Source organism: Cibotium barometz, chromosome 47 (assembly GCF_041138505.1).
Source record: "Cibotium barometz isolate CiBa-2024 chromosome 47, ASM4113850v1, whole genome shotgun sequence".
NCBI classification, from domain to species: Eukaryota; Viridiplantae; Streptophyta; class Polypodiopsida; order Cyatheales; family Cibotiaceae; genus Cibotium; species Cibotium barometz.
Window position 1 is genome coordinate 43,831,972 of NC_141092.1, and position 144,179 is coordinate 43,976,150.

Here is a 144,179-nt window from a genome sequence, read left to right on the forward strand (position 1 = left end):
TGACTCCGTTAGCCTCATGCTAAATCCATTGAAACAACCACAATACTTTCCTAAATACCCAAGTGTGTGTCATACACTATCAACATGTGGTCATTAGGGGGTATTTGAGCATAAAAAGGGCCCTGTAAGGATCCCTAATTTTAAGGAATTAAGGCTAATTTTATTGAGACTTAAGGAGACAAAGCTCGTAATGACACCTACTTTTGGGCCTAAAAGTAGGGGATCTCTCTAATTTTTGAACTAGGATTCTCTTTTTAGCTATTAAAACCCCCTACTAAGATCACTGATATCTACGCTTTCATTCTTATTTACTCCACTTTAATAGTCATATTTGAAATTCTCCCACATTCCATTTCTTTCAATCATTACTATTATTCATCATGTTTCTTACCAACCTCTACAATAAGATTCTCTCTCTCTCTCTCTCTCTCTCTCTCTCTCTCTCTCTCTCTCTCTCTCTCTCTCTCTCTCTCTCTCTCTCTCTCTCTCTCTCTCTCTCTTTTTCCCAAGCTCTCTACTCCTATTGCGAATACAATAGAACAACCCTGAGGCTATCTCCCTCTCCCTCTCTTTATCTCTCTCCCTCTTCATAATAGAATAGCCCTATTGTGAATACAATAGGATAGCCCTGAGTCACTTCAGATTAGTCTATTCCATTTTTCTAATGGTAAAAATTTTAGATTCAACAAGAGTGCGGAAGGTGGACTTGCATATTCGCATATTCAATGAATATGCACCAATCAAGAAATAACATCTCAATGCACACGAGAAGCATGCAAGAAGACAACAGGGTTGGATTTTAGATTCAACAAGAGTGCGGAAGGTGGACTTGCATATTCGCATATTCAATGAATATGCACCAATCAAGAAATAACATCTCAATGCACACGAGAAGCATGCAAGAAGACAACAGGGTTGGACTAATGTGGATCTTTGGATTGATGGATATTTATATCCTAATAATCCTTCTTCGCATTGTCCTCCACCCTTCACTTATCTCCCTTCATTTATTCAGTTTGTTGGAGAGGGTGAGAATGGGCTGCTTGGGTATTGTAGAAGGTTAAACATGAGCGATGCATGGAGAGTCCATTTATTCACTCACAAACACAAAGCTTAAAAAGCACTTTGAGTAGTGCGCAACATGCACTACAAGATGCACAAAATAATATTGTAGAGCTTTAGAAAAGAGAAAGAGAAAGAGGCTCATGTTGTGAAGCTACAAGACACAATCTCTCGGCATGAAGAGCACCCCCGTGGGTGGGAGAAAGAGAACAAAAGAGGACAATCAATAACATTCAAAACTCATAGTTGGTGGTGGTGCTCGCAAGCGAAGAATCCATGCAGCAAGGTTTTTTTTTGTTCTTTGGCTATTTAAGGTATTTCTGGTTGTTGTGGTTGTTATAAGAAATAGATTAAGGTGTTTTTATTAATCTTTATTGGTTTGTGATAGGAACTTTTTGAAAGAAGCATGTGGTGATAATGGTCCTCAAGATTCTGGAGTAATATTACGTAGTTGTGTGAGAAGGCGTGACATTCTTTCCATCATTCGAGACCCACACCACAAGAAGATACGTCAGCTACTCCGCAAATCAGATAATGGATGACATTACCAATCTTCTAAGCATTGAGGAGGTTCAGAATGCATGCGATGAGGTGGGCATTAGCACAAAAGGATATCAAGCCCTCCATATATACTCCGCAAACAAGGCATCACAAGGAATATTTTTCCTATCTCCAGAAAGATAAGATTAGCAACAAAGAGGACATGCAATGATGATGTGCAACGCAAAATTGGAGAGTACTAATGTATCAATGATACATTAACCATTGGAGCTTGGGGAAAAAAGCGAAGCACAAATGGTAAGATTATGTATCCCTATAATGAGTTAAACAATATATTTGCTGATCTACAACGTCTTTAGAGAGCTATCATTTATTCTATGGACTGCCTAAACAATGTAAGTAATTTTTTACATTCTTTGCGAGCTAATAAAAAAATCTTTTAAGTACTAAAACTTATCTACTTTTGTTTGTCATGTAAGGTGACAAGATAAGTTTTGTGCTGAAAGTGCATGAGTGTCAGATTGTGAAAGGCAAGAGGTTAGAACGAATGAGTATCACACTTATATGAATGAGGCAATGGCATATGTGAAGAGTGAGATCAACATGACTAAGGAGACTAAGTTACCTTTGGAAGGTTCTAATGAAAATCCAGACAATCAAATGAGCAATAGGGAGAGGGATTGCAAGTTAAGTTTTCCCTCTTTTAGTGTCCAATCTGAGAGAGAGATATGGTGGCTTGGGGTGTTTGAAGTACCTAAGGAGACACATGAAGTGCTAGCTTGGATGTTTGATAGGATACCATGGATTACCAATGTCATTAAAGCATAGATTCAAGGGAAAAAATTAGAAGTGGAGGGTAAGGGTTCTTAAACAATAGACTGGCATTTAGGAGGTGACTTGAAGACAATAAAGTGCCTTCTTGGGTGTCCACAAGGTGCTAACACCCCAAATCCTTGTCCATGGTGCATGAGAATGGTGAGAGAAAAGAAACAGAAGAAGGTAGGAAGGAAGAGTAAGCTAGAGAATCAAGATGATGAGAATGACACAATGGATGATAATGCTGGCAATCGGTGTCTTGTCTACTAACATGCTAGCTGAGCCAAACAAGCATTTGAGGGACCCCGAATGGAATCCTGTAACTCCATTCAAACTCAAGAATGTCCACTTTTATACTTTGCATGCATTCATGCATGTGTTTGATCATCTGCTCAAGTGCCACGTTGATTATGCATTTACTATGCAAGGCAAGGAAAGACAACATGAAGCTCTTCAAAAAGTAGAGGAACTACTGAACTCAATTGGGTGCCATGGCGGCAATGTGCAAATTACTGTTAACAAGAAGACCTCTGGCATATATCGTGAAGTGGCCCAACAGGTGTCAATGAGTGGATATAAGGCAAGACATTTTCTAGAGAGGCCAAAAAAAGTAAAGAACTCAAAGTCCAGGGACTTGTGGAAGTATTTGTGTAAATGCACAATGTTTGACTGCACCAATCCAAGCCTTGTAGTTCTACATGAGAAGGTTTGGTCAGACTTCAATAAGATGGTTAAATTAATGAGAAAAAGTAAGACAATTGTAGAGGAGCACCAAAAATTTCAAGAAGAGCTTCAAAAGTTTACAAAAGTCATGGTCGATACATGGGGTGATACCAATATTACACATTACATGGTAAACAAGTTTCTTTCTACTCATCAATTTGAAATGATTATAAGGTATAAAGTATAGCTTCTGAATTGGTCCTATTTTCTTTTGTAGAACATTTTGTATGCACATAGTATATACTTCATGAATGAATATGGTTCTCTTAACATGTGAAACACCCAAGGAATGGAAAAATCTCACTACCGAGCTAGAGGAGTATATTTCAAAAACACCCAACATGGAGCAAGAAAGACTTGTACAAATTACCTTAAAGAAATGTTTAATTGGTTCTACAAATATGCTTTTGGGTGAAAACTATCAATGAAAAAGGCTTGTATGAGTGATTTAGCAAAGGCAACACGAAATCAAGCTAAAATGAGAAGATCACTGAAGTGGAAAGCTGGCACATAGGACTAACATGTCATGCGGCATGGAAATCATCAAGAAGACCAGAAGGAAGAATTTGGATTTAGTGTAACAAAATTTCGTATGCAAAATTTATAACATTTTGAAGTGTTGTATACATTTTTGCTTAATACAAACTTGTAATTAAAATTTATTCATATCATTTCATTACATAAAAGATATAACAAAATATTTACAATGACAAGAACACTAACCTTACAAAGGGTGAGGGTGATCAGATTTCAGGCACATGAGTGGCACATTAACCCCCCATCGGCCAAGGTGGCCAAGGAGAGACTTTGGTGGTTATGGATTTGGGAGAGTTGACCCCTCATGCCTCTAGTAGGACTCAAGGGAGTGGACTCGGTGTGATCTTGTTGATCGAGAGAACACTATAGATACCCCATTCTTTGCATACATCGCACGACTAGGCCATAGGATTCAGATGCTTGAGGTTGAGGGCACCCCGACAATAGCAGTACACTGGCAATCACATAGGAGCTTAGCGATTAGCACATGGTTGGCCACTAGCAGACGACCCGCAACTTGTCTAAGGTGCGGCCACCCTCAGGAGTCTTAGAAGTGGCATTGTCTTTGGGATTTCCCAAAGGCTCAGCAGGTTGGCAACGACAAGACCTCGACCCGTATCATTTCATGGGGCACTGTCGCTCGGGCCACTTAGGCTGAGGTTGCCATGTCTTATGAGCAAGAAGGTCATTTATCCACTTGTTGTGTAAACATGCAATGATGAGTAGAGAATAGGTAGAGTAGGTATGGAATGTGTAACAAGCCTAACTATTCTCAACTCAAGCTACATTCATTACCTCACCCTTCTTACACATTCATATCCATTAGGAACATTTGGACTCAAAAAAGGGTCCTCTAAGAAAATCCATGTCATCACTTTTCTACAAAAAAGGGGTCCCTAGTGAACCTTATGTATCTTGCATCAAAACCCCCACATGTGACATACCATTGAAAAGTAGATTCTAAACTTACTACCTCCGACAAATTTGGAGTTGATATGCTTAAGTTATGTAGTGTGGATTCATTGATTGACTTTTAATTTTTACTCATTATAGGCCCCTATTCGTTAGAATCTACCTTTTAGTGAGGAAGGCATAACTTTAGCATATCAATTCCAAAGTTATTGGAGTCAATAGGTTTAGAATCTTTTTTTCAAAGGGCTTTCCAACAGCATGTCACATATGGGGGTGTTGACGTAAGACACATAAGGTTCACTAGGGCCCCCTTTTTCCTAGAAAACTGCTAACATAACTCTTCTTAGAGGGTCATTTTTTCTAGAAAAGTGATGGCATGACTCTTCTTAGAGGGTCCTTTTTAGTTCAAATTATCCTAATGATTAAGGCTTTCTCTCACTTTAGGAATTCATGAAGGGGTTATGTGTTAGCGAGGGCAGCATGACTTACAACAATAGTATTTTTATGGTTATTATTCATAAGGAGGGAGAATGATACAATAAGCAACCTCGAGCAAGATAAGATGTTTAATACCATACCATCATGTCAAGTTAAAAAAATGTTGGTCAATTTGGTAGTATAACATGTTAAAGAAAACTTGCAGCACTCTTTTTTTTTGTTTATTATCAAGTAACATCAATCACATAAGTTGAGACTCTCTTAGTCCTTGCTATCTTTGCACTCCCTCTCTTAAACTATTCACATTATAATGTCTTCCTTATTCATGATGTCAAGTATTTGATATGTTACAACTAATGGAAAATGTGGGGAGGGTGTTAGATCACATAAATGTTAAAAGTGCCTACTGGTGGGGAGAACATGGGGAGGGTGTGATCACCTAAATGTGGTCTTTCTTCTCCTCTAAAAGCTGGTGGAAAAGGTGGAGAGGGTGATGTACCACCCACATTAGATCTGGCTTCTCCTCCAATAGTTTATAACCACTCCTTCCATCTACATTTGGGCCCTCAACCTTTGTGCAAAAAAGTTGCAATATCAAGGAACCTTTAAGATAAGTGCTTATTCTTTGGTTTGTGTTGCATAGGATATTTTCAATGTTATGTGTTAGATTGTCTTGTAGATACTTTCAAACACATACAAGAGCATGGTGAGGCTTCAGGAGTTGATTTCAAATCTAGAATTAAGACATATATAAGAGAGTGGTGAGGCTCAAGGAGTTGATTGCAAATCAAAATTAAGACACATACAAGGGAGTGGTGAGGCTCAAGGAGTTGATTGCAAATTAGAATTAAGACACATACAAGGGAGTGGTGAGGCTTAAGTAGTTGGCTGAAACAAATCTAGAATTAAGTAATGAAGCATAGAGGAAGAGTTGGGGGCTGCCAAGAAAGGACATGGTTGTTTCTTGTAAGAGAAGAGAAATCAATTATTGTTATGCAAATCTCATAGTAGGGTTCTAAATCAAACTTACACAAGGAAAATATTATATTCTCCATCACACATGGAAGGAGATGTAACCGAATCTTGAAGGTAGATTTCATTATTTTTTATTCCCTTATTTTAAAAAACTTCCTCTCTATGCATGAATTATTTGTGCATCCAATTGGCAAGATGTAGTCTTAATATGAACAAACTAATCCAACTTACAACATGCACCCCCAATATGCAAGATGAAGTCTCTTGTGGACCTTGTGCTTTTTTTATATTCCTCTTATTTACTCTCACTCTTACTTGAATTGTGTGCTTCTTCCATATTCCTATTTTCTACTTTCTCGTAGTTTTGTCACCAATCCTAGTTGCAAACATGATTCTATATATTCCTTTTTTACTCTCACTTGATTTGTCACCAATCCTAGTTGCAAACATAATTCCTTATATTTCTTTTTTACTCTCACTTGATTTGTCGCCTATCCTAGTCATCATAACATGATTCATATACTCCTTTTTTACTCTCACTCTTACTTGATTTGTCACTAATCCTAGCTGCAAACATGATTCCATATATTCCTTTTGGCCAATCTTACTATCTTTGATTTATCTTTATACTAAATATTGAACTTTATCTTTCCCACATCAAGCATCGCTTTCCCATCTGCCATCTACAAATGTTACAAAAAATTATAACTCATGAAGATAAATTATATCTTCCAAGGCTGATACTTAGCCGAATAGGTTTTGAAAGAGACAATATGTATTCACACTTGGGTGCATTAGCATTGACTATATGCTTGTTTCGTTGTACACACTCAAATGGGGAGGGCACTAGGATGTGGTGGATTTCTTAACACTTTTACACGAATGCCATTCTTTTTGTGCATAATTTGTGTGCAATATTTTCTAGTCCTAAGATCATAATTTGTGTGCAATATTTGCTAGTCCTAAGATCATTTTTACACAGCAGGTGAAGTGCAATATTTGCTAGTCCTAAGATCATCTTCATAGTGAAGTGCCATAGTTCTACACAATGTTGTAGTATTTGTTTAGCTTGATGATCTTTTTGAGCTAGGACTTCTTGTCATACATTTGCTACTGAAATTCTTGCCTTGAGTTGTGTCCCATGATGGCAGTTGTTATTGGTTGCCACACTAGAACCTTGACATCTTTTTGTAATGATGTGAGGTCTATTGTGGTCATCTTTTTGAGCTAGGCCTTATTCTCATGCATTGGCTATTGAACTTCTAGGTGCACTCCATACATTTGAGCCTTGAATTGTCCCATGATGGGAGTGTGCATATGATGCCTCACTAGAACCTTGATATCTTTTTGCAATGATGTAATAAGGTCTATTGTGGTCATTTAGGCTTCTAGAATATATACTGTAAACATGAGTATGTGCCAAAATGTGAGGTCGATTATGGTCTTTTAAGCTTTGGGAAAATGTATTGGAGCTTCATTTTGGTGGCCTTTGCAATAGTTAAATACACATGGGAAGCTTGGCCTATCGTGGCTCCTAGATTTATCATAATTGCTTATACAATGGATAGTTTGCTTCTATCTTCAAAAATCTTACTACATCGTATTCCCTTACTTTTGGCATTCTTTATTAACGGCGTTGTTCAAAGAAAGATTTTCTAGAAGCTAGTGGAGTCTACAACCTTAAGGGTTTTTTTGTAGTCTTCAAGCAGATTCAGCTAGAAACTCCTCATAGCATGTCTACATGTGTGCCTAAAGATTATGAGACTACTCCTTTGGGGTCTTTTTTTCCTTCTTCTCTTCTTTAGTCTAGAAGTATCCTACTGCCCCTTTACCTAGCACTTTCTCCTACTTAGTCGCATGTAACTCTTGCTCCTCCTTGGCTCATATCATCATCCTTAGAATTTTCCTTTGCTTGATTTTCTTTGTTAACCCCTATACTTAACCCTCTCTCTTATCCCTCACCTCACATTTAGCTTCTTGTATTCATCCACGGGCATTTTTTCCCATGAGGTTTTTCCTTTTGAACATTCCACCTTGCACTCATTTGGGTGCACACATTGCACATAATTTGTATTACTTTGTGCACATATTTTGGATGGTTTGAGGGGTGATGGGTATGCCCTGTAACGTACCCATTGTAAATATAGCACATTTAGCACAATATGGCATATCCTTTAAAAGTATAGTTCAGCTAGATCATTATAGTTGCATTTACTTGTTATTTTTTAATCCTTGAGAAGCTGTTATTTTGAGGCAATTGTAAATTAAGCACTTTTTACTCAGGAAATGAGAAAATTGAATTCAAATTTGAAATATTAAGCACGATAATACCTCAGGTAAGGCTTTTTTCGAGATTAAAATGGGTAACTGAAGTGGCCCAGATCAACCCGCAAAGTTTTTAAATCTAGCAGCTTCAAACCAAAATTAGCAACATTTCGAGCATCCAAATGACGTATAGAGAGTGCCCACGGGATCTCAAATAATTTCTCGAAAAAACTCCCGAGAGCCCAACAGATACCCCGAGCATGGGCGTGGTGGGCCTTGCCCACCACGACACCCGTCCATGTGACATACGATGCCTATGAACACCTTTCTCGAATACCCGAGAGCTCATTTCTCACCAAATTATGCATGCACGTATCCACAGGCAGTGCCCACCAATACCCCGGATCCACGGACGTCACCCGCTAACCGACCGCCCGGACAATGGCCGCAACCACCTTGAGGCACGCCTCCCTTGCCACCTCCACTCTCCCCCCCCCTCTAGACCTTAAATAAAACCCTGAAGAATTTCTCAAATGAGTAGATCAACGGCTGAGCCTTGATGAGGAGCCTGGGATTCCAGCAATGAGGACACCTAGTGTAAAGAAGGATTTGGAATCCATGAATGCAAAGTTACAAAAGATGTGGAAGAGTCAAAAAACTTGTAGAGAGGTTGACTTACGATGATTATGTGGCACATCACTATGCTTATATGGTAAAAGTTATGCAAGTTATAGAGCCCACATGTTTTGATGAAGCTATTGGAAATGTGTATTGGGAAAAAGCTATGGATGAGGAGATGGATACATTGTATGTAAATGAGACTTGGGATTTGGTGTGCCATTGCTCCTGAAGGCAAGAAAATTATTGGATATAAGTGGGTGTATAAGGTGAAACATAACAGTGATGGTAGCATAAGCAGGTACAAGCCTAGATTGGTAGCCAAAAGATATGCGCAAACACATGGGATTGATTATGAGGAGACTTTAGCCCTAGTGCAAAGAGTCCATAGCCCAATGCCACACTAACATTCATACACGTGTCACGATAGAGAAGTAGTGACCCTGGTTTGGTGTCACTCTTGATCCAGTCCGCAAATGTACAGGGAGCTGGAGGAGGTGGCTGCTGCTGCAGTACTCATGGCTCCATCAACCTCAACCAGCTTGGCAGCTACCGCACAGCTAGCCGGCTCCCAGGTGCTCGTTAATGTGCTCTCAGAGCTCCCTCTTGCTGTCCATATTCATGTAGTTTGGCCGGTACGAACCATAGAGTGGTGGTGCTTAGTTAAATCTGATGCTTGGTCCGCTTTCTTATGGTCAGTAAGCACAACAGCAACGACTCGCGCGGTTGCATCACCAGGCCAATGTCTGAGCTCGTCGGCCTCGGGGAGCACGTACTATATGCTTTCCGCGGTGAACAGTTTACCTGGGGGGTGCTGCGTATATGCTTTCTGCGGTACTGAACAGTTTATCTCGGGCTGCACCTATATATATGCTTGAGTGAACCGTTTACCTGCTCCAGCTATTACTAGAATTCCAAACTCATTGGAAACCAGAGCATTCTTTAATCACCGCGGTTTAACGTATGTATGTATGTCACAACAATGACATATGTATGTATGGCTCAATGACAATTTGTATGCACACTCAAAAAAACATGCATAAATGTCGAGTAGTAGCGAATGCCAAATGTTAGAAATCGAATGCTCCCTATCCATGATGATCATCTTCAACTCTCTATTTAAATTGTCACCGATTAACACCACATCAAGTGATAAATTGGACAAATTAACCGAATGTTATGTATATTTATGCTTTGTTGATCTAATTCTTCAAAAATGATAGAGAAGCAAGTGATTAAAAGTTTGTACAATGAATATATATAAATATATCAATGTGTGTGTGTGTATGCACACATGTGTATATATACATATATGCATGTGTATGCACACATGTGTATATATACATATATGCATATATATATATATATATATACACACACACACACACACACACACACACACACACACACACACACACACATGTGTCCCTTCAATTACTTGCTTCCCCATTCAACACATATCATTCTTGAAGAATCAGATGAACAAAGCGCAAATATACATACCATTTGATGTTTCTAACTTATCACTTGATGTGATTTTAATCAGGAACAAAAGAAGTAGAGAGTTGAAGGTAATCAGCATGGTAGCAAGCATTTAATTTCTAACATTCACACCCGTTGCTCCTTGATACTTAAGCATGTTTTTAAATTTTGCGTGTAAATCATCATTGTAACATACATACATACAACCATACATAGAACATGTGATTAAAGAATGCAGTAGTTTTCAATGCATATAATTAAGGGTCTTATAGTCCACCTTGAAGCGTATCATGGGAGTACACAACTTGTCCTTTTTTGGATAAGTCCACCTTGACGTGTATCATGGGAGTACACATGCTGCCCTCTATTTATCAGCTTGTCCTTTTTTGGATAAGTTTTTGTGTCCAAACACGTTCTCGTCTACCTATCTGTACATAGGAGTTCAATGAATAATCTAAGAAGGGATGTAAACGTACTTCAAATTCTCATATGTACACACACACACACACACACACACACACACACACACATATACATACATATACACACATATATATGTATACATAACTTTGGAATATACACACTTGCACAGGCCCAAGTGCCAATGTATACACACTTGCACAGGCCCAAGTGCCAATGAAGAAGATACCACTATTCAAATTATTTGTCCACCACTTTGAAAGGCAATATACAAGCTAGGGGATGAGTCCCACAACAAGTAAGTTTGAAAGATAATGCTCAAAATGTACATGCAAGTGTGTTAGATGAGGGTAGTTGACACATAAAGAGGTCCGAGACAAGATGGCCAAGCATAAAGGTTACACTGGGATCAAACAATGTGGACAAAGGTTAGACGAGGATCAAACAATGTGGACAAAGGGTAGACGAGGATTAAACAACGTGGATAAAGCATGTGGAGTCATAAATGCACAATTATGTGTGAATGTTGACATTATCATTGTATCTTCTTATTCATGATCGATTGTTTGCACGATTACTATCTTAATTAATAGATTTGTACCATGGTTTTATGATTTATTCAAACATGATTAGGAAGTTTTTTAGTGGTTGTTGGATGATTGGATTTGAACACATTTGGTATATTTTTTGGAAGGATAAAATAAGGAGATGACCACGTTAAGGTTATAGTGGGGGAATTGTCAAGAGGAAAGAAGGGCTCAAGAAGAAGGTTTTACTTGCTACTCAAAGAGTAGATGGCTTATCAACGGTGACAATGGCAACATAGGCAGTGGTAGAGGGCACTATGTACACATGCGATAAAGTAGTAGTGAACACTAGTGAAATAGGGTGGTAGAGAGAATGAGGGTTGCATGCCTACACAAGGCACATAGAGGTGAGCTATATGAGGGAGATAGCTGGCAAACAATCTACAATGCGGTGAGTTATATGAGGGAGATAGATGGCGAACAATCTACGATGAGCAAGGCCTCACAACCTTAATGGAGTGGAAATAAGCAGATCTCTATCTGTAGTGACAAAAGCATTTGGCCTTTTAAGTAACGGGGCACATCTGTGCCCCAGCTTTGAAAAAGCAAAAAAAAAAAGCAAGGCCTCACAACATCATCTGCTAGCTAACATGCATGTAGAGACAAATTTGAAGCCTTGAAAAAAGCCCTTCTTGACTACCCTTCACATGGTGAGTAACTTAACCCTTCACATAGGGAGCAACTTATCCCTTCACATAGTGAGCAACTTATCCCTTCACATAGTGAGTAATTTTATCCTTTAATAGAAAAGATTAATTCAAAAAAGTTCAACAAAAGCAATTGAAGATTTGTCAAATAAAAGAATGGATTTAGCCTTCAAATTTGATGCCTTAAGTAGGAGGCTTGAATACCCACTCAAGTGAACAAGAGCATGCACAAAGGCGAATATCATGCAGGAATTGGTGTTAAAATATAGAAGAATAAACACAAGCCTAAACTATTAAGGTAGCCATATCCTTGTCTCCTCACGATGCAAACTATTGGACACAGAGCTGAGAACACAGAGGTGGAGAGACATATAAAGAAGTAGATGTATTAATGCTACACAACAAACCCCACACCTCTGGTAAATTACCTTCAGAGGCATCCATAGAACAATTTCATAATGAATATAAGGGAAAACAAGTAAAACATGATCAAATAGTCATGCATTACTCATGCATCCACAGTCTTGGTAAACCATCCCAAGTTTGAGGATGCTTCCACAATCCTCAAGTCACAACTTCGATCACTCTAGCCACAAAGTCCAAGTGAGGTCTCCACATTCCACAAACAATATCGAGTTAATATTTTTCGAAGCAAAATTGGATTATTTTAGTCATTTTAATAAAATTTTAGAGTAAAATTTAGAAAAATTAGCTAGTTTTAGTAAGAAATTTGGAAAATTTATAATTTTATTATTTTGGCTATTTATCCCTATTTTTAGGATATATGGCTCATTTTTAAAAAATTATTTTTTTGCGGTGACCTTTACAAGAAATTAATGAATTGACGAGAAGGCAAAAAATGTGCTGCCGAGCCTTGTTGGGATCTAGAATTCATGAGGAGCTAGTGGGAGTGCATAGATACATCATTTATAAGCTATTTTCAACATTTAGGACCAGATTTAGGTTGCCCATACATAAGAGGTGTGAAAAGATATGAGTAAATTTGAAGAGGCTTAGGACTAGATTTGGGTTGCCCGGACATAAGAGATGTGAAAAGGTATCTATCATCATTAGCCTTTATCTATTCATTCTCTATCATGAATTCTCTCATATTAGGTAATTAAGGGGCGATTAGTGATGAGTAGAGGGAGAGGATTTTCTCATTGGCTACAAATGGAGCAAGGAAGGATGAAGTTCAAACCCTGGGAGACTTGGAAACACATTTGCTATCAACCTTTGCTATCAACCGTGCAACCAAAGTTGAAGAATTCTTGAGGTAATTCTTCATAATTATGCAAGATATGACCATAATTAGTAAATATTAAGAAATCTAATTCATGATTAATTAAATGATGAATAACAAAGCTATATTTTATTAAAAATAATTGCATGCATGCTTTGTATCTCAACTTAAACATGATTAGAGGCTTAATTAAGTAACTTTATTAATTCTGAATGTATGTCAATTAACAAAGAACATGTATGTTTTAATGATGATCTTGAAATGCTATACAAAATAGAAAAATAACATAGTTAAAATTGTATTCTGAATTTCTCATAATTATTGGAATCAATTTTCTAATTAAAAATGAATTATCAAAATATAATATTTTTTTATAATTATTTCAAGAAAAACACTTAGTTGATTAAATTGGTGATGAGGAATGGATCAAATGTGCGCTTAAGTGTGTTTTTTTGTCTAAAAAAGATTGAGAATCAATGATGGTATTTATAGAAGCTAAATATAAGAAAATTAAATATAAATAATTAATAAATAATGTTTCATAATCATGAAAAATTAAGAATATTTTTTAAACTAGAAGTTATAGTATTATGATTAAGATATTTAGAAAATGATTTTTAAATAAATATTGTTCATTTTCCTTTTTTTAGTGTGTTTTTAGAAAATTAATAAATCAGTATGGAAGGAGAATTTGGGGATCCTTTGAAAAGAAACTAATGTTTATTTCTTGTGAAGAATCTCTGTTTAAAAGAAATTTCAAAAATAATGAGTTAAAGGTGGTGTACTTCCATTGTAAAATGACCTTAATGAAGGAATTGGTGGAGGATAATTAGTTGGAATAGAGAAAGAATTTGGAGTGCTTTGTGAAGTGAAATTGCTTATTTTTATATTTTCTTTTAGCCTTAGAAAGGTTGGGTTGAATGGTTTTTATTTGGAGGTAGTTGCGTTGTAAAATGGTCTTTAACTAAGGAATATTTAAAAGCTAATAATTTAATATCTAGTAAAAATATATGCATGACTCAAAAAGAAAGGTGTTTTTTTTAACATAAGTGTTAAGCTACATTAGTCACGAATTTCAATAGTACCATATGTGCTAAAAACTTTTAATGATATCTAGGAGGCTGATGAGAGGAAAAATTATCATGGGCTATTAGAGGAAGTTCCGTTCAAATCTATAGGGGAGGTACCTCTCATAGTTCCTAAGGTCCTATACATTCACTTTATGTGCAAAATGCAAGTGTGGAGTTGAATTAATGGGAAGTAGCATAGGGTAACATTTTAACAGTTGGTTCTGAGTTGAAAGGAAATGATTTAGAATAGATGAAGGATATTTTGAAACAAAATGTGGAGGTTTTTTTGCATGTTCTTATAGGGATTTGAAAGGGATAAAGCATGAACTATGTCAACATTATATTGACTTAGAACACAATGCTAGACTCATTTAGCGACAAACAAATCCAATATATGTAGTACTTGTTAAAGACAAAATTACAAAATTGCTTGATGTGGGGTTCATTTACCATGTGGTGCATAGTGAAGAGGTGTTGCATATAGTTAAGTGCCTAAGCAAAATAGTAAGAAAATCTACATTTGTGTGGATTGCCGCCGTAAGCTGAATAATCACACAAGGAAGGATCATTTTCCTCTACCATTCATCCACCACTGATTAGGTCTTAAATACTATTGTGGGAACATGAGCTATATACTTTTATGGATTATTTCAATGGCGGTAACTAGGTCCACATCCATCTTGAAGATTAACCAAAGACTACTTTCACTACAAAGTAGGGAACATTTGCTTACAAAGTTATGCCTTTTGGATTATGTAATGCTCTTGCAACTTTCCAACGTGCAATGATAGCCGCTTATCAAGACGTCTTAAGGTAGTGGTGGATGGAGACATTTCTTGATGATTTTAGGGCTGTAACTAGGTCCACATCCATCTTGAAGATTAACCAAAAACTACTTTCACTACAAAGTAGGGAACATTTGCTTACAAAGTTATGCCTTTTAGATTATGTAATGCTCTTGCAACTTTCCAACGTGCAATGATAGCCGCTTATCAAGACGTCTTAAGGTAGTGGTGGATGGAGACATTTCTTGATGATTTTAGGGTTTGTGGTATAGCTACAAATATTTCAAAGAGATTATGCTAGGTGTTGATAAAAGTATTAAGATGGTTATATCTCTAAATCCAAAAAAGTGTCTTTGGTGTGACGAAAGGTACTCTTTTAGGCCATGTAGTATCAAAGGATGGAATAGCCATGGATAAAAAAAGATTAAAAATATTAGAGACCTCCCTCGACCTACAAACTTTAAGGAGTTGTGAGGTTTTCTAGGCCATGTGAATTGTTATCGATTTATTCAGATGTTTGCAATTATAGTCAGTCCTTTAACTATGTTATTAAGGAAGAATGCACCATTTATTAGGACTAAGAAATGTCAAGAGACTTTTGAGCTTCTTAAGCAAAAGTTAGTGGAAGGACTAATTCGATCTCCTTCTAATTGGAGTATAGAGTTTCATATCCATGTTGATGCTTCAATGACTGCTATTATATCAATCTGATGATAAATAAAGTGGATCATCCTTTATACTATGCTAGTGATGAGTTCATGATGTTGAAAGAAATTATATCACCATTGATAAGGAATGTTTATCAATGGTATTTTCCATTGATAAGTTCTGACATTACTTGGTAAAAAAAATTATCTTTGATGTGGATCATGGAGCATTAAAATATCAATTAAACAATCCAAAAAATTCTAGATGAGCAATTCAACAGATGCTCTTATTTAAAAATTTGATTTCCAAGTGGTGACTAAAGTGGAAAAATTGCATGTGTTGGCAAAACATTTGTTTAGGTTATTAACCTCAGATCAAGACAAGTAGGAGTAGATGATGATTTATGGGACTCTACATTGTTTGTAGTGGAGACAAAAGTGTTGTGGTATGCGAATATTGCTAATTTCTTGAGTACAACTCAGTACCCTATGGAAGCTGATAACAAAGAAAAGAGAAATATCTTGTTATAATATCTTTCGTATAGTTTATTTGGTGGTTATCTATATAAGCAACGACGGCTCTTCAGAGAAGATGAAGTTCCCATTGTATGGAAAATGGAAGGATAAGGTGTGTGTGATTAAGAAAAAAAATTATAGTTTTGATGCTGTGAATGTTGTGGGAAGTAGTTTAGGAAAGGATTCATCGGTTACTCTTGATAAGTTTGATGTTAACACCACAAAAAAAACACCAACGTGAAGAAGCAGGTTGTGTGTTATTTTCTTCTTTTTTCAAAAATTCAAAAAAACCAAAAACATAAGGGACCATTGATCGAGCGAGGAACTTGCATTTCATCCGCTAGTATTGGCAAAATCTAATTTTCATCAATTGGATAAGTATTATGCACCCAAGACTACCAATTGCCAATGCAGAAAACCATTTTCTTGCAATTTCACGCCGCGAGTCGCTCACGAAATCAGCACCGGGATTTTAGCCAGAAATCACGGGCGCCGGGATTTTAGCCAGAAATCACGGGATTACATTCCAAAAATAGAGACCCTTATCTTGACACCTCTGACACGATTCAGTCTACCAAAAATTGGATCGCGTGAAAGTGCAGTAGACTTTCACGGCATGAAACACTTTCGAAGTAGTTCACGGCGACGAGAAACACTTTTTAAGTAGTTCACGGCGTGGAAACGCTTTTTGTTTCATGACGTGAACTCAATCCTGCTGTTTCACGAGAAGACCAAAACCAACGAATTGACAAAAGTAAGGCTGTAAGGGCTGGATAAAGAAGGAATTTAATCTTAAGGAGAAAGATTGGATCATGTGAAAGTGCAGTAGACTTTCACGACGTGAAACACTTTCGAAGTAGTTCACGGCGGCGTGAAACACTTTTTGTTTCACGATGTGAACCATTTGTTCTATAGTTTCACGACATGAACCATCTTTTCACGACATGAACTATGTCTTGCTATTTCACGACGTGAAATTGTCCCTGCTAATTCACGCCTCCTAAACAGAGCAATAAAACCAAGAATTAAATCAGTTTGGATTGGATACTATCTTATCAAATCATACATACATGCACTTAAGATCTGGAAAACTCATTGGAGACGATTTTACGCCTGACGATAGCGCATCAAATCATCCAGGAACTTCCTATTAAAGAAGTGTGGAATCGGGACAATCTACAAGTACACGCTTAAGTGTCTTGAGAAATGTGACCACTGTAAGAAGGGCTGAGATACACTAGGTTTGGGGAAGGTGACAAACCACACTCTCCAAGTAACCAAGTCCAGTGGGATCATTGATATAGCCCGGGGACTTTTTGGTCTCCAAACTAGTCATGATGAGGAAGCACAATCTGTGGCAAACTAGTCATGATGAAGAAGCACAATCTACCGGCGCGGCGAGCATGGGTCCATCAACTAGTGCTGGACTCGGGCCATTCTAGACATTGAATTCTAGGCTGTCAAATACTGGCACCCCTCGAATTAGACGAGATATGGAACGTGCAGTTAGGACGGGTCAAATATTCTTTCCCACCACCGAGGAAATGGAATTGGATTTCCAATGAAGTGAGGTGGAAAGACAACTCCGAGAATTAAGCTTAAGAAAACAAGAGCTTGATACTCGTAGGAAAAGAGCTGAGAGAAAGGAGACAGATAATGTTAAACCATCTCCAATCACGAGGAAAGGAATCTGAAATTGCTACATGTAGAGGCGATGGGGATATTCTAAACCTCGAACCCATCAATGAGGAATCCAGAATGGAGGAAGGGGTTACAACTAGAGAAGAAGAGGGTAACATAGCCAACTTGGCTATAGAAGTTGAGGACCAGCTCTATACCAAGAAGGACATAGAGCTAATGATCAATCACCCTACATTCTTACAAGATATGGAGCTCTTAATTACGCAAAGATGCACAGAGGCTACTATTGGGGAATCCCACCAAGATACCACAATCGGACAATTCCACGAACATGAGATACCAAGAAGGGCCAATATGGGTAGGGGACGAGGTCTAGGAAGGGGGGGCAATTCCCCAGAGTAGAAACAATCTAGCCATGGACCTTAATGGAGCCACAAGGACAGACTTGTTAAATATTGCTTCTGAGATGGGTAGGGGTATGGTCAGGGAGTTAGGTTCTACTCTAGAACTTCGACCTTCCCAAATGAAACCCCAAAACTTGTCCAAAAATTCTCTAGGGATGGAGATCCTATCGAGCATGTAGAGATTTTTGAATCTACATGTGAAACCTGTGGACCAGTCACAGTGGTGACCATGATACATGCTTTTTCGCTGACCTTAGAAGGAAAAGCTCATCAATGGTTCAGCACCCTTAAGCCTGAGGGGACAAGGTTAACTTCACCAGGTTAAAAAATATTTTTGTGCCCAGCTTTGCACGTAGTGGTGATAGGTGGAGCCCTGTGTGGCGGCCCAACTACATAACATCAAACATAAGGAAGATGAGTCTATGAGAGACTATGTTTCTCGCCTAAAACACTTGAATTCAAGATGCAAAATTCGAGAAAGATTGACAGATGATCAATTGTTACCTTGTTTCAGGAGAGGGGGTTAGAGACCATAAAATGCATGATTACTTGGTACTAGCCTGGTCAGCTACCCTTGATGCATGCTGCAAATTGGCAATCGAATACAAAGATAACATGTTAGAATTGCCACAACCTGAGGATGTTAGAACATCGGCAGCAACCACGACTTTGCATGTCTCGAGTCATCAAGAAACTGGACCTCGAAGCAAGCAAGTCGGACATATGACTGTGGATGAGCTCAGCAATGCCATATTGGAGAAATTAAAAGGTAAAGGTAAAGGTAAGGGAAGGAATAGAGATGTCGGGCCATGGGCATAGTCAGCTTTAGTTAGTGGTGTGCTCCATGTGCAGACTAAACCATACCACCACTGAATGTCCGCAATTAAGGGCAAGACCATTACTGTATTGTGCACATTGTATAAAATCGAGCAATCATGACATATCATCGTGTAGATTTCCAAGGTTTCAAAATATAGCACAACTACAAACAAATAGAGCCCCATTGGCTTTGTCGGCACCACCTGTGCAAACTACTGCCACCACTGCTGTACAACCCAACCCTTCTTACTTACCTAGGGGGATGTTCCGGGTAAAGACGCTTTGCCCTTGCCCCACCACCAATTCTACCACCACAACCACCACACAGGCCAAGATCAATGAAGTAGTGATTGAAGAGCCATCAGAAGATATTGAACTGGCACCACGGGAACTAGAATTTAGTGGGGAATACTATGAGGATATGGGTGATGTCATGCCATGTTGAGAGATGTAATCGTGGTGTTGTGTGTATGTGGGAAAGCACCCTAGAGGTGCAAGATATTGTGGCAAGATAAGAATGCCACATGTAATATTATATGGTGTGTGTGTTAACCAAAAGAGTGGAAAAGGAGTTGCCACATGGATGATAACATGTAAAGTGGGATAAGGCTAGAAAGCCTATATCATTGTATGGTTCATTGTGAGTGCAATAGAGCTATTGTTGAATGTGCAATCTCTCTCTCTCACTTATGGAGTTTCTAGTGTGGTTTAATCCACCTTAATTATGTTGCTTAATCTATGTCCTTCACCACCATGATCAATCCCATTTTTGGATTGTTAACATGGTACAAGAGCTTGGGTGGGCTCTTGGTCATGGTGATTATTATGTATATTAGCTTGTTTGTGTGTTTGTTTGATTAAGCATGTTATTATGGTTTATTTTTAAAAAAAATTCTGCACTCTATTATTGTTCTCCATTTGCATTTGAGAGAGGAGTTCAAAGCTGCCTATGAAGCTGAAAATCAAGATTTCAGCATTATGAAGACTATGGAGTCTTCATCAAACATCAAAGAAGCTGCCCAAGAGAGTTGCAAATGGAGTTTTGCAACAAAGAGAAGATTTGCATCAAGGGAAGATGCAAATGGAGTTGGAGATGGAGATTTCTATCATCAAGAAGCTGCCAACAAAGTTTTGTGAAGGTAAAAGGGTGATTTTGCCTCAAGTTTTTTGTTATTGAGCATGGAAGAAGGGTTGCTGATTTGTGGGATGAGAAGATCCCATGGTTCTTTGCATTTAGGCAAAGAGTGTAAGGTGCGAGCTTGTCAACTTGGTGGCACGCTATAATGGGCTGATTTGCATCTCATGTTGGAGCTTGTCAAGAAAATGGCATGGCTCGTAGTTTGCTCAATGAAGGAGAGCAAAGAAGGGGATGGAAACCTTGGCAGTTTCCACATGTTTTGCACCCTGGTTTCATGGTTATGAAACCTCAAATGAAGAAATCACTCGTAAAGTTTCAGCATGCAAAAAGAGAGGGCATGCAAGGTTATGGAGTTCATTTTGGAGCTCATGGAAGTCATATTGATGGCTATTAGAAGCTTGAGAAAGCTAAGCAAAACAAGGAAAGAAACCTCAGATTAAGGCAAGAGCAGCATATACTACTGCTATTGATGACCTTGAGAAGCCCAATTTTTGCATCCGCATAACAATCAGTTTTTTTTATGGAGCGAAGGCTTTGCAGGTCAGCTGGTTTTGTAACAACACCTAATCCATGGCTTGGACGGGTCACAAAGAAGTAAACAATAATAAGCAGTCTCCGTTGGAGCTTTGCAGAGCATGCAATTGAAGGGTGACATGGCACAATAGGGCCACTGGAAACAAGTGTAACAAGGCTTGTAAATAGCATGTGAGGCAGGTCATCCGTGCACAAGACAACAAGGTAGCAAGTGCAACAATCACAACAATAAGGTAGAAGTGAACAAGTGCACAACAAAAGCATGGAAGCTCAAGCAAAGCTGTAAGGAGGTAGCAGCCATTTCAAATTGGCAAGTTTAGAGCAATGGTGGTTACATTGCTCGAAGGTGACATACAACAGTTGCTATGGTAAGAAGGTTGGAAAGAAGGTATTAGAGTAGTTATGGCGGTGAGAACCTGGAACATCAGAGAGAAGAGAGGCAAGGTGGACAGTAGCAGCTAGACTGAAGGCGACCACAGTTGAGCTCCAGCCATGGTTGGCGGTGGTCATAGCAGAAACGTGAAGAAGAAGATGACCATGTACGTGGGTTCTCCAGTTGCAAAAAGGTTTGCATGCAGAGTATTGCCTGGCTGCCAACATTGAAGAATCCATACATTGAAGATTTGGCGTTTCTTGGCGCACAGTTCGTAGAGCACGCAGTAAAATCAGCGCATAAAGAAAAAAAACAAAGCCCATTTTTAATAAGCTTTGACCCTTATTGAAGTTAAGGGTAGCTTCACACACCTCAATTTCATGGGCTTGTACACATTTGTTCACACACATGGGCCCCCTGCTCGGCTTCGGCCAAAATGTATTGTATTTTTTGTTTCACCCATGATTATGAGGGTAACCATACCCAAGCTTGCGTGCTTAAAACAAAAAAAAAATGTGTAATCACCCATGGTAACCATACCCGAGCTCACCTAGAAGCTCAAAATGGTTATTGTGATGTGTGCATAAGCGATGCACGTGTGAGGTGCATGCCCATGGGTTGGTTCCCACCCGAACTTCTATGTTCAAATCGGACTCAGTGGTTCCGCTGTGTGAGCGAGTCGGCTCAAAATGGACTTGGTACCTAAGATGGTAGACACACGCACACATGTTTGTTTGATGGACACTCCAATGTATCATTGAGGGGGGGAGTGTTGAGAGGTAGCGATTGCGGTTGTGCAATGCTACATTGATATGGGTGATGGGTGAGTTGTGGAACACCTTGATTAAGAGGGGGTGTTGAGAGATGTAATCGTGCTGTTATGTGTATGTGGGAAAGCACCCTAGAGGTGCAAGATATTGTGGCAAGATAAGAATGCCACATGTAATATTGTATGGTGTGTGAGTGTTGACCAAAAGAGTGGAAAAGGACTTGCCACATGGATGATGACATGTAAAGTGGGATAAGGCTAGAAAGCCTATATCATTGTATGGTTCATTTGTGAGTGCAATAGAGCTATTATTGAGTGTGCAATAGAGCTATTGTTGAGTGTGCAATTTCTCTCTCTCACTTATGGAGTTCTTAGTGTGGTTTAATCCACCTTAATTATGTTGCTTAATCTATGTCCTTCACCATGATCAATCCCATTTTTGGATTGTTAACACGCCAGAGTATTATGTCCTACTACAGAATAACAAGCCAGTACCTGTGTTTCAAACCACGATACAGTGAAAGAGCAAGGAAATCAACTCAAATGTGAGAAGAGGACCTTTACAATGCTATGGTTGTGGTGGGCCACATCGAGTAGCCGAATGCCTAAACAAGAATATGACCCATACACACACCAGTCAAAACAAGTGGTGACCACACCCAATGACATGCCAATGCTTACTTGCACTAAGTGTGGAATTGATCATGTGATCAAAGATTGTCCCTACCAAGCAAGTGGTTCAGCTTCTACTGCTAGTTAGGCCACCATTCGTACCATTAGTGTACAATCTGGGAAGATCACACCGCTCAATGTCCTAAAACGAGCTCAAGCTCAATTAGGTGACAAAGGAAGGAACCGGCGAATGCTACTATTTCCAAATCTGGTCGTCGCAGGAGAAGAGTGAAGAAATTAGGAAAGGGGAACACATGGGTTACAATCCAAGATGGATCGGAAGAAGATACAATTGATACCGGATCCTCACAATCAAAGGAAGAGGGGGGTCAAGGGATCAATCTGGAAGGGTTGGACCTAGGAAAACAAGGAGAACAACTAGCAACCCCAAAGGGGGTTGGTGAATATCCTAATGCTAAAATGAAGAAATAAGGAAGTTAGAATATGCCAAGGCCCTAGTTGAAAAGTACCAACAAATTCATGAAACTAAGCCTAGGGCGGCCATCCGAGTAAGGGATACCATCTATCCACTGGATGTACCACCCCACAATAGGGCCTTGAACCTACCCACCCTGATTCCAGAAGAAACTGAAGTAGACTCCCAAACAAACACAATGACTAGAATGTTTGAGGAAAATGAGTTGGGAGGGTCCATTCATTCTTTCCCCGTGGAAGAATACGAGACACCTCAATGGGAAAAACACTCTATATCTAAGGAACCCAGGGATATAGGAAGCCTAGCAGATGTGTTATCCACGCCTGTCCAGATGCCCTTGGGTTAGTTGTTACGCAATTCACCCACCCTATGGACAGATGTAAAAGAATGGGTCGAAGGAGGTCTAAGGGCAGCATAGAATATGGATGAGGCTCTGCCACCCTTGGTAGAAAGACCCTTGAGGCATACAAAGGAAATGCGGGTGGTTAAGATACCAGTTAACCAACTCGGATACTACTATGAGAGTGAAAACACGAACGTTACCATTCCGATTCATCATAATGGTGGATACCAAGCGTTAGCCATCCTAGATGGTGGGGCAGGTGTCAGCATCATTACCAAACATTGCTGGGAAAATTGGGGGAACCCGAATCTAAAAAGAGCAGTCTAATCATTAAGATGGCTTATGAAACATCTTCGAGACCCATTGGGCTCTTGGAAAATGTGAAGTTCAGACTCTTTACGTTTCGATGTCGTCATACATTTGTGGTTATGGACTTCCTACGCCAACCTACTGATACATATGATATAATATTGGGACGACCTTTCATGAGGGAATCCAAATTGGTGCATGATTAGGCTTTGGATCATGTATGCAGGGACTCACAAACATTAAAGATTAATCTAAGAGCATGGAAGGCACACCCCATGGAAGGGAAATTGTTCAGTAACGACTCGGTCACAATGGAGCGAACCACATCCCTACAGATATGCTAGCCCCACAGAGGGGGAAACCAAGGATGAGGAGGATACAGAGATGTATTCATCACTACCTCCCCTGGATTTTTGTGAGAATTGGATGCATGTGTTGGCCACAATTGATGTGATGCAACCTAAGGAAACCCAATATTTGGAATGTGGAAACATCCCTATGAATTCTATCTACATGGTTGATTGGCAAACCATGGATGGGGAATCAATGGAGGAGACATCAAGTACCAAAGGTACCGTGGCGTGAATTTGAACCAATAGTCAGCGCATCAAGCAATGGTGGTGGAAACAAAAACGGTACCTAGCCCGATGAAATGCATTGTTGCAAAGCAAACCAACGGATGCCCAATGGTTGAGATATCTTGAGGCCACAAGGGTACATGATCGTTTGGAAGGGAGGAATCTAGAGAAAATCACCCTTTAGGAAACCGATACACCCAAACTTACAAAAATGGGACACCGAAAACGTAACAAAGCCTTGGTAGAGGCAGAACGTGAGGCCAAGAAAATCATGGAAAAAATAAAAAAAGACAATGAGGACAGAACGGATGTACTCTTAGTGCCTAATCATTTCAAGAACTATACAATTGATGATCGAAGAGTGGTCCGGTTAACAGCCACTAGGGTAAAAGAGGAAGGGATGTCGACATCATACGATGGCCCGACAGAAGTCAAGGAGGTTGATATTGCGGAATCAGGGGAAGAAGCAAGGCTGGTATATGCCAGTAGAGCTTATTGCTCTTCTCAAGGAATATAAGGATTGTTTCGCCTGGAACTATAAGGAAATGAAAGGGGTACCGCCCGAGGTGGTACAACATACAATTCCAATTATGGAAGGATCACGGCCTACCAGCAGGAACCATACCAAATGAATCCAAAGTATGCAACAATTATAAAGGAGAAATTTGATAAGCTCATTGCTCTGTTAACTTTATCTATGAGATCAAACATACAGATTGGTTATCACCCATTGTTATAGTTCCTAAAAAGAATGGAAGATTGAGAGTATGTGTCGATCTTAAGAAAGTAAATGCAGCCACTTTAAGGGACCATTACCCCCCCCATTACCGTATACCGAACATATCCTGGAAAGAGTGGCTGGAAGGGAAGCGTACATCTTCTTGGATGGGTTTTCAGGGTACAATCAGGTGTCCATAGCACCAGAAGACCAACATAAGACTGCCTTCAATACCATGTGGGGAACATTCGCTTACAAGGTCATGTCGTTCGGTCTTACAAATGCCCCGACAACCTTTCAAAGATTGATGTGCACAACTTTTAAGGACTACTTATTGCAAAAGGGATTGGAAGTGTTTATTGATGATCTATGTGCACATTCTCGATGGGAAGATCATTTGAACTGTTTGAGGAACGTGTTTGAACGTTGTCGATTATATCGGATATCACTAAACCCTTTAAAGTGCTAGTTATGGGTCAAGTATGGTGTGATACTATGACACATAGTCTCAAAAAATGGCATATCACTGATGATAGCAAGGTCAAGTTGATCTTGAAACTACCACCGCCCACCAACTACAAAGGTGTGCAAAGGTTTATGGGTCATGTGGGTTATTATCGACACTTCATCATATTTTATGCGGAGATAGCCAGACCCTTGTATAAATTGCTCATTATCTTTGAGTGGACCAAGGAGTGTCAAGAGGCTTATGATCGTCTGAAAGCAAGCCTTGGCAAGCGCACCCATTTTGCGACCCCCCAATTGGGATCTTATATTCCACGTACACATCGATGTGTCAAATTTTGCAATTAGCTGTGTGCTAGCCCAACCTGGTGAATTCAAGTTGGACTATCCAGTTTGCTTTGCTAGTCGTCAATTGAATGATGTAGAGGTGAACTACACCACTACACCCAACCTGGTGAATTCAAGTTGGACTATCCAGTTTGCTTTGCTAGTCGTCAATTGAATGATGTAGAGGTGAACTACACCACTACCGAAAGAGAAGGATTGGCCATGGTCTACGCAGTCAAGAAATACCGACATTATCTCTTGGCTAATAAATTCATATTTTTTGTGGACCATCAAGCTTTGCTATATCTAGTGAATAAATCTTGCACCACACAACAGGAAGAATCACATGTTGGCTACTATTGTTGTTGGAAGTTGACTTTATTGTCACGGTAAGGAAGGGAAAACAGCATGTGTTGGCCGACCACTTGTCCAGAGTTCCAAATGGAGAACCAGCACAATCGGTGTCGACGAGATGACCTCCCTAATGCTTGTCTATTCAAATTGGATATTGTACTGGAGTGGAGCGAAAGGATTTCAGAGTATTTGGCTTATGGCTTCCCTCAACAAAACGTACCCTATGCAAAGGCTTATCAAGCTTGCAGCACCATATCAATTGATTGCCGGAGACTTGTATAGACTAGGCAAAGACAATGTGCTCAGACGATGCGTAAGGGATGATGAATTCGTGACCATACTGGAAGAGTCTCATTCTGGGATAGCACACGGGCATTTTGCCAAAGAAGTTACAGCTCCAAGCTGGACTCTTGTGGCCCACGTTATTCGGGGACGCTAATGAGTTCGTCAAAAGATGCGAGGAATGCCAACATTTCCTGATCTCGCAAAAAAGAGACAAGATGCCACTAACCCCCATCATTGTCAGCAGGCAACCATTTGAGAAATGCGGAATAGATTTTGTGGGGCCTATGAGTCTGGCGGCTCATCCATCACAAGCCCGCTACATAATCATAGCCACCACTGATTATTTCACAATTGGGAGCATAAGCTTACAGTAGCTCTTTGGGCCTACCGCACATCCTATAAGGTGGCAATAGGATATACTCCTTTCTGTCTAGCTTATGGTGTTGAAGCAGTTATGCCCATGGAATACTTAGTCCCCAGCTTAAGAATTGCTATACAAGAACGTCTAATTGAAAATGCATTAGCTAAAAGGCTAATTAGCTTGGAAAAACTAGATGAAACTCGGTTGATAGCATCACATGGACTCATGGCAGAAAACATTGGTTTGATAGAAACCTCAAGCAAAAAGAGTTAAAAACAGGGGACCTTGTCCTCATATATGGTGTGGGAAGCGCCAAGAAAAAGAAACTAAAATACCGCAGTATGGGACCATTCCATGTATCAAAAATCACACCTCAAGGGTCTATCCGAATAGAGACAATTGACGGCATCCAAATGGATGGCTATGTCAATGGGAGTAAACTAAAAAAATACTTTGGACCATTAACCCAGGAGATGCTCTTCCAAGAACACCTCTCAAAAAACCAGAAGCAATTAGCAAAGAAAAGATCCAGCAAAGCGCAAGACAAGGCTAAAGCTAGGCAAGCAAAAGCTAAAATGCAAAAGGACCTAATTCATGTCAATATGGCGTCCATAACCATGGTGGACGAAGAGGATCTAAACATTGAACCAGCAAGACTCAAGTTGGGACTCACAACAAATAAGGGCATTGCAACAAGTGTTGCATTGATAGATACGGGATCGAGCCACAACCTAAACTCATATGATACTTGGATAGCCTTAGGGAGACCAAACCTAGAACACACGAATGCAACAGTTCGTAGTGTGCACGTTACAACCACAAAGGCCGTTGGGTATTTAAATGTTAACATTTCCATCAGTAATAATCCATTGGTTGGAAAGGTGTTTGTAATGCCTGCAGGTACAATGGAAGAGGAAATGATCCTGGATCTATGCCAGCAAGTGCAATATCCAATGGAAAGGCAGAACAACATCGCTAACCATCGGTACAAAAGTAATATCCATACCATTATGGACCTCAACAAATCAGGGCAAACAAATCGCTGCAGAAGCGGTACTTTAGAAACTAGAATCTACACCCACCATGTTCAAATTGCCTACACAAAGCCCAACATACAAGAGTACATACAAATGGGTACCCAAGATTCACCCAAAGGGTCAATCTGAGAGGAAGGAGCCAATGAATGATGAACGTTCTCATGAGAGAACCCAGTTCAAAAGTCAATGAGAGAATCCAGTTCAAAAGTCAACCATTGACACCACCTACAAAGTGGCAGAAGGTCAAGAACTTGCAGAAGCCTCATGATGACTGCTGTCAATAGTGGATCCAAAAAAGGACCTACTGCGAGCATGAGGCTACACCTGCACTTGTGTGGAGAAGGAAGCAAATTTAGCAACCTGAGTTGAGAATGACTCAGGAAACAGTAAATACAGAATGGAACAATATGTGTGAAGGAAAAAACAAGGGTGTCCCCAGTATAAGCAATACACAACCAGACACTGCAATAAAAATATTTAATTGGGTGTGGAAGGAACACTAAAAATCTCCCAATTAGAATTAAAAAAATTTCATCAAAAAAATGCCTAGAAGTACCAAAGAAAACCCTTGGTTTCCATGGTAAAATTAAAAGAAAAATAAAAGCAATGCATCATCATGTGCATGAGGGTGTGTTGAAGCACAAAAATTCGGTTTTATAAACTTCACATGAAACAACAGAAAAATACTTCACGTCGTGAAGTACCCAAACCATTGTACAAAAAATAAATGAGAATACTGACTTGAATGCAAGGTTGGAGCAAGCAAAGGAGAGATACAAAAGGAGATATCTCACACACAAAGCCTAACAACTAGGCATGCCAAGAAAATGCAGGAGTATAAGGAGAGCGCAAAGCATACTGAGGATATGCTTCGACAACAAATAGAGCTCCTGACATCCAACCTCAAAGAAGAACAAGAAAGAGTACAAGGACTGCCACAGGAAGAACGAGAGAAGGTTAACAAAGCACATGCAAAAAAACTAAAGGCTCTCAATGAAATAATCATCAACCAAACAGCGGCGCAAAGAAACCAAGAAACAATATCACAACTAGAAAACCAATTACAGGATGCACAAAGATTGGCAACACAATAGGTATTTCAAATTACTGAAGCCAATCAAAGAGAAGCTACTACCATAAGAGCACAAGAAGTGGAAACAAGAAGATTCGAAGCACCCGGATGCTGAAGGAATGGTCTGAGAAATAGCCATTTCTACAGAGCTCAGCAACACTGATATCCGCATGCAAGAACTGGCCCACCAACTAGCCACACAAGAAAGGAGTCAAAGGCCGGAGCCCACAAATGACTTACGTACCCTCCTTGAGCGCGCCTCGGAATTGGGACAATTGCCAGTAACTCCTCGGGCCCCTTTGCAAACTCTTACCTTGTTTTTGTCTTTACTAACACTCTCGTTACTTCAATATGACATTAACTTAGTTGAAGATATAGGTTTAGGAGAATTAACCCTTATTAAACAAAATACTGAGCAAGATGCTGACCCAACCATCATTATGGACATTTTGAGGGGAGATTTGATATTAACTAACCCACAAGATATCTTCTTTTATCCTGTGCATCTAATAGTCCTCAACCTTCGTAGTTGGTGTTGTGTCTTACAAAATTCAGAAATTCTGGACAACAGGGTCGACAAACTCGACCTATTTGTTCCAGATGACATACCAGCAACACCAGCCAACTACGAGGTTGTGGCTAATACTTATCAATGGTGGGTAATCAGCCACCCACGGGTGGTTAGAAGTATATAATACCCACCAGCATTTAAATCTTTGTGGGTCTACCTTATATCACCTAGTGGGCATCCTTAAGCTATATACTAATATCCATAAGCATTTAGAAGCTATGCTTACCAACATAAGCAATAATTTGGATGCAACTCACATAAATTACCCAGATGTGGATAACGAAGAATCCCTAAAATTCAAACCTTTTTCCAAGCTCATAAACCTAGCTACCCACCCCCTAGTTCGGGTGAGGATGAGGGTCCATCTTCTTTTTTCAAAAACACCTACCCTTACTACTTCTTCACAAGCTAGATGCATCTACTCTTCCTTCTCCCCACCAGAATTAGAATTTCTCACTAACACTCTCGCCCCCAAGGAAATATTGGCACATATTCCATCTCCACCACCAAGGCAACCTCAGGAGGTACGAAATCTGCCTCCAATTGATAATGTTACACCTTACAGTGACAATAATGTTTTGGATTCCATGACAGCTGCAGAATATGAAGAGTTCATACAACAAGGCAATCCACTATTAAAGCCAGAGCTTATGTTCAATGCATTGATGCAGATTACCCTGTTCGATCCAACAAGAAAGATTCTCCCAGCGACATATTCTGCAGTCACGCCCACACGGCAACATTATGTGCTATACCCTCTCCGAGCCACTCGTCCAGAATTACAGGAATTACTGCCTTTGGCTAGAGAGGGAACATTATGGGCCAATGTAGCAAAATACACGAAGCTGGCAAACCCCCATCTCTCAGACTTGTTCGAAATTCGCCTGGTCACTTTCATGATCAGTTATTCTTACAAAAGATGGAGGAGGAAACATCCAGTACACACCAGAGGTGGATACACCACCATCCACACAAATGAAGAGGCACCACAACTACAGGATTTTGGAGTGCAACCTTCATGGAGAAAGGAATTTTTAACAGTCACTGAATACAGTAGCATTTACATGAGTGTGCCGCCAACATTACGAGTGGATCCACTCCACATGCCTATCAAGAGGAGGTGGACACTGCTAGAGTTTCAAGCAGCAAAAGAGAGGGATTCTCATATTTGCTAAAATTTTCCAATATTTAACCCAGCAACATTTGCCAGTATTCAGGCACAAAGACAACAACTACTCAATTGGATCAGAACTTGGCAAAAAATACCAGATCCTGCAATTGTAGCCAGTGTCAGGTTCATGAAGTTATTAGTAGTTCTGATAGACCAACCTAGAGAACCTTATGATAGACCAACCTAGAGAACCTTATGATGGCTACCAGGCTTAGCATCTACAGTTCGATATGAACCAAGGGCCATCAGACAGAGGTATAATGCTATATTACCATCGTCTAAGATGTCTTCCAGGTTATATGCACATAACATTTGAAGACATGATTGACACCGGGTTCTGGAAGTCCCATTCGGCATTCCGATGCACACTCAGGAAACTTCAGGCCTCGTCGCAATTTCTATCGCCATAAATTCAGTGACCAGGTCTTCAGACCTCGGTAACAGGTTCTGAGGACAGAACCTACTTCAGGAAAGAGAGAATGTTAATCCCATTTGGATTAACACCATGAACCTCAATTGAGGACATTAACAAGTGTTATGTAAAGGCACTATGAAAGTTGTACATTATAATACATTGGCCACCCAAGGCCTAGTTAGTAAGTTTTGGGTGCCCAAGTGAGAATAAGGGCCAATTGTATATAAGGTATTTTCTCATAATGAAAGGAGACAAGTGCTATTGAGAGCTCTTCCTTGTATTTGTGAGAGAGTGAGGAGTGAGAGCATTCTAGCATTGTGCCTCTTCCATGCTTGTGTGTTATGCTTGCATGAGAGGGTGAGAGAGAGTGTGATTGGCCTATGTGAACATCAAGGCATATTCCTTTTAGACCGTCAAGGCATAATCAACTTTTAGACCATCAAGGCATATTCCTTTTAGACCATCAAGGCATAATCAACTTTTGCAAAATGGCCTATTTTTCCTTTCTGCAACACCATTATGTTACGGAGTGTACCTACATACAAATTTCCTTTTGATTCCTTGCTTTCTCAAGATATCATTTGAATTCATTAGAGAAATATCCTCCCCCACCATCCGATCTTAGACATTTGATCTACATACCTTTTTCCTTCTTCACCAAGGCTTTAAATCTTTGAAAGTGAGCAAATACCTCACTTTTCTCCTTCATGAATCATCAATGAACGTAAGATAGTACCTAACAACCTACAATTTTTACAATCTTGGATGGTTTTCATACATCAAAATATATAACGTCCAAGGGCCTTGCACTGACATGCTTTTCATGTGGGAAATCATGTTTGGCCTTCTTGCTAAGATGGCATGCTTCACATACTTTCTGCATACCATTAACCTTAAATTTTGACAAACCTTTAACAATATTTTGGGCCTACATAGACTTCAGCCACCACTGTATACTCACATAACCAATGCGCTTGTGCCATATGTTAATATCTATTGATGATACATGTCTCATGTGCAAATATAGTTACCTTCACCTCAGCCATGTTAACATCTAAAGTAAACATCCTACCATATTTATTACCTTTTGCAAAACCAAGCATCACACTGATTTTTGAAGTCTTCCACAAAGCACCCTTAAGGATTAAACCTCACTTGTAGACCCTGCTCAACCATTTATCCAACAAAAACTAAATTTTTTATAATATTAGGATTATGAAGTACATCTACTAGGTATTTTGTTTTTTCATCCTACATAAATAATGTCACCTTATCAATATTCACAATGAAGTGTACAATATCATCACATGATGTTTCCATATATTTTGGTTTTTTTCTTGTCTACATATCTCTAAACCACTCACCACCATGACTAGTCATGGTGGTTAGAGGTGCCAGAATCCACATACCATGACTTTTTTCCTTTCTACATATCTCAAAACTACTCACCATGATTGGTCATGTGGTTAGAGGTGCTAGAATCCACATACCAAATATCTCCCAATCCTAATATATCTCTTATCATTTAAATGTGTATGTGCTGCACAGTTCAATGGCAAACAACTCCTGTCATTAAACTATGCATGTACTAAATCACAAACAACCCCTATCATTGAACTATGCATGTGCCGCATTACAAACAACTCCTGTCATTGAACTATGCATGCGCTGCATCACAAACAACTCATGTCATTGAACTATGCATGTACTACATCACAAATAACTGCCCACTTATGTCACTCTATTTACTTGATAATGCATAGTTGCCTTGCTACAACTTTTCACTTTTGATATGATTCTCCTTTTTATAGCATTCCTGCACTCCATGCTATTTTCATTTTGATTTCTTTACCAACCACCTCGGCCCCTCTAGCTCTCCCTGACTCTAGAGTGGCCTCTTCTACTTGTATAAGACCTTTTTTCTTGTTGTTGTCGTTGCTTCTAGTTTTGATTTCCAAATCAACCACCATACCTTGTGCTCTAGATGATGACATGCCTCTACCTCTACTTGTATCTAAGTAGACCGCCTACTCGTGTGAATTTTCGAAGGAAAAATCTTCCTTGGTATTCATCTCCTCACAGATGAGGAGAGCAATAAGTTCTTGAAAATCGGGATAGTTCTCTCAAACTCCAATGAAGGTATGAAGCTGACTACATTCCTTGCGAAGAGTATTCAAGGTCACTCTGATACCATGTCATCATCATCTATTGGTGATTCAAGAGAAGTAAAGACATCTGTAAGTCCTTACGTTTCTTATTCACTTGGTTATTTTCTTAGTTGATATAATGTGTTTAGGATTTAGCCATAGCTTGTTGTAGTACACAAGTATGGTCTCTATTGAAATCATCAACTAGGACAAAGTGTGAGAGTCGAGAAGAAGGTGTTGGTAATTTCTTACCATACATGACTTCAAAAGAAGATTTTCCTCTAGCAGAGTGCGGTATATTATTGTAAGAAAATTGTAGCAAATGAAGATGTTGGTCCCAATTAGCTGGTGTAGACATTGTGTAGGACCTTAATAAATCTAGAATGATACTATTAGTTGCTTCGATTTGGCCATTGCTTTAAGGATAGAAAGTATATATTAAATCAATTTTAGATTCTAGATTTGAAAATAAAGTAATCCAAAAATAATTACAAAATTTAGAGTCATATAATAACTTTAAGTAGACCATGATGTGTGAAGAAAAGTAAAACTTTAAAAATAATATTGTTATTATTATTTTATTTAAGAGAAGGAGAGAGAGAGAGAGGAAGAGAGAGAGAGAGAGAGAGAGAGAGAGAGAGAGAGAGAGCATTGAAATTTCTATCAACAAGAGAGCCGGGAAGAGGACCTAGCTAGGTAGAAGAGCTGGCAATGCAACCGAAGCTGATAAAAACCCAAGAATCCACCGAACTCTACATCTCCCGTCAAGGTGCTAAATATTCTCGAGAGGTCAACGCAAAGTTGTGCGCCAAGGTCGGCGTTGTCTAGCAACCCGAAATTTCCCATTGAAGCTATAGCCATGTTTGGCAAACCACTTGTAGCTCATAGTTCATTAATGTACATGTAAGCCATACTCCCATGCACAACATGTGCAATATACACAAGGGATTTACATCTAGTAGACACATCAATAAGCACTAATATTTCAAGCACACCTACATTCAGCTTCATCATCGTTAGTAGTCCAAGTACATTTCTGGATGGAGGGAATCATTGTAGGCACTTGGGCCATGGTACGACCCATCACTAGAACCCTCCTCAAATCAAAAGGAACCTTCTGTGGTCTCTTCTTCGGCCCCACCACCAATTGATCCACATTGCCTCTATCCCAATACTCTCTGACGCCAAGTCCCTCCAGTTATTGAAGCCGCCCAGCTTCATTGCAGCTATGGGCAAAGTCCCTTGACATGCATCAACAATCTAACGATCTTGACTCCCCAAGAAAAGAGATGTCAAAAGAAAGCAGTAAAGAGAGTCGAATAAGGCAGTAAGTCAGATAAATCTTCGAGTTTGGAAGAATACTACTCACAAAGCACACCTTCCATACATTGCACAGGCCCATCACCTGCATATTTCATTATGGATTCACACCTCGCGATACACCAGCACACATGGACCTACAACTAACCTCATTAATGCCAACCCTCCAAAGACATCTTTGGATTGGGAAACCCTAGCAAGTACAAACTTTTCCCATGGTACGACCCATTGCCTAGAGAACCCTGGACCTTATAGGTTCCTCCAAAGAGTTTCATGCACACAATCTCCGCTTCAACTCCAGTTGAACACCAACAAAGCCTGGCCCTAGTCGACATATCCACTACGAAAAACCCTAATTTCTAAGCATCAAGCTTTCAGATTGAGACATACAATCATGTCATGCCAAGAAGCTACGAACTGTCATCTACCCATGCAAATCATTGGACGGTGGTCCTGGTGCTCATTCTGTCAATCACAAGGTGTTGATCGCTTCTACCAAAATTACTTAATGTTGAAGGCACAACCATTTCCACAAGAGAAGACGATCGTCGTATATGAAGAACTTTTACATCGCATATACCACCACCAGGGCTACCCAAAGCTTATCACCAATATGCCCTGCATCCGGTTACGGATCGGAGGTCGTGGACCCCATGCCACTTAATCTTGCATGCCAATGGTGCCATTCCCGCCCCCCATTGAAGGTGATGGGATGCCTTCAGAATGGCACTTAGTGCCATTCTTCCTTGAATGAAAGGGGAGAATGGCGGTGGTGCCATTCTCCCCTTCAATCAAGGGGATGAGAGGCCTTAAGAATGGTAGCCACCGTCTTTCTTCCTTGAATGTAAGGGGAATGGCAGTGGTGTAATTCTACCCCTCAAGATGATGGGATGGGAGGCCTTAAGAGTGGAATTGGTGCCATTTGCCCGTTTTAGGTGATGGAAGGCCCTGAGAATGGCAGTGGTACCATTCTCCCCTTCAATCAATTTAATGGGAGGCTTTGATATTAAGGGGGGACTGGATGACCAAACCATATTTAAAGTATGGTAGGCCTAGTAAAAACTACTCATTTGTATATAAATCAAGTTTGACACTAAGCAATACGCACTCATTCCCTTACAGTAAAATACTTGTGAGCTCCTCTTCTCCCTTCTTGCTTGCACGTATGCTATTGAATATTGCTTGCTTGATGAATGCTAGATAGATTTGTTTATCGGTTTCCCTCTTGCATTAGTTACTTCTTCTTCCCCCGATTTTTGTGAGAGAACCAAGGCAAAGTCCATCTCTTGTAGCCTCCATCTAAGCATAGACAGCTCTTTACTTCACCCCATCACGCCATTGGCAAATGGGATTCTGGATGGCAACGGAGTGAAGACGCAACGGAAAAGTTAATGCACCCACAACAAGAAACTGCAATTGTGGCTCTAAGCAAAGCCCAACAACACATGATTTAGCAAGACTAAGGTAAGCTCTTGATTGAGCACGTCTCTTTTTTTTCTCCCTAGCATACGATCGGCTAATGTGCATGACCGCTGCTTGTTTTGGGTTTGCTCTTGCTGCCTTTCATAAACATAACAAAATATTAAAGAACAAGGAGAGCTGCTCTTGGTGTAGGACTTGAATGTGCATGAGGTATCAATGTTAGGCCATTTTTGGCCTCAATAGACAAAAATTTCCACCACCACCATCATAAAGCAAGAGAGCACAAGGTGGTAAATAGCAACAATACAGGCAGTGAAAGGAAGCTGAGTGATGTGTAAAGAAACATCACGGCTTTTGGTGTAATGCGTAACACGTCAAAGTCCTTGGTTTGCTGGTGCTGGTGTGCGTGTGTATCCGTTCTCTCTTCTTCTTTTTTTGGTGGGTGGGGGTTGTTTGTTTCCAACTGTGCAGAATTTGACTGAAACCTGCTGACGTGCCCTTCCATTCTGAAGAGCTTAGAAGCAGAGAGCCAAAAGGAACCAATCAGAAGCTAGGCGTCCTTTTCAGGTTTAGGATCTGCAGAGAAAGTCCAATTAAATCTGTTGCTGGTGTACTTCCCCAGGACCTATCCATCAAACAAGGCCGCAGGCTCCAAGTACATCCCTAGGAACTTTTTGATACTCGTGAATCTGAAAGCCAAGCATTTGTTCAAGGCCACTACAAAAGCCTCATCAATGCAAACAGAAGTTCTTCTTTCACGCCTTCCATTCTCCTTATAGCCACTCCTTGGATTAAACCGAATAACGTTCACATCCTCAAAACTCAAGACAGACGCTAATCACATGACAATGCAAATGCCCGCCTTGTGCAAGAGTAATGTCTAGCATCAAACCACCGCTTATAAATACTAACCAGCATCAGGCCTGTAAAATTTTTTGTGATTATATTCTCATGGAAATTTAGTGGAAATTCACCAAGGTATCAATATACAGGCCGCCTCTGATATACTTCAATGATTATATGAATCATGTGATGTGATCAGACTCCAAGCTGTGTCTTCAACTGCTGAGTGCTCAACTGGCTTTCTGTAGGCATGTAAGTTGGTCAATAGTTCTTTCAAGCCTTGTCAAATCCTTCCATCCACTCCTTGGATTAAATCGAGTAATGTTCGTATCCTCAAAACTAAAGACAGACGCTAATCACACGACAATGCAAATGCCCACCTTCTGTCTAGCATCAAACAACCACTTGTAAATGCTAACCAAAGCATAAGGCCTGTAATTTTTTTGTGATTATATTCTCAAATAGTGAAAATTCAACCAGTTATCAATATACAAGCTTCCTCTGGATATACTTCTATGATTATATGGATGATGTGATGTGATCAGACTACAAGCTTATGTGTAAAGAATTTTCCAGACTGTTTGGACATTTGCAAACTTTACTAGCAGCTTTGTAGCATAACAGATTCTATGGATACTGTCATAAGAACAGTGTTTGTCAAAGCGTGTTGCAGGAAGTACAGAGAAGAAGGGTTATTTCCCTGTTCGTTTCTGTGAATTCGATTTCTTTACATTCTTTCTGGTGCTTCCACTCTGGATTCAAGAAAAAAACATCAGCAATTACTAGAATGAGCATTGTTATCAAAGATCAATAAGCAAAAGCGAGACTTCTCATGATGGGATTCAAGCTCACACCCCCTTCTAGGCAGCGTTGTGCAATAACCACTCTAACAACGGCCTACCGACAATTTCACTCCAAACTTCACCAGCTATGTGACACTTCTTACCTTTCCAGTAGTTTTTATTGTTCTACCTTTCCCAACTTTCTTGATTGACCCCTTCACAGCTTTCTGCAGCAGTTAGAAGATCACGAGTAAACGACCCCAGCATCACAACAGTGCATGAGAAATAGCAGCAACATGTGCCTTGATGCAAATTAGAACAATGACATAAGATGATGTATTTCCAGGAAGATGCATTGCTACTCCCAAAAGATCAGACCACATGATCTTTGCTCACTCACGTCATTCACCACTTTTGGTTCTCACTTACTACCATTATTACTTATCCATGACCTAGATCCTTGCTGCCAGACGTTAAAGCCCATGATGTTACTCAATACTTTCACAAGGCAACCTTTCCCTGCACTCTAAAATTCACCACAAAACATTCAGAAGTTTTCAGCTCTGCAAAATGACCAGTATGACGATGAGTACAAGACATTGCATAGACATTGCCACAATAGGCATCCTTAGGCATATCAAACGGAACCCAAAAACAAACTCTCAAGTGAACAATTCCAGATCTCTCCAATCCCTTGAAAGGTACTCAAGAATTCCAATTTCCTAAGACGAGCCATGATGGCTGGGAATGACCAGGAGATATCAACACAGGATCTATAAATCCTACCATGATAAGTCTCAGCTTCACCCCTTTCACATGCACAAAGAGGATCTTCACGTGTGCAAGACAACCAGGGAGAGATTTTGTTTTGCTTAAATCTGAATTTAACAGCCAGCTGCAATTTTCCATCATTATGCATCCCTGAAATAGGGGCTGTACATGCACAGGAGAGTGCTAAACAGAAAAGGCGCTATTTTCCATCGTTATGCACTCCTGAAATAGGGGCTTTACCTGCACAGTAGAGTGCTAAACACAAAGGCACAATAGAGTAAATACCCATGCTGCAAAGTGCCAGTGTGGAGAGTCAGAACGGAAAACGAAAGGGCAGGAAGACGGCTCTCTACAGCCCACAGATAGCTGAGTGCCTACCAACTGCCCCTCCTGAGCCCCACATAAGCCCAAGTCATACTCATGCCACTGCCACGTGTTTTCACAAGCTGTCTTGAACTTTCCAGCCTGTCATACATTGCCAGGCCAGAAATTTGTAATATTCACACTAGGGTAAACATTTGCAGCCCCCTGCTGGAACCTCTCAGTACCATCTTTCTATACTATAATCACCTAAATTGACCAATTAAGGCAGGTTCTAGGATCTTTTCCTCAGACAAGGGGCCTTGCAACACTGCAAGTAAAGCACTCCAGAACTTGGACACACGTCAGCCAGTGGTCGTTCTTTTGATAACCATCAAAGGAAACACATTATGTACATGCAACACATAGAAAGAATCAAGTACAAGAGAGCTGGGAGTTAGTCTAACCAGAATGAAGTAGAGAATCTGCCTTAAACAATACCTACAGCTACTAATGTGTTCACTTGATATTATTTTCCGCAAGTTTTAGCAGCCACATACCAGGGGCTTGTTTGTTCTTGATTTCTGCTTCGCTTGTTTTTTCTCATCCTTATGTTCATCTCCAGGCTTTGCAGTATTAACGATCCCAGCAGCTGCTGGCACGTAATCTCTGTCGTCATCAGAATCAAACCCAAATCCCTCAAGGGTGCCTGATCCCACAAAGAAAAGGTCAGACTTCTGTAGGAGGAGATTAATGCAGTCTTTTTGCTTGATCTACGTCAAACAAAGATGAGAACGTTCCACACAATCACAGTCAAATATTTTTTAAATAACCATAGATTGGACATGCGATTTTTATTTGCCATATTTCAGCTATGTTCATGCTTGCAGAGACCAGACAGCTTGAGGCTCCACTATATTTGGTATTTGACGGGCCGTGTATAGAGGTTATTGAGCACTCCTTATGCAGTTGGAGTCCCCCAAGTGCAGAACGAATTTGAAAGTGCACACTTTCTCACCTTCTTTAGGATTCAATTACGGTATGAGAACCAACTTTGTCTTCAAACACCTATTTGTTCCAAACCAGAAGTTCTCATTGTGAAGTTGCATGTTCAGATGATACATGTTTACAGATAGAGGTAAACCTTACTTCACACACTTACTACAGGATCTTTAAAAGTGCTATGAGCATTTGTATCAGCTGAGATAAGCATACATTGCTAGAACCTTTTACATGACAGTATGCTACTGTCCTTCCAAGTGATATACTCTATAAAAATTGCACAACAGAAACCAGAAAAAGCACTTTATCACAAAGGAAATCTCTTGTTCAGGAGAACTTGCTCTCAACTCTGGAAACTTCAATACTAGGATTGCAGAGAGACAAACTGAGCTGTATTCAAAGAAAATTTCCCCAAAGAAGGTGCCACTTGATTTTCATGGCATGTGTATAGAAGATACATGATGTAGTTGCTTGAGATGGAGACCTCATATTTATTGGAACGGCTGATTGGTATGGATTTGCCAACCCTTATCATCAGCCGTAGAAAGTAAGTCGGAAGTCAATCAAATTATGTGTTGCATGATTGGAGCCGACAACATACTACGTCCTTCCATATAACCAGCATTCCTTACCACCCCTCACACATTGCCATTACTGTTTCCACAGAGAGTGTTTCCACAGAGACCTTGATCCCCAAATACTTTAATAATGGCAACCCCTTCCATCTTTTGTGCACTAAATAAATCATACAACAACTAAATTTTCAAACCACATTGCACAATGCATCCAACAATCATTTACTTGCACTATCGAATTCACCAAGAAACCTTGAAGAGAGAGATCCTGCAAAACAGGTGGCAAATAGAAACCCCTAAGAGATATACACGACCATCCCTCTCTGATAGCTAAGTCCCATGTATCTTCCCCAAGGGCATATCAGACTGCCCTGCCCAATGGCAGCCAAACTTCCATAATAAACAGGAACAGTAAGATGCCAAAATGGGAGTTTCCTACACAAATCTAGCTTGACTCAAGAGCCTACATATGGGAAAAATCCAAGTTTGCACCTGTTTATGTGACAAGCATACCATAGTAAGCAGTAAATTCATCAATTTTGTGATGTGTAAAATAGCCACGGATTAGTTCGTCTTAGGATGACAGGTTTTTTTGAAGTGCAAGTGCACTTTGAAAACCCCCCCTCCCCCCCCCCCCCCCCCCCCCCCCCGCGGCAATATTACATACAACATACCACACCAAGTGGACAGCAGGGTTTGAACCTGAAATCATACTAGGCTACCAAACACCCAATCCAACTGAGCTAGCGCTTACTAGCTAAGATGTATGATAGCCTTTGTCTGAACGTGTCCTCACGAGCTGTTTAATAATTTTCCAACTTAGGATTGACTATTTCTAGTGTTATTGGCTCCAAAATCAGTCATCCTACCAGAAGGCGAGTAGCAAGTAAGCCCTAAGAGTAACTTTAACTGTCATGAAGGATGCACATGCTATTTACCCTTTCCAAGTTCACAACTATTTTTAGCACAGTCGACGAGACGTCTTGCGAAATTGTTTTATATGATGAAAGATCCCTTCCTTCCTCTGTAAAAGCAGCAAAATTGTGCAATTCTGAGATGCAAGATTTACCTTCTACCATTGTTTCAGTCTCAAAAATGTTTGCACTTGGCTGCAGCTGGACAAAATCATTCATGACAGCCTCCACCTGGGAAAGAGTATGGGTTCAGAGAGCATGATAATCACATAAGTTGACCAAAGCAAATATAACAGCATCAGAAAAACAAATTGATTGCAACAGAATCATGCGGAATCAAACAGTTAAAACCCTGAAGCTGCCTCAATGCCTTCTTCTTGTCTCTTGTCTTTTGCACCTTACAAATTTAAATGTTAAGGTTTCCAAGGTGCAAGTTAAGCATGAATTGTTGTTACAGGACCACAGGCCAGAGCTAAGGAGGACGAAAGAGCTCCATGGTGTGGGTGTGCATAGAGAGAGAGAGAGAGAGAGAGAGAGAGAGATCATTCATGCCCTCCGTGGTCACTGGGGGAGCTTCAGGGTGGCTCAAACCGCATGCCGAAGTGTGGGGAGGCCTTCCTAAGGATTTGGTGTCACGGTCCCTTTCTTATTGACTGTGGTGGCGAGCCCACTTGGCACTAACACCACCTGTGTGGTTGTTTCCCCTCCCCCCACTGTATGAGATAGCCTTCTCCTCCTAGAGCGGCCAGCCAGAGGAGAAGAGCATCCTCCCCTTTTATGCTTCTTGACTCTCGCTTCCCATTTGGGGACGAGTTTGTACTTAGCCATTTTGGCTGTTTTTTTGGTAAGTAATAGAAGGATCTTTTTCCTGGGGGATATGTTATAAAAGGGTCCACTATCCCAATCTATCCCTATTTAGATCCGAGGGGTTGATCTTTAAGTAGACTGATGTAAGTTAAAGTCATGTGAGCTCTATTTGCAGGCTTGACTGTGATCTATTGTATTACGTCAATAATGGCCGTTGTGATCTTTCGCATCACGTGGTGCCAGTGAGCCCAAATCATCGTGCCTATTGAAGGTCTATCTTGATACATCTCCAACTTTTCTCTAAAGGGGGGTTTGTTGGGATTCAGAGTCCTATGTGTGTGTGTCCATCTCCTATGTCCACCAATGTGTAAGCGAGTAGGTGTGAACACCCCTTATATGTGTAAGAGTGTGTGTGTGTGTGAACACACTTATGTGAGTACGTGAGTTAGTACATGTGAACCACCATATACAATCAACACTAGCATTACATTGTACGTGCAAATAGAGTCTCTTGAGCTTTGTTCTCTTATCTCTCTACCCTTCTCTCATTATTACACACAACATCATGTTTCACTTTGAACCTCCATAGCTTAGGCTTTGTATCTGCTAACCCTAAAGATACCCACATTATCAGTGCCTATGTGTTTGATTTCTTTGTTATCAATATCTTTTAACCATCAATCACACCCTAGACAGCATTTCCAACTAGGTCTAGGAACTGATAAGTAAAACAAAGCCTTTGCATTCTATTTTGCAACCATGCCTTTTATGAATTCGCCCTTCTCTTATTTGCATATGTAACTAACATATTTCTTATTTGGAACAATACCTTAACTCTCTTTTTTATCCTTCATTAACATGCTTACCCTTTGCAGAGATCCAACAACATGAGATGCACTTATGCATCATAACAGCAGGAAATACACTCCTCATGTCATTTTTCCCAAGAGAGGCCAGCGGCCTATCTGCAAGGGGCTCAAGATGTCTGGAGTCTACATCCAGGAGAGCAAGTTGGGTCCACAAAACAAATAGCCACCCAGGTACACACAACAAACAAAGCAGCCAACACAGACTCTGATCATAGACCTGTTCAAAGAAGCCGGCTTCAATGCTTTACAGTCTGTATAGCATAAATGTGCAGACTTGGCGAAGTGCCAGAATAAGCAACAACCAACATAGACTATTATAAGGACATCACCAAGGAATCTTCTCTGCCATATAGAGGATATATAATGATAGCGCGTTTGTTACAAAACACTTTTTTGCATCAAGTGCTATAATTATGTTAAAACACTTCTCCAATTCGGATCATAGAACACCTTCGCTTTTGTTTCTAATTTTACTGTGTTAAATATCTTTTCTCCCAGATCCCTTAATTATTCAAGACCATTGAGAGCACAACCCCACCCCGGCCCCCCCACCCACCCCAACACCAGAGACTAATAGGTCCACTTGAGTGGAACTCGTGTTTAAAATAGCACTAAACGGAAGTATGGCTCTTCAAAGCACTTTGAAGCACGAAAATAAAAGTATGCTGGGAATAGGAAGAGATGAATAGTGGAAGTGTTGATTCTCTCAAGATGATTTACTAATTAAAACAAAGCTGAAATACTTACAATAAATATTGCTAGATCACCTAATAACTAAACTTCTCTCCAAAGACAGTACGAACTGATTGATCTTAATTGCTGTTGATTGGGCTGCATCTACTAGTCTTCTTAATTTGAGCATGCCTCTCTCTTGGTTGCTCCTAAAACGCTTGTATAAGATGTGTAAAAAGGGGTCCTATTTATAGAAATTAATTTTGGCGTTCGTTGCATTAACTTGCGTTAATTTACATTTTGCATTCACTACATTTACACGTAGCCTCTTTAGTCCCTTTTTAGATTAGGGCTCAAAACATGGGTTGATTCTCTACAAATCCCTAACCCTAACTAGTGCAAGACACTATAACCCTAACCCCTTGGTAACCTTGCATGACATGCATCCAATGACTACGGATACGTGGCATCCCCTCCTGCTAAACTTGGAGCAGTGGGAAGGGTGATTAACCCAAAGCCCAACCTGGATCTAGATCTGGAGTTGGATAAATTGGAATCAACGCTACTTCATGTTACATGCACTATTGGAAGATAACTGCTTTAAGCTGTGTTAAATTTGTTACCGAAGAGAACAAAGAGAGGAGAGCATCATGGACACATTGCATTGTATTTGCTTACTTAATGGATACGTTGGATATGTAATAAGTACAAAACTTTAGATAAGAATGATCCTGCAACTAAGGATTGACCTTAGGCTGAACTGTGTTTTTATTTCCAGGCTGAACAAGAGAAAACGGGCGGTGTTTGAGCACTGGCAAGCTGCCTGCTGGTCTGAGGCAGGTTCCAGATACAATCAATGGTTATTTGCCTGGTCATGCCCTTGCGTTGAGCTCTTGATGTTGGATGCTGGCTCCTTGAAGCCTCAATTGTGTCTATGTGCAATACTTAATGGCAAGGGTTTTTTTATATAGAGTAAAACATGCACTGGGTCAGCCTGTTCGACTCCTCTATAACCAGCCCCAACACAACAGGTTTCAACCCTGTAAAGCTTTGGTGCAACAAGTAGAACCGAGTACAATTAGTGTTATGCATTGTAGCATTAACACACACTAGTCATGAATTCTAGATAGTATAGCTTCTGCATTTACAGCATTGTTTAGGTCTCATTGGGCAGGGCAGATTGCACTGGCAGGAGGTAGGAGAAGGAAAACAGGAGCGTGCTAGGGCGGACAACAGTGTGAACTGGTCAGGCAGCATAATTGCTGGCCGGAAAACATAAAACTAGCCCACGACCTTTAATTAATGCAGCCCGACTACTGTTGATCCATGTCTGGGCTTGCCTTTTCCATGCTTAAGTGAATGAAGAATGACCTTACACCTACAATGAATAACATTAATTGTATTTACTCCTACTTGCTGCATAGTTGGGGCTACTTGCTGTTGATCCATGTTTGGACTTGCCTTTCCCATGTTTGGACTTGCTGCATAGTTGGGGCTACTTGCTGTTGATCCATGTTTGGACTTGCCTTTCCCATGTTTGAATGAATGACGAACAATAACCCTAGACCTCCTTTTGATGGCAAGTCGTATACTAATCGGCCAGCCCTTTTCAGGTCCCAAAATATCATCAAAAACGTCATGTTCGTAATGTGCCCAATAAATGTCCCAACCGTTTGTGCATGTCATGGGTACCTATTGGGCTGTCAAAACTGCTTCAATCTGCCCATATACAGCCCCTAACTTTGTCTCTAAGAGAGCTGCAGGTAATAATCATGTCTACGTGGCACCTAACTGAGTTGTGCACGTGACAAAAGGTCTAATGGCATTGTGCGTACAAGCCAATTTACATGGAGTGCATCTCGTGCTTCGCCGTATAGCTGTTTATTTTTCTCCATTGATTCTAGCCATGGCAACCTAAATGCTTGATCCGCCTCAGGGAAAAAATCCATGATTGTGCTAAAGCTGTGATTGGATTGCTAATTGAAGTAAAAAATCCATGATTGTGCTAAAGCTGTGATTGGATTGCTAATTGAAGTAAAAACATGAACACCAAACCTAATCTCAAAACTGAATTTTGCTACTCTCGGAATTTTTAGTTTTAGTTTTTTGGCTGGAAATAGACCGACAACATTCTCTAAACCAATAGGAAAGAACAAAAACTTTGGAAAAACCCTGCTACAATCCCAATGTCATTATATCATAAATAGAAGGTGATCCTTTGAACTGCCTTGAAGCATAAATTTGAAACTATGCAAAGAATAGGAAGAGAAGAAACAGAATGAAAACTAAAGACCTAATCCTCTCAACCTAACCTACTCTATAATACAAAGCTAAAATATCTTGCTGGATCTGCTGAAAACTGGATTTGACTATAAATTTCACCAAGATAATTTATGGATGACTAATGAGTGATGATTAATGAGTTATAAAAAAATTGGCTCATGGACATGTGGGAAACATGCACGTAAGCTTGAAAAAAGAGGGGTTGATGTAGAAGATGTGTTGCACGGGGAGAGATGGATCCTATTTATAGACAAAGTAGGCCATAACTAATTCCGTCAACCGTAGTCAACTAAAAACCCTAACCCTAGCTCTCATTGATAACCTAGCACAACACATGCATCCAATAATTGAGGATGATGCATGTGATACTTGTATACATCCTCCGCGACCACCAAGAGTGCCAGCAAGGTGGTTCACAAGTCAATCAGCTTGCTGTTTTTCTCCGTACCTTGAACCTGAGCCCTTTCTCACTCCAGGAGATGGAGGCAACATGTGGTACTAAATACCCCCAATGTGACTCTTCCTCTCTCCACTCTTGATTTGGTTCCCCTTCCAGGGCAACCAGCCATAGCGGAAGCATTTCCCTTTTTTCATGCAGTTTCTCTCCTCTTTAGAGGGTTTCTGCTCTTTCGCGGATGTAGATATTTATTCAATAATAGTCCCTTCGGGGAAAAAAAATATACAATCCAGCCTAGACTATGAATAACACTCAACATTTCAATTTAAAAAACCTCAAAAAAGCACAGAAGATGAGCTAGCAAAGTTACTGATTATCTTTATCACTCACCTTGGCCTCTGATTGCCCAATGTTTACCTGCCAAAAGAAAACAAAAGCATAAGCATCAAAGCATATACAAGCATTTATCTTCCACTAAATGCTATAAGCATAACAACCAATCACCTGCATGCCCTCTACAACAAAAGCATAAGCATCAAACGTACAAGCATTTATCTTGCACTAAATACTGCAAGCATAACCAAACACCTGCATGCCCTCTACAACACGATGAAGCAATTATTCAATGGATATCAAAACAAGGTGTACCACAAAAAAAGTATTGGAGGGTACAATGGTTCCCTTGTAAATGACACCTGCAAATTGAAAAAGTATCAAATCAGCAACCAAGAAAATAAGTGTCGTGAAAACTCTAGTGCTACAACAACCAAATTTACCTACATAACTTGCCGAACCTCTATGGGCTGTTCAAGCTAGCCAAAAATCAAGATTTACTTGCACCTAAGTCTTTTCGTAAGTTTATCAAACATTTTGTCACACAAATTAAGATCTGAGGAAGACCTCTCGGCCATACTCATCAACCTTATGCTTGATATTCTGGAAAGAGGTATACCATCTATTCATAGTTGTCTGCGGGACGTGTACCGCAGCACCGATACGTAAAGTATGGGACAGGGCGGCGAAACGACCGGAGCAAAACGCTGGCGAAATGGTTTTCTGGCCGACGGACGTTTCGCTGAACCAAAACGAAACGAAACAGTGTTTTTTTGCGCCTGTTTTTTCTCTTGTTGTAGTCATTTGGGCATGTGCCATGGCCTTGGATCCCTTTCATCTCCATGCTTGTATAAGGCCTCTCAAGGTCTCTCCCTCTCTCATCATTCAAGCTCAAGCTCTCAAGCTCTCTCTCTCTCTCTCTCAAGGCTCAAGCGATCTCTCTCTCTCTATCTCTCTCTCTCAGCCTCTACTCCATCTACAGGCCTACCTAGCAGACCACCCTCCAGAGGAGTCACCCTGGACAGAGCCACTGCCATCTGTAGAGGGAGATGCCCACGACCACGAGGACCACGTCCACGACTTCCTCACCATCGGCAGATTCGAGCCATCATTGCCCGCCACCGGAGGAGTTTACCGCGACGATTCAGCGGTTCAGCTTTCAGCTCTTAGCTCTCTTAGGATGTTACTATTTTCATTCTTTCTTTCAGATTTGTTAATGATGAGACATCATCATCATCAATTGTACCTTGTTTTGGTCTCATGGGCCATTTCGGCCTTTAGGAGATGTTAATACATCTTTCTTTCTTTCTTTCTCGGCTTAAGCCTTAAAGGCTCAAGCCTCAATCTCTCTCTCTCTCTCTTGTAGGAGCACTCTAGCTCCCTCCCCCTCTCTCTCTCTCTCTCTCTCTCTCTCTCTCTCTCTCTCTCTCTCGCTGCCTGCCCGCTGCCCCCCCTTCGCGCTCTCTCTCTCTCTCTCTCTCTCTCTCTCTCTCTCTCTCTCTCTCTCTCTCTCTCTCTCTCTCGCCGCCTGCTGTTCGCCCTGCTCGCTTCCGCTGCCCTTCCCTGTCCACCGCCTTCCCTCCCGCCTGCTGTTCCCCTTGCTCGCCGCCGCCGCCCTGCTCGCTTCCGCCGCCATCCCTCCCGCCTGCTGTTCGAACTTTCTGTCACCCCCTCCCGCCTGCTGTTCGCCGCCCTCTCTCTGTTCGAACTTTCTGTCACCCCCTCCCGCCTGCTGCCCTGTTCGCTGTACGCCGCACAGGTCTACTGGCAATGGCCAGTCTATCTATCCGCTAGGGTGTGAGCCCCCCTTTCCCCACGCACCCTTGCTCAGGCCCCCAAGGCAGCAGCATAACTCTCTCTCTCTCGCTTCTTCCGTGGCTTCCCCCTTGCGCAACCCGACGAAGGCGACCTTTATGGTCACAAACAAGAGGATAACAAATGTGGAAAAGGAAATGAAGGAATGGAAGGCAGAGATGGAGGGATGGTGGAAGGAGAAAGCAAACTTTCTCCAAATGGTATTCAATGAGGGTAAGCGGTGGAAAGAGGAGGAGGACCTCATCGCGGAAGTCAAAGACCTTCACGGGGAAGTCAACACGCTCAAAGGCGTAATTTCAGCTCTTCAGAGGGAGCTTGCAGAGGCCCAGGCAAATGGTGGACTTGAAGAAGGTGAAATTCAGCCATCCATGATAGAAGAGCTCAAGGTTATCAAGGAACAAGTACGGGCAATTAAGGAAGAAGAGAAGCAACAGGAAGCAAAGACTTCCTCATGGGTGGAAGTCATCACCAAGACTCAAAAGAAGATGGATGAAGCGGAGAAGTGGATAGAGGTCGCCAAGAAGGGTAAAGGTAAGGAGATAACAACCCCTACACCTACAATCATTAACATGACTTTGGAAGAGGAACAACGAAGACGTACACGTGCTTTGCATGTGAGGATTACCGGCCTTAAAGACAGGGATAAAGTTGAAGAGGAGGTGAAAGAGCTTATGGTGTTGATGGGAATTGACAGTCCGACACACGCAAAAGCCTGGAGAGTGGGCAAAAAAAGCGGAGGCAACAGGGAAACATCAAAGGAAAGAGCTCTCATACTTCGCTTCCCCTCTATTGAGGCGAAGAAGGAGTTCTTGAAGAGACGACCCACTTTAAAGAATACAGGCATTTTTCTTGGTGATGATCTTACTCTTTCACAGCTTGCACATATGAAGGAAGTCATGCCAAAGATTAGAGCGGCAAGAGAAAAGGGTAAGATAGCATTTTATAGAGAAGGGAGGGTGGTCATCGTGGAGCAACGCTCTACATGACGGTGCGAGACCTATGGGACCAAATTAAAGCTGGCAGCCTGGAACTGCAATGGATCCCTCAGACTTGATGTAGGTGCCTTTGAGGACAGCTTTAGAGATAGAGATATAGTCTTCTACTCGGAGACTCACCAGGCCCCTGGTCAGATGATGCCACAGGTGACAGGATACAGATGGGAGACAGCTTGCAGAGTAGGGACGAGATCGGTACACAGTAGTAGAGGATCAGGAGGGGTGGCAGTTCTTTTCAGGGAGGAGCTGCAACCGCTTCTACACATAGTTCGGAGAGATGATCAGGCCAGATATATGTGGGTGAGACTGAGGGCCGACACAGGCAGATTCCTGTATATTGCCATATGCTATTTTGCTCCTAGTACATCGACATATGCAGCACCTAGAGGGCAGTCTCCTTTCTCTGTGCTAGATGATGACATATGGGAGTTCTCTAGGGATGGAGACATCATCCTGTTAGGGGACTTTAATGCCCGGACGGGCAACCGCCAGACAGCCTTTTATGATACCTCGGAGGAGATGCTGAGAGAGCTGGACACTCTGGATATGGGATTAGACAGACGCTCACAGGATGTGGAGTGCACAGAGTATGGGATACATTTGGTAGATATGGGGACTGCACATGGGTTGGCCATACTTAATGGCTTGCAGAGGTTTCCGTCAGCAGCAGCTGGATTTACTTGCTTTCCACATAGACATGGTGCTAGCACAGTGGATTATGTTATGGCTATGCCCAGCTTTGTTTCATGCATTGAGGACTTCACAGTTGGATCTCGGCCCATTGGGGTAGTAGTGGATCATGCATTGTTGACATTGACTATCTCTTTTCACTTTACCACAGCTCAGAGGACACGAGGGGCAGATCACACTCGATATACTTTTACCTTAGAGACTGATGCTGTCTACACAGATGGGATTTATAGACGTCTGTACACAGAGGAGCCAGGGAGACCTTTGGAGGAGTTGACCCATATACTGAAATCTCTATATACAGTTCCTGGACAGACACCTTTCACCTTTTCCTGACCCGCCAGCACCATGCCCACTGACATGTACTTTCTTTACCGCAGAGATGGTAAGGAAGGCCATTGATAGGATGAAGACTGGGAGAGCATATGATCACGATGGATTGGTTGCTGAGCACTTTATTCATGCGAGAGACATGCTGGCAGAGCTTCTAGCAGTGATGTTCAATCGTGCTATGTGCGAAGGCTTACCCGAGACTTGGAGTAGGTCCACCATCGTGCCTATCTTCAAGTCAGGGAACCCTATGGAGCCAAGGAATTATCGCACTATTATGATTGGTCACACACTAGCACGATTGTATGCATCCATTCTTGAGCAGCAGTTGAGTAGATGGGCAGAGAGAGTTGGCATTCGAGCAGAGGGACAGGCAGGGTTCAGGAGAGGTTTCTCTACTCTTGACCACATCTTGACTCTGCGGGCCATTATTGAGGAGGGCAGGTCGCATGGGCGACGGATTTATTGTAGCTTTGTGGACTTCCGCAAAGCATTTGATACAGTGCCCAGAGCCAGATTGATGAGGCGATTACAGGAGATGGGGGTACCCACAGAGCTCATATGGGGGATTATGGCTTTATACAGATCAGTTGCAGGACAGGTACGCACCCCAGAGGGGGTCTCTACTTTGGTTCACTCCACTATAGGAGTGAAGCAAGGTTGCTCGTTATCTCCTTCATTGTTTGGTATGTATGTGGATGAGGCTTCTGACTACATTGAGAGATTGGGGGACAGAGGAGCCCAGCTAGCAGGTACATGGATCCCACTATTGTTATATGCTGATGATATTGTGTTGATCTCTGACTCCCCTGAGGGTATGCAGCGTCATCTGGATGCTTTACATGAGTTTGCACATGATAGTGGATTGTCTGTCAACCTTGGCAAAACCAAGGTTATGGTGTTTAACACCACGCCACAGTGGGTTAGGCGATCAGCTTCCACATTTACATATGGGCAAGAGATTGTGGAGTATACAGATGCATATACATATCTTGGGGTAGTTTTCAGTGGGCCAGTGTTTTCGATGAGGAGAGCAGCAAAGACTAGATTGACTAGAGCACATGCAGCCCTGGGTGGTTTGGAGAGGATGTGTTCGCAGGTTCAGTTTCAGGAACCTCGAACGAAACTTTGGCTTTTTGACACTCTAGTGACATCAGCTATGCTTTATGGAGTGCAGATATGGGGACCTTCAGTGGGCCATCACAGCGCAGGCGGGTGGAGAGGTATGGAGAGGCCTTTGGTATCTATGATTGCTAGGATTATTAGAGCCAAGGCTGTGGTACCTCATGAGATTATTCGAGCAGAGCTGGCGGCTGCCCCTTTGGTGATTGAGGCTCTTACGAGATCAGTCTCCTACATACATGGCTTGTGGGATCTCCCCCGAGACAGATATGCACGCCTCGCCCTAGAGTCCTCCCGACAGTTAGCTTTACAGGGAGACACGGCTTGTTGGTATGGACAGATGACATCTTGGTTCCAGGCACATGGTTTTAGCATGGACAGATTGCCTCCCTTCCAGTATTCTCTGGAGGCACCCTCTCTCACTCTCACACGGACAGAGATTACCAAACTCATCCGTCAGGATTTAGTTCAGCTGGTGGACATTAGGAGGACATGGATACAGCCGACTGAGGAGCTGGGCACGAAGATGGCTTTCTACAGAGAGCATTTTCTTCAGCTCACAGCAGATGGTTTTGTGATCAGACCCAGTTACATGGATGTACACTCGTCTCATGCAGTACGATGTGCTATTGGTCAGATTCGCACATCCTCACACCAGCTTGAGATTGAGATTGGCCGATATAGAGGTATACCAGCTGAGGCCAGGATATGTCGAGTATGCCATGGGGAGCCAGAGACAGAGCTGCATTATATATGCCATTGTACTGCATACTATGAGATACGTGGTCGTTTCCACTGTTTATTCAGAGAGGGTTTTGGACCACTTTCCAGAGTCATGGGGTACCACGACCAGAGGTGTTTGGGATTGTTCTTGCTTGAGCTGCGGAGACATAGAGATAGCCTGCTTAGGCGCACAGAGAGCCAGACTCAGAGGCACATTACAGACTTCTTTAGTCCGGCCATCACTGCGCCAAATGGACCACAGCAGCAGCAGGACATGGATACCGCCCACACCAGGGGTACACTGATTGATCGTGCGATTGAGCTTGGGTGGTCCAGACGCCCACGACTGCGGAGGAGGGCATCCCAGCATAGACGGAGGTTGCAGCGGCAGATTCGGATTATTCTTGCGAGGCATGCGGGACACCCAGTCAGGGTGCTGACCACAGAGGATATTGAGGAGATCCGCCACTGTCCGATGCGGCACATATTATGAGATGGAGGCACCTCCATAGTGTACCTTCCAGTTCCAGTTTCATTTTCTAGGTGCCAGTAGTATCATCTTTATTTTTCATTTTCTGGGTTTCTTTATCCAGACATTGTATCAGATCCACCATGATGTAACTTTTGGTCTCATAGGTCATTATGGCCTTTTGAAGACGTTAATATAACATTTCATTTCATTTCATTTCTCTCTCTCTCTCTCTCTCTCTCTCTCTCAAGGCTCAAGCCTCAACTTTCAAGGCTCAAGCTCAAGAGTCAAGGCTCAAGCTCTCAAGCTCTCAAGCTCTCTCTCTCTCTCTCCCCCCTACCTCTCTCCCTCTCCCGAGTCCCGCCCTCTAGGGCCTACTACCTAGTACCTAGAAGCTAGCTCTATCTCTCTTTCCCTCTCTCTCAAGCTCTCTCTTTCTCTTTAGACTTTGGCAATGAGGTCCGGAGGAAAGCACAAGCATGAGGCTTTTGCCTTATATACCACCACCGGTGAGAAACCTACCGGTAATTTGGGGTCATGGAAATGGACGTGTAACTTTTGCGGGAAGGGTTACATAAGTAGCGTCATAAGGCTCCTTGCACATGTGTCCAAGCTTGGTGGGGAAGTGGCGCCGTGCAAGGAGATTCCCCAAGAAATTGCGGATGGTATAGTGAAGAAGTACTCGCTCATCCGCAAACAAGGCAAAGGTGGACGTGGGGGAGCTTCCATGTCCGGTACCTCCACATCCGTGACTCCTTCACCTATCCCATCCGGCTCTAGCTCCGCCTCGGGCGGTTCCAACTTCCAATCAAAGAGGCCAAGGGAGGAAAGCTCTCTGGTAATGAGGCAAACCGCCATCGGTGCAAACATTAACAACCTCACCTATGTGAAGTTGAAGATGAAAGCCGCGAATGAGGAGATTGCACGCACGGTGACAGACTGCAATCTCTCCTTCCATGTGCTCAAGGTTCCACAATGGCACAAAATGGTGAAGGCCATTGCGGAGGTGGGGCCATCCCATGGTGAATGGCATGGTATCACCTACCATGAGATGCGCACCACCGCGCTTGATGACGAGAGGCAAAGGATCAACGACAAACTCACACCCGTGCAAGAAGGATGAGCGAAGTATGGTTGCTCTATCCTCTCTGGATGGAGTGATCGGAAGAAGAGAGGTATCATGAACATCCTTGTTTCATGCGCTCTCAGCACATACTTCTTACACGCCGTGGATACCGGAAAGGCGGGACAAAAACGTCGGGGGACTATCTATCGTCACATCCGGCAAGCCATCATAGAGGTATGTACTATGTCACATGTCACATGTCACATGTGCATTGCGATTTAAGTTTTAACTCTCAAGTCTCGACTCTCTAGTATCTATGTAACATGTTCGAGCTCCTAACTTCTAAGAATGTCATTGCATTTGCCAAATTGCCGTTGTGTTACTTGTAGGTCGGACGGACAATGCATCCAATTGCCGCCGCAAAATGGGGCGCTTGGCAGAGACGGAGTTCCCATCCATTGTATGGACTCCTTGTGCCTCCCATTGTCTACACCTACTCATGGAGGATGTGGGGAAGCTAGAGTGGGTGAAGAGGGTGGTTGCACAAGGCCTATCCATTGTGAATATCTTCACAAAGAAGGTAAAGGTGCTCACGAAGCCCTCTTCCACAATGACTCGCCTAGTCAAGACATCTACCATCTTCCAGTGGTCTGACCCTGCTTCTACCACCTTCACCTACCTTAAAAAGCGCCTCACTAAAGCTCCCATTCTCATCCTATCCATTGGACGATCATCTTCCACACCCATACAGATGCAAGTCTCACAGTACTTGGCACGGTCCTCACTCAACCCAATGAGGAGTACAAGATGGATAGACCAATCTACTATGCCAGTCGCCTCCTCACACCAGCTCAACAAAACTACAACACCACTGAGCGGGAGGTCTTGGCCATAGTCTATGCATGCCAAAAGTTCTGACACTGCCTCTTGGGCTTCAACTTCATTGTCATCTCGGATCACCATGCCCTCAAATATCTTCTCAACAAACCTCAAGTGGCGGGTCATGTCTTGAGGTGGTTGCCGCTATTCCAAGAATTTGATTTTGAGATCCTCCTTCAACCGAGCAAACATCACATCATCGCGGACCACCTCTCCCGCATTAACATTGGGGAGCCCACAACAAGTATTGACGACAAAGTCAAAGGGGACGAAGGGGACGGACCCTTGGAACGGGGGGATGCCGACCCGGGAACACTGTGGGATGGGGACGGACGGGGACGGACGGACGTCCCCAGCTGGGCGTCCCTCACAAGGGACGGCATTCCGGGGATGGATCCAAGAGGGGACGGTTGTGGGGGACGGCTGCATGGGAACGCCTGCAAGTTACTGTTTGGACAATGGTCACATTTTTGACCTTTTCTTTTGGGCATTTGGGAGGGGCTTTTCATGGGCCTTTAGCCTTGGCCCATAGGCCTTCAGCCTTTGAGGCTTTGGGCCTTGGCCTCTCTCTTGCCTCCCTCCCTATAAGAAGACACACACACACACACCCTCACACTTCAAGCTTTAGCTTCACACACACACGCACTCTCTCTCTCCCTCAAGCGGCAAGCCTCAAGGGCCAAGGTCTCAAGTTTCAAGCTCTCACGCAAGCAAGCTGTAGCCTCTCAAGACACACACTCTCCCTCTCACACACTCTCTCAAGCTTCACACACACACACACACACACACACACACACCCACCCTCACACTCAAGTTCTCCCTCAACTTTCAAGGCTCAAGCCTCACTCACTCTCTCTCTCTCTCTCTCTCTCAAGCTATCAAGTGACAAGGAGGCATCCATCATCCATGGCATCCTCCTTGTGGAAGTGGCTCTTCAAGTTCCAACTACCCGTAGAAGGACGACGGGATGGACATGGTGGGATGAGGTCAATCACACCCCATCCCCTCATGGAAGTGGTGCACAGCCATGGACATGCAAGCTTTGCCCGTATAGGCGAGTGGGTGGTACTGACAAAGTAATTTTTAAGTGCCATTCCTACCCCCGTCCCCGTTCCCTACATATGGCCGTCCCCCGTTACTGTCCCCCGTCCCTTGTGATTGACGATGACCTTCCTCACAATGTTCTTTTTAAAGTTGATGCTGTCACAAACCCCTATATTCTAGGGACATGCGGATGCGTGTCAGGCCTAGAAACATGCGGATGCATGTATGTATTATACCTGGGCATGTGTATGGATCATATGAGTGGATGCATATGAGTCCAAGGACATGGCAGGACATTTGTGGACTTTCCAAGGACATGGCAGGACATTTGTGGACTTTCGGGCGGTGCCCGTGTGGATTCCGGCCATGCACACACGGTGTGTTATGATGGCAGGCGGAATATTTTCAAGTACAAGAATGATGATAGGTGGTTCTCCAAGTTTACATGTGCACAATGCATAAATGATGCATGCCATAACTTTATTTTACTTTGTGTGACATTGTCTTACTGCCTGGACAATGCTTGTTATTTTGGCTTGTGAAGTCCGAGGGACCGGGGACGCCCGGGCACCTTGTGGACACGTGTGTGCACTCCTGCTTGGGCCTAAAACTGTGGGCTTATGGGTTTTGCAGGTGGTAAGTGCGTCCACACTCAATTTACAGCTTACTTCATTTACTACTAAGGTCTATTGGTTTGCAGGTCCACACTCATTAATAAGTGGCCGGACAACTTATAATGCGTTCGCATTTGGTTGGACCAAAATTAATGAAGTCCGGACAGCTTATGGCCATTTCCCATTTGGTTGGACCTAAACTTATACAAACAGGACAAATGGAGAACTATGGGTTGGACACCTACCTGGACACCTTATGGGGACACTTGTCAGCCAGTATGTGTACCCACCAGGCCCCTTAGGTGGCACTGGAAAAAGGCGCCTCCCTCAAGAGGCCTTTTGGGCTGTTTTATTCATTATTCAACACATTGGAGAGCTGGTTGGAGCTTTGGGAGTTGCTACAGGGCTGGTTGCTTGCTTCCCGGACTCACACAAGCTTGGACAATGATCCCCACACTCTTCTAAAGGGCTGGTTGGTAAATTTCAGACCTGCAATTTCTGGTTATTGCGAGTTTTGGGCTGGTTACAGGTGTCCAAAGTCAACTTGGACAGTACAGGACAGCTCTAGGGACCTCCACAGGGCTGTAGGACCCTTTACAGGCAGATTTCTCGCGATAGAAAGTTGCTGTTTTGGACTGGTTATTGCACAAAACAGGCCGGACAGCAATGGAATATGTGAGCATGGATGCATCTCAAGGATTCCTGGTGTAACAGGTGCTTAGGGCAAGCATTGGGGACACTTGCTCGCGGAGAACACAGGCTTCTGGATCAGTTTCTCGCGTGGAAACAGGGCCTAAAGATCCATTTATATCTTGTGCAGGGCGGAGTACCTGTGAGGATTGTGATACTCTTGTGCAGGGCGGATGTACCTGTGAAGAGGCTTGTGCAGGGCGGATGTACCTGTGTGTAGGGCAGATGTACCTACAGATTCTCTTGTTTGAAATGTATTCATTCATGATGTATTTGGAAGAATCAGGTGCAGGCTGGTGGTGAATCCCCAGGCACCCGTAATCTTGTACTTTGCAGACTCTCTTGGTAATATAACCAAAAGGGGGGGGGGGGGGGGTCAGCCTATCATCGGCCCCTTTATGTGGTGTACAGTCATTTTCAGCTTTGTGGTTGTAATGCTCAAGTGTTAAGTGCTCAGAATCTTATTCACATTTATACGATTCCAATACACGCGTCCGCCTCCCGTTATTTACAGATGCTCTTTTGGATTGACTATGATTGACGATGACCTTCCTCACAATGTTCTTTTTAAAGTTGATGCTCTTTTGGATTGGTATGGAGATATTCATTCTTGACTTGCTTTCCACGGAACAATTTCCAATCGGTGCCAGTCCCAAAGATACGCGACGGCTTTTGGTGAAGAGCTGACCCTTCCAAATCATAGCTGGCCAACTCTACAAACCTGGTAATGATGCTGTTTTATGGAAGTGCCTCAGCCCTCACCAAGTGCCTCACTTAGTAGAAAATGCTCCACTCCGGTCTTGGTGGTGGTCACTATCCAAGGCACATCTCGGACGACCTCTTATTCTAGCATGGCCTGTGGTGGGGTGGCCGTCAATGTTCAAAGATTCCATTCAGTTCGCCAAGTGACACATGCCAACGGTGCGGGCCCAAACCCACCCATCGATCTCACTGGCCTCTCCTGATCTCTCTAGTATGGTCATCATTTGAGAGGTAGGGCATTGATTTCGTGGGGCCCATCAATGCTATGGCACACTCGATCGGTTCTTATATGAGTGCATCTTAGTCCGCTTTGGTTGTCCCTTGGAACTCACTAGTGATGAGCCCACTTCGTCAATGAAGTCATCACCACTTTACTTAACAGGTATAAGATCTTCCATCAGAAGTCTTGTGCTTATTGCCCCACGGACAATGAGAAGGCTGAAAGCACCAACAAAGTGCTCTGCCACTTACTCTGCAAGATGTGCCATCAACACCCAAGTTTCGGCATGCAATAGGTTGATCGTCATAACACGCAACAAAGCCTTCTTTATACCCATGAGTTTATGCAGTTCCACTTTACTTGAGAGAGAAGATAGAATCGACACAGTATTGGGTCCCAATTTTCCATTGAGCACCCCCTTCTCCTTGCAAGCAAGAGTATTTGCTTATATTTCTTTGGAGAACTTTTACAATGAATATGAATAATGACTGAGGACTGCCAAATGCAAGGACGACGTAGACCGAACGCAAGCTGATCCAGATGCAATCCAAGCTCCTTTGAATAGCTCTTCAATGACCACTATGCAAGCCCAAAACTAAGGGATGCAGATATGCTAAAGAATCTCTTCGCGGAGGCCTTGGGAACTGTAGCACAGTGACGTGCTGACCGCTGAAAGTATGCACAAGAAAACATGTGGCTCTAGGCACACTGCTGGAGAACTGTTGTAGATGAATTTGTGAATGATGGTTTTATGCTGAATGATAGGCGATTGCTTATATAGGTTTATATGCTGCTGGTCAGCCAGTCTGGCTGCTGTCGGCCTGTTTTCATGGGACACAAAATGCTATTTCTACAGCATTCAATGCTGCACACATCACTCATGATGCCCTTTTTGTCTTGGCCGACTGGATGCTCCACGCTTGGCTGCCCTAGCAGACTCTAAAGCTGGCCAACTGAGGAATGTTTGCATCTTATGTTGGCTGCCTCGTGAAAAGAGGTTCCTAATGCTGGCCGACTGCACTATGGAGGTCTATGTAGGCTGCCGATTGGCTGCCTATGCCATCCATGGGCAAGAAGATGGCCAATATGCTAGCTATCATGCCTAGGAGCACTGGCATAGGATCCTTAGACCCATGTGCCAAGAAACCTCCATGAAGGGGTGCCTTATGGGCTGGCCCATGTGCATATGTCCTAAGATGCTTCCTGATGCAATATATATATATATATACCTAAATGAATCCAGGAACATGCCCAAATTCACCTTTTAGGAACATGCATGTTATATACTCACGGTAGTCAACCCACAAGACTATATAACTATCAACTCCACTATGCATAGTATGGACTACATACTACGACATCCCCGCTAACGTCATCAATGCCCAATAGTGGGTGTAGAACGATGTATCAAGATATGCTCTCACACACGCACTCCACACACACACACACACACACACACACATAAGAGCATATATTCACGCAGCCCTTCATATTGAGTTTCTGTCAAACCTCCGGAGATGCGGGGCAGACTCAGCCATAATGAAGCCTAGCACTAAGGGAAGTAGCAAATAGAAAGTATTAGTACAACAAATAAGTAGTTGATGCAATGACTAAAACTAAGGTTGACCTTTACATGAACCTATCTAATGAATTCTCCAAGTGGGTAAGACTGACACATACAGACTATCTACGGCTGTGGAGACTGACTTATGTAGCTTCTGACATATACAGACTATCTATGGCTGTGGAGACTGATTTATGTAGCTCCTAACATGTCCCAAACTCGAGCTCACAATGGGGTCACGGCGTATGATATATATTCCTAAAAAAGTAAATCCTATTGTATGAATGTTGCACTGATGTAGAGCCAGTGTGTCAAATAGCACTGCAGTGCACGGTGCATGTGACATTCGCTCTTGCTTAGCTTGGCGATAGTTTCATCGCTTCCAAGTAGTCTGCCAGGAGTTGGGAGTACTCTGGAAAGAACTCATGGGTACCTCGGTCCCTCAACTTCATGTAGAATTGTCTTTGTCTTCAACCGGATCCATGCTTCGATCTATGGAGAAGAATCTGTTTAGGCTCAATGACTTTGACTTCATCTATCACCTCTGGTTGTTGCTCATCTGCAATATCCTGCAAAGCTGCACAAATATAGGGCTTCAACCAAGAAACATGGAAAACATTATGCATAGTCTAACTATCTAGAAACTTAGCCTCATAGAGACATCATTTATCTTTTTAATGATAGGAAAGAGTCCGATGCTGCAAAAGGAGAGTTTTGGACAATGTTTGTCCACTTGCATCCGCAGATACACACAATGTTTGTCCACTTGCTTCAATCTATGCTTCATTATCCGCAGATACACACAATGCCCTTCTTTAAAGTTGACATCTCGTCTTGATTTGTCGGCTTACTTGGTGTATACTTCCTGAGCTTTGGCAAGGCACTCCTTGACAGACTCACTGATCTCTAAAAAGTTTCAGTGGTCTTGTTGGCCTCCAAGGAAGGTGATACCATTCTCGTAAGTAGTGACGAGAAACGACGACCAAATGCTGTTTCATATGGAGTCTAACCAATGCTAGATGAATGAGTGTCGTTGAGGATGGCCTAAACCAAGGGAACATAATGCTCCAACTTTGACTACCTATCATGGCAATACGATTTGAGAGCATCAAAAGCCAGCTGATTGTAGATTTTTGTTTGGTTGTCTGTCTGCGGATGAAATGCACTAGAAGGATGCAAATTGGTCCCAAAGTTGTCAAATAATGCTCTCCAAAAATTTGAAGGAAACTCGGGATCCCTGTCTGATGTTATTGTCCTTGACAAACCTCCAATGGGGTACCAATTTCAAATGAACAGGTGAGCGATGTCTTCAGCTGTGGCCGTTTGCTTGCACAAGATCAACATGCAAAATTTATTGAATCGGTCCACAATGGTCATGCACTGTGTATTCCGAGATCCAAATGCAAAGGGAAGAGGTCCAACAAAGTCCATACTGATATCTTGGAAAAGACCTTCGGGAACTAACAAAAGTTGAAGCAACCCTACCTGTTTCGTATGAGGTACCTTCACTTTTTGGCATATCTGACATGCTTAGACATATTGATACACATCCAGTCTCATCTTTGGCCAATAGAATGATCACTCAAGTGCACAGCTGGTGCTAATAAAATAACGAGCCATCGTGGATCGTATAGTGAGACGGTTCTGCCTGCAGTACTGAGTCCTCAATTCCAACGAATCCTCGTATTGTACCTTCATATTGTCGAGCTCTTTTCCCTGTATTTCAAGCACAGTGGACTCCTACAAATTTTGAATTGTGCCTTTTCGACTGGGAGCATCGGCAATGAGGTTACTTGCGCCAGGGATGTATTCAATCATATCTCCAAACTGTTGGAAGATCTGACTTCATCTCGCTTGTCTGTCACTCCATTGGGCACTAAGCATGGTTTGCAACCATTTAAGTGGCTAATGATTTGTCTTAACCTGAAATCTCTCCCGTAAAGGAAATGTTTCCAATGCTTAAGCGTTGTCATCACCCCCAATAGTTATGTCCTACACAGAATAGTTCTTTTCTTCATTATTTAATTTTCGACTGTAATAAGCCACTAGGCGCCCATCCTATAGGACAGCTCCTATGGCTAGATTACTGGCATCGGTGATTATCTCGAAAGGATCATCCCATGAAGCCAATTTGAGAACCAGAGACTCAGAGGCAACCTTTTTTATCGCATGAAATCCTTCGAGTGCTTTGCCCGTGAGACGAACACCTTCTGTCAACGTATCTTCATGCCCTTGGGCAGATCTATAAGAGGTGCGGCAAAGTTGAAAAACTTGTCCATATGGGATACACCTAGATGAATCCAGGAACATGCCCAAATTCACCTTATAAGAAAGTGCAATTTATAACCTCATGTTAGTCATTCACAAGACAATAAACCATCAACTCCATCATGCATAGTATGGACTAGATACTATGACATCCCCACTAACGTCATCAGTGCCCAATAGTGGGTGTAGAACTTGGTATCAATATATGCTCCAACACACGCACCCCCCACGCACACACAGCATATATTCATATAAAGGTCTGTGTACTGAGTTTCTGTCAGAGCTCCGAAGATACACGGCAGACTCAGCCATGATGAAGCCTAGCACCAAGAATCATAACAAATGGAAGGAATTATTACAACAAAAAGGTAGTTGATAGGACATATGCACCACTAAAGATAGAAAGAATTAACACCATATCAATTGGTTGCAACTTGGACGAAAACTTCACAATGTGAAATTTGCATGTCCGCTAATAGAGCATAAAGATATACCTCGATAAATCCAAGAACATGCCCAAATTCACCTTATAAGAAAGTGCAATTTATAACCTCACGTTAGTCATCCACAAGACAATAAACCATCAACTTCATCATTCATAGTATGGACTAGATACTATGACATCCCCACTAGAATGCATGGCAGAGACGTACAAAAAAGCGGATCTCTTGAGCATTCTTGGGAAAATCACATTCAAGAATTTTCCTTACCTTTTCACGGTTGACGTCAATATCGTTTGCACTAATAACATATCCCAAATAATGTATTTCTTCTAGTCCAAATTCGCTCTTCTTTGCGTTGATGTATAGCGCATTGTCTCGCAAAAGTTGCAAGACCTTTTCGTCATCCAGCTCATGTTGCTCTCCAGTAGCAGAAAAGATAAGTATATCATCTAAAAAGATGAACACGCACTTTCCTATGAGCTCCATAAATCCCGATGCATCATCTTGTTAAACATCGCTGGTGCATTGATGAGACGAAATGGCATCACCACAAACTTGTAATGGCTACGTTTAGTCTTGAAGGCTATGTCAGCTGTGAAGATCCGAACCTAATGATAGCGACTCTTGAGGTCTATCTTTGAAAAGAACTTTGCACCGTTGAGTCACTTGGTAGTCTTTCTTTCCATGCCCCACGATGTGGCAAAAGAAACATCTGTTCTCCCCCTTATACCACATTTGCTCTTCTGGTTGGAGATATCCACTACTGATGCCCTCCTTGGCCTTTTCCTCCCGTGTTTTCTTAGGCGTGAAGTTTTTATCCTTCCTGCCTCGGAGGTGCTTTGGGATTCTTGCTTATTGTCTTTGCTATTTTGAGCTCCCTCCTCCCCCTGAGACGATGACTGTTGGGTAGTGGATGACTATTGTTGGGGTTTGGAGCTAGCTTGGACTTGCTTGGACTCACCTCTGTTCAACATCATTTCCTGATTCTAAGCAAGAGTGAGAGCCCTGTCATAGGAGTCTAGGAATGTGGCTCAAAATTACGTACAATAAACCTAATGTTCATATCTAGACCTCGAATAAACTGTTTCAACTTACCCTCCTCGGATATATCTAACTATTGTGCTTACGTGATTACTTTATTAGAGTATGTCAGCACCGTTGGAAGAGTTTGTAAAACTCATCCTCCAAGTTGGTCATGTGCTGTGGAGGTAGAAAACGTTTCTTTAAGGTCGGACACAAAGGTGTCCCATATATATTGCGGAGCCCTTGTGAACGGGTCTATATGTAGACTCGACCAATGCTGCCACCACGTGACTACTTCGCTAGAAAGATGAGGTGCCACCAGCTTGTAAACAGATAAATACTCCTTGGTTATATGACATAAATTCACGAGGGAGGTCAACCTATTCTGATCCCAATATGGTGCAAGTGTTTAAGTGTGCATGTGGTTTTAAGTGGATAAACTATGTGCGTTTATTTTAAGTGGATAAACTGTGCGTCTATAATTCAAGTGTTTAATTGCATTAATAGTCATGTGTAAACCCGAAGATTAGTTACATTGGTATCTTGGCTCAAATTTCTTGACCGAGAATTCACAAGGCTATTAGAGTGGTTAAGCCAAAAGGCCTACTAATCCACTAGCGACATCTTTGAGATTTCAACGACAATTTGGGAAAGTTTTTCTTGCAAGTCAACTACTTGTGCAAGTTATGCACAAACCCAATGCGAGACCCATACAGCTAGTCATGGGAGAACATCCAGCTTTGGATCTCTAGAACATGGTACGATTATGGATAGAAATCATGGGCATGTGTATGGAGCATATGGCTAGGACCCATGTGTGAGTCCAAAGGCATGGCAGGATAGCTTGAGCATGCCTATGGAGTGTGTGGATGGGACCCCCCAGTGAGCCCAAAGGCATGGCAAGATGAGTTGGATCTTGGGCAGAGCCTGGTGGAGAGCCTTGGGCGAGGCCCGTGGATATTTTTATTTGTATTTCGGTCAGGAGTCCTAAAGGAGTGGATATTTTTGTACTTCGGTGAGGATTCCCAAAGGAGTTGATATTTTGTACTTTGGTGAGGATTCTCGAAGGGGTTTTTGGACTGTGCCAAGATGGTTATAGGAACCTACTAAGATTCCAAGTGATATCCACGGTAACTTGCATTCCGACCATGTACATAGTGTCTGTGAGGATTCTAGGCCATGCGCACAATTATTGGAGACACATTTGTGTCTCAATTTATATGTTTTTCTCATTGGTATCTGATATAAGCTTATGATGAAGCTTTAGTGATATAGTGCCCATATTCGATTTATGGTTTATTTATATCTCTGTGTATATGGCAAGACCAATTTCTATTAAGTTTCTTTATGGAAGTGTGAATCCTCATTTCTTATGAATCTCCTTATGGAGAGATGATTCTGCATTGGCCAGTTTCAGCCTGACCATTGTACTGTGAATTATGGCTGTGCCCTTAAGTTTGGAATATGGATCTTCTTTAAGGACAAAAGGACTTCCTTCTCAAAGTTTGACACAAAATCCTAGATTTATTAATTGGAAATATGGACCCATCTATAGATGTGCAGATGTCATTATGGACTCCTCAATTTATTTTCTAAAAAAATGGATCTGTCTTGTGGAGATATGATTTTACAAGGGTAACTTTTAACGCGATCAGTCCTCCATCCAAAATTTTGTGGAAGTTGAGGACCCTTGTATGTGGGACTTGATGGTCTTGGATCTTTGGATTATACAAGAAGTTAACGGACAATATGACAATTTTTGGAATTTATGGGATTCACAAGCATATATCAGAATTTTATCACATTTCAAGGACTTTTGGACAAGCTTTCCAAAATTGTATTTGTAGGCGCCCACATCTATTGTAAAGTGATCGGGCCAAGTTATTAAACTGCTTTTGGACTCGGGTTAAGTGACCCTTTTTGCTAGGCATCTATCGGAAGAAAAGCAAATTATTGAAATTTAAAAACAAGGAAAGCAACAACAAAAGCAAGATCACTTAACTATAATAAGGTGGTTTGAGGGCTGATTTGATCATAACAAGCGCTTGGTGCTTGAGGCTGGTCGAGCACTCCCAAGGGCTCTCCCTAGCTAGTGGCCTCCCTCTAGGGCTGGCCATGGACATTCCGAAGCCATACAGGGTATTTTTCACAGGGAAAAGTTCCGACAATATAGACAAACCTGTACCAGGGTGCAGAATCTGAAATATAGTTGTCCAGCTTCAAACTAGCTGTTTTTCAGGCTTTTTTGACTTTTTCAGAAAATTTTCAAGCTTTTTTTGCTTTGCCAAAACTAATTTGGGACCGTGGACAGCTTGCGGGATTGTTTATCTTCGCAAGTTTATTTGGGAAGTGATTTTATCATGAATATACTCCTCGCTATCATGAAGTTGCAGACTGTGGATTGTTGGATCTAAGGACCCAACTATGGATACTACTGTCCACACTATTTATCGATCAATAACGGCGTGTGGAACTTATAATCCATTTTTATGGATTTAATGATCAATAGGATCCCGTGGTGGATATCTTTTTGAGACGACGTTATTTTATTCTAGATAGAAGCACCCCCAAAGCTTGTAACATATAAATACTCCTTGATAATAAAATTCCAATGGGGGGGGGAGGGGCGGGGGGCGAGTGTTCTCAATATGGTGTCAAGTACTGTGCCGTTTTTTTGAGTGTTTAATTGCATTACTAGTCATGTGTGAACCCTTGGATTAGTTACAGTTTTTGTGGCAGCTGCCCACCGACTATGATCTTTGAATTACCATTCCCGAGAGTCACTCTGATTCCAAATTCGGGTTGGCCTGGCCTTGAGGAAGGATTTCCGCAACCATTTTGTTTTTGAATATTATATCTTGTTTTTATGTCATCAGTTTTATTGGATCAAAATTACAAGGAGTCGTTTTTCAAAAAGCAACAAAAGCATCTTGTAGGGGATCTTTTTTTTGGAAACGACATTGTGCAAGGATTCCAGAGATCCGGCACACATCAAGAATTGCTCTTGCTTACCGGGTAACATGAATTGAGGCACATTTCTCCAACATCTACTATTTTTTGGTCTCATAGACCCATTGAATCTTTAGCAGATGTTTATAAATCCTTTTCTCTTTCTTTCTCTCTCAGGTTGAGGTAATTGATTTGATTATTATCAAACCCAAATTGCAAGAGCAAGAAATGACCCTCACATGTAACATCATCACTAACACGAATAAGGAAAAACACCTACAACTCCATCTCTAAGCCTGTTACAGCACCTTTTAAGTCTAGTAGAGATTATTATCAAACCCAAATTGCAAGAGCAAAGAAAAGACCCTCACATGTAACATCATCACTAACACGAATAAGGAAAAACACCTACAACTTCATCTCTAAGCCTGTTACAGCACCTTTTAAGTCTAGTAGAAAGTCGTCGTCATGGTTTGCAGACACACTGAGACGACCAACAGCCCCGACATCACCGCTTACATCTAGGGCATCTCCTTCACATTCTAGAAGAACCTGCCAGAAAACTTTACTTTATGAGGAAAAAAAAATCCATAGTTCATATATTTAAATATGCTCAGATTTTAAGAGGGGGTTGTGTGTGTGTGTGTGTGTGTGTGTGTTGGGGGGAGGGGGAAGCTACCTTGGACCTGTGAACTTTATCTCCAAACACTAAAGGGAGAGAGGATAAAGCCTGCAAGCCAAATCAGTGGACAAGTGAGTCTCAAGTTCATTGTATTTTTTAAAAAAAAATATCATTGAATAACCTAAGCTCTAACCAAGCCTGACAAGAGCTTGACATACAAATTGAGAGAAGCTTCAGATAGAAGGGGTATAATGAACGGATCCACTCACACGTTTGGTTCGCCGCTCTTGCCCTTCAGCCGTATTTTCCTCCGGTACTGCTGCCTCTTCCACCTATACAGGTAACCCCAATCATACATGAGATTCTTGATAAAAACACAACGAGTCCTGTAGCCAGTGTGCTATTCCATCCTGTGCATTGTCCATCTCACTGTGACCACTGCTCGGTGTGCACGGTACATGTAACCTTCAGCCAGACAATAATCAACTGTGTACCTTGGGCAAACCTCCAATGGGTAACTTTTGGTCCATATGATCATCCTTATGATCTCGCAATTCTGCCTTCTCTTTTGTCTTTCCTGTCAATTGGCGTTGCACATGTCCATTTTCTTCCTTTTCCTTGAAGAGTGAGAGAGCTTCCTTGTTTGACTTAGCCCTTGTAGAGAAAACTTTTTCTTCTTCACTTTGATCGCCGTCTGAGTCTAGGTCCACAACATTGGTGGCTCTAATCCTTGGCTTTCTTTCAAGAGACTGACTTGAATTGATCCCTTCATTTGAATCATCATGGAGATAAGAATCGAGCTTTTCATTGCGATGTAGTCTCAGCCTTGATTTCTGCTTTGAGCTTGTACCATCATGTGAAGATGTGGATGGTGAGGAGGAAGAGAGAGTTTTGAAATCCTTCAAAGGTGTCTGGAACAAAGCCCAAAAGGAGTGTAAAATAGTAGACAATCAATTATTACAGATTTTTAACAATGGTGTTTACAAGCTCAAAAACCGAGCACCAAAAAAATTTCTCAACAAACAAGTAAGAGAATTTTCAGCATGATCAGAAAGTGTATTTAATCTTCAACATTTTGGCTCATAAAGGGCAGATCAAGGGGTTTGTGTGTGCATGTGTGGCCATGTGCACGTGAGCTTGTGTATAGGTGTGCGGGTGTGTGATTTTTTTTTCTATGGATGTACTTGCAACACTAGATTCATAGACTCGCCCACAAAAGAGGAAGGTCTATTTTTCCTAAAACCACGAGTTAATGCGGCCCCCCCCCACCCCCGGGGCACGGCCCTACGGGGGCCACCCCGCCCACAATACTTAATTTAGGGATAAAGTATGTTGAGATATCGAGCTCAACTAGTACTGCAAACATTGATGACCCACCTGGGTGATAGCTTCCGCACTTATGCCACTGGCATGGTTGGTAAGATTATGGTTGATATGCCGCCAGTGAACGACAATCTATGTGATAGCCACTTTTGTCACATGCACACCCATGCCATGGCTAATCTCCAACATGAACACAATAATCCCCGAGTATTATAGCAGTTTAGAGAGCATGTAGGACATCATCAGTGTCATCATCAACATCAGCATCAGATCAGTACCATCATCATCACAGTCATCATCATCATCATCATGGTCATCGTCATCGTTGTCATCATCATCACCACAGAAGGCATGGGAGCCCTGCCGACAGCCAGTAGACCCCTGTCAGCAGCCAGCAGAAGTCCTACATGCAGTAGATCAGCATAGGCCAGCAAGTTGGGCACACAGGGAAGTAAGCGCAGCATATAAGGGATTCATTTGATGAATTTGTGCAAAGGTGGCCGACGGCACCTGTAGCTAGTCGATCAGTAACCTTAGCATGTATATGAGCAACCTTAGCATGTATATGAGCAAAAGCCATCATAACATTCAATCATTTCAGCATTTCTAAGAAGTAGTTCCAACATATAGCATTTAGAAAGGGGCCAGAGGTCATCCCTAGCATTAGACCAAGGGCTACATTCATTCAGTAACCTTTTTGTACCATATTAATTCAAGAAAACCTTACACCAACTATCTCTCCTCTGTCTTAATCATGTTTAAATCAACATCTTGTTCTTGATCAGGCTTAGGGCTGAGGATAGATACAGCAAGGCTTTTGCGCATGCTACAGCTTTGGAGTACTAAAGTTATGGCATAGTTATAGCACCAACTCATATAATGGGGTAAAAATATGGACCGACCATTGTGTGTTATAGTAGGAGAGTACTTTCCCTTCTAGCATGTACTCTTGTCTCTTCTAGCATGTATGGTAATAGAGAAGAGAAGAAGATAGAATAAAAATTCAACCATCCATCTCTCTTGTGTCTTGCTCTCTCTTGTGTGTGTGTGTGTGTGTTTGCTTGCAAGGAACTCAAGCTCTCCAGCTCTCCCTCTCCCCCACATTCTCTTTATAGTATCAGAGCTCCAGTTCATGTGAGAGCTAAGGAGGCAAGCAAGAGGCAAGAACAAGGCAAGCAAGGAAGTGATACACGGGTAAGGGTATTTCCATCTCTTTTCCTCTTTAATTTTGGAGCAACACCTTCGGTAGCTGTGAGAGCTACATGTAGACAGGGAAGGCATTGTCTCAGATTGAGACATCCTCCTGGGTGAAGGAAGAAGACGATATTGTGTGTAAGTAACATAGTTAAATAAAACTTTAAGCATTTTGGTGAGATTCGGGCGCGTTTCAAGGCCCATTTTGATGGGAGGAGAATTAGGGTTATATGTGGGAGACATACACAGAGAAGAAGGGAGAGAGAGAGAGAGAGAGAGTTGTGGGGATAAGTCAACTCACCAAGTGTGTGTGTGACTCTCCTATCACACATGTATATTGCACTAGTACACATAGTGCACTTAGTACATTAAAAGTACTAAGTGTACTATGTACTATAACTTATGGGCTTGTACACACTACAAGGGTGGGCATAATGCCTTTACCCCAACAACCTCCCACTTAAAGGCAAGGTGCCCTTAAATGAAGGAAAAGAAAAAAATCAGCATGTACATGATAATATACAAGGCCATATCAAGGCTGAAATTGGCCTCATCCAATGCCCATCAAGTGTCTGCAAAATGAGCAAACCACTCCGGAGACAAACTCTTTGTCAACAGATCAGCCGGGTTGTCATCCGTATGAATCTTAACAAGGTGAATTTGCTTGTTCTCTATCACCTCTCTGATGAAGTGATACTTCACATCCACATGCTTCGTCTTTGCATGAAAGACAGGGTTCTTTGCCAACTGGATGGCACTCTGGCTGTCACAATGCAACAATGGAATATCCCCTGTATAACCCAAATCAACCACTAACCGAGATAGCCATAATGCCTCCTTGCAAGCCTCTGTGGCTGCAATATAATCGGCCTCTGTAGTAGATAAGGCAGTGCACTTCTGCATCCTGGATATCCATGACACAGCACCTCCTGTGAATGTAAACACATAACCGGTAGTAGACTTCCGGTTATCTGGATGATCGGCATAATCCAAATCCGTGTAACCATGCACTAAAACCATAAATGTGTTCAAAGTAAGTGGCTTACGTCATATCCTAGTTGCCTAAATTCAAAATTTGCATAAACCCTTAAGCTCTAAACTTTAAATCCTAAACCCCAAACCCTAGACCCTAGGCCCCAAACCTTAGATCCCTGCAACCCTAAATCCTAAACCCTAAACCCTAGACCTTACACCCTAAAGCCCAAAGCCCAAACCCTAAACTTGTAGATGCTAGACCCTAACACCTTTCACTGCTTCCCAATGCTTCTTGCCAGGTTTGGCCATGTATCTAGAAACCACTCCCACTGCAAATGCAATGTCCGGCCTAGTAGCAACCATGGCATACATGAGACTGCCACAAGCTGAAGCATACGGAATCTTGGTCATATCAGCCGTGCCACTATCTGACTGTGGGCTGTCCATAGCACTGAGTTTCACATATGGAGGCAAAGGAGTACTAGTCTTCTTCCCCCCGTCCATATTGAACCTCTGCAAAACTTTGCCAATGTATTCCTTCTGAGACAAATACAACACATGCTGATTTCTGTCCCAAAGTATCCGCATACCCAAAATGTGATTTGCATCACCCAAATCCTTCATATCAAAGGTTTGATGCAGCCTCTTTTTCAAGGCATCCATCTCTTTACGAGATTTCCCGGCAATCAACATATCATCAACATACAAGATGAGGATCAATAGACTGCCATCCAAAGCTTTCTTAGTGTATAAGCAGTGATCTATGTCACTTCTCTTGAAATCCTGAGATTTCATGAATGTATCAAATTTATGATACCATTCCCTTGGTGCCTTTTTGAGCCCATAAAGACTCTTTTTCAGCTTGCATACAAGCTTCTCCTTTCCACTCACTGCATAACCCTCTGGCTGTTGCATATATATCTCCTCATGGAGATCACCGTGAAGAAAAGCAGTCTTCACATCCATCTGAATCAAGTCCAGATCATCATGTGCAACCAAAGCTAACACAGCTCTAAGTGTGGTCATTTTGACCACTGGAGAGAAGATCTCATCAAAGTCCACACCATATTCCTGCTTGAAGCCCTTAGCCACTAACCTGGCTTTGTATCTTGGCTTTGCATCTGGTGCAACTTTGAGCCTGTAAACCCACTTGCAAGGCAAAACCTTCTTGCCTGTAGGCAAATGCACCAACTTCCATGTTCCATTTTTGTGCAGAGAATCCATCTCTGACTTCATAGCACGCTCCCAAAGAGCCTTGTCTGCCCTCTGTAAAGCCTCCTTATAACATGAGGGCTCCCCACAGTCAGTGAGCATCAAGTAGTCAACCCCTGGAACAAACCTGTCAGGGGCTCTGGAGGGTCTAGTGGACCTCCGTACCCAATGACCATCATTTGCAGGTTGCTGTCCAGCCTGCATATCACCCATTGGTGGCTCCTGTTCCATGCCATAAGGTTGAAAGATCATGCCCGGTATCTCCTCTAACTGTGGTATATCCATAGGGATATCTTCTGCCATATCTGGCTGTCCATTTGGACCATTTTCAGCACCATTTAAGGGCTGGTTTTGCTGCTGTAATGGCTGATTTACAGCCCTTGGTTGTTGTCCATGATGTCCATCATCATCAAAGATGACTCTGCCAGGCTCCTGTTGCCTTGCAGGCTCCTTATACATGCATGTTTCATCAAAAATGACATCATTGCTGCGTATAATCTTTCTATTCACGGGATCCCAAAGTCTATACCCCATTTCACCTCTGTCACCATATCCTAGGAATATGCATTTGTGAGACTTAGGATCAAGTTTGGTGCGCATTTCCCTGCGTATGTGCACGTACGCAACGCAACCAAACACTCTCAAGTGCTTGTATGACAGAGGCTTCCCTGTCCATACTTCCTCTGGCACTTTCCCACCAAGCCTCATGTTAGGTGACCTGTTTATAAGGTGAACGGCTGTCATAACAGCTTCAGCCCAAAAACCATGAGGTAACGCAGCATGTGACAACATAGAACGGACCTTCTCCTGAATGGTCCTGTTCATCCTCTCTGCTGTCCCGTTTTGTGGAGGATCATAAGGAGTAGAGAGCTCCCTCTTGATGCCTTTAGCATTACAAAAGCCCTGAAACTGTTTGGACATATACCCTCCACCATTGTCGGAACGCAAAGCCTTCAGTGTTTTGCCAGTTTGATTCTCAACATGAGCAACAAACTTCTCAAACACTGAGAATGTATCACTCTTCAAACGAAGAGGATAAACCCACACCTTGCGTGTGGCATCATCAATAAAGGACACAAAATATTTTGCCCCTCCCAAAGAAAGCTGAGGCATCTCACATACATCTGTATGCACAAGCTCTAACTGAGCATCTTTCTGTCCAAGAGCTTTCTTGTGGGGGCACTTGAGTTGCCTGCCATATATACAATGCTCACAAAACTGAAAACTTGAGAACTTTAGAGAAGGCAAGTAACCAAAACGAGACAATTGCTCCATTCCTTTGACACTCATGTGTCCCAACCGGCTATGCCACATAGAAATTTCCGGCAGCTCGATTGCATTTACATTAGCATGGTGACAAACACCTGCATGCATGAAGTAAAGAGTGTCCACCTTAGAGCCTCTGGCAACAACCAGTGAGCCCTTACTAATCTTCCACTTTCCACGACCAAATGTGGTAACATAATCAGCATCATCAAGCTGTCCAGTAGAAAGCAGGCACATGCCTGACATCATGGAGCATAAGCTATGAGCCATCTGAAAACACAAGCCTTACATCACCTCTACCAAGAATCTTGCATGCATGGTTATCACCCAAATAAACTACTCCTTCATTGCCAGCAGTATACCTGACAAACAAGTCTCTGCAACCTGTGACATAAAAGGAGACACCTGAATCAAGTGCATACCATGACCATCTCCTGTAAGAAGTGAATGGGCATCAAGTGAAGACGTGAATAGGACTTCATCCTCACTGTCACCTGCATGTGACACATTGACTTCTTCAATTTTGACTCCACTTTTGCCCTTTGGCTTCGCATCTTTGGCTTCATCTTTGTCTTTGTCCTTTCCTTTGCCCTTTTCCTTTTGATCATTCTTCCATTTGTAACATTGCTTTTTGATGTGTCCCTTCTTGCCACAATAATGGCATTCCAAGTCCTTTTTGGAGCCACCAGAGTTGTTTTTCCTGTTCATCTCCTCTTGAAGGAGCGCACCCTCAACATCTGCATATGACAGCATAGCATTCGAATTGCTAGTGGCTGTCCTGAATGTGTCCCAACTCTCTGGCAAAGTGCATAAGAGAAAAGTGGCTTTGAACTCATCGTCCATTGCCAACTTTTGATTAATGACCTGGCTGACAATACCATTAAACTCATTTAGATGGGCTGTCATAGACACCCCTTCCTTCATCTGAAGACCTATGAGTTTCTTCAACCAATACACTTTGCTTGAGGCACTTTGCTGGGCATACAAGTCCTGCAATCTTTGCCACATTCCCCAAGCTGTCTTCTCTTCACGACTGCTGAAAAGTAAAGAGTCTGACACAGACAACATGATGGTGGATCTTGCTAGCTCATCCATATCTTCCCACTCTTCAGCAGTAAGAGAAGCGGGCATTACACCCCTTTCTTTGATAGGCTTGTGCTGCTTCTTCTGGAGCAACACATTATAGCACTGGGTTTGCCAAATATCATAGTTATGTGAGCCTTCAAGCTTCTTGATGTGAAGCAATGAAGAGCTCTCACCTGTTGCCATAGCAATATGCAACCTGTCAATGCCTGACTCCCTGCAAAATGTGCAAACACTGCACCAAAAGCACACAAAGTGCTCACAGTTGTTCTCCCAAAGTTTATCTCCCACTGCGGAAGCAAGAATGCAACTTTTCTCCCACTGTATGTGATGAAATCACCAAAATCTGGTTGCTGCAGATTTAGGACAGCACCTTAAATGTGCTCTGTTCCCCTTCCAAAGTACAGTACAATAGTACCAAGTGCTCACCAATGATGTACCAAACCTGTACCGGCAAGTACAACAACTGAAATTGAGATTTTTGCTCACTCAAATCAATGTGCAGCCATGTCAAAACTTGTACAAAGCTGTACCAAATCTGTACCAGCAGGTACAGTAGCAATAAATGCTCTCCTGGCTGTCCAAATGAGTGAAAATCAGACTTTTACAGTCCCGATCACTACATACAACAGTCCCGAACAGAAATCGGGCAAAAGCCCCTTGACTGCAAGCTGATTTCTGAGGATTCAAGGCATAAAAATCTTGCCTGCTGTTTTGCCAAGCTCAACAAGCATAAAATCTTGAAAAACCCCTTGATTTAAGATCAATTTCTGATCATACATGGTACATTGACGCACATGAAGGCATCCAGAGTCTTCACAGTGCTTCCCCCTGGCCACATATACATCCAGTACATAAAAGCCCCTTGATTTACAAGCACATTGAGTGCTTGACAGGCATCAACACATTGCCCAAAGCATCAAATGCGAGTGCCTGCATGCAAATCAACCCAATCGGCACAAAAGCCCTTTGATTTGCACATCAATTTCCAGCAATTTTGGCCTAAATGTGAGATTGCTCACATCATGCAGCATGTATGAATGCCCAATTGCACAATTACATCAAAAGCCCCAAATTTTGACATCCAATTTCCTGCAATTGATCCTAATTGTGACCAATGTCACCCAATTTTGCCAATTTTGCTCAAAAATTGAGCAATTTGGCACCTGTACCTGCTCAATTGATAACATAGTTTTTTCAAACGTCAATCAAACGTCAAACGCGAACGAGTATGAAAGTATGATACGAGTTTGATTCAAACCCTTGACCTGAATCAAACGCAACCCTAATTTTTTAGCATTTTTTAAACAAATCCATATTTACTTGAACATTAAAACATCATAACATGAAGCACCTCAAAACTAGCAATTGAATTGAAGCAAATGAAAATTGAAAATTGAAATGCGCATTGTGCACTGCGCAAAGTTCAAACTGCAGTGTAGACTCTAGAGTGACTAGTGTAGAGTCTAGACTCTAGAGAACAAAAGCCAGCTGATACAAAATGATAAAGCCAGGGGAAAAAACCCCTCCTAAAGAAGGTAAAAAGTGCCCTGGCAACTACAGAACTAAACAACAAGGAAGGAAGGGGAGATGGTCATGACTCATACAAACTAGACTCTACGCGAGTCTTCACCTAAATGAATCATGATAGATCATTCTCTGAAATAGAGTCATCCTCCCCTTCTTCCTCCTCCTCCTCATCATCATCATCATCATCGTCATCATCATCATCATCATCATCATCATCATGCTCACCAAGGGAACTGGTGCCAACGATATCACTTCTGCTTGCCCCCGTATGCGATAATGAGGCTACAACATCCTCTTGCTCCTCTTCTTGTGTCTCTTGCAATGCAAGAAATCTATCATCATCATTCTCCTTGTTAATCATTTCCAATGTGACCTCCATCTTTTCGTAGCCTCCTTGCTTGATCTTGTTGATAAGGCGAAGGTTGGTGTGAATGTATACAAGATGCTCTATTCTTTTTGGAAGCAACTTGTTCCTTCTCTTTGTTTGGATAAGAGAGAATGTGCTCCAATTTCTCTCACATGGGGAGGCACAAGTCCCTTGTGAGAGCACCCTTATAGCCAGCTGTTGCAATTTGGGTGTCTGGGCCCCAAATGTTTCCCACCATTTGACAGCTTGATGCATTCTTTTCTCATCTCTAGCCACAGCACGAGCAAATGCACCTGCTTCGGACTTATAAGTGTCAAGTTCATCACATAGAACACCTTGCATATCCACATCATATTTTGTATATCTCTCCATGACAGTCATCCAACCTTCATGCACCTCTCTGTCACCACCAGGATTCTTAGCTCTCCAAATAGGATGCAAAACATAGGCTGCAGCATGTAAAGGTGAATGCATCATATCCCACCTATCCACACTAAGATTCTTAATGTCTTGCAGTTTATTTGCATCCACTCCTCCTACAACCTGCAGCTTCTCAACCATGCGATCTGTCATCTCATACATGAGACCCATGGTGGCGCCTTCTCTATCTGCAAGACGAAGGATCTTTAAAATAGGTGCACAAATTTTCACAATCACTTTAGCCTCCTGCCAAAAGCTTGCACCCAATATAATGTTAGCCACATCCAAGCCTTTCACGGTACGTGAGACCTTTTTCCTTGTCCAAGCTTCACTAACAACCATACGACGCAACCCATTGTAGCATCTGTCATCCAATAAATTCACCAGCATTATAAAAGAGTAAGCAAAGCGCGTCATCGATGGCTTCAATAATTCCTTTTTACTAAATTGACGATACAAAGCCAAGATTGTGTGCTTCCGTGTAACAAATGTCACAATTAGATTTGCTTGAGCCAAAATAGGAGCAATCCATTGAAGCTTGCCAATATCTTCCAACAATAGATCCAAACAATGACAAGTGCATCTAGTGAAGAAGATGTTAGGCCACTCTTGCTCGATCAAATCACCAGCCCGCAAACAATTTGAGGCATTATCCATACACACCTGCACTACATAATCGGGGCCAATATCAAGGATTACATCTTTCAAGATGCCAAAAATATACTCGCCAGATTTGAACTCCCCACTTGTATCAACTGCTTTTATGAAAACAGACCCATATATGGATGTAGCCATTACATTGATAATTGGCCTGCGCCTTGCATCTGACCATCCATCACAAACAATGCTGCATCCATATCTCTTCCACTTTTCTCTAATGTCTAGCAAGTCACGATCAACGCATTTGACTTCATCCACAAGCTCTTTTGTACGCAAGCTGTTATATGAGGGAGGCTTATAGCTTGGCCCAACTTGCCCAATTGCCTTCACCATGTCAAGAAAATATGGGCTTCTAACTTTCCAAAAAGGAACATCTTCCGCATAGAAGAAGCGACGAAGAGCAATGTTTGCCTCTTTTCGTGCTTGTACATCCCAAGCTTTAGCTAGAGCACCCTGTGTCTTTGACACCTTCTTTCTGCTCACGTGCTGTTGAGAGCTAGAAGGCCCAATACCACTTGCAACATTTGATGCATGTACATCGACACTACCATGAGAAGCCTCTCCCAAATCAGATACGCATGCATCAATGTTTGCCATGGAGTCTTGCACTCCACCCACATGCAATCTGCGACATACATCTTTTACATTTTGGGGTGCAGCATTACATTTTCCCACACCATGACCTGATAAACCAAGAATATGTGCCCTTATTCGCGATGGACCACCATCCCAAGTGTGCCCACAATATTTGCATCTACATGTAGTCTGGCCTTTTTCAGTTGTTTTCAAAATGGACACATGCTCCCATTCAGCTTTGCGCTTTCGTCCCATTTGCACAAGTTAAAACCCTGTTACCAACTTACCTGTATATTCGTCCCGAGTCCCGACTCCCACCTGCTGAGTCCCACCAGTGGAAGGTGCTTGCTGCTCCTTGCTGGCGAGTGGCAGTGCTGGGCCTTCAAATTTCAATAGAGAAAGACTGCTGCTCGAGAATCGATGGGCTGTGTGCACTGTGTGCAGGGCTGACTCAGCCTGCTGTGCCTGCACAGTCACGCAAGAGAGAGAGATGGGCTGTGTGCACTGTGCAGGGCTGCCTCAGCCTGCTGTGCCTGCACAATCACGCAAGAGAGAGAGATGGGCTGCCCGGCTGTGTGCACTGTGCAGGGCTGCCTCAACCTGCTGTGCCTGCACAGTCGAGCAAGAGAGAGACTCGAGAGAGTCTAGACTCAAGACACGATGGGCGGGCAGATTCGTCACTCGAGAGAGAGTGGGCGCAACTTGCAAGAGAGATACGCTCGACTCCCTTGACACGATGGGCGGGGCGAAATAGAGAGAGACGGTGGGCGGGGGCGCAAGAGATGCGATGGGCGACGAAGCGTTAAAAAAAACCCCCAAAAAAGTCCACGTTTGAAATTTTTTTCAAACGTTTTTTTTTTCAAACGTTTGCTTCGCGTATCAAACGCGTTTGAATGCAACTATGATTGATAATTGTACTTGCTCAATTGCAAATCCAAAAAAAAATTGAAGCAAATACCTCGTAATTTCTGATTGCAGAAAAAGGGGGGTCGTGCTGATGATGCTGCTGCTGTGCAGGTGGGCAATAGCTGAGGAGCTCTGGTTGTATTGCTGAAGGTGACCAAGATGCTGCGAGACGGGAGCTGCTTTGCTGAAGGCGACTAGTTGTTGACGTGCAGGATTGAAGGGCAACAAACGTGCAGTCGTACCAAGCTGCAAGTGGGCGTGCAGTCGTACCAAGCTGCAGTCGTACAAGTTGAAAGTTGCCGGGCTACCCATCGCACGTCGCGTGTAGTGGTGGCCACGGTGAAGCTGTGCTGGCACTTCTGCTGACGCCACCAGTTGAATGTTGCCGGGCTACCCGTCGCACGTCGCGTGTAGCGGTGGCCACGGCGAAGCTGTGCTGACGCTTCTGCTGACGCCACCAGTTGAATGTTGCCGTGTTTGTTGCCGCCGACTCAACCTTTTCACCAACAACTCGAGCGAAGCTCCGCCAACCGACTATTTCATCACCGAGTTTACGCCTTGTGGCCACCAACGCCTTGCTGCTTTGCTCAGCTGTCTCCTACGAATTGGTTTGCCCTGTTCTGCACAGGGCAGCTTCACATGTGCCTTAGCACCTACACAAGATTCTGCCCACGCAGCACACACAGGCGACCAGTTCTGATGCAGCACGCAGGTCCGTACAGTACACGCACGCTCTGATACCAGTTGATGGGAGGAGAATTAGGGTTATATGTGGGAGACATACACAGAGAAGAAGGGAGAGAGAGAGAGAGAGAGTTGTGGGGATAAGTCAACTCACCAAGTGTGAGTGTGTGACTCCTCTATCACACATGTATATTGCACTAGTACACATAGTGCACTTAGTACATTAAAAGTACTAAGTGTACTATGTACTATAACTTATGGGCTTGTACACACTACAAGGGTGGGCATAATGCCTTTACCCCAACACATTTTGACTTTGCAAGTTTTCTGCAAGCACTTTGTGAAGCATCGATTTTGACTATATATGCCTAATTTCTAGTTTGGAGCAAAGTTACAGCAAAAATTTGGTTACACGGACAGTCTATGCACAGAATCCTAGTGTTGCACGTTTTGGCAGATGTGTGTGTATGTGACTGGTTCACATACAGTGACATTATAACAGATTTCTAGTACTGCTGTTGAAGATTGCAGATTCGCTGCAAGCGAAGCACGCGCACTTCTGGATAAGTTGCTGTAAATAAAGATGTCTGACAATCTATCATAGATTGAGAGTGAGAAGCTAGATAAGAATAACTTCCAGGCATGGAAGTTCAGAATGACCAATTTCCTTATAAGAAAAGGATATTGAGAGTTCATCACGGTGATGAAAAGGAGCCAAAGATTGCTGAAGAAAATTCGACCCCTCAACAATAGGATATTGAGAGTTCATCACGGTGATGAAAAGGAGCCAAAGATTGCGGAAGAAAATTCGACCCCTCAACAAAAGTGCAGGCATATAAAGCATGGCATGAAAAGGCCAGAAAGGTGCTATATTTTTTTTTTTCCGAGAAAAGATCCTTTCATTAGTTATGTAAAAAACGCCCGTAGGGCTACAAAAGAGATCTCTCCTGCTCCTAACAGAGAGAAGAGCAGTGAATACATCATGGTAGCCCGGGAGACTCTCCCTAGGTGCTGCAAAATACAAGCATCAGTCTAAAGGACTGAGCGGCTAAATCATACAATGGGGGGGGGGAAGAACCAAACAGGTGGCCTGTAGTGCCAACGGGGGGATCCCGTGTGTAGGGTGTAGAACGGGCCGCAGCGCCAAGTGGTATGAAAGGCCTGGCGCCGTAAGATCGCCTCATCCGAGTCTCCCCGGATGCGGTCGTACTGTCCTCGCAGGGTGTGGATCAACTCCTGCCAAATCCCCCGAACAGTCTCTGCTGGTGGCTCTAATCTCCCCTCAAAGGCCGTAAAGCACCGGGCCCTCCAGGTGAACCAGATGGTGAGGCTGCTGAGGAGCTCCCATCGTAAATCCCTCTCCTGTGTCCAGCTGGCGGACGAGAAATCCGGTGCCGGAACCAGGCGAGGCTGGCCCCTAATAAATCTGATGGCCTGACTGCCCTGCTCCATCTCATAGCCCATAGCAGGCCCTGACGAAGTCGACCAAGCAGCGGCACCCCACGTAAACATACCCTCTGGAGAGAGGGGGGCCAGAATACGCAGCATCCGCAGCCAAATCTGCTGTGCCTGAGGGCAGTCCCAAAGGCAATGTCTCTGTGTCTCCATAGGGTGGCCGCATCGGACGCAAGCCGCCGGAAGACCGCTGTAAACAAGCCAAGTGCCAACTGCTGAGCCCCTGTGGGCGACCAGCCACTGAAAAGCCGAGATCCTACGGGCCTGTCGACTAGCCCAGAGCCGAGCCCAGAAATCCTCCAGGAACTCCTGTGAAAGTCCCTGTAATCGCCAATGTCCCGCTGCCGCTGGAGAAACCGTCCTCCTCGCCGTCAAAATATGCCGTCCCAGCCGAACAGTATACTGGAAAAAAGTGATCTCTGTGGCCTCAAGGGATGCATAAGGATCATGCCACTCGTACTCCCCGGGGTCCCACTGTAGCCGGGCCAAGGGGCGCGCTGCATATGCCCATATGCGCCAATCCGAGAGCACATCAGCAGGGTCGGGGTCAATATGCCACTTCCGAGAAGCGGCAGCCACTACCCGAATCCTCTGAAAGGTGCACTCTGCAACCAAAGGCGACTCCACCTCCAGTCTCTGGAGTCTGCCCTCATCCTGAATCTCATAATAAAGGCATCTGCCATCCTCAGTACTGGCTCTGACAGCAATCAGGATCTCCAACTGTGTAAAGGCTCCCATCCACCGTGGGGCCACTGGCTCGAGGGGTGTGAACCACTCCTCTGTAAGTGCCTCCTGAATATCATCCCTCATAATCAACCCCCCTCTGAAGTGACTCAGCCTCTTTACATCTGGAATTGAGCAAGATACCAAGAGTTGGCAAAATGCCTATGACAGAATGTCTACCAGTTGGGATATTTTTAGAGATAAAGTTTATGGAAGGACCCATCTCTTAGATTGGGACATGTGGCAAGAAAGTGGACCAAAGTGAGACAAGTGGCCTGACACTTGTTAGAAAGTGGATCAAAGTAAGACAAGTGGCCTCACACTTGTCACTTCAGCTATTGTGTGGCTCTCCACTTGTCATTGTAGCCTTCTCTTGCCATTTTAGCTCATGGGAGGCCCAAATCTATAAATTGGAGCCCTCTCTCTTCATTAATAGAGGCTCTCTTGTTGCACACAAGCCTCTACCACCGTTGAAGGCTTCCCTAATGATGGCTACTCTCTTTCTCTCTCTCTTGAAGACTGCTCATGAAGAATACCGGCTGTTGGGGATTGTTTTGGAGGCTTCCATCGCAAAGAAATACTGAAGGCAAGGGTATTTAATCATTTATTATGATTTCTAGCCATTGTACTTGTTGTACCAGCCCTTGTACTTGCTGTACCAGCCACTGTAATGGCTGTACAAGGCCTTGTACCTGCTGTACCAACCACTGTATTGGCTGTACCAGCCCTTGTACTTGTTGTACTTGCTATACCACCCATTGTACTGGCTGTACCAACTTCTATACTTGATGTACCAGCCACTGCACTTGCTGTACTAGTCACTGTACATGATGTAGCAGCATTTGCACTTGCTGTACCAGCCACCATACCGACTGTACCAACCACTGTACCGACTGTACCAGCCATTGTACCTGCTGTACCGGCTGAATAGAGAGTTGTACTTGCTGTACCAGCTCTATTGCATGAAGACCCGTGGTTTTTGGGGAAGAATCAGTACCCACACGGAGGTATATGGATTATATTGTTGGCTCGACATTTCTACAGCCTATGTTCCGGCTTGGTAGCCTCGTGTTGGGCTGTGTTATGGCATTTGTATATGGATAATCCGGCATCTCCCGTGGGGAGAGTAAGGCCCTCAAAGCTTGTACATGATATTATTCTCCTTGGGTCATAAAATACTCCAAGGAGGGGGTCGGCCCATTCCGGCCTCTATGTGGTGTCACATGTGCAAGCTCCATTTTCAGCATTTCTGGACGTTTTGTCCAGCTTTTATGTTTCATGCAAAGTGATGATGGATATGTGTTAAGGCTGTGGCTATGTTTAAATGTTTTAATATGCATTGATGGTATCAACAAGTGTGTCAAAGGCCCTAGTCCCCCGGGCACCTACCGCGAGTTACATTGGTATCAGAGCATATGCTTTCTTGGAAGCGGAGGCTTCCTTCTATCAATAAGGAAGAGAAAAGATCTCAAGTGGGGACCACACTTACCATCATTGCTATTAAGCATGGCCAGCCACTTCATAGCCTATGAAGCAAGAGCATGAGCATGAGCATGAGCAGTAGACAGCTTGTTGATCTAAGGATTTATGAATTCACAAAATTTTATCTTGGGAGTGTGAAGTTGGCTTTATGTGCATACGTTTAGCACTCTTTCCATTTGGATATTGTGGATTATATTATCAAGCTTACAGGCAAGCTATATGGAGATATATCTCGGGATATCCTAAGGATATGCCATGCAAGGAGAAAGGTGGTGTTGTTTGCCTTGAGATGGTTTCAGGGAAACATTGTATATGGCTCTCTTTATTGGGATGGATTATATCTATGGAGATTTCTTTCTTGGACGAGATTTATATAGATATTGGGCTTCACAAGCAATTTCTATGGACGAATCTGTCCGAGTTTATAGAGAAGAAAATCTTTGGTTATCTCATGGATATGATGCTTTTATGGATAAAGTCCACCTCTACTCCAAGGTGTGTGGTTAGCACGGAGTATGTAGTAAGAGTTATGGTATACAGGTCTATGGATTCCTGGTCTTCTTTTCTAGGGATTTGGATCCATCCTCAGGTTTATGGATTATGTTTATGACTTCCTTTTACTGGGATGGATTATTCTTTATGGCTCCCTTTATTTGGGATGCATTGGACTTATGAAACTCATGGTTCACATACCCTGTGTAGCGTTCTCTTGTCCTACATGCTCTCTTGAAGATTGTTTCTACCATGTGTGGGTGGAACAATAGAGAGCAGATGGAAGGGAACATGGACACTTCAAAAGGTAGTGTCGGGCACAACATGCCGCGTGTAGTGTTCTCTTGTCCTACGTGCTCTCTTGAAGATTGTTTCTACCATATCTGGGTGGAACAATAGAGAGTAGATGGAAGGGAACATGGGCACTCGAGAGGGTAGTGTGAGTTGGTGGCCGAAACGCCTATAAACTATGTGTAGCAGAAATGCTTATGGAACACCAGGTTATCTTTGCCTGCGAGTGATTGTTTTATCTTGTTACTTGAGCCCACCTCTCATCCAAGGTGTGTGGTCAGAGTACCAACACGGAGTGCAAGTGGTAAAGTGGACATGACGCCTAGTTGGCACGGAACTTATATCTATGCCAAGGGTCATGTGGACCGATGCCTTATTGGCAGGAGACTTATTTTGTCTCGCCCATTTACTTAGGACATGATTATGATATCTGGACTTATGGGACTGTTTTTGTCTCGCCCATTTATTTTGGGACATGATTTTGATATTGGTATTATGGAGACTTATTTAGTCTCACCCATTTCTTTGGGACATGGATTCTTCAGTTATATTGGATTTTTGAGACTGTCTCGTCTCGCCCACTTGATGGCACATGATTATATCTTGGATATATGGCTTCAAGCTTAAAGTTGTGGACAACTTTTAAGAAGTTGGGGAGAATGTCACCAGCCTGGACATTTTCCAGTATGAAAGGCGTCTAGTGGACTCCAAGATGTCTAAATATTTGGAAAGTACAAGCTTTGGGAATTGGGAATTATCCTAGAATACAAGGACCACACTCCTAAAATTTAGAAGTTGCTATTTTTGGCCCGACTCCGATGGAAATTCTCTTCGCGTCATTACATCTGGAATTGAGCAGATACCAAGAGTTGGCAAAGTGCCTATGACAGAATGTCTACCACTTGGGATATTTTTAGAGATAAAGTTTATGGAAGGACCCATCTCTTAGATTGGGACATGTGGCAAGAAAGTGGACCAAAGTGAGACAAGTGGCCTGACACTTGTTAGAAAGTGGATCAAAGTAAGACAAGTGGCCTCACACTTGTCACTTCAGCTATTGTGTGGCTCTCCACTTGTCATTGTAGCCTTCTCTTGCAATTTTAGCTCATGGGAGGCCCAAATCTATAAATTGGAGCCCTCTCTCTTCATTAATAGAGGCTCTCTTGCTGCACACTAGCCTCTTCAACCGTTGAAGGCTTCCCTAATGATGGCTACTCTCTTTCTCTCTCTCTTGAAGGCTGCTCATGAAGAATATCGGCTGTTGGGGACTGTTTTGGAGGCTTCCATCGCAAAGAAATACTGAAGGCAAGGGTATTTAATCATTTATTATGATTTCTAGCCATTGTACTTGTTGTACCAACCCGTGTACTTGCTGTACCAGCCACTGTAATGGCTGTACAAGCCCTTGTACCTGCTGTACCAACCACTGTACTGGCTGTACCAACCCTTGTACTTGTTGTACTTGCTGTACCACCCATTGTACCGATTGTACCAGCTTCTGTACTTGATGTACCGACCATTGTACCTACTGTACTAGTCATTGTACATGCTGTACCAGCATTTGTACTTGCTATACCTACTGTACCAACAACCGTACCGGCTGTACCAGCCATTGTACCTGCTGTACCAGCCACTGTACCGGCTAAATGGAGAGTTGTACTTGTTGTACCAGCTCTATTGCATGAAGACCCATGGTTTTTGGGGAAGAATCAGTACCCACACGGAGGTATATGGATTATATTGTTGGCTCGGCACCGGCTTGGTAGCCTCGTGTTGGGCTGTGTTATGGCATTTGTATATGGATAATCCGGCATCTCCCGTGGGGAGAGTAAGGCCCTCAAAGCTTGTACATGATATTATTCTCCTTGGGTAAAAAAATACTCCAAGGGGGGGGGGGGGGGGGGTCGGCCCATTCCGGCCTCTATGTGGTGTCACATGTGCAAGCTCCATTTTCAGCATTTGTGGACGTTTTGTCCAGCTTTTATGTTTCATGCAAAGTGATGATGGATATGTGTTAAGGCTGTGGCTATGTTTAAATGTTTTAATATGCATTGATGGTATCAACAAGTGTGTCAAAGGCCCTAGTCCCCCGGGCACCCACCGCGAGTTACATAGGCAGTTGGGACAACAGCAGCAACTACAGCAGCAAACAGAGGTCTCCCTTAGCTATGTCACGTGGAAAGGTAGCTCGATGGCGGTGGAACATGTCCTAGATCTAGAGCTGATGAGGTGATCATGGCCGAACGGGGGGGGGGAGGGGGGAGAGGTGTCGGGGGGCTGGAGTGCGGAGGCTCGGTCTAAGGTAACTCCTCTCGGGCGAGGTAGGTCCGGAGCAACTCGTGCAGGGACCACAAGATCCACTATATCGGTGTCCTCCACCTCTTGGGTCCAGAAGAAACTTGTGATGATTGGCTGGCAAGGGAGGGGGTAGGGTGGCTAGGACCGAAGCTCTATCAAGAACGTGTCCCTATGTCTATGGAGCTCAAGCAAGAAGAGACCTAGGCAACACTGGTCCTGGAAGTCAATGATCCTGGAGAGTGGACCAAATCCCTCATGAAATAGACAATGAAACCTCCCGCACATCTCATAGTATACTGGGCAACGGCAATGTAATGCTCCTCTGTCTCAACCTCTGTGTGGCATAATCGGCAAATCCTCTCCTCTCTCGGTCTCCGTATGAGCTTCCCAGCTCTGAAGATGCACTCAGCTCTACCTGTCTCCACTCTGAGGCCGTGGGATGAAACCCGTATCTAGCCAATCGCAATCCGCATGGCATGGGACATGTGAACACTCAAGTAGCTCGGCTGCTGGATGAATCCATCCTTAGTGAGTGTGAGGAAGTGATCTATGTAGAAGTGCATCTTCATGGGGAGCTCCGAAGGTGTCATCCATGTGCAATGGGTGTAGAGGCTGAGGAGATCAAACCGGATATAACCCGGTTGGTATCCTGGTGAGAGCTGGAGAAAAGGGGAATCTAAACTGTACTGAAGGGGGGGTAGGCGGTCCATGCGGAGCCCATATATTGAAAACCAAGTAGAAACTAGTGAATACGATACTCCAGAGTAGTCCTCAAATGCTAGCTGTCTTGAGGACTCCAGGGCAAGCCTCAGGTACATGTGGGGATCCATGTGACTGATGCGATGGAGGTATGTGACTGTCTAGAAGACATCAACTACCATCGGAGCTGCAGCAAACTCTGCTTGGATAATCTAGTGTGGGATTGATGGTTTGTTGCGGATCATACGAGAGAACCTCATGACCCGGGGCCTCTCGACTCACTGCCAATCCTCATCGGATAAATCTGCCCCCAGAAGGCTGCTCCATACATGAAGGCTAATGTGACGAGGGTGTCAAAAAGCCATCCCTTTCTCCTGGGCTCCTGGAAATGTGTCTAGATGCAATGTCGCTCAAGTAAGCTCAAGGCTGCATATCCCCGTGTCACTCTAGCATGTGTTGCGGGAAGCATGGTGAAGCGTGGGCCACTGCAAGTGACACCAAGGGACACATAGGATGAGAGAGAGAGAGAGAGAGAGAGAGAAAGAAAGAAAGATTTTATTAACGTCTTCCAAAAGACCGAACTCGGCCTATGAGACAAATCGGTGTGTACCTGTATGGGGTATCCTCTGTCATCCCAACAAAATGAAAAAGTACTGAACTAAAAAGCTGAATCTAGGTGTGCAATAAGTACAAAGAGTGGTGGAGGGGATGGAGCTCTACTACTAGGAGAATGCAAAGCTATATGCATGGAGTATACAATCATGATATGCAACCTAGCTAGCTCCATCCTGTACCATACTGGGGGTATAAAATGGTATACATCAATGAAGGGGGTGTCCACAGCTCCCTGAAGAACATGCCTGGGTGTGCTCTGAAGCGAGCGAACCAGTCGCTCCGCACCCTCTCTGTGAAACTGAGCTTTGATCTCTGTCATCTCTCTCTGGTATAGGCGTGGTGTCCGAAAGCCAGGTGTCCTCTGTCTCCTGCGGGCTCTGAGTGTCTCTGCTCTCTGAAGAGTAATTCCCTGCCGTGTAGGGGCTGGGAGTGGGATGGATCTCTGAAAAAATGTAGTAATCTGTGTCTGTCATCCCCCCTCTGGAGCTATCTGAGCCTGTAATGATGTCTCTCTGTGGCGCTGTATGTCTAGAATGAATCTCCCCAGTATGCGTTGGTCTGCTGCCTCAAAGATCTGGGGTAGGGAATGTGGCTCTCTGAATAAAATGGGATATCTCTCTCTCATGGCTGTATATGCTCTACATCTGCATACATAATGCTCCTCACTCTTCACTCGGTGTGATGAAACTCTAAGCTGACCAATAGCCACTCGGGAGCCGTGTGGTAAAAAGCCCTCCATGTATCTAGGCCTCTCTAATAAATCCATCATCAGTGATACGCATGAAGTGATCTCTGTAGTATAGCATCTTCGATGAAAGAGGCTGTGTAGGCGATATCCATGTCTCTCGTGTATAGAGCTGCCATAGATCCTGTCTCAATACTCTCTTCCTCTCACTATGAGAGAGACGGATATTTGGTGCATCCCTGTCATACAGGAATGGTGGTAGATGATCCATGTCTAGGCCATGCTGTGAGAACCAATGTGTGACCTGTGCATACCATGATCCTCTGTCTCCTGCCTCAGCCAGCTGTCTAGATGCCTCAAAAGCTCTGTATGACAATCTGTCCTGTGGCATCTCTCTGAATCTGTCTAGCAGGCATATAGTCTGAAATATGGCCTCTACCATCATAGAAGGCGCAGCAAACTCTGCTCGGATAATGTCATGAGGTACTGACGGTTTGCTGCGTATCATGCGTGCCATCATGAGGGCCTGTGGTCTCTCTATCTGTGTCCACCAATGGGTAGCAAGGCCTGGCGCCCATACCGCTGCTCCATATATCAATGCTGGTGTGACTAATGTGTCAAATAGCCACCCCTTCGTCCGGGGCTCCTAAAAATGCGCCTGGTGGCACTGTCTCTCTAGCATAGCCAATGCTGCATATCCCAGTGTCAATCTAGCTCTGGCTGTTGAACCCATGGTGAAGCGTGTGGTTGGTGCAGAGAAGGTAACCCCTAGGTACACGTATGATGTCACCACCTCCACCTGGCGTCCTGCGAGAGTGAATGTCAGCTGACCCCTGCCCTGTCTCGATGTATGAAAGACCATAACCTTGGTTTTCCCAAGGTTCACAGTAAGACCCCTCTGTGTGCAGAAATCATGGAGTGCATGTAGATGCTGCTGTAGACCACCTGGAGACTCAGACACTAATACAATATTATCAGCATAAAGCATAATATGTACTGAGGTACCTGCTAAATCAACTCCATCTCCGCCTCCCCGTGTAATGAAGTCAGCCACCTTATCAATGTATAACCCAAATAGCGTGGGGGAAAGTGGGCATCCTTGCTTCACACCAATGGTGCTAGCAATAGTCTCGGACATACCTCCTGGACATCTGACTCGCCCAAAAACCTGCTCATATAATGCATAGATGCCCCATGTCACATCTGTTGGTATGCCAAGAGACTTCAGGCGCTGAAAGAGCCTCTCTCGTGGTACTGTGTCAAATGCCTTGCGGAAATCCACAAAGCAGCAATAGAGCTTTCTCTTCCTCACTCTGGCCTGATCAATCATACATCTCAAAGTGAATACATGGTTAGTGGTAGAGAAAGCTCTCCTGAAGCCTGCCTGCCCTGATTAGCGTAAACCTGCTCGCTCAGCATATAAGCTAAGCTCTTGCTCCAACACTGTACCATAACCGTCCTGTAGTTGCTCGGATCGAGCATATCCCCTGTTTTGTGAATCGGCACAATGGTGTGCATCGTCCACTCCGCAGGCAAACCCTCTGCTAGTGCCCTGTTAAACAGGTGTGCAAGAAAAGGAGCCAAAGAATCGCCAATGACTGGTGGGTGTAGGATGTCATACATCGGGCTAGGGGCAAGATATCTCCCAATCTATGCTAGATCAATCTGGGGTTTGTCCTCTCTGCTATGTCTCCTCAAGATCTCATCAATCTGTGTCTGGCGGAGACCTGGGGGGTGAGGGCCAAGTGGGCGGGGGCATCTCCTCGATCGTAGCTCTCTCGCTCGGGCTAATGTCACTCCTCTGCTGGTAGATGTAGAGATAGTGCGTCTCCGAGTGACCCGGGTTTGGACCGAAGGAGCTGTGGAGGATGTCCCACCACCGAGTGGCTAGAAGCAGGTAGTGATCCGTGTCTTCGATGTAGTATCCCGCTGCTGTGGGAGTTGCTGTAATAGCCGCTCTCTATGAGGTCGTAACTCCATCAAAAATCCCCCCAAGCATCTCTGATCATGAAACTACATAACTGTGCTGAGTGGACCAAATCCCTCCCTCAAAAGACAGTGGTATCTCCCCCGGATCTCAAAGTATACTGGGCAATGGCAAAAATAATGCTCCTCTGTCTCCACCTCTATGTGGCACAATCTGCAGATACGAGTCTCCCTCGGGGCTCCTGTAGCTCTCCTTGCCTCTATCTCTAGAGTGTGTGAAGACACCCGAAGCTACCCAATAATAGTGCAGATGGCATGAGAAATATATACATCCATGTAACTCGGTCTCTGCACAAACCCATCCTCTGTGAGCTGTAAGAAATGATCGTGGTAGTGCTGCCTCTTCACAAGAAGAGGCTGTGGAGGATCAATCCATGTATGACGTGTATAAATCCTGACATATCAATCAACTCCTCTCCACACGAGAGAGAGAGAGAGAGAGAGAGAGAGAGAGAGAGAGAGAGATATTAAGCGTCTACTAAAGGCCAAATGGGCCTATGAGACCAAAGTGACACAATAATGTCCATTGCATATCTCATCATGGAATGGAAAATAAAACAAAAAGAAAACATAAACATAGCTATCTCACTGGGGTGATACAAAACTATCCATGGAAACTCATCATGGAATACTAAGAACATAGAAACATGAGAGCAACATCAGTTCCGAGTAGATGGTATACCACTCTCCAAAATATCAAGCATGGGGCTACTGAGCATGGCCGAGAGGTCTCCCTTAGCTATGTCACGTGGAAAGGTAGCTCGATAGTGATGGAGCATGTCCTGTATCAGGGAGCTGATGAGGTGATCGTGGCCGACAGGGGGGGGGGGGGGGTAGAGGCGTCGGGCATGCTGGAGTGCGGAGGCTCGGTCCGAGGTAACTCCTCTCGAGCAAGGTAGGTCCAGAGTAGCCCGTGGAGGGTCCACAAGATCCACTACATCGGTGTCCTCCACCTCCTGGGTCCGGAGGAAACTGGTGATGGTTGGCTGACGAGGGAGGGGGCGGGTGGCTAGGGCCGAAGCTCTATCAAGAAGGTGTCCCTGTGTCTATGGAGCTCAAGCAAGAAGAGGCCTAGGCAACGCTGGTCCTGGAAGTCAATGATCCTAAAGAGTGGACCAAACCCCTCACGAAATAGACAGTGAAACCTCCCGCAGATCTCATAGTATACTAGGCAACAGCATATGTAATGCTCCTCCATCTCAACCTCTGTGTGGCATAATCGACAAATCCTCTCCTCTCGGTCTCCGTATGAGCTTCCCGGCTCTTAAGATGCGCTCAACTCTACCTGTGTCCACTCTGAGGCAGTGGGATGAAACCCGTATCTGGCCAATCGCAATCCGCATGGCATGGGACATGTGAACACTCAAGTAGCCCGGCTGCTGGATGAATCCATCCTTAGTGAGTGTGAGGAAGTGATCTCTGTAGAAGTGCATCTTCGTGGGGAGCTCTGGAGGTGTGATCCATGTGCACTAGGTGTAGAGGCTGAGAAGATCTAGCCAGATAACCTGGTTGGTATCCTTGTGAGACAGCCGGAGAAAAGGGGAGTCCAAACTGTACGGAAGGGGGGGTAGGCAGTCCATGCGGAGCCCATATACTGAGAACCAAGTGGAAACTAGTGCATACCATACTCCAGAGTGGCCCTCAAGTGCTAGCTAACTTGAGGACTCCAAAGCAAGCCTCGAGTACCTGTGGGGATCCATGTGACTGATGCGATGGAGGTATGTGACTATCTAGAAGAGTGCATCAACTACCATTGCCGCTGCAGCAAACTCTGCCTGTATAATCTAGTGTGGGACCGATTGGTTTGCTGTCATCTAGATCGAGTAGTGGGACCTGTTGAGATCGAGTAGTGGGACGTGTTGACTTCTCGTCTTGGCGTTAAAATCCCCGAGCAAGAGGACTTTCCCCAGCTGTGAGAACTCCATGATATCCCCATATAATGGTAAGTATGGTGGCTTGCCATGCTGTGCGGCATAAGGGGAGTGTTATGGTGCAAAATAACACAGCAATGTGGATGGCTTTGTCACTGCTAAGCTGTAGCTGCACCCAAAGATACCATGCATCCTCGTCCTTCCGGATGATACTGAGAATCTATCGAAGATGGGATCTAAAAAGGACAGCTACCCCTCCAGAGCCACGTACTCCTCCTGATGTGCTTACTCCCACTCATACCCGGCTATGTATGGTAAGCCCCTCTCAGGGCTCTGATGAGTCTCTGTATAAAAAATGGCATCCCTACCTATGAGAATCTCGCTCAAGCCTCTTGGATTCGACCACAGCATGCCATTGCAGTTCCATACTACTAAGGTGTTTGGTCTCATAGACCCCGCGTCCCTATTTGGGACGGCGCTCAGTGATAATGACCCTACCATCGTTGTAGATAGCCCACTTGCCTGCTCTGCGGGCCTCATGAACTGTCACCATCACCTCACGCTGGTGTGCCACCTGTGCTGGAGTGAGATCATCTGCCATGTACACCTTTGTGCCCTTGAGGGCAGCCCGCCTGTTTAAGAAGGCCTATCTGCTAGTGGCATCAGGGAATCTAATGATGAGGGGCCGCTCTCATGTCATATCCTTGCCTGCCCTCCATGTATCTGCAGAGGGGGGGGCGATCCCATCCACTCCTAGCATCTGGCAAAGCGCCATGGCATCCTCCTTGGGGGAAGCCCCCGCCTGTAGCCCCCGCACTCGCACATGGACGGCACTATCCTTCCTGCGTTTCTCCTCCTCGAGTCTCATGTATGATGCTCTCTAGGGATTTGCGCTTCTTCACCACTTCCACCCACTCTGTCTTAGTGGTCTGCAGTTCCTCCCGCAGCTTTCAACTACTCCAAGTCAGTCCTTTGACCCTCCTGAATATTCAGTTCCCCTTCCTCCACTGTATGGTCCTTGACCATGGCTTCCATTTCTGCCCGGAGTTCCCCTATCATTGGGGCAGCCTCTGGCATTCCTTGTTGTTGCAGCTGGGTCTCTTTCAACATCTGAATCACCTCCTCCTGGTGTTCACCTGTGCTGCCAATTCTTCAATCTTGTTGTTCTTTCCTTGTATCTCCTTGCGGAGGCCTTCCAGCTGCTTTTCATGTTGGTTCAGGACCCTGTCCAGCACCTTCTTTTGTTCGCCCAATAACTCCTTGGTGTTGTCCTCCATTGTCTTGATGTATGCCTCCAGCTCCTGTAGATTCATTGTGGATATTTCCCCCTGGTTGCTGCCTTGGGGGCCTGAACAAGGGTGGGTGGGAAAAGGGAGGCAGTCAGCACAGGTACGAAACGGGTAGAGGGCGCACAGGTGCGAGGCAGACAGCACAGAGCAGCGCAACGCACAGCAGCAAAAGGGAAGGCGTAGGGGTTGCACAGGTACGAAATGGGCCAGGTGCGAGGCAGACAGCACAGAGCAGCGCAACGCACAGCAGCAAAAGGGGAGGCGTAGGGGTTGCACAGGTACGAAATGGGCAGAGGGCGCACAGCGCAGGGCACAAGTGCAAAATGGATAGAGGGCGACTATGCACTGTGTTTCTTGTGGCTGTCGTAGTGCAGCAGAGCAGAGACGGGGAGCAAAAAAGAGTGAAAAGGGGCAAAAAGCACGCAGCTTATGGCTGTCGTAGTGCATCAATCAGTGTACCTCTGGTGCGGCTATACTCTGGGGCTAGCTGCAATGCCTGCTAGCCTGACTGCTCAATCTCTGGTCAAAAGAAGTCTATAATCTGCCTCTGTAGGTGTCTCTCCCTCTCTGATCCCCTCCCTCTCAAGAGACCCTCTCTATGTCTACGCAGATCCAACAAGTATAATCCGAGGCATCTCTGATCCTGGTATCTCATGACTCTGGAAAGTGGTCTGAAACCCTCTCTGAACAGGCAGTGAAAATGGCCTCGTATCTCATAGTATATACTATACTCGACAGTGACATATGTTATGTAACTCTGTCTCTGGCTCCATCTGGCACAACTGACAAATCCTAGCCTCAGCTCGTACTCCTCTGGATCTACCAGTCTCAATCTCTAGCTGGTGTGAGGATGTGCGCATCTGACCAATAGCACACCGTACCCCATGAGAAAGATGAGTATCCATTAGCTGGGTCTAATCACAAACCCATCCTCCGTGAGCTGGAGAAGATGATCTCTATAGAAAGCCATCTTCGTGCCAAGCTCGTGTGTCGGCTGTATCCATGTCCTCCTAGTGTCCAGCTGAGTCAAGTCTTGCCTGATAAGTCTGGTAATCTCTACCCGTGTGAGAGAGAGGGAGGGTGAATCCAGGGAGTACTGAAATGGAGGTAGCCTGTCCATACTAAAGCCATGCAATTGGAACCAAGCTGTCATCTGTGCATACCAACATGATCCGTCTCCCTGTGATGCCAACTATCGTGAAGACTCCAGGGCTAAGCGAGCATATCTATCTCTAGGGAGAGCCCAAGTGCTATGTATAAAGGAGACTGATCGAGTGAGTGCCTCTACTACCAATGGGGGGGCAACCATCTCTGCGCGGATAATATCATGTGGTACGGAGGCCTTGGCCCTAATCATCCGGGAAATCATAGAAACCAAGGGCCTCTCCATACATCTCCATCCATTAGTGCTACCAGCTCGGCTGTGGTGATCCACTGAGGGTCCCCATCTCCCCACTCCATATAGCATGGCTGAAGTGACCAAAGTGTCAAAGAGCCAGAGCTTTGTTCGAGGTTCCTGAAACTGAACCTGCAAACACATCCTCTCTAGTCTCCCCAATGTTGCATAAGCTCTGGTCAATCTGGTCTCCGCTGCTCTCCTCAAGGAAAATAGTGGGCCACTAAAAACCACATCCAGGTAAGTATATGCATCTGTATACTCCACTGTCTCCCCTGACTTGAAGATAGGCACAATCGTGGACATATTCCAAGTCTCAGGAAAACCCTCACACATGGCTCAGTTAAACATCATAGCAATAAGCTCTGCAAGCATATCTCTGGCATGAATAAAGTGCTCTGCTAGCAAACCATCATGATCATATGCTCTCCCAGTCCTCATCCTGTCAATAGCTTTCCTTACCATCTCAGCAGTAAAGAAAGCACATGTCTCTGGGCCTGGCTCCGATGGGTCTGGCAGGGGTGGCTGTTCTGGTGCTGTGTACAGGGATGCTGCATACTCACCCCAAATCTCTGTGGTGGAGGTAATGGCTGGTGATGGTGAATGCTCATGGAATAGTCTCCATGCCTCGCCTGAGTCCTGACTCATAAATAACTGATACAAATCCCTCTCTAATTGAGCAAGATAAGCCCTCTTCTTCCGTCGCACTAGGCGCCGGAAGGTAATCCGTGACTGTCTGTGAGTGGTAACACCCATGAGCACCTCTCTCTGTAATCTGATCCTCATCTCTCTGCACTCCTCATCATACCAGTTGTTCTGGGGCATATTCCTAGATCGTCTCCGTGTAGGCTGACTATGGGGATATGCCTCTATCTGAGCGAGCTCATCTAATGGCCGTCCCGGCTCCTCGGCACATAAGCATCTATATATCTCATCCGTGTACACGGTGTCAGTCTCCCTCGTAAAGGTATAACGAGTGTGTGTGGAGATCTGTCCCAATGGAGCTGTGCTGAACTGAAATGTGAGAGTGAATGACAAGATAGCATGATCCACTGCTACTCCAACCGGCCTAGTGCCTACCATAAAATCCTAAAAAGAGGGAATGACACTGGGCTGAGCCATAACATAGTCCACTGTACTAGCACCATGCCGATGTGGAAAGCAAGTGAAACCGCCCGCTGCCGGGAATCTCTGTAGGCCATTCAGGATGGCCAATCCATGTGCAGTCCCCATGTCTATCAAATACCGCCCATACTCAGTGTGTTCCTCATCCTGTGAGAGTCTAGATAGGCCCATATCCCTAACATCAAGCTCCCTCAACATCTCCTCTGAGGTATCATAAAATACTGTCTAGTTATGGGCGGTCCTGGCATTGAAGTCCCCCAGGAGAATGATGTCACCATCCCTGGAGAACTCCCAAATGTCATCATCCAAAATAGAAAAGGGAGACTGCCCTCTAGGTGATGCATACACTGATGTACTAGGAACAAAATAGCATATAGCAATGTAGAGATATTTGCCCGTCTCTGCCCTCAGTCTAACCCACATGTACCTAGCCTGCTCATCTCTACGGACTATATGTATCAGTGGCTGCAGCTCCTCTCTAAACAATACTGCCACTCCTCCTGAGCCCCGTCCTCTATGCTCTCAACGAGTCTCCTGTCTACAAGCTGTCTCCCATCGGTATCCACTAACATGTGGCATGGACTGTCCAGGAGCCTGATGCGTCTCAGAGTAGAAGATGATATCCCTCCCAGTGAAACTATCCTCAAAAGCCCCTACATCAAGGCGTAGAGATCCATTACAATTCCAAGTAGCAACTTTGAGTGTAGTCCCATAGGTCTCGCGACGTCATGAAGAGCGCCTCTCCATAATCACCACACTACCATCTCTATAGAAGGCCACTTTCCCTTTCTCTCGGGCTGCCCTTATCTCGGGCATAACTTCTTTCATGTGGGCTAGCTGCAAGAGTTCTATTAACATCTACGGAAGACCCCAAGGTCCTATGAGACCAAAAGTAATACAATGGTCCCATGGATATACTGAGCCATGGAAAACTGAAAGAAGATGTGTTGCATCTTATGTGCTGAAATCAGCCCATGTTCCCTCTCGCGTAAGAGGCAAAGCCTGATGGTTTTGCACTCTTCATCATACCATCCATTCTAGGGTTGGGATCCCACTGGCAAACTTGCTGTGGAGCATGTGTAGGGGAACTTGGAAGCTGGCGTGGGCGAAGTCATGGATGATGGAGGAGAGCTGGGATGTAATGGTGGGATAAGTTGAGAGCTGAAATGTGGCGGGAGAGGTGGTCCTCATGAATGTGGTCAAGATCATGATGGAAATGAATCCGGGTGAAGGTGGTGGCAAGGGGTGTGGGTGTGGGTGGTAAGGTGGGGCATGAGTTTTTGAAAAAAAGTAATGCGTGGTCAGCTAGTATAGGGAGAGGAGGGATGGTGAAGTCTGGGATGTGTGGTATGAGAGCGGGAGACCCCATGAGGTAATCCACCGTACTAGTGCTTCCCCCATGCGGAAAAGATGTAAAGCTGTCCGATTGCGGCCATCTGGACAGCCCATTATATATAACCAGCTCATGCATAGCCCCCATCTCCAAGAAGTGTCTACCATAAGGTGTTGCATTCCCCATATCCTGGTTGGCCCTTTGAAGGCCCATCTCAGCCAAGTCAATTTCTGACAACATAATGGCATCTCCCTAGAAGTCAAATGTCTACACTTGCTAACAGTCCCATCGTGTGAAAGTCTCCTTGACCCCCCAATGTCTAACCACAAAATCCCATTTTGGGATTCCAGACTGCCATCCTCATATGTGTGGTCCCATAGATCCCATGTCCGTATTTGGGACGTCTGTATGTGATGATGACCTTGCCATCTCTATATGCCCACTTCCCCGCCTTACAGGCTTCAAGCACCTGCGGCATGCTGATTTTCCTATGCTCCACCTGTGCCATCTCTATATGCCCACTTCCCCGCCTTACGGGCTTCAAGCACATGTGGCATACTCATTTTCTTATGCTCCACCTGTGGGGAGTGAGGTCATCACCAAGATAAATTTTCTCACCTTTGAGGGCTGCTCTATGATCCAAGAATGCTTGCCGGAAAGTGTCCTTGAATTTTAGTAGTGGGTGGGCATGTGCGGTGTCCCTACCTGCTACATGCATCCATAGATGATGTGCCTTCTATGCCCATTTTCCGACATAGTATGGTGGTTTCTACCTTGGCAGACTCCCCTTCTTGCAGCCCAACCACACACATGTAATGCCCCAATCTTCCTCCTTTTATCCTCAATCGTGTCATGAATAATAGTGGGTGTGTGTCGTGTCATGTGTCTCTTGGTGACCTCTGTACACTCCTCAACTTCTTTCATCACTACTGCAGCCCACCTCGTTCAATCTCCCTTTTGGTCTCCACAATGTCCTTCTGGAGCTTCACCTTGAGCTTTCCAACTTCAAAGAGGATGGAGGGACTAATTTCGCCTTCTTCCTTCTTCCTGACCTGTATTTCTCCACATTGAGCCTGGCAATCTCTTGCTCCCTTCCATCTAACTGTCTAGCATGTTGTTCCTTCATCTTAGCCATCTCCATGTATTTCTGCCATCTCTTCTTCGTGGTCATCTTTCTGGATAGTCAAAATTTCTTTCAGGCAATCTCTAGTAAGCACACCGCATACAGTGTTATCCGCCCTTCAAATGAAGCAAGCGATACACAAGGGTTGTCACACATGTATACCGTATGAGCTACAAAGTCAGTGAAAGGCTTGGCACCAAATAGGCAACACATTCTGAGCGTGGACTTCTCTTCAGTACAGAAATGCCCGAGGAGTTACCCCCATCCCAGCCCCCCGAGGATCACCATATTGATCTCATTCCTAGTGTACATCCCCCATCTTGTGCCACATTCCAGACGAGCCGTCCGGAGCTGATAGAGCACAACAATTGAAAGAGAGGTTGTTTGTGTGAGGTCGGCCGTGCGTGCCCGGGCGGGGGGGGGGGGGGGGGGGGGGGGGCATTCCTTCTAATGCTGATTGGCCAGGTCTTTAACCCAATTAGCTACCAGCAGTAATTGCTTGGGTTGTCTAAACAAGGGTGACTAGGTCTTCAAGCTTACTAGAGATGTCTGGACCCTACCTCCAAAAAAGGCATGTTTGGCTGGTCCAAAAAAATCAATCAAAAACTGGTTGTAGCTGATTAGTCATGTGCAACTCAGCCGCCTGATATGGTTCTCTAAACTAACCACCTCATTATTCATTTTGTGGCTATGTTTTCTCCCTGAATAAGGCTCATGTTAGGGCATCTTTACTCTCTAGCCCTAGCCCTAGCTCTAGCTCTAACCCATGATGTCCACATTAGAGGCGGGGATGTCTGTGACTGCTGCTTGACCAAGAATCAATCTCCTGCTCAAGCTGTTGCAGTTCTCTAGAAGTGCATTTGACCAGTGCTTAAGACTTCGCACCATCTTCAGATACTTGAGATGTTCAAACTTCATATGGATATATACAAATTTTATAAGAATCACCTTACCTCTCACATACTGATGTTAAGATCCAACATCTGTTAGCCAATAACTTTAAAAACTCAAGTAGGCCCTGACTTTATCACTGCTGCTTTAGCTTGATAATTTAGAGTTGAATGCTATGCCAACAAGTTTGCCATTGGCTCCATTGCCAATTAGAGTGGGCAAATAATTGCTTTTGCAAGTGAGAAGTTGCAATCTTGAGAAGAAAGGTTGGACTGCCTGCTTGGCAATTGAATAATTTAGTAAATCAGATTATGGTTCACCGTGATGATTATACAGTTTACCACCATTTAATTTGCATGCATGGTTGAACCTGTACACATACATGTGTGTGTAAGTAGGTAGGGGTGTGGATTTTTTATTTTTTTTTTTGTGTGTGTGTGTGTGAGGGGGGGGGGGGGGGGGCATGTGTGTGTCCATGTCCACATGTCTGTGTACTATACAAGCGTACAAATATATAAATAAATCATGGGTCTGTTAATCAGACAGTTTATGCTAAGAAAGCGTCCCATTTCAACATTTCAGTCGATTACATGGCTGGAGAAAAACCTAATTGTGGAAAAACCTGTGCCACATCCCCTATACTGACACAAACTTATAGTTACAATATGTGTGTGTGTATGTATGCGTGCATGCATGCATGTTTGTATGTGTGTGCCCATGCGCCGGGGGGGTGGGGGGGGGGTGTTGTTTTAAACTATGGATCACGAGGCCGCCTCCAATGATCAAAAGATTTCTGATATAGAAAAAAAGCATTTAGGTTCGAAGTTTAATTTCATCTGTGTGGCTAAAAAAGCATTTAGTTTCAACATTAAATTTCATCTGTGGCTTTTTTTAAAAAAAACCTGGAAGGTGCGAAGCCAGTCCGGTGAAGCTTCTCTGTCAGGGCTGCTATTATTGTCCATGGAGCTGAGAACCTACACAAAACAAAACAACTTCAAGTGAAAATTCTGCCAGCTTAAGACAAACTCAAATTAATGAATTAAAAACGAGATGAATAAATGGAACATGTGTACTAACCTTGTCCCTTTATTTTCAATTTTGCCTTTAATCTTGTCTCACTCTAAGCAAAGCCATCACTGAGGTTGCCCTCCAAATGTTACCAACTTCCCCGCCTTAGCTTTATGAGAAAGTGGTTTATGACTTTCAAACCTACAAAAGATTGCATATTATGATTTATTTATTGGCTTGCTCTTTGAAAGATAGAATAAAGCAAAAATATATAACTAGTCATAACATTGGGGTGGGACAATAACCCAGCAATAGAGTGAGTTGGGAGCTCTATCAGCTGGGACATGAGTTTGAATAGAACTTATCCTTCTAAAAAGGGGGTGAGAAAAAAAAATAATCGCAATTTTTATAATAATAAAACCTAGGAATAACATTTAGCTTTTGAATCAACCTCACATACAGTTTTGGGTTGTTTTAGAGCTAAGATGAGCTCACATAAACTTTCAAATTTTAATTGATTAGTGAAGGCATATGCTTATATGTAGGGCTGCATGTGAACAGGCACTAACTCCAAGGGCACTTTTGTCCTACGGGTTCCCCCCTTGACGTTTGGTGCGAAAGAACGCCTAGACTAGGTTTTATTATTATCACTTGTACTTGCCATTTATCATTATTGTGCGAATTTACGTGCAAGTTCTTCTTCCTCCTCTATGTGTGTGAGAGGTTCCATTGCCCCACAAACCCTAACAATAGGTTCCTGTGGGCCAACATTTTGTATCAGAGCCAGGTTTCTGCTGTTTTAAGGGTTTCTTCTATTTTGGGGTTTCTGCTCATCTTAGGGTTTCTGCTCAGAATCTGCCCAAACCTTTCATACAGGGCACATAACAGGACACCCCAAATCTGTCTGTGCAGTCCAAATCAGCAAATCCTAATATCTGAACTATACGACTTGTTCGTACAGCTGTACGACCAAACCCTAATTCATTTTTTTCTTCACACACGTGTTCGCTCTGCACATCACCTCTGCAAAATCTGAACCTGTTTGGAGGTGGTCGTACAATGTTGACGTGGCATTTTGTACCTGCGCGCACAAAATTAAAGCTGCAAAAGTTACCAGAATTCGGAGCTTTTTTTATTTTGGGGTTCCTAAGCTTCCCGGCAATGGCTATCTACACACAACACTATTCCAATGTTAACAAATTACATCTGTAAGTGCAAAATCAACACTTTTCCCACTCTTTTCTTCAATTTCTTGCAAACAGGTTTGCGTAGGACAAGTATTGGTGACTGCATTTGGTGGTAGTTTGTGCTCATTGTGCCTAGCAGTGCATATTTGGGTTGCATACACAGGATATTTGTGCCTCTTGTCGGCTCTTGTGAGCTGTGCATTTTACTAAATGCAACAGATGTATCTGGTGTTTTGTTCCAAGAGGAGAAACTTGATGGAAGCAATTACTCCTTATGGAGTTTTATGGTCAAGAACTTGCTGGTTGCCAAGGGTCTGTAGGGTTATGTCAATGATGGTGATGAGCCCTGTCCTGCAGACATTGCACCTGCCACTCCTGGCAGAGGTGCTCGGCAGGCTCCAACACCTGCTTCTACCACTCAAGAACGGAGAGAAGATGGGATGCACGTGATGCACAGGCCATAGCTTTGATCTCTTTGACTACCGTATCATGCAAAAAAATGAGGCTAGGGTAGCCTATATCAAGAAAGAACATGAGAACCTAGATATGCATGACGGTGATAGTATGCCCAATCATCTTACAAAGATTCAAGATCTTTGGGAGCTACTACTTATATTGATGAGGTCATTCCTCAAAAGGAACTAGTATCTAGGACATTACAATCATTGCCACAGTCCTACCTGAATTTCCTAACTTCTCTTACTTTGTCTCTTAGGGGTAACCCACAACCCCTATAGTTTGAGGAGTTGGTGGGTTTGTTGTTGCAAGAGGAACAAACGAGTGAGAATAAGTCTTCCGTGCAGCGTGACAATGATGAAACCTTTGCTACCAATGACAAAGGCAACGGAATTGCTAAGGGTGGCTATTATCATATGTAAAACCCTAACCTAATCTGTGTGACAGACCCTGGGCCAACAAAAACATAGTCAATGTGGAACAATGGAGCATCGGGAAGATCATCTTCCACTCCTAGAGAGAGTTCTCCATTCGGAATTCTGGAAAGGTGATTGACATAGACATGCACGGATTGCTTTCGCACAATGATGGTGAAATCAAATTCCAAAAGAACGAGCAACCATCGATGATGCGCCCCGTGGTGCAAGGCTTATTCACCAAGTAAGCGGTGCTTGATGGTCTACAAAGAAAACAAACTTGGTAGCCAGGAGGTAATATCTATACTTCTTTATAGCATATACCATGGCTAACGCCTCTCTCAATAGTTATGTAATTGTGTACGACGTCACTAAGTTGACGACTAGCAAAGGTCACAAGAAATTCCATGGTGATGGTGAGATCAAATTCCCAATAATGATGAAATCAAATTCCAAAAGAACGAGCAACGAGGTGATGCACCCCATGGTGCAAGTCTTATTCACCAAGTAAGCAAAGTTTGATGGTCAACAAAGAAAACAAACTTAGTAGCCAGGAGATAACATCTATACTTCTTCACAACATATACCATGGCTAACCTCTCTCTGTCTCAGTAGTTGTGTAAATGTGTTCAACGTCATTAAGTTTATGACTAGCAAAGGTCACAGGAAAGCCCATGTTGTGCTCTCTCAGCTGCGCTAACCCGCATCCAATAGCAAATACCGAAGCATCAATATGCACATGGAAAATTAGATCCCAGTTGGGAGATCTCAAGATGGGTGCACTCACTAATGCCTTCTTCAATTTTTCGCATCCTGATTGGCATTCGTCTATCCATTCAAAGACAATTAGCAACAGCTTATACAAGGGTCTGGCATATACAACATACAGGAAGATGGATCTTCTATAATATCCTACGTGCCCCATGAATCTCTGCACCCCCTTGTAGTTAATGGGTGGTGGCAATTCCAAGATCACACGTATCTTGCTCTCATCTCTGGGAATGTCGTTCTTAAAAGAATAACACCATTTTTGACCCAAAATTGACATCTCGAGGTATGGCTGTGGATCTGGATATCTGGGTGGAGGCTCGTGTGTTATACGTGTGAGGGTGAACGTGATGTGTGAGTGGTCTGCAGATGGGAGTGGGTGTGAAACTCTAAGGCTATGAATGTCGGGGATAAGAGCCGGAGGACCCATGACAAAGTCAATGATGCTGCAACCTGTGCCCCCAAAGGGGAAGCATGTGGCTCTATGCAAAAGAGGCCATATGTGCAAACCGTTATAGATAACCAGACTATGAGCAGAAAGAAGATCCAGTAAACATCGTCTGTACCTGGTAACCTGCGCGTGAGCATCGTCAGAATGTCGGTCTAGGTCTTGTGCCTGCACTGTGTGTACGATGGTGGGGTCCTCAATGAAGTCCAGGATCTCTGCTTGTCTGTCATGCGTCCTCGCATTGAAGTCTCCAACTAGGAGGACTTCCCCGCGGCTAGAAAACTCTAACACATCTACCGATAGATCCTCGAATGGGGAGACTCCGGATCCCGTGATAGCTCTAGCATATGTTGAATCACTAGGTGGGAAGTAGCACACTGCGACAAACAGATCTCTGAGAGGGGGACTCCTGATGCAAACCCATAAGTATCTGGCATGTGCATCGCGTCTCTCAACCGAGATATGTCGTCTGAGATGCTCTCCGAGAACCGCTACCCCACCTGATCCCCTGACACCGCCTGTCAAGCGTGTCTAGTCCCTGAAGGCGGACTCCCAAATGTAGCCTATCACAAGCGGTAGTCCTCACTCTGGACTCTGGTGTGTCTCTGTCAGGAACACTATATCTCTACATGAGATGACCTCCTGGAAGTTCCCCGGAGAGGAAGTCAAGGAACCATTGCAATTCCAGACTGCAACCCGGAGTGTGTCCTCTCGTCTGTGTGTCTCATGGGCCCCATCCCGTCATGCAGTCGGAGTGAGGGTGGGGGCCATGAGTGGCCTCCTGAGGGGTCCTGATATAACACGTCCATCTCGTACCACTGCCCACTTGCCCTCCTTGCGGAGGGCATCTCTCTGTGTCAGGAGCACCTTGCGCTCGGTGACCTGTAACGGTGTCAGGTCCTCGTCCATGAAAACTTGTGGGTAATCCCTGAGTTTGGCCCTTATCCTCCGTAGAGCCATCAGTCGTGCCTGCGCATCCCTGAATATCGGATGACTAGGGGCTCTGGTGCCTGGTGGGATCCCTGCCAGCTCTGTATGCGTCAAGCACCCTGTGGTCCTGTACCCCCAGAGTCTGGGATACTGTTGGATAAATGTAATCCCAACTCCTTAGTCCAATTTAAATGTGGTTGATAGGCTAGTGGTCAGTGGTTGGTGTGTAAAGCCTACAAATGGTTGGTGCATGTTGTTCATGCCACTCATGCAACTAAAAATAGGGTAGAGGAGTCTCTAAATAAGGTACAAGTCGTGATCAAGTGATTATGTAAGTTTGGTTCATGTCTAATTACAATTAGAGTCTTATTGTGTTAATCTCATATCAATTTTCTGCATATACCAATTTTTGTCCCTCATATTTATGATGTCTTGTACAATCTTTGATCCACCTTGAGTATGTTTTGATCAATCTTCATAGATTAGTTATCTATTAAGTTAGGCAGGAAGAGGAGTGGGGGAAGAGATAACTGTGTAGGGGTAGGGGGAAGATGAGATCAATGGCAATCCTATGGAGGGCATCAAGATCGGTATCGATGGAGAAACCATTGGTACCAAAGTGCGGATACCGTCTGTGTCGGGGGGGCTGTCTGGAGAACTGTTTGGAGCCCGCTTGTGGAGCTCCGTGGTGTATCCAACACCCCCTTTCGGGAGCGCGTGTGGTATTTGATAGTGTCATCCTCCGCGTGTGTGTCCCCGCTTTGCTTGTTGTTGCTGGTATCCAGTTTGCTGATGTTTTCTGCGTTTTCTCTCCTTTTCTTTCTTTTTCCTTGCCATTGTTGATGGGCTGGTTGGGGGGGTAGACATGAGGATGAAGAGGCTGTGGGTGAGAGAGCAAGGGGATTGCCGGAGAGAAGAAAGAGCAAGGGAAAGAGCGAACAGAGAGATTGTGAGAGAGAGCCTGCTACTTGCTTCCTCTGCTACTACGAAGGGTACCACGCTGCTGTGTGCTTGCCGATGCAATCCCTTCCTTGGCCACGAGCTGTTGATGTGCACCCAAGCCTCTACTATAGTCCACGGCTGCCCACGATCTCCATCGTTTGCTCCATGGTATAGGCGGCTGCCCTATGCATGACCCGGCTGCTCCACGATGAGAACCGGCTCCCCTAGATGAGGCACGGCTGTCCCAAGGATGAGACCTGGCCATTCTGTATGTAGGCGGCTGCTCCGGAGAAGAGACCTGGTAGATGCGAGCCAACTAATGAAGCCGCAGCAAGCACAACTGCAGGCTATTCTTTGTTTTGTTCAGTGATTTTAAAAGACCGTTTCCATGTGCATAGTCTAATTTCCACACATTCAGAATTGTGAAGCAGCATTGTTTTGACAATACCATTAACAGGCTGCCCCAATCGTTTCTTCTTGACTTGTTAAGGACAGTGAGCACAACTGCAGGCTGGCTATTCAGAGGGCTCTTTCCCCTTTGCGCTGTTCAATTTCCAGTTATTCAGAGCAAATGCACTCTCCTTCTGGTTAGAAACTATGAACTATGGCTATCTCTGTGATGAGAGCCGTATTCATAAAAACCTAAACAGGCCGATCTGTCAAATCCGGTTGACTTGTACAACGGGGCAGGGCTATTGTATTAGCTAGGTAGGGTTTGATACGGATGAAGTAAATCTAGCAGAAGAAATGGCAGAAAATGTTCTTAGGAGAGGCACTGGAACTTACTGGTGGAGAGAAGATGACGATGTCCAAGATCAAAGGAGCCATGGTGTAGTTTCCAGTATTTTCTTGTAAAACTGGCTATTGACGAAGGGGAAAGGAAAGACACGCAGTGTTTGTTTTGGCTATGGCGATGGAGAGAGAGAGAGAGAGAGAGAGAGAGAACAGAACTCACCGTCTGTCAGTCGACTTAGGGCATCACAGAGTGTAACTTCGGGCATCACAAAGTGCAACATTTCCAAGCTTCAATGTCCATGTTGAGCGATGGCAGCCTATTGTGGTAGGGCAAAATGGCGATGGAGAGAGAGAGAGAGAGAGAGAGAGAGAGAGTCTTCTGCTCCTTCTCTTCTAGATTTGGTTAAAATAAAAGCAGAATCTTGTAACACAAATTTGGCTCAAATTATCAATAATATGGAGCTAAAAGCTATTTAACAGTATTGAAGTAGCTAATCCCTACTATTATGCACACTATTCTGCTCAGAACAGCCACATGGCTAAGTCCTCACTTAGCTATGGTAACTCCTCATGCTTCCCAGCTTGAGTGTGAGGGGAAGCAACAATGCACGGGTCACTAAACTAATATATTATCAAAGTTGGAAATTGGGTGGGAGGCCAAGTCCTAGGAGGTTACCCATCCTAGTTATGTCCACATTAATATGTGCTTAACTGGAGTTTCCCACAAACTAGTCTAGCCATCTAGATCCCAAAACCTTAAGGTGTTGGGAACTCCGATCTATCCATTTTATGGAAATCTCCTAGTGCTATGCTTTGACACCACTTTTCTCAACATCCCCCCTTTGGTGCCAACTTGTCCACTTTTTCTTAGCTAAGAGGTTGAACTTATCCATGTTTTCTTAGCTCAGAGGATCAACTTGGCTTCTCTAGTAGCTTAGAGGTTACACTTAAACCCATGGCTCTGATATCATGTTAGAAGTTGGGTGGTGGGCCAAGTCCCAGGAGGTCTCCATCCCAGTTGTGTTCACGTCAATACGCACTTAACTAGAGGTTTTCCACAAATTGGTCTACCCTTCCAGACCCCAAAACCTTAAGGTGTTGAAGGACCAAAATGTGTTGGAACATAGTACATAGCTATGGAGGCTCAAAGGGAGGTAGCCATGGCTATGGAGTATTAGACAGAGAGAGAGAGTTAGAGAGAGAACACAAAGCTCAAGACTAGAGAGACGTAAAGTACACAAATTAATGATGTGACTCTTGCTTGATTTTTCAATGAAAGTACAAGTGACTTTATAAGTTACAAAGGCTACGTCGTGACATCACTGTTTATGTCACTCACACACAAATATCTAGATATTATTGTGGCCCTTCTAAGAGGTGGTTCACACACATACATAAACACATAAGCGACCCCTCTAAGAGGTGGTTCATATGCACATGTAAGACATCGATTTCAACAATTCCCCCCTCATGCCAGTTTTCCTGGTGGTTAAGGATAAATCATATGGCTCTAGTTTCACAGGTCAATTATGGGATTCAAAGGGTAGAATATATGGGATTCAAAGGGTAGAATATACACAAGATTAAGTCTTAGACTCACAATTAATCTTTGAAAATATTCCAGAGGGTCAACAACATCTAAAATGGTGAATTTATATTAATTCTAATCAGAGGAAAGAGATATATGCATCAATAAAATTTTAATGTAAGGCTTAAAAGGCCTTAATAGCCACTATAGGCCACATCAAGGCCACATCGATAGGAGTGAGGTGATGGGTCTATTAGCGCACAACATAAGGTCATTGGTCGCTACAAAAAAAGTGCACATAGTAGTACACATCAATAGTTGACAGTGGGGCAGTCAGATGATGTGGATAGATCTGTTGGAACACACTACATAGCTTTAGAGGTTGAAAGGGAGAGGTAGCCATGGCTATGCAATGTTAGACAGAGAGAGAGTTAGAGAGAGAATGCAAAGCTAAAGAGTAGAGAGAGATAAAATACGCTACTTAATGATGTGACTTTTGCTTGATTATTTTAATGAAAGTACAAGTATCTTTATAGGTTACAAAGGTTGCCTCTTAACATCAGTGCTTATGTCACTCACACACAAATATCTAGATATTATTGTGACCTCTCTAAGAGGTGGCTCACAAGCACAAGTAAGACCTTGATTCCCACAATCAACAACATGTGCACTTCGATAGAAGGTCACAAACTTTGATTTTTGGGAGAGGAATTGTGCCACCTCTCCACCCACATATAAATGTGGTAATTTATAATTAAATATAATATTAATGCAATGGAAAAACTAATAATACTATAATCTTGAATCTTACAGCACTCACACTAAATAGAACTCTAAATTCCCACATGCTACAATGTCAAAGCCGTACTAATAGTTACCATACCACTCTAAACTTGAATGCATTAAAATATGTACAGCTTACAAAATTGAGAATACAAGGCTCTATGAGATGCACTTAATCTATTACATATTAACCATGGACAACTAAGGTACAAGGAGAGGAGAGAAAAAAGAAAAAATGGATTTTTAAAAAATAAGAGGAAAAAATCTCATCGATTTAACCTTTTGTATTCTGGTTTCTATTCGTGATTTGACCCTTTGTATTCTGGCTTCCATTCGTGCGTTTTGCTTCTTAATGTCTTTTACTCTTAACTAGGTTTGGGAACCCATGCTTTGCACATCTTTTGAGGCTTCCAAAATCAAATTCTACCCAAACCTCTTCCTCCTTTCCTAAACCTGCAAATTCTTGCCAGGTGGTAGCTTTATGAAACTCTTCCTTAAGATAATATAGAGATAGAGATAGAGAAGAGATATAGGGAAGAGATGTCTTTTACATACCACAACAAGGGACTGGTTGAGTACTAATTACATAAATGAACATTCAAAGAACTAAGCTCTTTCTACCAATCATAATCTGTGATTTACTATTAAGAACAACCGTAATCTTTTATTTCACGTAAAAGGCCGAAGTCCAGCTTATTTCCTCTACGTACGGTAGCTTTCACTTTGAGCAGCATAGCAGCAGAAGTTCAACATCAGCATCGTCATCGCCATCTGTGTTTTCTCAGGTATCTCTAGCCCTAAACCCGAAATTCTTTGTAGAAGCGTTTCTGCCGTCATCTCGCCATGCCTCACTTTTTACTGCCTTTTCCTCAAGAGAAGTGACTCCAGCACACTCACATAATGAAAAAACGGAGACCCTATCCGATCACAGAAAAACTGGAAACCTTAACTTAAGCTGATGCAGAGTATTATCAAATGAGAAACACACACAAATTGGAAACCCTAACCCGAGAAAAGTGAATACATTGCTGTATTGTAATTATGTGATCACCGCAGCTGGGTTGCTTTAAAACTCTGTTTAGTATAACATTTTTTATCGTTTTCTGTTTTCCTTTTGATCCTTCATCACTGTACCTTGGATTATATCAATCATAGCAAGAAATACATGCATGTACATGTGCATTAGTGTGGCAAGACCGTACATGATGCTTGCACACATGCAACATGAGGTCACATTATGCTTGCACACATGCGATTGTGTATTCTCAACATGTACACACACCTACCTCTACACAAACACACCATCAAACCCCCCCACATTCACACTTACCCATACATACTTTTATTTTGTATGGATGGGCAGTTGCCATCTAGCTCGTCCTTCCAGGCTCTGGCAGATGCAGGTTCTCAGAGATGCTGGTTCCATAGACTCTGTACATGTATTCACTCGCTTGGCCTAGACCTAGACAGGCTTCTGCCATTCAGATACAGTCTCGACGCTTCTCACTTATACGTACCATGACACCAGATCAGTCAGGTTATTTCTCATGATGTACACTTATAGCATGCTGCATAGCTTTTTTATTTTCATTTCAGTTTCAGTTCTAGTTTCACACATTTCAGATTCATTATGCTTTCCGATGTCTAACTCTAACTCTATCTCTCTCTAACTTTAACTCTCTATAACTCTACCTCTCTCTCTAACTCGAACTTTAACTCTCTATAACTCTAGCTCTCTATCTAACTCTCTATAACTTTAACTTTATGAAACTCTAATTCTCTCTCTTTGACTCTCTCAATCTATCTCTCTCACCTTACCAAAGCACGTGTGGTTGGGTACACTAGCTCGTTCGTCACGTCCTCACTCCTTGTCACATCGGAATGCTTCAAACAGAGTAAAAATCTTTTGAAAAAATGTAAGATTCCTCCCCAACCTCTCAAAATGTCCAGCATCTTCCCCTGTAATCAATCCCTCTTCAGAAATATAAAAGACTTGTTTCTAACTGTTTTAACCTAGAGAGAGAAAATATTCTAGAGAGAGAATATTCAAATTTTTAATATTGTTGGATAGAAAATTATCTCATCTTATTAAAATAAGTTTCCCTGAAACAGAAATTCAAAAAGAACTTTCCAATGTGCAATTGGAATTAATTGGAAATGGGTATAAAGGACCTTAGCCTAAGGGTCTAGATTTTCAGAAATTTTTGGATTATGGTCCAATTAAGGTTCCTATGGGCCAATAGCATCAATCCATGTGTAGGGAGAAGATAAATCCAATTTGTAAAGAGAAGATACCCAAAAATGAGTAAATGAGCATTGAAGGTTAATCGAGCATCGGAGCATTGAAATCTTCATCGAGTGCGGGAGAAGCAAGTAAGTGCTCTCACATTGCCCTTAACATTCATGCAGTTTGATTTTCTGTTCTTTCTTCTTCAAGCTTGCATCTTAGTTTAATCCACAAATTAATCTTGATTAGTTGGTTTTCATCATGCATTGTAGGCACCAATAGATAGCTAGAGACTATCCCTAGCTCTCTATTGAATCAAAAATACAAAAAAATCAGTGGGACAACACATGAATTAGTAGGAATTGGAGGAAAAAACTAGGCAAAACTTGCATTCTATTGGTTGCTCTAAGAGACAAACGGTCGTTCACTTTACAGGCCACGGCCGTGGCACATCTGCCACGTCCGTTCCCTTCTCAGTTGACCAAATTTGGTAAGATCTTTAGCCTGAATGTGGCAGCTACATTAAAATTGGAATATTTGCATTAAATTGAGCATAAAGTGCATTCAATTGCATTCAATCAAATGGGTGTAACTGAATTTACTGGGTGGATGTTAGACCTATAGTCTTAAATTCCCTAAAATCCCCATACAAATCTTAAAAATCTCAAAATCTGACAGTGCCATGGCCATTCCAATCTTGCATGGCTATTTCTTCCTCAAGGGTACGCCCACTCCAGAGCCTTATTGCGTTTGCCATGGCCGTGTCAATTTTTCCACGCCTGTGCCATTCCCTCTTACACTTGATTCAGAAAGTGAATGCTTGTTTCTTTCTTCTTTTGAAAGTGAACACCCATTCCCTTCAGCGTTCGGAAGTGAACAGCCGTGGCAACCTTGCCACGCCCGTTCCTTTCTTGACCCTAGCTTGGTATCCATTCCTTCTTCATTCCAAAGCAAACATCCGTTCCTTTTAGCTTTTGAAAGTGAACACCTGTTCCCTTATCCATTTCAAAAGCATACGCCCATTCCTTTTTGAAGCTTTGCCTGTGTCCTTCAAAAAAAGCGAATGTCCGTGCCATTTGTCCCTAAGAAGCGTATGCCCGTTCCCTTCTCCTTTTGAAAGCATATGCCCGTACCACTTTAAAGTGTACGGCCGTACCATTTTTCCAAAAAAGTAGTCTTTTCACAGGGGGTTTTGCACAGTAGTTTCACAATTACATGCATCTACGATCGGGTAGATTGGTGCAAAATAACCCTCTTTTTGACGAAGTGAACTCTCCTGAAGCTCCTTCACTCATAAGGTCGGACCCATCAGTCAATACCATGTGGAGTCAAACGGTGCTTGTCTTTGATAGCACCAACGAAAGTGAAGACCACCCCAGCATGGGTCATAGAATTCTTGACCTCGAGATAGGAGATCCTAAACCTTTGTGCATGGATAGATTATTTGTCCAAGAGAAAGCTCCTACCTCTCCCACACACTCACAGAAAAGCCTTGCTTCGAGGCTTCACAATTTTATCCTAGGAAACACATAGTTATAACAACTGCAGAGCCCACGGTGGTGAGAGGTATAGACCAACCACAAGAAAGCGAGCCCATGCCATCTTTAGATCCTAGAGCGGAAGTAGGGTAGAGTGAAAGCCAACAAGCCCAAACTGAACCACTAGTAGCTGTGTCTATCTCAGGTGTGTTTGGTTCTTATAGGGCCCAAAGACTTGTATAAAACCTTGGGCCAGGTCCATCATCTCAAGGACCAGAAATGTCGCACACCAAAGAGAAAGAGACTACCCAAGCCCTTCACATCAGCCCAGTCTGCCTGTGTATCAGTAGTACCCACCACATGGAGTTTACCTTGGGTACCACATGGGACCACAAGGGTACATCCTTACCCAAGGGACCACAAGGGAGTTTACCCTGGATACCACATGGGACCACAAGGGGTACATCCTAACCCACCTATCAGACAAGGGAATTCAATGGTATATTATTCTCCTGGCCCCACTTCCTCCACCAACCTCTCCTCACCCTACACCCGCTCTCCAGCCATGGCAGCGTTGACACCACAAATGTTGAGATTAGCCATGGCAGGGTTGACACCACAAATGTTGAGATTAGCCATGGAAATAGGGAGGGGGTGGCTGCGGGCATCACACTCCTAGCACCAGTACAATCTTCACCTACACCAAGATTAGAGTCGAATAAACCCACCAACATCTCAAAACTTATCATTAAGTTTGATAGGACTTGAGATCCCATCCCAGATTTAGAGATGTTTAATCAAATTTGTGAAGCCTTTGGCCCAAAGATGATCAAGTCAAGGTGAGTGCCTTCGGCCTCACCCTTGATGGCAAAGCAGGCCAATGGTTTAGGTCCTTGAAAGTTGAGGACAAGGCCAACTTTGAAGCCTTGAAAGAGGCCTTCAAGGTAGGATATTCTTGCCAAGGCACCAGATGGAGCTCAGTGGAGCAATTGCATGACGTAAGACAGAGGGAAGGAGAAACCATCAATGTTTACATCAATAGAGTTAGATATCTCCACTCCCGCTGCTGCAGTGCTAGAAGCAAGTCCTCTGACAAAAGATTGATAGGGATATTTCTAGAGGGTCTTGATGACGTGCCCTTATACAACTCATTGGATGCCTTGGGCCATACCTCCTTTGAGTATAATTTCAAGGGAACACATTCACTGAGAACTTCATGAGGGCACATCAGAAGATCTTTTAAGACCACCAGTACAAAGTCCAAGGGAAAAGGCAAAGAGTCCATGTTTAGAAAGCAAGTCGAGTAGTTGGCCACTGCATTAATGTAGCAAACGACCTAACAATGGAGAACCAGCCAAGTTTGGGGGGGTGGCCAACCCCATATCTATCCAAAGAGGGAGCTTATATGGTGCCCAGTCTATCGAGCTAACCTAACCAGCACGGAGTGTCCACATCTGAGACCCCGTCCTAACCTCTACTACACTTTTTGCATAAAATGGGGGAATCATGAAGTCTCCAACTGTTATCATCAGAGAGATGCTCTAGCTTGAGCTCTACCTCAGGCCTTGCTAGCCAGCCCTAGGCAACCACTGGCTTCACCTGCACCAACGCTCCATAACGCACCTCAACCAGGCCAAGAAGTGACCCAAAGAGGAATCCCAAGGGTACCCAAAATGCCCTTACCACCCCTGGTTCTCCTACCTCAACCCCCACTGTTGCCAAGAGTTACACTAGTTCATCTCTGCTGACCTTGATAGAACTCTTCAAAGAAGGGGATGAGGGGGAAATTACGGAAGTTCCTACCTATGAAACCCTAGAGCCAACAAGCTTGCTCTCTCAAGTCCTAACTCACTACGTTATGGAGGGAGACCAAATGTACATGGTGTACTTAGCAGCCCCAATGCTGTGGGCCAGAGACATGACTAGGATAGTTAAACGACCACCTATACAGTGCTATGATTGCGCAACACCTCATCAAGTGGCTGGGTGTCCCAACATGACTAGGATAGTTAAACGACCACCTATACAGTGCTATGATTGCGCAACACCTCATCGAGTGGCTGGGTGTCCCAACAGGAAAGGGATGGCGAGTACCTCTGTAGGTGACTCCATCATGTGTAGGGTGTGGTATTGACCACATGTATAAGGATTTTCCGCTAAGACCTAGAATATAGGAAAGGCTCGCAAAGCTAATCCCAGCACCAGCCTTAACTTGCTGAGTGTTAGAGACGGCTTCATCCGAGCAGACCCACTCAACGCTATAACTAGACTACAAAACAGGCAGATGGCCCAGCTCATGCTGTAGGCATCAACCTCATGACACCTCGCCATCGCCAACCTCATGACACCTCGCCATCGCCAAATTGGAATTGACTTCTCACCTTGGGGAATTGGGCAAACAATCAGTACAAAACCCGCAATGGGGAGCTAGAAACATAGCCTATGGGTACAAAACCTAATTCAGGGTGCCCCTCCCCCCCCAAAAAAAAAGAAGAAAGAAAAGAAGTGCCATGGCCGTACCAGTTTGCTTTTGCCATGACTATTCTAAGTTCGCCCCACGGTCGTTCCAACCCACAAAGTGAAGTGCCATGGCCTTTCCATCCTCAACCTTCTTCCATGAGCATTCGAAATTTGCCACCATGACCGCACCAACCGTTAAATCAAGAGGCCACGCCCCTTCCCTTCTCAACCTGTTTGGTATGCCCATTCCAATCGATGCCCCACCCATACCAAATCCGAAACAAGATGCCACGGCCATTCGCTCATGATACCGTGGCCGTTTGTTGGTGATGCCATGCTCGTTCACTCCAATTTCCACATGCATGGCCATTCCATCCAGATGTCGTGCCTATTTGTTCTAGTTGCCATGTCTGATCGCCCTAGTGATGCCACGACTGTACCCTTCTGAAAAAGTATAAATATGGGGTCCACCCCCTTATTTCCTCACTTTCAGCTCTCCTTGTAGCCAGACTCTTGTAGTTTTTTCTCTTGAGTCTTCACATCCTAACACACTTTTTACACCATGACTTACACCTCAGACTCCTCCCGGATCAGGAGAAAGTGCTCAGCAGGGAAAGATTTGAGGAGTATGCCTACCACCGCACACAATTGTCCCATCTGGGGAGAGGCGCTGATGAAGCAGGTGATGACCGCCATGGAAGCCTCCCACCACCACCCCTACAATCCTCATCTCCCCCATCTCCCTCTCCACCACCAGGTTCCTCTCCCCCAAATACCAGCACCTAACCCCCACCATCCCCACCACCCTTTGGCACATCCACCCTTCCACTCTTCCATCCCCAAACTTCTTCTCCCCACATTCATTTTCCCACACCACCTCACTCACCAAACCCACCCTTACCACCCTTTTTATCATTACAGTTGGGCATGCACACCGCCTTCTATGACATCTCTTCCACCTCAACAAAACCCCCACCCCTCTTTGATGCAAACCTTGCTACCATGGGAGCCTCCACTCGCCCACCCCTCCACCCCCGTTTTGCCGACACAATAGCCCTCCCAACCAAAACTCGAAGAGGGTGAGATTCCACTGCCGCCACCATTGGAGCGTGAGGAGGTCGACCCTCCCCTAAACCCTCTTAAATGGTGGGATGCCCTTGACTATACGGAGTTCGAGCAGGCGATTGCCATCCTGCTCGGTCGACAGCTCCAAGCAGCATCCATCAGCCACATAATGGACCGCATTCATATGGACATCCATGTCATGCGCCCACCTTGAAGAAGCCAAGCATTGCCAGAAGAAGAAGATACCACCAGTGACCCGCTGCTGCTCGCCCCATCATCTTTGACCTCATGGGTGAGAAGCCGGCCTGGAGGCACCCATTCCTACTCAAACCATTCATTTGTTGGGACACCTATTGTGCAATGTGCCTTGCGCACTCCGCATTAGCGTGGACTACCTTCCTATACGAAGATGGTGGGTGTAGAATGTTTTCCACGAGGAGCAGAAGAAGAACTTGAATCTGCAGTTCAACTTTCCTTGGTCCAATGATGTAGCAACCATGTACCGAAGATACAATGATCTGGTGCTTCAACAAATTCATTCGTCGTTCTACAAAATCAAGTCCCAGATCTAGCTGTGATCACCACAATCCAAATTTTCCACTTGATGATCACGTTATTGGAGTCATTTCCGGATGGAGACCACTACCATGAAGGCGCGTAGGGTTTAGCCTTTATCAACATCAACAAAGGCCCAACCCTCAAGTAGATTGTTTGCTATTACGAGTGGATCATGTGGATGCCCACCTGGCACCTATAGATATTTGAAGACATGATGATGGAGACGACATTTTGGACCAGCTAAGTGCAACTCTCCAGACTCGACCCTTGCACATGTTTCTTTTCTCTTCTCTTAGGGTTGGCTAAGTGCAACTCTCTAGACTCGACCCTTGCATGTGTTTCTTTTCTCTTCTCTTTCTTTCTTTTGTGCAAGGTAGCATGTTATCCTCAAAGAAATGTGTCCTGGTGGCAATCTCCAAGAGATGTGGATTCACTTTGACCATTTGCATCGAGTTCAAGGCTGGTCTACAATGGGTGCCCAAGTGTATGACCCTTTCATCCATGAACTATTGACAATAGCCACATGTGAGTTTAAGGTAGAGGATAGAAATGTCTAGATTGAGTTTTGGAAAATGCTGAATGTTGTGGTTAAGAAGTGTGGCGTTGGAACTCCAGAGTTTTGAGGGTTCATGGTGGTTGACAAGGCTAGTGCTAATTGGTTAGCTCTATGGTCTGTGTATAATGGCGATGCTAAAAACATCATGCAGGGCAAGGAGAGATCTTGTGTTTTCCATTGGAAGTAGAGCATTCTCAATCATACAAAGAAATGTATATCACTACAACAAAATGAGGGTCTAGGAGTGAAAATAACAGCATTTTTATAACTAGAAGGGTAGCTAGGTGTCGGCCCATTTTGGCTGCTAGAAAAATTGCTATTTTCGTTGCAAGGGGTTCGCTGCTCAACAGCAAAAATAGCAGTGAAATATCACTGACATTTTATTGCGGGATAACGAAATATTGCCATGCTAAGCAGGGAACGCTCTACACAGCAAAAAAGAGCTAGGGCAGACTGGGGAGTCTGCACGGCAGGACTCCCCAATCTACCCGAGCTCTTTTTATAAAAATTAAAACAGAGTCAGAGTTTCAGATTTATAACACAAACACAAATATAAGAAACACATACATTGTGGAGAATGCAATTGATCCCAAAAAATTATTATATTTCAGAAATTGTTGGGTCTTTGGGCATATATACATAAAGTTTTTACAATGAAGAGGTGTCTAATTGGAATCCTTATTGGATTCCGAGTGATCTTCATCATCCGATTCCTCGTCCTCTTCACTTGCTTCACGCTGATAATATGGATCCTCCTCTTCTTCTTCCCCTTTATCCTACATACGTGCCATCAAGCGTAAGGTAAGCAAGAGCATTAAAATACAATTAGACGTAGAAAAGAGAATGCTTTAGGCTCACTTACCTCATCTGCTTAAGTCCTCAAAACAAACTCATCCAAGCATACACCTTGCGTACACATCCACACCCATAATTGCAGACGTGGGGCTTTATACCCATAGTCATACTCCTCCTTTGTTGGGTCACGCCCAACAACCTCCCTCTACAAAAAGCAATTAAGAAAATATACAATTATTTCAAGAAAATAATATAGTACAAAACGAAATGAAAGAAGAGAAGAAATGATTGCTTACGAAATGAGCAAGAAAGGAGGATTTCCCGTCGATGGAGCCGAAGTGCAAAGCCTCTCACTTCCGTAGTCGGGAAGCACTCGCCGTCGCTTATTGTTGAAAAGCACCTGGGTGCTTTCTTACGAAGCTGCATGCGTGCCTCCACTCCTCGGCCGTACATATGCTAGGCTTCTCCAAATTATTCTTTGCTACTCTCTTGATATTTGCTCTCCTTTTATAGAGCAAAAGCTTGATGCGCCTCTTCATCCACTCCTCGGAGAAGCAAAGACCCGCATGTGGCATGAGGAATTCTGACTTAAGCACATCAATAACGTATTGCTTAGAAAGTTCAAAATGTGCTTTCCACTTTTTGAAGGAGTTCACGAACTCCAGGTTCGCAAGTACATGCATACGATTCATGACTTGCTTTCCTCGTGCATCCATCACGAGGGAACCATCCGCATCCATGTATGGTAGGAGGCATGGATCGAATGGTGGAATGGGTCTCCTGGGGGGGATGGCTCATAATGTGTAGATGAAGAGTTCCCTTGTTGGGGAGACTCATCGAGAGACCTAGTGCTGCTTTTGCCAAAGCAAAAGCAACCTGCTCCCCCCCTGCTACTAGCAAGTCTACTAACCCCCCAAACTCCCTACTACGTCATCGTCGTGGTGAAGACGGACGTGAGGGAGTGGGGGTGGGTCTATTAGAGGAAGGTGATGTAGGCTCATCATAACCATATCGTGATGGGCCTACACCACTCGGCCCCGTGACGTCACTCGGCCCCGCGCGCTTATCAAAGACATGGTCTACCCCAATTGAGCAAGTGGGGTAGATTGCCCCCACGGCATCGACTAGCCAAGTGGTCTCCATGGTGTTGACTGGCCCGATTGTAAGTCCACTTACATATAAGCTTAAAATATAATACTTATAGAATGCATAAAAGATTAACTTTGAGTATGTCGACTGGCCCGATTGTAAGCCCACCTGCATATAATCTTAAAATATAATACTTATAGAATGCATAAAAGATTAACTTTGAGTATGTGAAAAGGTTTGATGGAACCATACTTGTGTCTATGTAAGCGACCAAGCTTGCTGCCCATATCGTTCATTTATAATGGACAGTAGATTGGCCACATTGGGATCTTGTACGGGGTCGATCGACATTGCTACTACATACATGCATAGGCAACAAAACATGATTGCTCTAACCCAAGCTATACTTAAAGCTTAGACAAAAAATACAACATGTGATATGAGAACATTGTTAAGACCTCCTACAATACTGGTTAGACAAGCATGCTTCTTTTGGAGGATAGCTTCTGAGGACTTTCCACATGCTCCCCACTATTAAAGCCAAAGGCAACTCCTCTTTTACAAGAGAAGGATAGTGAGAATATCAAGGGATCCCTCTCCACTATAACCACCTACTCTTTGCGGATAACCACTCCTAACTTGACATAAGCAGCATTCTAGATGGCATATAACAATGCCCCATATCTCTATGCATAAGTCCATTTCCTAAACTCGGCACCCAAGGGTGCAATAAACATGAGGGAATAAGGCCACTTACCTCAAAAATGTCAAGCCACAACCAAGAGAAAACAACAACACAAGCTTAGATAAAAAATACAACCTGTGATATTAGGACATAGTTATGACCTCCTACAATACTGCTTAGACAAGCAGGGTGGATAGTGCCCCTTTCGGGATGACAGGTTATGAGGACTTTCCACAAGCTCCCCACTATTAAAGCCAAAGGCACCTCCTCTTTTACAAGAGAAGTATAGTGAGAAGATCGAGGGCTCCCCCTCCACTATAACCACCTACTTGCGAATAACCACTCCTAACCTGACATAAGCAACATTCTAGATGGCATATAACAATGCCCCATATCTCTATGCATAAACCATAGCGTATGCATAGTCTAAACCATATGCCATGCATAGCCGTTGCATAGGGTATGCATGGTGTATGGTTTAGACTATGCATAGCCGTTGCATAGGGTATGCATGGTGTATGGTTTAGACTATGCATACGCTATAGCCGTTGCATACCCTATGCAACGGTTATGCATGGCGTATGGTTTAGACTATGCATACGCTATGGTTTATGCATAGAGATATGGGGCATTGTTATATGCCATCTAGAATGTTGCTTATGTCAGGTTAGGAGTGGTTATCCGCAAGTAGGTGGTTATAGTGGAGGGGGAGCCCTCGATCTTCTCACAATACTTCTCTTGTAAAAGAGGAGGTGCCTTTGGCTTTAATAGTGGGGAGCATGTGGAAAGCCCTCAAAAGATGTCATCCGAAAAGGGACACTATCCACCATGCTTGTCTAAGTAGTATTGTAGGAGGTCATAATATCACAGGTTGTATTTTTTATCTAAGCTTGTGATCCCTGGCACCCAAGGGTGCAAAAACACAAAGAGAAGAAGCCTAAACAAAGAGAAGAAGCATAACTATATCCTAATATCACAGGTTGTATTTTTTTATCTAAGCTTGTGATCCCTGGCACCCAAGGGTGCAAAAACACAAAGAGAAGAAGCATAAACAAAGAGGGCTTACCTCCACTAACCGAATCCGTATGAACCGCTGTGTGTGGCCTATGCCCTTGGTGGTTGTTCGCTTGAATAGACCTACAAAAGATTATCATAATAAATGAAAACATTAGTTCATTAGTCCATAAGGCCTATGCATAAGCCCTATGCATAGTGCCTATTGCATAAGGCCTTATGCATATGGCCTATGCATAGCCCTATTGCATAAGAGAGCTATGCATAGGGCCTATTGCATAAGAGGGCTATGCATAGGGCCTATGCATAAGGGTATGCATAATGAAAAGATGCAGGGGAGAGGAGAGCTTGAGCTCTTGCAAGCACATACACACACTCACAAAACCCTAATAGAGAACACAAGGTGAGAGACTGAAAATCTTCTTCTTCTTCACTCAACATTCTTCACTCAACACACCATATACAAGATAAGAGTACACACATATGAAAAAGTACTCAACCAAATACATACAAGGGTTCTCTATAGTGTGAACCCAACTAAAATGAGTTAGCGCTATAACTATGCCAGTCTCTAGAATGGCTGTCACACAGCCTGTCATCCCACTGGCCGTATATCACCCATGATCTCACCAACCATGCCAGTGGTGTAAGTGTGGGGCCTATCTCCCAGGCGGGTCATCAGTGTCCACCGCCTCACTAGACGAGCTCGATATTGACAGGCTTCACAAACATGCATATGTCCATCATATTTGAACCTAGGCAATCCATTGACAATGCCTCTTGTTTGCATGTTCTTTAATCTCTGTATATTGACATGTCCAATCCTCTTGTGCCACATATCAATGTCCTGTACCACATTCTTGCTCTTTGAGAACATGGCTGATTTTAGCTCAGGAATTCCAGCATCCAGCTTAAACAATCTTCCTTCTTTCTTGCCTTTAGCAATCATTCTACATCCATGTTTGAAGTCTTCAACGAAGCATCCATGCTCATTGAATCTAACCTGTAATCCCTGCTCTACCATTTGACCAACTGAGGCCAAGCTTTTAGTGATCGAAGGCACATACAGCACATCTGACATAGACTTTGTTTGACCATTATGCATGACCAATGGTACACTTCCAACATGTGTAATGACATGCTGGGTATCATCACCTGTTTCCACATAGCCCTTCACATCTATGGGCTTCATATGCTCAAACCATTCTCCATGGCATGTCATATGATTTGATGCTCCTGAGTCCATGTACCATGTATCATCATTCTCAGCATTTGTTGTCATAGAACCCACAACATGCTTCATGGCAAACAAATGATTTGCAGTTCCATCATTGCTACTTGATGCATAGTTGCCACCATATTGTGCATAGTTTCCACCATAATGACCACCACGTTGTGCTCTTCCCCCTCTCAAATCATTCTATTTGCGAAAGCAATCTCTCGCCATATGACCATATTTGCCACAATAATGGCATTCCACATCTTGCATAGAATTTTGTTGGCCTTGCCAACGTCCTCGACCACGGGGGTTACCTCTGCCTCGCTGAGGTGCATAACCACGACCACCTCGAGCACCATATGAAGGCTGAAAATTCTGTTGTGGAGGCCTATCCTGCCATCCACGACCATTACCACCATGTCCACGTGATGCAAATCTCCCCCTGCCTCTCTGCGAGTAGAAAGTCTGATTTCTGCCATCATCATGGCTAGTAGATGCATCCAAAAATGAATCACTGAGCTTGATTTCCTCAACCAATAAGAGTGAAACCAACTCATCGAAGTCGGGTAGACCTGTACTCCTCACTGAGATATATGTATCAAAGGATTTGTATTCCTTGCCAAGACCACGCAAGGTAATATCCACCAAATCATCATCAGGCATGGGGGCATTTATTGTGGCCAATGCATCTGCAAACTTCTTGATTTCTTGCACATAATCATGTATGCTCCTTTTATTCCTTTTCACATTGTGTATCTGCTGTCGCAATTGAGACTTGCGAGCACTCGTATCTGTATCAAACATTTTGACCAAAGTATCCCATGCATCTTTGGGATTCTCAGCATCCTGAATGTGTATGAGCATAGCATCAGATATACATATAGACAAATAATGCAGCACTTTGAATGCTCTCTCTGACCACTGCTTATGAGCAATAAGCTGCTGCTGTGTAGGTTGCCGAGGTAGCTCAGGCTCTGGCTCAGCACCTGTAATGAGATTCCAAAATCCTTTCCCTTTCAAGAAACTCTTTATCCTGTACTTCCATGCCTGGAAGTTCTTCCTATCCAGCTTTTCACCAACAATCTGAACTGGATTATCCGACATGTTGCTCAATGCGTACACCTTCCGCACACTTCAAATCTGTAAATGAGCCTTCCTCAGCTCAACCACACTCCAATTAATGTTCCAGATACTCCAAGGTAGCCAACAAACTCCAAATTTGATGTATAAAATCAACCTGTAATCATCCAAGATGAACTGACTCACGCAGTGCGAGATACCCTGTATTGACACGCCTTCCAAGGCTCCAGATCGCAATGTAATGGTGCAATCAAGTATAGGCAACTTGCATTGACACCTAATGAACCTCAATGTTGAGTATCAACTCCATTTGACATGTGTAATTATCAATTTTTGAAAACCCCTTTCTCTGTTTTTGGAAAAACCAGAAAAACCAGAAAAACCAGTAATGATTTGGCTCTAATTTCTTCAATATTTCACCAAATTGAGCAACCAGGCATTCATTGGCTTAGCAATAGTGTCCATCAACTCCATGTAAGAGGAATTTGTCCAATTGTAAAACACCAAAGATTAATTGCTCGATTAAAATGCTCTGTTTCTCTGCAACCAGTGGACAGCCTGTTTTAATCAGCTCATTCCCAGCTCAATTAAGCATCATTGACCAAACAAATCACATAGCCCTCTTCTCCAAGATGTAAAGCATCCAATTGCTAAAGAAATTGTGAAAGATATCAAGCAACCAATGAGTAATCGATCTCCTCGTGTCAGAACGGACTGTTTTCAGCTCTGTTTTCCCCTGTCTGGCTGCGCCGCCTGCATTCAGGGTGTTTGGGAGTGATTGAAGTGACAATTGATGTTGTATTTAGGTGCCCAACACACTTGGGTATGTGTGCAACCCACCAATGCTTTGATTTTCACCAAAAATAGGCTCCAAATGCATCAATTTTTGACTTTCTTCTCTCTGTTTTGTGAGAGCTCAAAAAACCAGTAATTTCACTCAATCAAATGCATTCAAATTGCTCCAAATTTTGTTCAAGGCTTGCACATGGGTTGCCAATACATCCCTCTTTGACAAATGCATATGTCTTTTGCCAGAATCACTTGTATTTCCACCATACATCAATGTTCCCAAGCTTTAATGGAAAGCTTCAAAAACCAGAATTTTGCTTTGCTTTGATTTGCTCTAAAATGCTTTGCTTTTGCCTGTTTCACCTGCAATCCGCTCAAGGATGTTTAGAGGACCTTACCCGGTAGGCCTAGCTTCCAGATCTGATAGTATTTGGTGTGCTCCAAGCTTCACAGCTCCAATGGCAGCTTCACAGCTTCTTTTCACAGCTTCTTCTTCTCCCTCTTCACTCACTCACTCATAAACCCTAATAAACAGCACAAGGCTCTGATACCAAGTTGAAAGAACGGTAGGGGAGGAGGAGACACACACACAGGAGCAAACCCTAATGTATATTGCAAACCCTAACCATAGAGGGAAGCCATGTCCACACTCACACAAAGCATAATGCACTAATCCATAATCCACACAACACACAATGAGTTGTGTCCACACTCTACTAACCCTAGCTAATGTCCACACACTATGACCAGCTGGACACGCGGTCATTTATGTCTCACACATGTTCCTACCTAATCTGCCAGCACATAGCATAGCTGGCTCACACTGACATCGAGCTTGAATCTCAACACTAGGTTGGTAGCCGCCTAGCAACATCAAAGAGTTTTATTCCCCTGGTTGAGTCTCCAGTGCTTGGCTTGGGTATGCGGGACTTTCAAAGAGATTTTCCTTGGATGAATATGATGCATATTCCTCCTCCACATAGCCTGGGTTTACCAAGTCTCTACACATATTTAAATTGTCGTAGTCCACAACCCTTACAGGAGCAGTCCCAGGAGCAGGAGGTTGAGCACCAAGAACAGGTCGTGCTTGCTCTTGTGCCATCGGTGGCTTACGTTCAAAATTACTATATTGTTGATACATTTGTGGAGCCACTCCACCCCTTGGCTGCTCACGTTCCTGTCTCATTCTTGCAATGCGAGTACATTCCTGTGTGGTGTGGGTAAAGTTCCAAGCACAGGCCTGGCACCACTTCTTTGTGGGTTGGTTTGTGACTAGAGGAGAAAAGGTATTACATTCCTCGGTTTTATGGTTACCGCCACATGCTCCACAAAGATGAGGACCTGTAGGAAGTACACTCTTCATTCATTGCTGTTGTTGTGGCTGCATGGGTGGGCGATAGGTCTGTCCCAATCTCCTTAGTACTAGGTTAGCTATCTGGTCTGGATTTACTAGCGCGCTAGACCCTGAACTTTGGTCATCACCCCATTGATCTCTAGGTTTCACCTCAGGGCCAGTACCATCTTGGAATTTGAAGTTATCGGTGAAATCCATAGCATCATGGCAACATTCATTGAAATTTGTATGCTTCTTTGCATAGAGATGTGTATGCAGTGTTGAATTTTTGAGTCCTTTTAAGAAGAGAGAAATTAATCGATTGGCTTCTCATCTTCTGGGCAACGATTAATGTACTACTTCATTCTATTTACACAGTCTCTAACACTCTCAGTCTCACCTTGCTTGAAAGAGTAGATGTGTGCTACCGTGTCATGTTGAATTCCCATCAAGGAAAAAGCAGCAATGAATCTCTCTTCCAGAACTCGTAAAGAAGATTTGTCTAAAGCCTCTAGTGCCTGAAACCAAGCAAGGGCCTTTCCCTCAAGAGTAAGTCCAAATCCTTCAATTTGAGTATGCTTGTCAGCCACTTGCTAAGCTCGAACTGCTTGCCTAAATACTGCTACATGGTCGTATGGATCTCCCAACCCTTCATACTTCTTTATGATAAAAAACAGAAGCAGGGTGGAACACACACAAGAGAAGCAAACCCTAATCCATATCCATCAATCATAAAGAAGGAGAGAAGCCATAGTCACCATCTCTCACACACACACAAAGGAGAACACCACATAGTGTTATGTCCACACTATAAAGTAAACCTAATGTAATGTCCACACCACACATGACCAGCTGGACGCGGTCATAAACACACCACATGATATCTATCTACCATACTGTCACTCTGTCAGCACCCATGTGCTATCCTCCAGCTGTATACGAGCTTGACATTTCAACACTCCCCCTCAAGCTCGACATGTCCATCTCTAGGACTCCCAATCTAGTACGAAAATACTCGAACTTATCCTTACCAAGTGCTTTGGTAAAGATATCTGCAACCTGCTCATTTGTCTACACATATGTCAAATCAACATGCCCATCTAGCACTTTCTCTCTGATGAAATGACAGTGGACCTCAATATGTTTGGTCCTGGCATGATAAACTGGGTTGCTAGCAAGCTGAATACTACTCATGTTGTCACAATGAATGACAACTCTCATATCACTCTGTAACCTGACATCATTCATGTTGTCACAATGAATGACAACTCTCATATCACTCTGTAACCTGACATCATCTAGCAACTTCTTCAACCACATAGCCTCACATGTAGCTATGGCTGCTCCACGATACTCTGCCTCTGTGGTAGATAAAGCAACTGTAGGTTGCTTTTTACTGCTCCAACTCACAGCTCCACTACCAAGGCTGATAACATAGCCACTGGTAGATCTCCTGTCATATGCACTACCGGCCCAATCTGCATCTGTATATCCATAGACATGCATGTCTTTTCCTGCCTCATAGAAAAGACCATAATGCACGGTAGTTTTGACATATCTCAGAATACGTCTCACAGCATCCAAGTGAGGTTTACGAGGACTCTGCATAAACTGACTCACCAAACCAACTGCATAACTGAGATCTGGCCTCGTAATGGTCATGTAGATAAGGCTACCAACCATTTGCCTGTACATGGTGATATCATCAAGCTCATCACCCAAATCAGCCCTAAGCTTCATGTTTTGCTCTAATGGTGTCAACATTGGTTTGCATGCTGTCATACCATACTTTGCCAGCATGTCAAGTGCATATTGCCTTTGCACCAACCATATACCCTTGCTTGTTCTAATCACCTCAATGCCAAGAAAGAACCTCAAATCACCAAGGTCTTTCATATCAAAGTCTTTGCATAAAGAGGCCTTAACCTCATCAATGCCTTTCCCACAATCACCTGTGATAATCAAATCATCAACATAAATGACTATCATCACGATACCATCATGTGTCTTCTTCACATAAAGTGAAGAGTCTGCATTTCCAACCACAAATCCAATACTGACAAGATATCTGCTGATCTTGTCACTCAAAGCACGAGGTGCTTGCTTCAAACCATAGAGTGCTTTCTTTAACTTGCAAACAAAAGTAGGATATTTTGGATGTACATATCCTTCTGGCTGTTCCATGTACACCTCTTCTTGTAGTTCACCATTCAAGAAAGCATTTTTTACATCCATTTGATGTAAAGCCCAACCTTTTTGTGCTGCTAGTGAAATGATAGACCGCACAGTCGCCATCTTAGCTACTGGGCTGAAGGTTTCATCATAATCAAGACCATAAGTTTGTGCATATCCTTTAGCGACCAGCCTTGCCTTATGTCTCTCTAGGCTGCCATCTGACTTGCACTTTACCTTGTACACCCATTTGCAACCAATTGCATTCTTTCCTTGAGGTAACTCAACCAATTCCCATGTATCATTTTTGTCCAAAGCATCCATCTCTTCATCCATGGCTTTCTCCCATACATGCTCTCCAATAGCCTCTGTATAGCATGTAGGTTCCACATGCTTTACCATAGATGTCATGTATGCATAGTGCATAGCAAAATCTCTATATGTCAATCTTTCAATTGGATATCTGACTCTCTGGGATCTCCGCAATGCATGCGGATCACTCTATACACCTGTAACTCTAGCATGTGGTGGCACATATCTGTCCTGCCTAGCACCAGCAGGTGTGCGTAAAACAGGTATGCCGAGCTCCTCATCCAGACTCTCAGAACTAGATGACTCATAACCTGTGATTCCAATTCCTTCGACTTTCTTCTTGCCTTTATCCATAGCACTACTCCCAGTGCTCACACTCTCATGCCTCAAACGTCCTGACCATGGACGTACACTGCTACTCTCAGCTGTTGCTGGCCCAGACATAGTAGTAGAACTAGAACTTGCTTGTGATGGCAAGTTTACAGACACATCTGCCTCAAGTGAATCAATAACTCCCTCATCTTTTGCTTTGTACCAACTAGTAAGCTCATCAAACACCACATCACGTGAGATGACTACTTGTCTAGTTTGAGGGTTATAACATTTGTAGGCCTTTCGATCCTGTGCATATCCAACAAATACACATTTCTCTGCCTTAGGATCCAACTTCCGTCTTCTTTCATCAGGCACATGAACATAAGCTACGCATCCAAAGACTTTGAGATGTCCAATGTCTGGCATGTAACCTGTAAGTCGCATCTCTGGCGTGCTTCCATGAATGGCTGTTGTAGGTGTTTTGTTCAGGATATACACTGCAGTAGCACATGCTTCTGCCCAATAGTAATCTGGCATGCTCTTTTCATTGAGCATTGCCCTTGCCACTTCACATATGACACGATTCTTTCTCTCAGCCACACCATTCTGCTGAGGTGTATACCTGCATGTCAACTGTCTTCTTATCCCATGCTTCCGCAAGAAATGCTTAAAAGCTTTTGAGGTGTATTCACCACCTCCATCTGTTCGCAAACATTTAATCCAACAGCCATATTGTTTTTCTACAAGAGCTTTGAAGTCCATGAATTTTTCCAGCACTTCACTCTTCTCTCTCAGAAAATATATCCATGTCATCCTGCTGAAATCATCTATAAATGTCACATAGTATAGACTGCCTTTGATAGATGGGTTTTGTGCAGGGCCCCATACGTCACTGTGCACTATCTCAAGTGGCCTGTTGCTCATATTTCCTTCTCTAGGAAACCTCAGCCTTGCCTGCTTTCCAAACTGACAGGCTTCACAAACATGCATATGTCCATCATATTTAAATCGAGGCAATCCACTGACAATGCCTCTTGTTTGCATGTTCTTTAATCTCTGTATATTGACATGTCCAATCCTCTTGTGCCACATGTCAATGTCCTGCACAATCCCATTACTTTTTGAAAACATGGCTGAGCTCAATTCTGGTATGCCTGCATCCAATTTGAACAACCTTCCTTCTTTCTTGCCCTTGGCAATCAATCTACAGCCATGCTTAAAGTCTTCCACAAAACAGCCATTCTCATTGAATCTTACTTGTAGTCCCTGCTCAACCATTTGGCCTACTGATGCCAAATTCCTTGTAATGGATGGTACATATAATACCTCTGACATATTCTTTACATTTCCATCATGCATCCTCAAAGGCACACTGCCAACATGTGTAATAAGATGCTGAGTATCATCTCCTGTGACCACATAACCATTTGTACCCAATGGTTGCATCTTCTCAAACCACTCACCATGACATGTCATGTGGTTTGAGGCACCTGAATCCATATACCATGACTCATCTCCAGCATCCTGAGAATCCATTGTCCCCATAATGTGCTTCATTGCAAAAAGATGATTTGAACTCCCATCATTGTTACTAGTAGATGCATAATTTCCATGTTGTGGTCTTCCATTCCTCACATCATTCTGCTTTTTGTAACAATCTTTTGCCATATGTCCAAGTTTGCCACAATAGTGACATTCAATCCCATTCAAATTTTGTTGAGGACCTTGCCATCGTCCTCTACCACCACGAGCACCTGTTCCAAATCTCCCCCTATGGGATTGAAATCCACGACCTCCACGTGATCCAAATGATGACTGAGAATTCTGAAAATTCTGATTTGATTGTGGTTGAGTAGACCTGTCATTCCAACCACGTCCTCCACGGCCTCGAGGGGTAAATCTCCCCCTGCCTCGAAAGCCTCTAGATGAGTAAAAAGCTTGATTCCTTGCATGCTCATCATTGCTTGACGAGGATGCATCACCTGTAACACTCATACCACCAAGGCCAAGCTTCAATTCTTCCACAATGAGCAATGACACAAGCTCATTAAAGTCTGGCATTCCTCCCAACCTTACTGAGATGGAAGTGTCAAAAGATTTGTATTCTTTGCCTAAACCACGCAATGTGAGAGCAACCAAATCATCATCATCCATTGGGGCATGGATTGATGACAAGGAATCTGCATAACCCTTGATTTCCTGAACATACTCATGTATACTCCTATTCCTTCGTGTTACACTATGAATCTGTTGCTTTAGTTGTATCTTCCTTGCACCAGTGTCTGTCTCATACATTCGGCACAATATACCCCATGCTTCTTTCGGTGTATCTGCATCTTGGATGTGAATAAGCAAGGCATCTGTTACACATATGGAAAAATAATGCAACACTTTCGAAGACCGCTCTACCCATTGCTTGTGAGCCAGTAACTGAGCATTATTTGGTTGAGGAGGTAGGTATGGCTCCGGGTCTTCCTCCGAGACAAGACTCCATAAACCTTTGCCTTTCAAAAAACTCTTCATTCGAAACTTCCACACTTGAAAGTTAGTGCGGTCAAGCTTCTCTCCAACAATCTGTATCAGACCATCTCCCATTGTTGCAAAGATATAGTAGATGTACCCCTTTGATAAATTGTATACAGGACCTGTAAAGCTTCAAATCTCTCCAAATCACATCAAATGCTTGCAAATTGTGTGCATTAACATCCCACAATGATGCATCAACAATGTATACTCGATCAAAGTTGAAACCAAATGATACTCCTTCACAAAGAATTTTCTGGTTTTTTTCTCGCCAGTAATTTCTCGCCAGTAACCAGTCAAGATTATGCTCTAAATCCTTCAAATCTTGTCCAAATTCAATGATTCAACTTGCATTGGATTCCCAACACATTGCTCCAACATATCCTAGAAGGGTTTGATCAAATTCTTCAAGGTGAATGAGAACCACCAATTTTTGTAGCTCCCTGGTTTGCTTTTTTCTGCATCTGTCAGGTACCACCTCTCACTAAAAGTGCTCTATCTCCTTCAAATCTCATCCAAATTCAAAACTTTTTGAATAAAAATTTTAGCAACTCATAGGAATTTACTTGTACCAAAGGAATTAGGCCAATTTGATATAGACAAAGATTAATGCCTTGATTAAAAATGCTCTGTTTCTGGACAGACTTTCTGCAAACCTGCAAACCTCTGCTAATTGAGTTCAATGAGCTCCAAATCCTTCAAGTAAGCTTCCCAAATGGTAATGTCAGCTCCAAACAAGTATTTGCTAAGCTCCAAGTGACTTCAACCTCTTGTAAAGACCTTGTAATGATCAAATATGAGTGTAGATGATGAAAACTGTCCAAAATCTGCTAGAAAACACGCCGCCTGCTCCTGGAGCTCTAGGAGAGAGGGGAAATCACCAATGAGTTGATAAACTTCTTAGCAATGACCTAATGCATCATGGGTATGAAGGGTTTGGCTCAATTTTGCTTCAATCTTCCGCATTCGATCCTCCACCGAGCATATGTTCTCTGTTTTTGTAGGGTCCAAAAAACCAGAGTTTTTTCCTTCACAAATTGCCTGTAAAGCATCAATTTTCCATGCAATGATTTGCCCCAAAGTTGCTAATACATGTGTTCATTCACAATACATGAGAGCCTCTGTGTTTCCTTTGTATTTGCCCCAATACATTTGACAAAATACATTCCTTCACAAGCTTTCCATGAAAGCTTCAAAACCAGAAATTTTCTGCTTGCTTTTGCACCTTTAATCTTCTCTTACACTTGCTCTTGATACCTGCAATCCGCAGAGGGGGTCTTGCTACACTTACCAATGGTCCTTAGCTCTCAAATCTGATGCCGATGTGTGCTCCACAGCTTTTCCTTTGCTCCAAGCTCCAATGGCTTCCTTCATAGCTTTTTCTTCTTCTTCTCTCTTCTCTCACTCACTCTCACAACACAGCTAATGAGCTCTTGGCTCTGATACCATGATAAAAAACAGAAGCAGGGTGGAACACACACAAGAGAAGCAAACGCTAATCCATATCCATCAATCATAAAGAAGGAGAGAAGCCATAGTCACCATCTCTCTCACATACACAAAGGAGAACACCACATAGTGTTATGTCCACACTACAATGTAATGTCCACACCACACATGACCAGCTGGACGCGGTCATAAACACACCACATGATATCTATCTACCATACTGTCACTCTGTCAGCACCCATGTGCTATCCTCCAGCTGTATACGAGCTTGACATTTCAACACTTTACCAGTTTCTGAAGAGTTGATGGCCTTACTTGTCTTGAATATTCATCATAGGGCCTACGGCCTCTCACTCTCAGTGGGAATTGTTCCTCTCTTTGGTAAGATGGTCCACATGCATCCCAAATCGGTGTGGGTTCCCTATTACCAGCCTCACCAAACCCCTCCAAAGATCCTGTCACCCGCATTTCAGGAGGTGCATTTATGGGAGGCCGAGTTGGCTCCCCTACCCTCCGATTGTTATAGTGAGAAAAATGTTGTTGTGGTGTGATCTGTGGTCGCACTTTTGGTGTAGGACTATATCTTGGTGCTAGAGTTGGGCTACTAGCAGTGGTCCACTTTGATGTTGAGGGTCCCTCTCTAGTGAACTCTCGTAGGGGAGGAGCAACAGTTTCTCCAAGAAAGGCTGTCCCTCCTGGTTTAGCTGTATTTGTTGAGAACACTTCCATGAATAATGGTTGTCCTTTCCACGTGAGCTCCCGAATCTCCTTCCAATCTAAGGTTCTGTATTCATTGGCCCATTTATCAATGATTCGGTTCATGTGTCCTGTAAGCTTCTCAACTACCACCACCAGTGCTAGAGGAAGATCTAGCTCTGGCAATTTAGTTGTGGCATAATATCCCTCTAAAGAGTCCTTATAGACCTCTTGAAGTGGGTCATCCTGTAAGACCTTTGTCACTGGAATTTGTCGTACAAACTCCCATTGGTTCTCAGCCCCCTGATCCATTTTGCTCTTGCCTTTCCTATCCCTTTCCAAATTTAGATCTACAAGAAGTAAATCATCTATGGATGGCTTTGAGGACTGGGCATTGGATGGTCCTGGAATGTCCAGCTCAATGAGCCAATCATCTCTAGACTCCCTTGCTCTGGAAAGCCAATCATCTCTAGACTCCCTTGCTCTGGAAAGCTTTGATATGTCTAAGAACTCGGTTTTAGAGAGCTTCCCTAATTTGTCTACATTCTCTGGATGGTAGGTGACTTCGTAGCGAACACCATCTCCACCCATGTACATGTTACCCTGGTCATTGACTAGAGGTGCTCTATCAAGTTCTGAGAAAATGTCTGCACCCATGTACATGTTACCCTGGTCATTGACTAGAGGTGCTCTATCAAGTTCTGAGAAAATGTCTGCGATCTTAACAAGATACCGTTGTTGTGGATCCCTAAAGATCTTAGCTCCTTGAGCATTCGTGTAGACATATTGAAGTCTCACATTGAGTGTTAACCCCATGGTGTCGGCTTCAAATGGATTAAAAGATCTTGTGGGTGTCCTATTTGGGGCTAAGGGATGACTATTTGACAGCCCTAGATTGTCCATGGACAATGAACTAGTTGTTCTGGAGGAAAGGGTATCGGATTGGGATTCGGAAAGGGTTTCAGCAATATCTACCAAATTTCCTACTGATTGGGTCCCACTTTCCTGCGTAGGTACTCTAGAAGGTGCCCTAGGCCCTATGGCAGAATCTATAAGATGTCCCGACCGCAAGTGCATAAGGTCAATTTTTTTGGTTTTTTATGTGTTTTTTTCTTTTTTCTTTTGTTTTTGTTTTTATTTTTTTAAATACAAATATATATATATATGTATATACATATATATATATATATATAAATATATTTTTACCCTACCTAACCACTAAATGCAACTAAAATGAATATGTGTATACCTATTTTTTTTTGAATTTTTTTAAAATTTTTTATGTTTTTACTTTTTTTCTCTTTTCCTAATTACAAAAATATGAATTACGCTAAACAAATACTAATTATGCACAAAATTACAAAAATTTAAAATAATGCAAGTTACCCTAATTATGCAAAAAATTAAAAAAAAAAATAAAAAATTACAAAATATGCAAAGAATATGGACTCCTAAAAAAACACATAATTTATAGATTTTTTTAAAATTTCTATTTCTTTTCTTTTGTTTTCTTTCTTTTGTTTTTTGTTTTTTTTAAAACTAATAAATTTCGTACTAATTACACAAAAATATGAATTACGCTAAAAAATACTAATTATGCACACAATTACAGAAATAAAAAAAATGCAAGTTACTTTACTTATGCAAAATTTTAAAGAAAATTAAGAAATGAAAAATGGACTCAAAATACGAACACAATAATTGTTTTCTTGTTTATATATATATATATATATATATATATATATATATATATATATAATTTTTCTCTCTCTTTTTTTTTCTCTTTTCTCTTCGCTTTTCTTTTTTTCTTTTTCTTTTTTTTTTCCTTTTTTTAAAAATTTATTGTTTTATGGTTTTATTATTATTATTATTTTTTTCAATTAACAAAGAAATTAACAAAAAATAAAAAAATAAAAAAATAAATAAAAATATAACTAACCTTATCACCTCGAGCCGTTCCGGATTCCTCGCCGGCGCACGTGGTTCCTTGCTGCGGCCAGCTACTCGTCGGCCCCTTCAACGCTTGCGTTCGTCAGCCCTACAGCCACCGATTCTTTCCACGCCACTTCCTTCTACTGCTTCTCTTCGCTTCCACCGCCCTCCCTCAGCTTTTGAACCGGCCTGCCTTCGCTCGGCCACCTGGCCTCCTTCTTGCCAGCCGCCTCCAACGACACACCTCCTACAGCCCGACGTCAGCCGCTCCACGCAGACCCGCACGGTCACCTCCTCTTCGACAGCCTCTGTAAGCTGCGCCCGATGCAGACGCCCCCCACAGCGCTCTGCAGGCTGCTTCTCTCCCGCCTCTGCTCGCCTTTTGCACTTCTTCACTCGTCTACAACAGCAGTCGGCTTCAACGCATGCGTTCGCCTCTGCTGCCTTCATTGGTTTCGCTTCGCCGCCTAACTACAGCCGGCTCTTCAGATCTTTGCTTGCACGCTTCCACCCAGTCAGCTTATACGCAGCTACCGCCCACCTACGGCAACACCTTCAGCCGCCTCCACTCCTCGCTGTTGCGTCCGATGAAGACGCCCCCCCCACAGCCACTTCGCCTGCCGCCCACCTACGGCAACACCTTCAGCCGCCTCCACTCCTCGCTGTTGCGTCCGATGAAGACGCCCCCCCCACAGCCACTTCGCCTGCTGCCACGCTTCAACGTATATATATATATATTTTCTTTGCTACGCCTCCACAGCTACTCACCTCCCACAGTCCTTCGCCGCCTGACGTCAGCCACTTTGACTTGCCCGACGCCACCACACGCCACTCACGACCAAAAATACAAAAACAGAAACCACTTGAACTTAATTAATGGCGGGATTACTCTACCGCAATGGGGTTTTATTTTTTTTTTGCTTCTAATCAAAAATAGAAAACACACAAGGCGCCCTTGAGAGATCACACACTCAATGCCCTTGCAAACTCTACTCTAATCTACCCTAATCCACGATTTTGCAATCAATGGAGCACTTAGTAAGAAGTAATGGTTAACACCCTTCACTAACTTAGGTGTGCGTTCCCCGGAAGCGGCGCCATTGTTTGGGACATCATAGCATAGCAGAGGCTACACTCCACACACCCACACAGATTGTCAATCCGTGAATGCAACCCGGTTAGCGCATAGAGGCTATCCCGAATGGGAGAAGATTAGTTAACCACACACTCTAATGACTTCTAATCCTACTCAATCCTTCTTCAACAATCAAGCAATCAATCGTTGATTCCTTCTCAATCTAGCATAATTAACGCATCAAGATTAGGCTACACTTAAGCACAAAAATGCAACTTATGCAAAGAATCTAACATGCAAAGAGCTATCACACAAGCCTCAACTACACATCATTTCATGCACAAGCTTCATCACATGCACTCTACAATTCATAAATCAGATTTTAGCATCAAAACATCATTACGAAATCTAGATTAGCAAGTGTGTAGACCGCAACCTCATATCATTGAATATGTAGAGAATAGAGAGTACAAGATTGAAGCAAGAATGGAGATGGAGAGCCTTGGGAGAGCACATGAGAAGGAGCTATGGAGCAAGCTCTCTCTATGAGCCTCTCAACCAAATCACCAAAAGTCCTCTTTAGCTCTCAAATGAGCCACTTTTTATACAAAAACTCTAAAACTCTCAAAAGTTCCCATGTGGGATTATTATCAAGCCCACTCCCACATTCATCTACAACTTGGAACTCTTTACAAGAGCCCTAAGTGTCTTTTTTGTTGCATCCTTGCATTGATCTTCACTCGTCATGCAACAGAAGTCTTGGTGGAGTTTTCTTTAGGGTCGATGTGGAAGGTTTGGGGCCCTCCTTGACCTTGGTTGGTGTTGAGGTTGCAGGTCTGAGTCTCATGAGCATTATTGTTGATGATGATGATGAGATTAGAGTCTCTTGTGGAGTTGCTATCGATGGACGAGGCCTTTGAGCATGTGGTTGTCTCCTTTGGTGAGGTTTGTCTGGTGAGGTTTGTCAATGAAGATGCATAGGCTCCAGGGTCTTTCCTTTGATTTCCTTGTTAGAGATAGATGGTTTGACTCTGGGAATTTCTTTAAGATGATTGCAAGGTTTTGGCCTCGAACTTCGTAGGTGAGGATGGGGTTGAAGGAGTAGAGACTTTATCGGAGTTGGTCGTTGACACAGATGGTAGGCCATTGTGTAGAGGGGATTTTGTGGAAGAGACTTGTATCCTTTTGCGTTAAGCATCATAGAAATCCATTAAAGTTGGATCCTCTTCCTCGTAGTATGGTATTGTCAACTTTTTGTCGTTGACCATCATGAGATGACTCTATCGCTAACAAAGCACAGTGGTGCTTGGGCAGCAAACAGTCCATGTCCCAAGATCAAATTTGCTTCCAACACATACTCAACTACAAAAAAATTGCAAGTGAGAGGGTTAGTTTCAATATACATTGTATGTTCAAAGTACCCCAAACATGGCATGTTCAAGTCTTGTGTAAAGGTAATCTTTTCAGGATGTGCTGTGAGTGTTGGTTGACCTAAAAAATCCCATAGCTCAAGGGTCATGAGATTGTGTTCTCGTGTTGGATAAAGTTGTGCTTGAGCTGTGGTGAATTTATTTGAAATTTCCAATCCCACCAAAATCCTAGGGATCTTTTCAGTAAGATATGTTGGAAGTTTCAGCTCCTGCAAGGTTTCTTCCTCCCGTAATAGTAATTTTACATTGCTTGCAGGAGTGTTCAAGGTGACTGTTTGCATGGATTCATCTGGTGAATACAACGATTCACCTACCTAAGTTCTGCTAAGGATGACATCATACTCAAGGGAATCTAGGATAACATGGAATGTAAATTCCATATTGCCATCGATTGTTTGAGTTGTGTATCTAAAGTAACCTAGAACTTCAATGTTTTGTCCATTGGCTCTTCTTGCAAGACTATTGCTTGTAGGGATGAGTTTAGGTTGTCCCAATGACTTCCAAGTGTCTATTGTCTCATGATGTTATGACTAGCCTAAGGGTTGATCAATGCGCGTTTGTGCTTAATATCATTGCCTATAGAGAAATCCAACCATACCATGATAGAATTTTGCAAAGGAACCATGGATGTTTCAGTTATTGACTCGGCTTTAGATCCCATTTCTGTTTCATACTTCCATTCACTTTCATCCTCATTTTGGCTTTCAGCTTTTTCAAGAGTACCCAATGCATACAGTGGCACACTTGGCCCTTTAACAATTCTTAATGAGGTATGTTTGGAAACTTGTGAATCCTCACAATCCTGTTTTATGGAGTTCGTTATGTCCTCAGGTTGAGCCCTTAAAGGTGCAAGTGCTGATGTGATGCTAGCTTTATCACATGAGAGAAGAGCATTCCTCCAAATGAGGTTTTGAGAGACTGTTTTAATCTTATAAGGGAATTATCACATGAGAGAAGAGCATTCCTCCAAATGAGGTTTTGAGAGACTGTTTTGAGAGACTGTTTTAATCTTATAAGGGAATTATCTAATTCCTCACATGCTTTCTCAAACGTATAATTCATACAATCTGTTTCAAATGACTCTTCTGTAGAGAGTATGTCTTCCTCTTGAAAGGGGAAGTGGTACTCCTCTGTGCTTTGTATTTTGGTTGGCTATTTTAGGATTAGCATTATGAGGCTCAATCACAACCGGGGACCCTATAAGACATTCAACCAAGCTAAGCATGCTCTCTTGAGCTTGCCTTTTACGTTCCACATATGTCATGTGATCACTATTATCCATTTGGGGTGGTCGGGTGGGTTCTAGTTTCTTGATATGTGGTGCACTGAGCGAAGAGTAAGAACTTGTTTCATCCTCACTTAGTGATGTACTAGAACTTGTTTCATTATCTGACTTTCTTTGGTTTGTCAATTTTTCATTACGTTTACCCATGCGATGAGATCTAATTTTCTTTTAGGTTTTTGTATCCTGTGTTGCACATATGGGTGTTGTGGTGGCTTTTGATGTGGATGCCTCTGCATCTTGTATAGCTTTTGGCTCTTTTGTGTTTATGTCCCCTTTTGGGTTTATTTCCTTTTCATAGGCTCTTTTTCTCTATCCTTTAATTTAACCTTGGTTTTGATAGCTTGTTGTCCCTTATTTTTCTTGGGTTTAGAAGATTTTGCTCCTTCTTTTGGGTTCTATTTTAAAGCATGTTCTTCCTACCCATGTTGAGGTGGTGTTGTCTTTTACATTCTTTTTGACTGTTTGTCGTGCCTTGGCTTGTAAACGTGTAAGCACATTCAATGGCACTGTGGCCAGTTGCCCATTTTGTACCTTAAGATATTAAGAGTTATATTTTGTGAGACAAGTTGCATTGAAAAAACTAGTCTTGGGCAATCTTGGAACATGTGTTCAATGCCACATTGTTCACACATTGGTCGCAAGAAGGTGTTAGTGACCCTATGGGTATGGAAGTATTCCAAACTGTGCAGTCTACCACCTTGTGAGATCCACGACAATAGAAACACTGAAGTGTCTAATTAACTGCTTCCTGAGCAGTTTCTACCCTTTGGACCGTTTCTGTTTGGTGCACGGGAGATGGAGGTTTTGAGTTCATTGTGCATGAAGCGGGACACTTTTTAGTATTATGGTCAAAGGTTTTACAATATATGTAGTATAGAAGAACAGGTGCCTTGTATGCATAATGAGGATTGGGATGGTCATAGTGATTGAATTCAATACAAGGCATTTTGTTTCTCACTTTTAGAGGCATTAAGGATGTCTGGTTTTGAAGGTTTTCATCCTCTCTTAGAGATGTTGGTTGTAAGGATTTAAGCAAGGTTGCATAAAATTCTGGGAATGTTAATTCCAAGATCGATCTTTCTTTTGCCATTGCTTCATTTGGTTTAAATGAGGAACACCTCATAGCATGATCATCTTCTAGCATGTTGTCATCTAAACGTACTTCTTGTTTGTAACATTGATCAAATATTTTTGGATTGGATACAATGATCAAGTTGTGTAAGCTGTTATTCTTCAAGCCCATCATGAAACATCTCTTTAATTGAATATCGTTTAATTTTTCCCATGACTCACGTGAGTCCAAGAGTTTTATCCTAAGGATAAAATCTCTAATGGATTCATTTGGTTGACGCTCAATTGAATAGAGTTCTGTTACTGATCGCCGGCATCAATGTGATGAACCATCGACTAGCTTTTCCCTCTAAGCATAAGTTCCAACGCACGTACCTTAGTGGGGCAGTTGGGATTTCCAAAGACTTCACATCGTTGTTCAAACATTTGAATGAATTGCATAGGGTCTATTGTTTCATCATATTTACCCATAATTTTAGAAATTTGTACGACTGTATTTCTGTATGAGTCATTGGGGCCGTATGTGAGTGCTCTTGTTGGAAGAGACTCAGTGAGTCCTTGGGCCACCCCCCTTCCTAGACTAGTCAGTATGTCCAAGGTGTGGGCATCCAAAAAGGGTTGGTACTTATAGGATTTGCGAGAATGTTAGGCAAGGGACCAAAGTCCAGTGGGATTGAAGTCATAGGGGGTGTAAAACCTGATTCACGCTTGTTATAGGCATGGCCAATGGCATTGGGAGGCGAGTTTGTGGCATAGATCTCAATGGCTCGAAGATGTCAGCCATTGGGTTCAGTGCTTGTGTGATCCCTGGCAATCCCTCTATCATGGCCATATCAAAGTGCCTAAATGCTCCTTAATGAGCAATTATAGTTTTTTTTTACTTTTTATACTTTCCCACAGTCCGTTATACAGCCTCAAGAGGCTTGGCGTACTCTTCGCTGGATCAAGCGGGTGTTCGTTTGCCCTAATTAGCTTAGGCGCTATACGCACATGAATGACCTCTTAGAAATATTTTCTGAAAAAAGTGTATGCTAGAAACTTCCTAGATGGAAGAGGAGGTCCTAAAACCTATTTTCCATCACTGTCTCAAGCCGAAAAAGTTTTCGAGAATTTTTTGCCTGTTTCGCAGCACGTTTTGAGGGTGTTCGAAAAGGAATTTAAAAAAACTCTATATAAGGGAGTTGTAGTATTTTTGGAGTACTTCAACTTTGTTTTCGTGAGTCGTCCATGATTTTGTCATTTAGATCCTTAAAAAGTAGCCCGAATATAGCTCGTTGTAGATTTTGCGCTAATTTTTACGATTTTTCATGTTTTGACTATTTTTGCCTCCATTTTCGGGTCGAATTTTGAGGCTACTGGTCGCCGGAGGCCAAAATGGTCGATTATGACTTCGGACAGCCAAGTCCAAAGTCGAAGAGCTCGATGTCAGCTTTTCAATGAGCCTCGGAGTGCCTTCATCAGATATATGGTTTAGGGGATCCGAGCCTCCAAAGTTTCACGTAATGAAACGTTACACGCCATGAACCAGACTTCACGAAAAATTTGTTTTTTTTAACACCTGATTTTTCACCGCCAAAATTTTTTCACTGGAATTTTTCTTTCACGGGCGGTCGGAATTTCTTTCACAGCCAGAATTTTGCTTCATAGCCGGAAATTTTTCACGGAAATTTCTCACGATCAGATTTTTTCCGTTATAATTTCTTTTATGACCGAAATTTTTCGCCGAAATTTATTTCACGGTTGGATTTTTTTCACTGGAATTTTTTTAATGGTCGAAATTTTTTTTTGAGTCTAGTGGGAAATACGAATTTTTATTTTTGGAGAGGAATATTTTTTGAATTTAAAATAAAAGGGGTATGGACATTTTCCTAAAAAAGTAAGTGGAAATTAAAAAAGTCAATCTTTTAATGACACCCCTTACACCCTTCACATAAATGACTCGCAAAATAAATAATTTTGAAAACTCATGAGCATCTACTCATTGAATGCTCATTAGCCTTAATGAGTTATGTAAAAAAGTGATTAAGGATTAATCCAAGATTAATCTTGTAGACTTCTCAAGAAGATTCTTCTCCCTCAAAATCTATTACTGAACTCACGAGATGGGTGTTGTAAAATTCTCTCTATGCTAGGTATGGATTACACAAAAATACATGCATGTCCCAATGATTGCATGCTATTTAGAGGGGATAATAAAGATGCAACACAATGTCTACAATGTGGGGAGAGCTGTTATAGGGATGATTTGCAAGGAGATTAAATTCCGTGAAAGGTTTTGAGACACTTCCCTATCATTCCTCGCATCCAACACATGTTTGAATGTAAGGGTATTGCAGAACTCATGATGTGCATGCTACTCTCACGATGGCATCATGAGGATTGTGCTGATTCACTGCCATGGCAACATGTGGAGCATCAATGGCTAGAGTTTAAAGATGAGCCTCGTCACTTAAGTCTTGGCTTGGGCATGGATGGTGTTAACCCTTCAAGTCCATATCATGGTCTACTTGGCCTATTGTATTGGTGAATTACAACCTCCCTCCATGGGTGGCAATCAAGAAAGGTCATATCATGCTTGCTCTCCTTGTACCAGGTAAGTATAAGGTGGCAAACATGGATGTGTACCTCGAGCCTTTGATTGAGGAGCTTGAGACACTATGGTGAGGTATCAAAGTACATGACATTTCAAGGCCAATAAATAGGCATGAGGCGGAGGTGAAAGGAGTTTTGCTTTGGATGATGCATGACTATCCCACGTTCTTGGGGTGCTCAAGTACCTACTTGAACCCGATATGCATAAGGCTTTAGCCTTTAAACTTTAAGTTTATATCTCTATCTCAACAATCATCTCGATTTTAAAATAGGTTTGGCAACCTCTGAACATCATGCTTGTCCGATTTGCGGACCATCACTTGTTTCGGAAAGAACCTCTACACTTAAGAAGGTGGTGTATGATGACAAACATTATCGATTTTTCCCTCCTTCACATCCCAAGTATGTGCCACATGATGTCTCACCACTTGTGATAAGAGGTAGAGATTGGTTAGAGGCATGGAGAAGCATTCCCAATCCACCACCAAATGGGATGTCTAGACACTTAATCTTCTTTCTACTTCCATATTGGTGTGACATGAAGATCAATCATCTCTTAGATCCCATGCATATCTTCAAGAATGTGGCAACAAATATTTGGGACCATTTAATTGTTGGTAAAAGAGATAAAAAGGGTGCAAGGGATGACTTACAAAACATTGGACGCATTCAAAGTGCGTGGCCAATTGAAAGTGAGAGTGGCAAAAAAGTCCTACCAAAGACACCATGGGTATTAACCAAGACGGAGCACAATAAGGTGAAAAGTGTGACTGCCTCTTTTCGTACACCAATGGGAGTAATGCATTCATTAAAGGGTGCCTTCACAAAGATCAAAAAGAAAGGAGAGGAACAATTATATGGCCTCAAGGCACATGATTGGCACAAGATATTACAGGTATATAAATATTCGCTTATTCATTTTCTCTTTGTGGTACATAATTTGTAAGCTCATATACTAACTTCCATTTTTTTCTATGCATAGTTTATTCTTCCAATTGCTATAGTTGGTTGTGGGGAGACAAGAAGGTGAGAGAGGCTATTTACAAAATGGGAAGCTTGGTGAGGTATGAATCTTCTCTTCAATTCACTAAGTTGAATTGCTTATTTGGAATTCTCATGCGCTCACAAGTTATGTATTGGTAAATAGTACACATAATTGCTATGTATGTAGGTACATATCCTTAAAGGAGATAGATCCTACATCCATTGAGATGGCTCATCTCAATGCTATTGAGGCAGTGTGTATGATCAAGGACAACTTTCCTAAAATAATTTTCACTGCAAATTACATCTTGTGGTGCATTTGGTTGATGAAGTGGCGGTGTGGTGTTGTTCATGTTCGATGGATGTTTTATCTTGAAAGGTTCATGAAAACCTTAAAGGACTTTGTGAGACAAAGAGAAAGGCCAAAAGCAAGCATGGCAGAGGGATGGTTGATGCAAGAGTCTCTTGTGTATATCTCAAAACATCTATCTCACATAGATCCTTCCATGCCACGATTGTGGAGCAATGAGGAGGATGATTGACTAATCACTAATGTGCCTCAGGGAAAAGGAAGGCAACGAAGAGTGAATGAAGCATTCAGCCACAAGGTGAATACATTCTGCATTCTAAATAGTCCCATCATGGAGAAGTGGATTGGAAGATACAAGGATGCAATCAATAAACAAAAGGATGAGAGAAGAGCTTTCAAAAAAGAAAATCGACGCTTGCCATTCTCGCCTAGCTTGGAACCTCTACCAAATGTGATCAATAATATAGAATGGCTTCGTATGGCAATATCGATGGCATCGCAAAATGGAGAGATGATCACAAGAGAAGAGCATAAGTATGCAAGAGGATGTGACCCTCAAGTAAGTACATTCTTCATCTCTCTATCTCACGTCCGTATATACCTTGTTTAATGCACTATACTAAATGTCATGCTTTTGTTTAATGTTAGTACAAACTGTTAAATCCCTAAGATCTCTCTAGATAATTGTTATGCATAAACATGCATAAATCAGGCATAAACTCAACCACCCAACCACCCCCGAGCCCAAGGGATGCACACATGAATCATAAATGAAATACATCATACCTCTACCTTGATGTTCCATACCATCAAGAGATATAACTCCAATCCAATAGCATGTAGCTATAGTGTGAAATGGTAGATGAGTAGATATGGATCTCTACACAAGAGACCATAGCATAAGCCTCAAGCTTCCTAGCCTCCAAGCCCCCTTGAGTGTGCCCCATGCCCCTATTATATAGGAGGGCCCTCAAGTGACTCTTGACTTTCCATTCCTCATGTGTGACCTTTGGATGCCTGACCCTAACCTTAAACCTTAAGGTTAGTCCTAACCCATGCTCCACTAGAGCTTGTTCCTATGCTCCCATGCTCACAAGCCTAATGTGGGTTAGCCTCCTAGTATATGCACACATAATGTGTATATAACATAGCACAATGAAAAGAAGGAGAACTGCGTTGAACAATCTCAACCGACTCCCAAGTCGAATTCTCAATTTCCCTATCTTTCCACCTAATTTTAACCTCAGGGATTAGTCAACTACAAAGTTTCCTTTCCCTGAATTCAAGTACCTTATCAGGTTCATGTGGAACATAAGATAATTCATCGACTTCAACGAGTTCTTGAGGAGTGACTGTGTCATCCTCACCTCCCAGTTTTCCTTTCAATCTATCGATATGAAAGACTGGATGAACTCTAACAATTGGAGATAGTTTTAGTTCATACGCAACCGTGCCAATCCGATATATAACTCGAAATGGACCACAATATCTAGGAGATAAATTCGAGCATTTTTCCATTGACAAAGTCTGAAAATCTTTAGGAATATTAAAATAAACCAACGCTCCTTGTTCAAAAGACCGAGATGAGCGTCCCCTATCAGCATAAAACCGTGCCCTATCATGAGCACTCCTGATAGAATCCCGAGCTTCGGTCAGAATTTCCTGCATATCTCGCAAGAAATTCCTCGATGCATCAACCTCGATGTCCTTAAGACTGACATCAATAGGTGCCCTGAGTTGATACCCATACATAAGTATGCACGGACTAAAATA

At 43.2% G+C, this 144,179-nt stretch overlaps 2 protein-coding genes across 2 annotated transcripts; both read right to left on the reverse strand.

Annotated features, from left to right (window-relative positions):
• Positions 1-37,194: 37,194 nt before the first annotated feature.
• Positions 37,195-106,360, reverse strand: BIN4 (double-stranded DNA binding protein). Its single transcript, XM_086784776.1, has 13 exons — positions 105,822-106,360; positions 99,789-99,920; positions 99,614-99,685; positions 67,256-67,672; positions 67,031-67,093; positions 66,819-66,869; positions 66,580-66,691; positions 46,789-46,835; positions 46,531-46,557; positions 41,268-41,343; positions 39,182-39,330; positions 37,715-37,777; positions 37,195-37,520 (listed from the first exon to the last, which is right to left on the reverse strand). The coding sequence occupies exons 3-13, from the start codon at positions 99,671-99,673 to the stop codon at positions 37,461-37,463; spliced, it is 1,125 nt and encodes a 374-aa protein (XP_086640902.1). The 5' UTR covers positions 99,674-99,685; positions 99,789-99,920; positions 105,822-106,360; the 3' UTR covers positions 37,195-37,460.
• On the reverse strand, positions 75,007-77,707 carry LOC147611730 (uncharacterized). Its single transcript, XM_086784775.1, has one exon. The coding sequence runs from the start codon at positions 77,620-77,622 to the stop codon at positions 75,457-75,459; it is 2,166 nt and encodes a 721-aa protein (XP_086640901.1). The 5' UTR covers positions 77,623-77,707; the 3' UTR covers positions 75,007-75,456.
• Positions 106,361-144,179: the final 37,819 nt, after the last annotated feature.

What these genes read in the sequence shown, in the direction of transcription:
- LOC147611730 (XM_086784775.1), bottom strand. Translation starts at nt 77,622, where the DNA reads ATGGGACGAAAGCGCAAAGCTGAATGGGAGCATGTGTCCATTTTGAAA.
- BIN4 (XM_086784776.1), bottom strand. Translation starts at nt 99,673, where the DNA reads ATGGACAATAATAGCAGCCCTGACAGAGAAGCTTCACCGGACTGGCTT. An exon ending in CCTCCAATACTTTTTTTGTG is followed by an intron (nt 46,558 to 46,788) that starts GTACACCTTGTT and finishes TTCTTTTGGCAG; the next exon opens with GTAAACATTGGGCAATCAGA. An exon ending in TTGGGCAATCAGAGGCCAAG is followed by an intron (nt 41,344 to 46,530) that starts GTGAGTGATAAA and finishes ACTCTTTCCCAG; the next exon opens with GTGGAGGCTGTCATGAATGA.